Source organism: Podarcis raffonei, chromosome 1 (genome assembly GCF_027172205.1).
Source record: "Podarcis raffonei isolate rPodRaf1 chromosome 1, rPodRaf1.pri, whole genome shotgun sequence".
NCBI lineage: Eukaryota > Metazoa > Chordata > Lepidosauria > Squamata > Lacertidae > Podarcis > Podarcis raffonei.
This window is the reverse complement of record NC_070602.1, coordinates 8642503-8786681: the sequence shown is the minus strand read 5'-3', so window position 1 is coordinate 8786681 and position 144179 is coordinate 8642503. Positions and strand designations below refer to the sequence as shown.

At 44.8% G+C, this 144179-nt stretch overlaps 3 protein-coding genes across 8 annotated transcripts; 1 reads left to right on the top strand and 2 right to left on the bottom strand.

Moving 5' to 3' along the window:
• Nucleotides 1-26055: 26055 nt before the first annotated feature.
• Nucleotides 26056-61902, bottom strand: PPM1A (protein phosphatase, Mg2+/Mn2+ dependent 1A). Of its 2 annotated transcripts, none has more exons than XM_053402117.1 (6): nucleotides 61348-61900; nucleotides 42975-43828; nucleotides 41863-41980; nucleotides 35455-35563; nucleotides 33421-33478; nucleotides 26056-28828 (listed from the first exon to the last, which is right to left on the bottom strand). In XM_053402117.1, exons 2-6 carry the CDS (start codon nucleotides 43806-43808, stop codon nucleotides 28799-28801), a joined length of 1149 nt encoding a protein of 382 aa, XP_053258092.1. In that variant the 5' UTR covers nucleotides 43809-43828; nucleotides 61348-61900; the 3' UTR covers nucleotides 26056-28798. The 2 variants fall into 2 exon arrangements, with proteins under 2 accessions (XP_053258092.1, XP_053258008.1); XM_053402033.1 differs by having other exon boundaries at nucleotides 28812-28900; nucleotides 61348-61902.
• A 9993-nt stretch (nucleotides 61903-71895) lies between these two features.
• On the top strand, nucleotides 71896-93934 carry DHRS7 (dehydrogenase/reductase 7). Its single transcript, XM_053400873.1, has 7 exons — nucleotides 71896-72145; nucleotides 82365-82517; nucleotides 85188-85294; nucleotides 86297-86536; nucleotides 87600-87722; nucleotides 90657-90872; nucleotides 92472-93934. The coding sequence occupies exons 1-7, from the start codon at nucleotides 72010-72012 to the stop codon at nucleotides 92505-92507; spliced, it is 1011 nt and encodes a 336-aa protein (XP_053256848.1). The 5' UTR covers nucleotides 71896-72009; the 3' UTR covers nucleotides 92508-93934.
• A 249-nt stretch (nucleotides 93935-94183) lies between these two features.
• Nucleotides 94184-122428, bottom strand: PCNX4 (pecanex 4). Of its 5 annotated transcripts, none has more exons than XM_053400564.1 (12): nucleotides 122343-122428; nucleotides 120497-120580; nucleotides 114567-115295; nucleotides 114103-114282; nucleotides 112003-112517; nucleotides 110535-110635; nucleotides 108082-108204; nucleotides 106611-106974; nucleotides 104967-105070; nucleotides 100708-101753; nucleotides 98855-99041; nucleotides 94184-94968 (listed from the first exon to the last, which is right to left on the bottom strand). In XM_053400564.1, the coding sequence occupies exons 3-12, from the start codon at nucleotides 115262-115264 to the stop codon at nucleotides 94717-94719; spliced, it is 3570 nt and encodes a 1189-aa protein (XP_053256539.1). In that variant the 5' UTR covers nucleotides 115265-115295; nucleotides 120497-120580; nucleotides 122343-122428; the 3' UTR covers nucleotides 94184-94716. The 5 variants fall into 5 exon arrangements, with proteins under 5 accessions (XP_053256539.1, XP_053256368.1, XP_053256711.1 ...); XM_053400393.1 differs by lacking the exon at nucleotides 122343-122428 and adding an exon at nucleotides 122002-122222; XM_053400736.1 differs by lacking the exon at nucleotides 122343-122428 and adding an exon at nucleotides 121689-121708.
• Between the last annotated feature and the right edge of the window lie 21751 nt (nucleotides 122429-144179).

Below are 144179 nucleotides of genomic sequence, written 5' to 3'. Positions count from 1 at the left end.
GCACAGCTGAGTCGGAAGTAATAGTTGCTGATCGCGCCTCCGACTGAGCCAGAATCTCTAATAACACATGAAACAACAGCCGTGCGCACGGAAGACGCAGAGGTCAGACAAAGCCAAGGAGATGGGGGTTGGGGAGGCGCGTGACAGAAAGCATTATTCTAATGGCCCTTCCTGATCAGAGCGAAGCAACTGTGTCGCAGTTGCTGTTATTGCAGTTACCTGCATTGGACCGCTCCATTTGCAACGTGTAACAGGCCCTATTTGTGCTCGCTACGGTTTGCGACAAGCTCGCACGGCCAGCTTACAACACATTTCCATTTACCCCATTGAGTCTAAACATGGCAAGCCTGCTCCCCTGGCAGCTACCTGGTAGGCCTATCGGAAATCGCAAGCACGGCGCTGACAAGGTTTACCTCTTAGGAGCATCTTCGGAACAAAAGCATTTCTGGCTCAGCCTTGAATAAAAACACGGCCGTCTTGACAAAAGAGTGTTCAGAGCAGAGGGTTGTTAGGCACAAATGGGTGTCGTTCAGCACTGGTGCGTGAGGACCGGGGGGGGGGGCAAAAACACAGAAACAGACATGGATGCGCAAGTAAACTGTCCCCTTTCCCAGCTGCAGCACTCAACTGTTTCCTGCTCTTTAGCGGCAGGCGGAACCTTTGACTGTGACGGAAGGTCTTTACATGCCTTCATAATAGCCAGCCCTACTCTCTCCATTAATCACAGAGTTAAGGCAATAATAATAATAATAATATACCACCCTTAATCAAAAGTTCTCAGGGCATGATAAAAGTCTGAAAATTTATCAGGACAGGTTACCGTATTTTTTTTGTAAATACAGTGGTACCTCGGGTTACATACGCTTCAGGTTACGTACACTTCAGGTTACAGTCTCCGCTAACCCAGAAATAGTACCTCGGGTTAAGAACTTTGCTTCACAATGAGAACAGAAATCGCACGGCGCCAGCGGGAGGCCCCATTAGCTAAAGTGGTGTTTCAGGTTAAGAACAGTTTCAGGTTAAGATCAGACCTCCAGAACGAATTAAGTTCTGAACCCGAGGTTCCACTGTAATTTTTTATTTGATTTTCAAAAATATAAACATACAGCAAAAACCAATTCAAGATCCAAATATCGAGATTGCTCTGAATCTCCTGGCTTCACCCCATCCTTTCCATGGGTCCTATTGGTAATATTTTCAACTGTATATCAATACTTCTCCGATTTTTTGTCTTTCTAAATTATCCATACGTTCCGTTACATTACGAGTGTGGTTAAAATCCTGCCAATGTTTTAATCTGCTTACAATAATCTCGTATATAAATTACAAACTTTTCCCATTCTTTTTCAAAGTTGTTGTCTTCTTGATTTCTGAGCTTCCCTGTTAATTTTGCCATTTCAGCATAGTCAACATGGTTTGCCATTCTTCTCTGGTCGGTGTTGTGTCTTCCTAAGTTATTTGTGGAAGTGAGAGCTGGACCATAAAGAAGGCTGATCGCCGAAGAATTGATGCTTTTGAATTATGGTGCTGGAGGAGACTCTTGAGAGTCCCATGGACTGCAAGAAGATCAAACCTCTCCATTCTGAAGGAAATCAGCCCTGAGTGCTCACTGGAAGGACAGATCCTGAAGCTGAGGCTCCAGTACTTTGGCCACCTCATGAGAAGAGAAGACTCCCTGGAGAAGACCCTGATGTTGGGAAAGATGGAGGGCACAAGGAGAAGGGGGCGACAGAGGACGAGATGGTTGGATAGTGTTTTCGAGGTTACCAGCATGAGTTTGACCAAACTGCGGGAGGCAGTGGAGGACAGAGGTGCCTGGCGTGCTCTGGTCCATGGGGTCACGAAGAGTCGGACACGACTAAACTGAAGGGAGAGGGAAGAGAGCTTGTAGGGCAGCAGCTGAAGAAGGAACAAAAAGGGTTTTCTTGTGTGAGTTTCTTGTGGCTGATTAGCTGCTTTCTCTGTGCAAAGGTCAGAGGGGGCAGGGCTTCTGTTGAGGTAGGTGATTAGCTGTGGGAGGAGCTTGTCAGAGCTTGTAGGGCAGCGGCGCGCGCCTAGCGGCGCGCGCAGTTTGACCCATCTTTTAGATTTAGGGGAGCTAGTCTCAAACGTTTGTTGGGGGAGATATAGGTTTATTTGGGGGGATTTATTTGTCCTGTCTTCACGCTTTTTATGATGGAGGACCGCTGTAGTCACCCCCAACGACACCTTCTCAAGATGGAGGGTGAGGGAACAGCTGCAGTCGCCTGTGGTTCCTGCGCAATGTTTGCCATCTTGCCAAAGGTTGCAGGCAGCTTTACCTGCAGCAATTGCATGTTGATTGCCCTCTTAAAAGACAAAGTCCAGCAACTGGAGGAACGTGTAGCTACGCTCCAAAGAATTAGAGAGCTGGAGCTCTTCTTGGAAGCAACAGAGCACACCGTCTCCACCAAGGAGGAGACAGGGGACTCCCCTGAGAAGGAGGCTAGTTCACCAACACAGGAGCCAGATATATGGAGAAACGTGACCCAAAGAAGTAGGAGGCCCAGGGATCGCTCTGATTGTTTAGAAATACGCAATCGCTTTGAGGTCCTTTCCCCTAGCATGGAAGACGAAGAGCAGACTCCATTTGAGGATCTCTCCCTCATTACAGTCGATCAGGTATATGAAGACGAGCAGCAAAGGCAGTCCTCAGGGAATGTGCAGGCGACCTTGGAACGGACAGCTCACGGAAGAACCCCGGCCAGACCTAAGAGGAGGCGTGTAGTGGTGATAGGGGATTCCCTACTGAGGGGAACAGAAGCAGTGATCTGTGGGCCTGACAAGATGTCTCGGGAAGTGTGCTGTCTCCCCGGGGCTAAGATCCAAGATGTAACTGAACGACTGCAAGGAATCATAAAACCCACTGACAAATACCCCTTCCTCTTGGTTCATGTGGGAACCAATGACACTGCAAGCAATAGCCTCCAGAAGATCAAAAGAGATTACGAGGCTCTGGGCAGGAAACTGAAGCAATTAAATGCACAAATTGTCATCTCATCTGTCCTCCCAGTTGAACGACGTGGCCCAGGGAGAGAGGGAAAAATAGTGGAAGTGAACAACTGGCTTCGCAAATGGTGTAAACAGGAACGGTTTGGATTCTTAGATCACGGAATGCAGTTTCTTGAAGATGGACTTCTGGCAAGCGATGGGCTGCACCTCACAACGGTTGGGAGGAATGTTTTTGCAAAAAATCTCAGAAACCTCATCAGGAGGGCTTTAAACTGACTAATGTGGGGGAGGGAGACAGTGCTCCTGAAGGTAGGAGTCTATCAATTGATGAAGATGATCATCCAAATGTCATAGACCGAATGGAGCAAACAGCACGCAGACCTAGTGGTGGGAGGAATAAATCCTTAAATAAGAGACACGGGGGAATGATTAATGGACTTCAATGTCTGTACACTAATGCGCAAAGTATGGGAAATAAACAAGATGAGCTTGAGCTCTTGGTACAGCAAACTAAATATGACATAATAGGAATCACTGAAACCTGGTGGGATAAGTCCCACGATTGGAATGTAATAATGGAGGGATACAATCTATTTCAGAGAAACAGACCAGACAAGAAAGGAGGAGGAGTGGCGTTATATGTCAGGGATGTGTATACCTGTGAAGAGATCCAAGATTTAGAACCTCAAAGCCAAAGTGAGAGCATTTGGGTCAAAATTAAGGGAGAGAAGAATAACAGTGACCTCATTGTGGGAGTTTACTATAGATCCCCAAGCCAAACGGAGGACATAGATGATGCCTTCCTGGAACAGATGGCCAAGCATGCAAAAGGAAGGGAGATAGTAGTAATGGGGGACTTCAATTACCCGGATATTTGTTGGATGTCAAACTCAGCCAAGAGCATAAGGTCAAACAGATTCCTCACTGGCCTTGCAGACAACTTCATTGTCCAGAAAGTGGGAGAAGCAACAAGAGGAACAGCCATTTTAGATCTGGTCCTAACCAATGTTGATGACCTGGTTAGTGGGGTAGAAGTGGAAGGATCATTAGGCGCGAGTGATCATGCTCTTCTGAAGTTTACTATACAGCGGAAAGGAGCAGCCAAGCATACTAGGACTCAATTTCTCGACTTTAAGAAAGCCGACTTCATAAAACTTAGGGAAGTGCTTGGTGAGATCCCATGGACAGTAATACTAAAAGGAAAGGGAGTTCATGATGGCTGGGAGTTTGTTAAGATGGAGATAGTAAAAGCACAACTTCAGGCAATACCAATGAGACGGAAACATGGAAGGTGCCTAAAGAAGCCAGGGTGGCTATCTAAAGAACTTTTAACTGAGTTAAGATTAAAAAAGGATGTGTACAAAAAATGGAAAACGGGGGAAACCACCAAAGAGGAATTCAAACAAATAGCCAGCACGTGTAGACACAAAGTCAGAAAAGCTAAAGCACAGAATGAACTCAGGCTTGCTAGAGAGGTTAAAAGCAACAAAAAAGGCTTTTATGGGTATGTTCGTAGCAAAAGGAAGAACAAAGAAACAGTGGGGTCACTCAGAGGAGAAGATGGTGAAATGCAAACAGGGGACACAGAAAGGGCCGAACTCCTCAATGCCTTCTTTGCCTCAGTCTTCTCCGATAAAGAAAACAATGCCCGACCTGAAGAATTTGGAGCAAATGATTCAGCAGAGGAAACACAGCCCAGAATAACTAAGGAGATAGTACAAGAATACTTGGCTAGTCTAGATGTATTCAAGTCTCCAGGGCCAGATGAACTGCATCCAAGAGTATTAAAAGAACTGGCAGATGTGATTTCAGAACCACTGGCAGTCATCTTCGAGAATTCCTGGAGAACAGGCGAAGTCCCGGCAGACTGGAGGAGGGCAAATGTTGTCCCTATTTTCAAAAAGGGGAAAAGAGAGGACCCAAATAATTACCGCCCAGTCAGTCTGACATCAATACCAGGGAAGATTCTGGAGCAGATCATTAAGCAAACAGTCTGTGAGCACCTAGAAAGGAATGCTGTGATCACCAATAGTCAGCATGGATTTCTGAAAAATAAGTCATGTCAGACTAACCTGATCTCGTTTTTTGACAGAATTACAAGCCTGGTAGATGAAGGGAACGCAGTGGATGTAGCCTACCTTGATTTCAGCAAGGCATTTGACAAGGTGCCCCATGATATTCTTGTAAAGAAGCTGGTAAAATGCGGTCTTGACTATGCTACCACTCAGTGGATTTGTAACTGGCTGACTGACCGAACCCAAAGGGTGCTCATCAATGGTTCCTCTTCATCCTGGAGAAGAGTGACTAGTGGGGTGCCACAGGGTTCTGTCTTGGGCCCGGTCTTATTCAACATCTTTATCAACGACTTGGATGATGGACTCAAGGGCATCCTGATCAAATTTGCAGATGACACCAAACTGGGAGGGGTGGCTAACACCCCAGAGGACAGGATCACACTTCAAAACGACCTTGACAGATTAGAGAACTGGGCCAAAACAAACAAGATGAATTTTAACAGGGAGAAATGTAAAGTATTGCACTTGGGCAAAAAAAAATGAGAGGCACAAATACAAGATGGGTGACACCTGGCTTGAGAGCACTACATGTGAAAAGGATCTAGGAGTCTTGGTTGACCACAAACTTGACATGAGCCAACAGTGTGACGCGGCAGCTAAAAAAGCCAATGCAATTCTGGGCTGCATCAATAGGAGTATAGCATCTAGATCAAGGGAAGTAATAGTGCCACTGTATTCTGCTCTGGTCAGACCTCACCTGGAGTACTGTGTCCAGTTCTGGGCACCACAGTTCAAGAAGGACATTGACAAACTGGAACGTGTCCAGAGGAGGGCAACCAAAATGGTCAAAGGCCTGGAAACGATGCCTTATGAGGAACGGCTAAGGGAGCTGGGCATGTTTAGCCTGGAGAAGAGGAGGTTAAGGGGTGATATGATAGCCATGTTCAAATATATAAAAGGATGCCACATAGAGGAGGGAGAAAGGTTGTTTTCTGCTGCTCCAGAGAAGCGGACATGGAGCAATGGATCCAAACTACAAGAACGAAGATTCCACCTAAACATTAGGAAGAACTTCCTGACAGTAAGAGCTGTTCGACAGTGGAATTTGCTGCCAAGGAGTGTGGTGGAGTCTCCTTCTTTGGAGGTCTTTAAGCAGAGGCTTGACAACCATATGTCAGGAGTGCTCTGATGGTGTTTCCTGCTTGGCAGGGGGTTGGACTCGATGGCCCTTGTGGTCTCTTCCAACTCTATGATTCTATGATTCTATGATTCTATGATTCTATGATTCCCTGTATTTTATATTTAAGTAAATTGCTCTGTTAAAATTGCTTACTATCCTGCTTTGCTGAATTTGGAAGAGGCCCACTTCCTCTTTCTGCCGGCTAGCGGAGAGAGAGCAGCGGCTTTGCAAAAAGGCCAACTTCCTCTTTCTGCCGGCTAGCAGGGAGGCCCATTTCCTTTTTTTTTTCTCTCAGCTAAGCAGAAACTGCAGTTGCTTTCTGCACATGCTCTCTGCTGCAGTAACGCAAGAGAAGAACACACGAACAAGGGAAGGAGGGGCGTTTAGCTAACCATATAGCCATATGCCATATAAGGAAATAAGCTTAACCTTGCCAGCTGATTGGAGGGAATTGGGGAGATGGACATGCTCTCAGGTATAAAAATGCTTGTTTACTTGTATCGTTGTAGCCAGTATTTGGAGAGGACTCCACTGGCTGCCTCTGCGCAGATCTCAATAAATCTCTTTTCTCTGACCAAGAAGTCTCTGGAATTGTTTTTCCCCTCTGGCCACGGGGTTGGCGGACCGCTGGACCTCCGGGTACTGCTAATCTAAGGCTTCATTTTGGGGGCTCGTGTCCGGGATGGGTCCCCACCCCACGAAAGGTGGACCGAGGGGCCAGACTCGACCGGGTGAGCAACCAGGACCAGCGCTCGCAATCTCCAGCGCGCACCCTGCCAGTTCGTAGGGGGAGATCGCCACGCTGTGCCTGAGCCGAGACACCCAGTCGGGGGAGAAAAGAGGACGGCCGAAGGAGGGGTCCGCAGCGGAACAGGTAAGCCCAAGGGAAAGGGCGTGGTAAGAGGCTTGATCAACCTCACCTGGCCGTGAGCAGTAGAGTGCCGCCAGGAAAGGGTCTGGCTGTGAGCAGTAGAGTGCCGCCAGAAAAGGGATAAAGGGTCTGGCTGTGAGCAGTAGAGTGCCGCCAGAAAAGGGATAAAGGGTCTGGCTGTGAGCAGTAGAGTGCCGCCAGAAAAGGAACAAAGGAACTGGCCGTGGCAATAAGGTGCCGCCCCGCCAGACAGGGACGGGAAAAGGGAAAAGGGGAAACAGAGGTGGCAGTAGAGTGCCGCCAGTAAGGTTGGGGAAAGGGGAAACAGAGGGAAAATTATTTTGGTGTGTTTTGTGTGTTGCATGTTGGAATTATATTGGGGTGTGTTTTGTATGTTGCATGTCAGATACTCCAGTGGCTGAATTGTCAAGTGTGGGCCGGGGCTTAGCGTCCCCTTGGCCGAGCGATTGCAACTGGAAAGCAGCTACGAAGCATGATGATTGGGTTCAAATTGAGAAGAGAGAGGATGAGGACATTATGTGAGGTTGATTGGCCCACCCAAGGAACTAATTGGCCCTCGGAGGGCAGATTTAATTTGCAACTAATCAACCCACTATATCAAAATATCTTGAACGTCCACCCAGACCAGATCCCCTATATTTCTACCTGGAAAATCAATGTAGAAAAGAATCCACCGTGGCTGAAAGGCTGCCGAGGCGACGCCCCACAAAATACAATGTGTGCAGTCCGACCGGCAGGGAAATCAGAAAGGCCCCCGGTGATACCAGAGCCGGAAGGAGAAGAGGGGGAAGTCATTAAACCACCGCCACCCTATGCTCCACCAACTGCCCCTCTAGCGAATCCCCCAGGCCCAGGGCCCCAGGACCAGGGAGGAGCCGGCCCTCAGCCTGAACCCTCCAAGGTTGATGAATTAGAGAGCGAAGAGGAAGAGGATGATGAGGAGTTTATGAAGGGACTAATTGAGTTAGCAAAGAAAGGAAAAAATGTGGACACAGTATCAGACATTAAGATTGCAACAGTATGTACAACCCTATGCGGAAGAAGTGGATGTTAGTTCCCATTTGTTGGCAGCAGCAGGATGTTCCCAACACAAGGGAAGAAATGGCAGAAGAAATGGATAGAAGCAGCAACCAGGGCGTCCCTCTATAAGTCCCATAAGGCACAGAAAAAGGGTGGGACTGCAATGATGCCTCTACGCAGAGTGTATGACCCACCAGGCCCCCCAGGACAGGGTGGGGAAGCACCACCACGCACTTACACAGTCCAACATGTGCCTTTTTCAAGTGCTGATGTGTGCAATTGGAGAAATTAGAACCCTACCTTTGAGGAGAACCCAGATGATATTGCCAACGCCCCATTATAAAGGCTGCCTTTGTAGCTCAGGCAGCGCCCGATATTCGCCAAAAAAAAAAAAAAATCCAGAAGCCTGAGGGGTTCATCGACCATGGGCTGCAATGGATGTTGGAGTTAGCTCAAACCACTTACAATCAGAGAGATGAGGAAGCCCAGAGAAAAAAGGAGAAGTATCAAACAAGGAAGTTGATGGCATTACAGGCTACCACACCCACCCCTCAGGAAAGAGGAAGTGCCCGGGGAGGAGGGCGAAGCCGTCTCGGACGGAATCAGTGCGCCATCTGCCGACAGGAAGGGCACTGGAAGAGAGAGAATGCCCTATTCTATTATTAGGAAGAGATTTGTTGGTAAAGTTGCAAGCCCAAATTACTTTTAAGCCATCGGGAGAAGCCACATTGTCCACTATGTCACTTGGGGAACTGGTTGTGGAGGCACCCCTGAGAGAGTACTGGCGCCTCATGATGGTAAAAGAAGAGGAGGGACCCATCCCCGCCAGTATTCTGGAACAAGTGAACCCCCCAGGAATGGCAAAGAATATCCCACCAATAATCGTGAAGCCCAAGCCATTTGTCAATCCTGTTGCAGTAAATAAGTATCCCATCCCACGAAGGGCGACTGAAGGAGTGTAGGTGCATCTAGAGCGACTGCTCCAACATAGGATCTTGAGGCAATGCCAATCACAGTGAAACACCCCTTTGTTACCAGTGAAGAAAGGAAGCAGGCTATTATCCTGATACCAGAACCAAAGAACTCCGTGGCTTTCTGGGGTCTGCAGGATTTTGTAGGATATGGATATTTAATTACAGCATCATTGCCAAGCCTCTACATGAGTCAACCAGAGGAACTGAGAGAGACCCCTTTGTTTGGGGCACAGAACAACAGCAAGCCTTCGTGGATTTGAAGAAGGCACTACAGCAAGCCCCAGCGCTTGGCATCCCAAACCCTGAGAAACCCTTTACTCTATTCGTGGATGAGGACCAAGGGACAGCGAAAGGGGTTTTGTGCCAAAAATTGGGAAGCTGGCAACAGCCAGTGGCATACCTATCTGAGCGCCTGACGCCTACAGAGCAAGGTTTACCGCCGTGTATGAGAGCAGTTGTGGCAGTAGCCACCCTACTAAACAAAGCAGACAAATTCACCTTTGGCCAAGACACTGTTTGTGTGACCCCGCATGCAGTCCCAGCTTTGCTTGACATGAAGGGTACCTATTTTCTCTCCCAGGCTAAAATGAGAAAATGTCAAATGTTATTGCTGCACCCGCGTTTGAAGTTTCAGGTCACCACCGCCCTCAACCCAGCTACCCTGTTGCCGGTAGGAGAAGGTGAGGAGCAGATGCACGATTGCATTGAAGTAATGGATGAAGAATATTTTAGCAGGCCTGACCTCAAAGATGAAGCAAACCCCCACTGGCCTTCATGGTTTGTGGATGGAAGCAGCTTTGTTAAGGCTGGACAGCGAAAAGCAGGCTATGCAGTGGTAGCCTTGGAAGACCAAGTGATCGAAGTGCAGCCACTCCCGCCTGGAACGTCGGCCCGGCTGGCATAAATAACAGCGTTCACCAGAGCCCTGACCCTAGCAAAGGGACAGAAGATAAACATTTATACTGATTCTAAGTATGCATTTCTGACTTTACATGCCCATGGAGCCTTATGGAAGGAAAGAGGTTTGCTTACCTCCAGAGGAAACCAGGTGGCCCACCCACAAGCCTTATTGAACCTTCTGGATGCTGTATGGGAGCCCGAGGCAGTGGCAGTTATCCATTGTTATGGACACAAAACTGGACTAGGAGAAGTGGCCAGAGGAAACCGACTAGCAGACAGAGTGGCCAAGGAAGCAGCCCGGGAACCAGCTCCCGCGTCAGTTATTGGAGTACTGGTCCCTGGAAGGATCTTGAACACCGCTGATAAGCCAATATACACCAAAAAGGAAAGGGACACTGCAGATGCCCAGGGGCTGACTATGTCCAAAGAAGGATGGTACCTTACTCATGATGACAGAATATGGATTCCAGAGTCCCTTTCTCGGCAGATTACTCAGAGATACCATGAGTCCACCCACATGGGACCAGATGCCACAACCAGACAGCTGAAGTAGTGCTTCTACATAGCCCACCTTTATCAACTGGCAGCCCAGATCTCCAGGAAATGCCTGCTGTGTCAAAAGAATAATCCAAGAACCGGACCCTTAGCTCCCCCGGGGATTCAGCATAGTGGAACTGCACCCATGGAAGACCTTGTTGTGGGTTTCACTGAATTGCCCCGCTGTGGACTATACCGCTACCTGCTTGTGGTGGTCTGCACGTATACAGGATGGGTTGAAGCTTGGCCTACCAGAACTGAGGGGGCGTCCGAGGTAACCAGGTGCCTGTTATAGAAGATCATTCCCCGCTATGGACTACCTAGGTCAATAGGATCTGACAATGGACCAGCCTTTGTCCACTCAGTTTTGCAATAACCCCCCATGCTAGTCAAAATGTGCAGTTTGATAATTATGTGCAGTCATTCTCCCGAGATTTTCTTTCTTTTTTTTAACAGGTGGACCCAGGCCCACTGCTGTTAAAGTTGCTGACCTCACCCCTTGGGTCCACCACATTTAAGTGAAGAAGGCTATTTTAGATTGGACAGTTACACCAAATCCTGATGATCCTCTGAAGCTAACCATCTCCAGAAGAGCACCAGACAACTGCCCTGCTGGTGTCACTCCGGACGCTGACACTTCTATGCACGGCTGGACAAGTGGATGGGAGGGACGCCCGCGGGCAGCGTCCCCAACGTAGAGACTTTTTTTCCAGCAAATTCTGAGGCACTGCCAGGACTTTTGATATTGGGGCCAGAACTCTTTGATATAGTCACTCCGTGTGTCAGGCCTCTGCAAGGGTGGATATATATATTCCTGTGGGTGTATGTTAATATATGTAGAGGGAGAAGCCCCTTTCGGATACAGTGTGTTGGGAAGAAATCATGAGAGTATTAAGCATCCACAAGGACAGGTGGGAAAATTGGTTAAGATAATAGGCTCCTCCTTGGAGAGGTGGGACACAACCTCCCAAGAAGCAAGGCAGCTGATAGAATACGAATATCAGTGGGCCCTTCAGCAATAAAACAAATATGTCCCAGATAATAATGTGAGCATTTCAGCCACCATTGACCACATGGAAACAATGATAGCTGGAAACCCGCTGAAAACTACAGGAGGTGATCTATGGGGTTGGTTATATTCTTGGCTGCCTCATGGCAGTTGGCTCAGGCATATTGTGGAATTATTAGCAGGGCCGCTGTTAATCCTTCTGCTTCTTTGCCTCTGTATACCCTGCTTCGTGCAATGCTTACAAGGTGTGATGCAAAAAAAAAAATCATGGCCCTTATTGCTCTTCCCCAGGATTATAAACCCGAGAGACCAGGACGAACCTAGGAGATAGGTTGTCCCAAAAGAAGAGGAGGGAGTGAAGGGAGAGGGAAGGTATTCCCTGTATTTTATATTTAAGTAAATTGCTCTGTTAAAATTGCTTACTATCCTGCTTTGCTGAATTTGGAAGAGGCCCACTTCCTCTTTCTGCCGGCTAGCGGAGAGAGAGCAGCGGCTTTGCAAAAAGGCCAACTTCCTCTTTCTGCCGGCTAGCAGGGAGGCCCATTTCCTTTTTTTTTCTCTCAGCTAAGCAGAAACTGCAGTTGCTTTCTGCACATGCTCTCTGCTGCAGTAACGCAAGAGAAGAACACACGAACAAGGGAAGGAGGGGCGTTTAGCTAACCATATAGCCATATGCCATATAAGGAAATAAGCTTAACCTTGCCAGCTGATTGGAGGGAATTGGGGAGATGGACATGCTCTCAGGTATAAAAATGCTTGTTTACTTGTATCGTTGTAGCCAGTCTTTGGAGAGGACTCCACTGGCTGCCTCTGCGCAGATCTCAATAAATCTCTTTTCTCTGACCAAGAAGTCTCTGGAATTGTTTTTCCCCTCTGGCCACGGGGTTGGCGAACCGCTGGACCTCCGGGTACTGCTAATCTAAGGCTTCAAAACGACTAAACAACAACAACAACAAGTTATTTGTTGTTTACTGTTGTAATAATTCTTTTCTCAAAATTTTTCTTCTATACCTTGAAAATAAAAACTAGATAGATATAGATATAGATATAGATATAGATATAGATATAGATATAGATATAGATATAGATATAGATATAATCTCAGGGCAGTTCACAGAATAAAATACAAGATAAAACACCAGTAAATTATTAAACCAAGACAACAAAACAATACCCCCCCATTCCCACAGATACACTTAAAAGGCTGTAGGATATTAATGAGCCCAAGGTCTGGTTAAAGAGAAATGTTTTTGCCTGGCACCTAAAAATATATGAAGGCACCAGGCGAACTCCCTGGGGAGAGCATTCCACAGACGGGGAGCCACTGTAGAGAAGGCCCTGTTCTTGTGTTGCAGCCCTCTGAACCTCATGTGGAAGAGGCACACAAAGAAGGACCTCAGAGGATGGAGGCAGAATCCGGGATGTTTATATAGGGAGAGGCATAACACCAGAGCAGCCCAAGCACTCAGCAGCAACAAGATGCAAACTGAGCAATTTCTGATGGAGATGTGCAGAATCTGTTGGGATGCGAAGATGCTAAGGGAGGATGTATTTATTAGACATTAGCCTTTCTTCCTCATGTTTGTGGGTTCAGCAGAGTGCCACCCCTTTGTAGCTTAAAGAGAAGCGCAGATAGGCCAGTTTTAGCCTTTTACTTTAAGTAATCCAGGATGCTTTAAGGCAGACTGGGTTTTCCTCGTATTTCCTCCTTAAAATAACAGTCACACAAACGGTCTTGTAAAAAGAACATTTACCCATTCAGAATGCTTGTTGAAGAGTAACAGATATGGCACCTTTTTCAGGCAGGCTTCATTTGGTAATTCAGCCACAAAGATACTAAAGTCTAGCTTAAGACAGAAATGGAAAGAGACAGAAAGAGTAAGAGTTTGCCCAGGCAGGTAGAAGAATATATAGCTATGCCCTCCCCCATCAGGGCACAGTGGGAATGTCTCTCACAAAGTCCTCTCTAGCGAGTTTACAGGAAAACTCTGTGAGCTTCCACTCCTATCATGTGCCTATCTGGCAAAACATAACTTGTTGGTTTGACTGCATTTAATATCCCACAGAATACCTCAAGGACTGCCTCTCCACATATGAACCAACCTGGACTTTGCAATTATCATCTGAGGCCCTCCTTTGTGTGCCTCCTCCACCAGAGGTCCGGAGGGCAGCAACACGAAAATAGGCCTTTTCTGTGTTGGCTCCCTGTTTGTGGAATGCTCTCCCCAGGGAGATTCGCCTGGCGCCTTCATTACATCTCTTTCAGTGCCAGGCAAAAACGTTTTTCTTCAAGCAGGCGTTCGGCTGATTAACATTTTATGGACTTTGAAATGTATTTGTGGGAGGTAGGGTTATTGGTTTGTTTCTGGTCTAATACAGATTTTGTATTCTCATTATGTATTTTTATTTTGTGAACCGCTCTGGGCTCTTCGGATGAAGGGCGGTATACAAATTCTGACAGCAGCAACAACAAAACAACAACAACAGGGTCAAAGCTCTAGGACAGCGGCAAGTGCTGCTGATAACAACAGCAACAGCAATTCATTTATCACTTTATTTGTAAAAAAGTCTTGAAGCTATCGAAGATTTTTAAAAATACATGAACGTAACATTAATTAAAAGCGAAGCAAAATAAAACAAAACAAAGCACCGAAGGACAAGAAGTAGGGCAAGTCCTATACCATCCCACTAAAAGTTCAGCACCACAACAGAGGCTACCCACCCCTCTCTGAGTGAATAAAAAAATTATTGGTAAAGGTAAAGGTAAAGGTACCCCTGCCCGTACGGGCCAGTCTTGACAGACTCTAGGGTTGTGTGCTCATCTCACTCTATAGGCCGGGAGCCAGCGCTGTCTGCAGACACTTCCGGGTCACGTGGCCAGCGTGACGAAGCTGCATCTGGCGAACCAGAGCAGCACACGAAACGCCGATTACCTTCCCGCTAGTAAGCGGTCCCTATTTATCTACTTGCACTCGGGGGTGCTTTCGAACTGCTAGGTTAGCAGGCGCTGGGACCGAGCAACGGGAGCGCACCCCGCCGCGGGGATTCGAACCGCCGACCATGCGATCGGCAAGTCCTAGGAGCTGAGGTTTTACCCACAGCGCCACCCGCGTCCCCCAAAAAATTATTGGACTGGCACCTAAAAATGGACAACGATGGCACCTAGCCCATTTCCTTGGGAAGAGCCTCTGCAAGTAGGGGGCCACCACTGAAAAAGTCCATTATTGTATAACCACTCTCCACACCTCCTTTGGATGGGGCAAACGTGGAAGGGCCTCTGATGAAGACGGCAGATTATAAACCATGAGTGCAGAGGGCAAGAAACCCTTGACTTTGCGTGTCAAGACCCCGCAACCACCCCCTCGTTGAAATGAAACACAAAGGACACCAATATTAGGTTAATGTTATTGGGCAAATTTTGGCCACAACTTTATTGATTACAGAATGTGAGAAGTATTGGCTTAGGCATTGAATGGACCTGACTATATCTGACGCCTGCCCGTTGCGCAGGGAGTCCGGTAAGGGTAAACCACCAGAAGGGTAAACCACCAACTTGAGCTCCCCCAGGTGTTCCCGACGGGGTCGTGTCATGGCCCTAGCCCCCGACACGGGCTTCGGACAAGATCCACGCCCCCGGATTCCTTTAACGGGATACCCTTAAGCTTGGAGGGGCAGGTGATGGCCACGCCTCCCCTCCCCCATCATAAGGTCCAACAGTGCCTAACCGCAAAACCTTACAAAGTTGTGACGGTTGCTACGAGGTAGGCGAAAACCAAATGGCCCCATGCCAATTTTGCCAAGTGGGAAAATTCCTACCAGGTCAAAATTCCAACAGCGACCAACTGAGGTCCATAGCAAGGCCAAGAAGAAAAACCTGCAAAATAGGGAGGGAGGGAGATCGAAGAGGCTCCCGCCTTGGCTTAAATGGTCCCGGCCACGCCCCCACAGATTGGCTGGCTGGTCGCTGACGCAGCCGGGATCCCACGGGCAACACGGGACTTCGTCCCTGCCCCTGGAGGAGAGTGGGTGGCCACGCGGTCCACCGCAACTCCTCCCCACGGTGTAGTGGAGCGGACTTCCTTGTCTCTAGGGTTATCCTGCTGCAGTTCAGAGAAATATCTCCATTTCTGAAGAGCTTGGCGTTTCCACTGTCGCTCAGTTTCACCCGCATTATTTAGTGGGCTGTATTTAAAGGGCTCCCCAAGCGTGTTAGCAAAACCAAACACATCTTAGCAATAAATCAGACACGAGAAATCCTACTTCACCACCGTTAAGTGGGTCCTGCAAAGATAAGGTTCTTTAAAGGTCACGTTTTGAGAACCTCTTTTTCTTCTCCCTCCCCTTGTCGGCGGTGGTTGTTGCTCAGAAAGATCAGCGGTTCCTGACCTTGACAACACTGCCCCCGAGGGTTAGCGACAACCCCTTCTGTATCAATGCACACGCCGAGAGCCTCGTGGGGGCTGCACGCCTTTGATAGCAGGCAGCCTGGCTTTTCTTGACAACTCTCCGAGCAAAAAGATTTAATCCATCTCTCCCAATGTGAACTGGATCGCACTCCGCTGACATTGGATCCCCTGCCCCAGGGAGAACCAAGCTGGGTGCTGTGTGGTTGTATTAGTGTGACTTTAATGGCTAAGCAGGGCAACCGGGCTTGACAAGAACTAAATAATACAAGCAGGGCGGGGGGAGAGAATGGAACTTGGGAGCGCAACATGCCAAGGTCTATGGATTTCCTGGCATGCTAAAATATTGAAAGCCAACAAGACCAAAAGCTGTGGGTGAGGTAGGTTTCAGCTCCTTGTTAGGATGTAAACAAGAAAAGATCTCCCTGGAACCGGGGTCCAACAACTGCCCCAACCAATTCTTAGTACAGTGGTACCTCGGGTTACGTATGCTTCAGGTTACAGACTCTGCTAACCCAGAAATAGTGCTTCAGGTTAAGAACTTTGCTTCAGGATGAGAACAGAAATCGTGCTCCGGTGGCGCAGCGGCAGCAGGAGGCCCCATTAGCTAAAGTGGTGCTTCAGGTTAAGAACAGTTTCAGGTTAAGAACGGACCTCCGGAACAAATTAATCTTATCGTCCAATTACTGCAATTTGCATTTGAAATGTGAAATGTGATTTCAGTCAGAGCACTTTAGACATATGGGCACCTCATGCTTAGTTTAGAAGTGTGACATCTCCTAATCTGTCCAAAATTGGCTAGGAAAACATGCATTGCATTGATCAGATGCCATCGGATCAGAGTGGCTAGGGAAATAATAATAATAATAATAATAATAATAATAATAATAATAATAATAATGCTTGTTAAGTATGCCATTCCATTGCTTGTGCCAGATATCCAATGCCAACCACTGTACAATCTCCAATGGTTATTCAAGGATTCGAGAATTCAGAGGGAATTTTAAGGAGTAGATTTGGGAGCAGATTCTGGGTTGCAGCGTACAGATGGGAAAAAAGAGTAGTCTAAAAAGAGAGGGGGGGGGAGAGGGCCATCCTGCTCAAAAGCACAGCATTGATGGAAGCAAAGTTTTCAGGGGGGTGGAGGGGCTTCTGTTCTTCATCTTCCAAACCCACCAGGTGCAACGCTAAAAAACTGGACAAAAGCAAGGAGATTTCTCAGGAAAGAAGCCAAAAGCCAAATAGCGCTAGTTCAATCAAAAGGAGACTCCCGGGTAGAATCTTTGTTCCTGCTGCATCAGATCTCGTTCCACCAGAGTCATGAATAATCACCTGGACTTTTTGCCCATCTTCGGCTCCCCTTCCCACCGACCCCATTTCAAGCAGGCAATTAATAGCACCAGGTGCAACTCTTCTGCCTCATCTCCCAGGACTTCCCCATTGTACACGGCTGAGGTCCCCACCTCCAGAATTTCTTTGCGGAAGCCTCTTTCCCTTGGTGTGGCACTACATCGCCGAGGACCCCAGCACAATGGGAAAGGAAATTGAATGTGGCCACGCTCACAAAGGAGTTACGCTCCCTGCCTCAAGTTCCCCCTCCCCACCCAGTGGCCTGAGGGCATGACTTGCTTCATCTGGTTGTGCCACAAAGCTGTGGTTCTTTGCTTGTTTATTTAAAAGAAAGCTGCAGTGGGAGAAAAGCACTGTGTAAACTTGCAGTCGGGTTTACCATATTTTTTGCTCTATAAGACTCACTTTCCCCCTCCTAAAAAGTAAGGAGAAATGTGTGTGCATCTTATGGAGCGAATGCAGGCTGCACAGCTATCCCAGAAGCCAGAACAGCAAGAGGGATTGCTGCTTTCACTGCGCAGCGATCCCTCTTGCCGTTCTGGCTTCTGAGATTCCGAATATTTTTTTTCTTGTTTTCCTCCTCCAAAAACTAGGTACGTCTTGTGGTCTGGTGCGTCTTATAGAGTGAAAAATACGGTAATTCTTGCACTTTGCACAACTGGGTTCGCTAGCAATGACCACCGCAACTAACAGCTGAAATTAAGAAATCAATTTCTTATGTTGAAGATGTGCCCAGCCAGCTCAGCCAAAGGTGGTCCTTTTCGTGGTAAGGCATCTAAAACAGCACACAGCATTCCCGAGTGTGGTCTCACCATACATTTGTATAATGGCCTTACGGTATTGGCAGATCTTCCTGTCCCAATGATCCCTCGCATGGGATTCTTCTTCTTCACAGGTGCCACAGTGGATCAACATTTTCATCAAATGATCCACTAACCAGTACGTTTCCAAGCACAGTTCTACGTGTTGGTGCTGACCGTTAAAGCCCTAAATGGCCTCGGTCCAGTATATCTGAAGGAGCGTCTCCACCCCCATCGTTCTACCCAGACACTGAAGTCCAGCGCTGAGGGCCTTCTGGCAGTTCCCTCACTGTGAGAAGTGAGGTTACAGGGAACCAGGCAGAGGGCCTTCTCGGTGGTGGCACCCGCCCAGTAAAACTCCCTCCCATCAGATGTCAAGGAGATAAACAACTACAGTGGTGCCTTGGGTTAAGTACTTAATTCGTTCCGGAGGTTGGTACTTAACCTGAAACTGTTCTTAACCTGAAGCAGCACTTTAGCTAATGGGGCCTCCCGCTGCTACCGCGCAGCCGGAGCACGATTTCTGTTCTCATCCTGAAGCAAAGTTCTTAACCTGAAGCACTATTTCTGGGTTAGTGGAGTCTGTAACCTGAAGCGTATGTAACCCAAGGTACCACTGTACACAACTTTTAGAAGACATCTGAAGGCAGCGCTGTATTGGGAAGTTTTTAATGTTCAACGTTTTATTGTGTTGTTAATATTTTGTTGGGAGCCATGAGATGGGAGGGTTGAAGAGGCTGTCATTATGTCTCAGGCACTACAGGACTGCAGTGACAGCCTCCTTTGGCAAACTGACCCTTGCCACCCACTCCTCAATTATAAAAGTGACATGTAGCTGCCATCATCTAATCATGCTAACCACAAGACTGCTTCACTCTTACTGAAAGAATCCCAGTATTTAGGGAAGAAGCAACATTTTAGAATTGCGTTTGTCTGAGCTGGTGCAGGTTGGTCAAGTGTGAATGAAACCAAGGAACAGATTCTGAATGAAAAATGAAATTTATTTCAGGAAAGCGCAGCTTACTTGGAACTAAAATTTAAAAGACCACTTTTAAAAACCGTAACAGAGAGGCATAAAAATAGAATTCCAAAACATTCCTTAGGCCAGTTTTCACCAAACTGGCATCATCCAGATGTTTTTGACTACTACTCCATCCATCCTAGGCAGTTGTGTTATATTTCTAAACCTCTGGAGGGCACCAGGTTTGCAAAGGCTGCTACAGGCATTTCTCCTTCCCATGTCCATACTTAAATCCTAGTGCCTTCACAAAATTCCCAGCATGTTGCCATCTATTTTATATTCCCCTCCCTTGGAGAAGGGGAATATGGGCTGAGAGATCACACATCCTTCAATACATACCGTATTTTTTGCCCTATAGAACACACTTTTCCCCCTCCAAAAATGAAGGGGAAATGTATGTGCGTCCTATGGGGCGAATGCAGGCTTTCGCTGAAGCCTGGAGAGCGAGAGGGGTCGGTGCGCACCGACCCCTCTCACTCTCCAGGCTTCAGGAAGCTATCCGCAAGCCTTGCAAGCCCGGCGGGAACTCCCGCCGGGCTTGCAAGGCTTGTGGGCAGCAGCCTGCAGCCCACAAGCTCGGGAGACAGCGGGGAGGCGCAGCGCCGCCATCCCGCTGTTCCCCGACCTGGTTTGGAGGCTGCCAGCCCCACAAGCTCGGGGATCAGATATCCGCAAGCCTGGGGAGACCGGCGGGACTTCCCGCGGGGCTCCCTAGGCTCGCGGATAGCAGCCTGTTCTGGGGGCTGGGGTTGGGGGAAGCTCGGGCATCCCCTGCCCCAGCCCCGCGCCGGGGAAAAAATATTTCCCCCCCTTTATTTCCCCCCAAATAACCTAGGTGCATCCTATGGGCCGGTGCGTCCTATAGGGCGAAAAATATGGTAACCTCTGTGCCTAGACCCTTCCCCTAATGGTTGTTTAACAGATGAAAGAAAGGCTGAGTCTCCTCTTTGCCCCCGAGGACTCGGGAAAAACTTCCCCCGAGACCTAGTCCCTCCACTCTATTCCAGAATCAATACACTGGAGAGGAAAATGCAGCCACCTGGGTTATCCAATGCATAAGTTACCTTATGAAACTTACCAGTGTCCCTACACAGATGGTTATGGGTTCTAAAGAGCACTTTGTGCTCACAGCTTTGCTTGAAAGTGGGAAAAATGGCCGTTAAAGGCAAAGCATAAAAAGTGCGCCAGGACTGCAGAAGAAGGGAGAAGTTGCAGCCAGATGTTCACCCGGCACACTTGCAAGTTTTTCATAACATAAAATAACCTGGAGGTCATCTTTTTTCAAATTAAAGCAAAGGCACATACAGGTAGGGGGAAAACCTAAATAATGTAACCTGCAGATGCAAAGCAAAGCAATTTGTGGTGTACAAAGCTTTGCAAGAAAAAGAAGTTTATATACTGGAACTGTAAATAGAAAAGGTACAGCGGTGCAGGTGTGTAGCCACAGTAAGGTAAAGGTACCCCTGACCATTAGGTCCAGTCGTAGCCGACTCTGGGGTTGTGGCGCTCATCTCGCTTTATTGGCCAAGGGAGCCGGTGTACAGCTTCCAGGTCATGTGGCCAGCATGACTAAGCCGCTTCTGGCGAACCAGAGCAGCGCACAGAAACACCGTTTACCTTCCCGCCAGAGCGGTACCTATTTATCTACTTGCACTTTGACGTGCTTTCGAACTGCTAGGTTGGCAGGAGCAGGGACCAAGCAATGGGACCTCACCCCATCGCAGGGATTCGAACCGCCGACCTTCTGATCGGCAAGTCCTAGGCTCTGTGGTTTAACCCATAGCACCACCTGCGTCCCTGTAGCCACAGTACAGGTGTGGAAAACCTGTGTTGAACTACAACTCCCATTGTCTCTGCCCACTGACCATGTTTGCTGGGGCTGATGGGAAGTGAAGTTCAGAAACAACCGAAGGTTTCCCACACCTGCCATAGTGTGCTTAGACTTGATGCTTAAGACAAGTCGTGGTCCTCCGGGATGCTGCTCACATGCAAAGCAGGAGCAAGTGTGCTAAGCTCTCTTGTTTCCCCCTCTACAAGCCACAAGACTTAAGCGGACTCAAAACTAAAACAAAACCACCAGAGTATAACAAAGTCGGCTTTGGATCGCTGAAATTAAACTGGGCTTTGATGAAACTGCATGCTTTCTGGCAAGCCAGAAACTGGGTAAGGGACATGGCTACCAGGAAACAAAACTAGCCAGAACACAAGAAAGCATACAGTTGTGAGATGGAGATTAAATGTTAATAGCAATGATTAACCAACTTTAAAGGGGAAGTATATATATCACAGGGACGCTGGTGGCGCTGTGGGTTAAACCACAGAGCCTAGGACTTGCCGATCAGAAGGTTGGCGGTTCGAATCCCCGCGACGGGGTGAGCTCCCGTTGTTCGGTCCCTGCTCCTGCCAACCTAGCAGTTCGAAAGCACGTCAAAGTGCAAGTAGATAAATAGGTACCGCTCCGGCGGGAAGGTAAACAGCGTTTCCGTGCGCTGCTCTGGTTCGCCAGAAGCGGCTTAGTCATGCTGGCCACATGACCCGGAAGCTGTACGCCAGCTCCCTCGGCCAATAAAGTGAGATGAGCGCGCAACCCTAGAGTCGGTCACGATTGGACCTAATGGTCAGGGGTCCCTTTACCTTTTATATAGATCACAACTTAAAAGAGCCAGTCAGGCATTAGGGCAGCCTTTGCAAATCTTGCGTGTTTTGGACTACAACTAACATCAGCAACAAGCAACATGGTTGTAGCCAACAAAACATCTGGAGAGCATCAGGTCAGCAAAGGATGGATTAGGGAAAGGTGGAAGCGCTAAATTCTCTCTCTCTTCCCCTTTCTGGAAAGTGGCAGCAGATTATGACTCATGGAGCAGAATGATGCATTTTTCTCTGCGTACCTTTTTAAAAAGTATGTTTCTGTGAATGCTGAAAATCCAGGCAAGGGGTCTATAATATCCCTAGGGTGAAATGAGGCCTTGGTCCACTAGAACAGGGGTCAGCAAACTTTTTCAGCAGGGGGCCAGTCCACTGTCCCTCAGACCTTGTGGGGGGCCGGACTATATTTTGAAAATAATAATACAGTGGTACCTCGCAAGACGAATGCCTCGCAAGACGAAAAACTCGTAAGACGAAAGAGTTTTCCGTTTTTTGAGTCGCTTCGCAAGACGAAGTTCCCTATGGGCTTGCTTCGCAAGACGAAAATGTCTTGCGAGTTCTTGCGAGTTTGTTTCCTTTTTCTTAAAGCCGCTAAGTACCGTTAATAGCTGTGCTTCGCAAGACGAAAAAACCGCAAGACGAAGAGACTCGCAGAATGAATTAATTTCGTCTTGCGAGGCACCACTGTAATGAACGAATTCCTATGCCTCACAAATAACCCAGAGATGCATTTTAAATAAAAGGAAACATTCTGCTCATGTAAAAGCACACTGATTCCCAGACCGCCTGCGGGCTGGATTTAGAAGGTGATTGGGCTGGATCCGGCCCCCGGGCCTTAGTTTGCCTACCCATGCACTAGAACAGTCTTTCTCCAACCTTGGGTCCTCGGATGTTGTTGGACTACAACTCCCGTCACCCCCAGCTGGCAGGAACCAGTGGCCAGGGATGATGGGAGTTGTAGTCCAACATCTGGGGACCCAAGGTTGAGAAAGGCTGCACTAGAAGGAAGTACAGCCATTTGGGCCAATGCCCTGTGGAATTAGGAAAAAACCTACTGTTTGTGGGCAGTTTTGCAGAAACGCTGATATTTGCTGATTTGCCATTCCTGTTTTAAAGGCTTGGCTGAGGAAATGAGCAGAGTGCATTCTGCTAGGGCATTTTAAATGGCCATCTCAGCAACATTATTTGACAGCTTCCTTAAGAGTGCATCATGCAGGACAAATTGTTTCCCCCACTTATACCCTCTAATACCAGCCATTTCACATCATTTAGCCTTCCTCCACATAGTGCACCATCTCATGCCACCACTGTGGGAGAAATCATGGGGCTGTTTGATCTTAAGCCACCAGATGTCTCTTTTTAAATATCTCCCTGCCCAGGGCAGTCTGCAAGCTAGTCTCTTGGCAGGCTTAGAATGCAGCACAAGTGCTTCTTCCAAGGGAAGACTGGAAGAAGGAATACCAAAAAATAATTCCCTGCAGAGATATAAAAGGGGCTTCTAATGTTTTAATGTTGTATTTTAATCTTTTTTAAATTGTATTTTAATCAACTTGTTTTTATTATTGGCTGTTAGCCGCCCTGAGCCCAGTCTTGGCTGGGGAGGGCGGGGTATAAATAAATTATTATTATTATTATTATTATTATTATTATTATTATTATTCAAAAAGGATTCACCTATTGTAGGAACTTCTCTCCTGCTTGATCAGTTATTACCAACTCCAAACAATAGCCTGAGATGCGGGTTTTTTCTTTTCCCCTATGTGAGGATGATGGATGATGGCTTTTAAACTGAATACAAATCCACCACTGCAAAATATCAAAATGCATGAAAAGGCGGGGACAAGGGAGAATAAAACAGGCCACATCTTGCAATATATAGATCCTCGGGATGCCTCAGCAAACAAAATACTGTGGCTGAAAAGTTGATTTGGAGAGGCATGCCAATCAGCAATCTCTGTGATGCAGGATCCTTCCTTTAGATCAGGTACTGAAGGTTAGCTTTCGGAAATGGTCATGATGCATAAATTTGTACTTGCGTCAGCTTATTCCATGCACCACAGAATCTCAGGTCCAACATGGACTAACAGAAATCGTAACAGCAGCCCAGTGCAGTAAACTGGACTCAGTGTGAAGTCTTGGACGAGGCAGACTGGAGTTCAAGCTCCATTCTGCCTTGAAGTTTGATGGGTAACGCTGGATAACTGTCATCTGTCCAAAGCTCTTCAAGAAAGAGTAAGAGACAAATATTAGAACTGTGCAACATAAGCTATGTTGCTACCCTGTACTTTGAATTCTATGAAGGAAGCACAGAACACGCTGATCACACATGGATGACATTTTCTCCAATTCGGATTTCATTGGCTCCAGATTGATTAAAATGACAAAAAGGAAAACCAGGCTACTGCTCTGAGCCAGTTGCACTTCTGTATTAAGCAGATATGTCTCTATGTGGGACAAGAAGCTACAGTTAGAACTGGATATGGAACAACTGATTGGTTCAAAATTGGGAAAGGAGTACGACAAGGCTGTATTTTATCTCCCTGCTTATTTAATTTATATGCAGAATACATCATGCGAAAGGCTGGGCTGGATGAATCCCAAGCTGGAATTAAGATTGCCAGAAGAAATATCAACAACCTCAGATATGCAGATGACACAACCTTGATGGCAGAAAGTGAGGAGGAATTAAAGAACCTTTTAATGAGGGTGAAAGAGGAGAGCGCAAAATATGGTCTGAAGCTCAACATCAAAAAAACAAAGATCATGGCCACTGGTCCCATCACCTCCTGGCAAATAGAAGGGGAAGAAATGGAGGCAGTGAGAGATTTTACTTTCTTGGGCTCCATGATCACTGCAGATGGTGACAGCAGCCACGAAATTAAAAGACGCCTGCTTCTTGGGAGAAGGGCAATGACAGGCCTAGATAGCATCTTGAGAAGTAGAGACGTCACCTTGCCAACAAAGGTCCGTATAGTTAAAGCCATGGTTTTCCCAGTAGTGATGTATGGAAGTGAGAGCTGGACCATAAAGAAGGCTGATCGCCGAAGAATTGATGCTTTTGAATTATGGTGCTGGAGGAGACTCTTGAGAGTCCCATGGACTGCAAGAAGATCAAACGCATCCATTCTTAAGGAAATCAGCCCTGAGTGCTCACTGGAAGGACAGATCGTGAAGCTGAGGCTCCAGTACTTTGGCCACCTCATGAGAAGAGAAGACTCCCTGGAGAAGACACTGATGCTGGGAAAGATGGAGGGCACAAGGAGAAGGGGGCGACAGAGGACGAGATGGTTGGATAGTGTTTTCAAGGTTACCAGCATGAGTTTGACCAAACTGCGGGAGGTAGTGGAGGACAGAGGTGCCTGGCGTGCTCTGGTCCATGGGGTCACGAAGAGTCGGACACGACTAAATGACTAAACAACAACAAATTAAGCAGATATAACACTGAGTTATACCTTGGTTTTTACAGAGGGTTCTAACTCCTGAGGTTAAAAAGGACCCCTGACTATTAGGTCCAGTCATGGCCGACTCTGGGGTTGTGGCGCTCATCTCGCTTTTCTGGCCAAGGGAGCCAGCGTACAGCTTCCGGGTCATGTGGTCAGCATGACTAAGCTGCTTCTGGCGAACCAGAGCAGCGCACGGAAATGCCGTTTACCTTCCCGCCAGAGTGGTACCTATCTACTTGCACTTTGACGTGCTTTCGAACTGCTAGGTTGGCAGGAGCAGGGACCGAGCAACGGGAGCTCACCACATCGCGGGGGATTCGAACCGCCAACCTTCTGATCGGCAAGTCCTAGGCTCTGTGGTTTAACCCAACTCCTGAGGTTAGAAATATCTAATTCTTCTAAGTTTAAGTGTCTGGCTGCATGGGGCTTCCTCACATGATGAAACTACAAATTTCAGGCACTAAACTATTTCAGTAGCTGAAACTCATTGTATACATTTATTTATTTTTACTGATTAGGTGCACTTCTGAACAAACATTAACCACAGGGGGGAAATGATACCTGTAGAAATGAATGAAAACTTGTGCTTCCAGCCCAATTTTGTTTAATGAATAGGGGGAATTGTGTAAAAAGCTGCAATATAATAGGAGTTTGGTATAGGCCAATGGTATAGGTCAGAACCCACGTTCTGAAAACCACAAGATGTGGAACCAACTCTAGCACATACTGAATTCAACAATGTGGCCTACTGTAAGTGTAACTTGGTATTATTAATGTTCAGAACTCACTGACAGATCTAAACTGTAATGGTCAAAGTTAAGAAAAATATAAAGAGCAGTATGGACGTGAAGCAAAAAGCAAAGGAACAAAATATTAACACCTTACAGGTAAATTTGGGACCACCATATTACTTTATTTCGTCAGCAGAGGCATCCACTCCTCCCCTCCAAGTTAGGGAAATAAATAGCACACAATTCTTCAAAACTTTGCTGCATTGCCCCTGAGGTGTTCTAAATTTTTTTTTTTAGCATTTTTTAAAAGTTGCAAAAACGAAAAGTGCCTTTTTTGCAGACGAATGAACAAGAGTGAGGAAGCGCCTTTGCTAGAATATGTGGTGCATTGATTATATGGATTTAATCTCATTTTGGTATACATAGAATAGCAGTGTATTTAGCAGGCATAACTAACACAGTGCTTTGACCCCTTCAAAGTGCCAAATGTAAGGGAGGGGGGCTCTACAACTGCTGTGCCTCTTTTTTACCCTGCCTCCCCCCCACCCTTAAACCCCTTTCTTAGCACTAGTAGAAACAGCAGAAGAATTGTGTTTTTGTATGTTTAAAGGGTGCACCTGCGGTATGTTTTAAACATACGCTATGTCATTATGACATTTAAATTATTGTTTTAACATATGGCTTTCCACTTGTGATTTATAAAATATTTTAAACTTTTAAGTTTCCACAGCATAGCCTGAAGTTCTGGAGAAAAAAAAAATTTTTTTTTAAAGAACTGCACTTCAGTTTGCACAGAAAAAGGAACAGTTATCTTACCAATCCTGGAACCACTTTAACATTCTTTAGTAGCTGACCTTGTATTTTAAATACAGGTCTCTGAAATAGGTTCTCGTGATCCTATACGTTTGACATCTTTATAGTCTGAACTCAACAAAACTGTACATTTTAACCATTTATTTGTATGTAGGGGGAAGGATTGGTTCTTTAACCCAAAATCGCTATAAATTTATAAATACAAATAGTGCTTAAGGTTTTTCTTCATGCTTTAACAGGGTACAAACTGATTACAATGATGTCAAGGTTAAGCACCTCACACAAACAAGAGGAATAAAATAAAAGTGTTTGCTGGTATAATGCTATCCTTAGTTGAGACATTATTAAGTTACTTTTTCACTGTTCAACACTGTTCAACACTCCCTAACTCTGCAACAGTTTTAAGGCTATATATACACACAAATGTATATTTCCAAGTTAGGGGGGGAAAGACAGATATAGAAAAACGCATTGTACATTGCTTCCTATAAAAAGGTATATTTTACACCTTTTTTAAAAAATTTCCAGCTACATTGCTACAACCTATTTATATATTTTGTTGATTTTCCTTTGGAGGGGGAATCTGTTGACTGAAAGATTAAAGAAAGCTACATATTGATCATACAATATTCTCAACATAAAAAGGGACAAAATACAAGGTGCACGAAACAGTAGTTCTGCAAACACGACTGATTTGAAAAGTTATCTTTGAATGGTCAATAGGAGAAAAGTCAAATTAGTTTTATTACTTTTATGATTTTTTTTAAGAATTAAAATTTAATCTCAACAGTTAAATATTCTGAACATGCTGTATTTCAAATCTCACATACTGTTAAAACACTAGTTTTTGTTCTAAGTCAATGGGGCCATATAAAACATACCATAAAAAGTAAGATTGTCAGACTCTGACAAATGAGTTTTCATTAACAAGAGGCAAATATAACTTCACATGATTCTCTCAAAGCAAAAATCTTGAAAGAAACTCATGGGGGGGAAATTTTCATTTCTGAAACCATATTACGCCTGCTAACTGGGGGGAAATATCCACCTGTGCCTTGGGCAACAGTCAAGAGTTTTTCCCATTTCATAAATGGGCAATTAGTTAATAAAAAATATTTATCCACATGACATCTCATTTACAAGCATTTCAAAAGACAAGGGAGAAAATAGTTACACATATATTGTTAAATTTTGTTGTTTGTTAAATCAATCTTTATTGATATAATGGAATTCAAAGTATTTTACTTGGAACAGCAGCCAACCCAGCCAATCAGGATGTTAAGAGTGCTGCAGGCTTATACTAAATAAAGACATAGCCTCTTACATAACTGAAAATTAACTGAAGGTAAAGATTTTTTTAAAGGTGCAAATAATCAAGGCATTTTAACCCCCATGATCTATATTTCACTGCCATGTTGCAAGGTTGGCAAACCTGTCCCATTTGTTCACTGAACTTCCCATATCTTTCAATAGGATTTTTAGATCCCGCAGGAATTATTTTATTTTTTAAATCGAACAACTAAAAGTTTGATGGAGAATGAACTGTTTTATCAGTTATTTTCCATACTAGAATCGCAATGATCTGCCTTTATATAAAATAGCCTTTACACAATTTCTATGTACCTCCTGAGTGCTCAGCTGGCGAAGTTGCTGCTCCCAGCAATCCAGAACCACAAATGTGAATGGAAAAGGGCTAGATTACTGTTGTTCAAAGCAACAAACCAAGCATTTAATCTAACCTTAATCGATGTAAAGCAGTTCATCATTAAATAAGCATTTTGTACAACCACAATTGCACTTTACAAAACAAAAATCATACAACATAAAATTGCTTAGAGTCCAATTTACAACATATTGGTTTCAATATCACTTTTACAGAAGTCTGTTTTGCAATAGAAAACGAAAAGGGGAAAAAAAGATCATCAGTTCCTGGGCTAGATGTTGGGACTGCTGCTTCCAGGTGTAGTCACTTTCGCCAACACATCTTTTCCCCTTCAAGTAAGGTGGAAGATGGATGTTAGGAAGGGTCACTGTGGGCAGGGTGCAATTTCCATCAGGATGGATGTAAACTCCACAGCTTAGATGGCAGTTTTACCACATATCATCGGTTGATGCAGAGTCCTTAAAGAAAAGAAAAGGAACCCTTTAAAGTCTGGAGCGCCCAAAATTACAGCAGTTTCTGGATAATCCAGACTGAAAAGGGTAGATACGGCAATAATTTTAGGATTCAGGTGTTCTTTACGTTCTGAAGAGCTTTACTCTGGGAATAGTAACTTATGAGCATTTAACAAGGTAAGATACCTAGTACACAAAAGCTATTTAGGTCAGCCCTCCCTTGTAAATCATTGAACAGAAAAGCAGACTATTTTTCAGGTGTCAAGAGTTAAATTTTCAGCTTCTGCCTTAAACTAAAAGTTATTCACACATGTTCTCCTACAGTTTTTCAATTTTCCTACCCCATAAGGCAAGCTAGAAAGCAGGTTTCAGTGAAATCAACAGAACAGCCTTAGAATTTAAAATCTAGGTACTCTAGACTCACATCATTAGAAGTATCTTTTTAGATGCTATTCATATAAAACAGATATTGTTCAACTGTCATTCACCTCTTTTCCTTAGTCATATTTAAATGCTGAACAAGGCATTTCTGTGCCACATGCCAGTTCTGTGGAGATGAAGAATGGCTTGACTCACCAGATGCAAGACATCACCTGGGCACTAAAGTAAGCAGCAGCTTCAGGTGTTCAGTATCTGATGTAACTCAGCACTTCATAATCACACTACTGATATGCAGTACTACTGCACTCTTTATTTATCCAGATAAAGATGGATTTTTCTACTCCTCTGGCATTTGAAAGCAAAGCGTTAAGAGATTTAAGTTTTCTAGAAATGTTGAAAGCAGCTAGGGGAAATGCAAATTAAAAAACAGAGGCAAGAAATGCTTATTTTCATATAACTTTTAGTATGTTTTATGTATAACTCTATGCAAATTAAATTGCAGGGTTTGATATGTTTACTGAACCCAAAGGCACCTAAACATCTTGGGTTTTGTGAAAACAGGGACTCTGGCTTTAATTTCCCCCACCCCGAAATCGTCAGCTGTGCAGGACTTCAACTGTGTTTAGCTTCCCTGCACCCTAATTTTGGCTTGTCATTGTGTTGAAACCACAGTTAATAACAAACTTCGGCTAATTTAACAAACCAGCTTCATAACTTGCAGTTTCAAGTTCACTGGATGTTCAAGCCAGTTTGCCACAAATCACGTGGTCAAGTTAAAGGCCAAAGCCTTCTTGCCTGTCCACTCAAGGAGGTGGTGTGACATGAAAACACTATCACGGTAACCACCAACTTCAAAAATGGTCTCTTCCAGCGCATTTCCCTACTCCTTGCCTTCTCTCACACAGCTGGGGGAGAATTAAAGAGCTTTTGCTTTCCATTTGGACCAATTTGGGATTGCTAAGTCTTCTAGCATGGCAAATTGTGTTTGGCACTAGCTATGGTGGATTTCAGACAAGCAAAGTTCAAACCAGTGTTTCTAAAACAGGCTCATTTAGACGGATCGCGTTGGTATGAACCACATATTTGTCTCTAAATGACATAGAAAACATTAGCTGGCTTAGTGAAGGCTTCTGTGGTCATCTTCCCAGTCACATGGGACAGGGAGATGAGAGTGCATGTTCCTAAATCATGTCCCAAGCCAGATATGGGGAACCTTTTGGCCTACAAAGGTCACTGAATTACAACTTTCATCAACCCTGGCCATTCTTGCTAGGGCTGGTAGGGGTCGCAGTTCAGCGACATCTGGAGGACCAAAGATTCACCACTCCTGCATACTGCACCCCAATGCAGTCTTCAACTAAGGAAGGGTGGCTATAAGAATAGCCTGGGGCACCCAGCTGCCACTTTCTAAAGAACTAAAGAACATGACTTTCTAAAGAACTAAAGAACATGACTTTCTAAAGAACTAAAGAACATGACTTTGAACATGCCACTTTCTAAAGAACAAGACTTAGGCTCTTAAATCAGGTGGCATTTTTGTGTTGGTAAAATACGGCATTATTAGTATTTTACATGCATCTACATTTGTCAAGATGTCCTGGCTGAATAATTGTAAGCAATCATTTTGAATGTTGCTGACCTAGAAAAAAGTTATGGTATCATTCCAATTATTAACAGGATTTTCTTTACGCTTCTGAACTGGGAAACTGGAGATTATCTTGCATAGCAGTCAAGTCATTTCAGTTTGGTTGGCATCCTCCACAACAGAAATGACAGGAATATATCTATTTCACCTTTTAAGATATTTAAAAGCCTTGTGCTGGAAGTGGGCAAATTAGAAAGGCTTATACTATGCATAAAAAGCTCTCCAGTAACAGACCATCCACCAAGAATCTTCCAGTGCTTTTAAGACGAGTTCTCCAAAGAGGCAAGTCACTCAAAAGCATAACGCATGACCAGCCCAAGCAACCTAATTTCCTCCACTGACTCCATTTTGTCTACCCAGTTACATTTAGCCTGGTGCAAAATGCAGTGAGGTTGCACTCACCCGTGCAGTCTGAATTAAAGTACAGTGGTGCCTCGCAAGACGAAATTAATTCGTTCCGCGAGTTTTTTCTTCTTGCGAGTTTTTCGTCTTGCGAAGCACGGTTTCCCATAGGAATGCATTGAAAATCAATTAATGCGTTCCTATGGAGACCGCCTTCAGACCAGGTCAGGGGACAGCGGGGAAGACGCGCTGCGCTTCCCCGCTGTCCCCGGAGATTGCGGGGCTGGCGGTGGGGAGAAGGGCTCTTCTCCCCACCGCCAGCCTTCGGAAGAGGTCCGGGGACAGAGGGGAAGCGCAGCGTGCCTCCCCGCTGTCCCCGGAGCTTGCGGGGCAGGCAGCGGGGAGAAGCGCTCTTCTCCCCGCCACCCGCCTTCGTCTTGCGAAGCAAGCCCATAGGGAAATTCGTCTTGCGGAACGACTCAAAAAACGGAAAACTCTTTCGTCTTGCAATTTTTTCGTCTTGCGAGGCGTTCGTCTTGCGAGGTACCACTGTACTTAATCTAGGACCCTCGTACCTACGGGACTGCCTCTCCTGGTATGCCCTGTGGAGGATCTTAAGATCCATAAATAGCAACACTCTAGAGGTCCCCAAGGAAGTCAGATTAGCCTCAACCAGAGCCAGGGCCTTTTCAACACTGGCCCCGGCCTGGTGGAACGCTCTGCCTCATGAGACCAGGGCCCTGCAGGATCTGATTTCTTTCCGCAGGGCCTGTAAGACAGAGTTATTCCACCTGGCCTTTGGCTTGGAGTCAGCCTGATCCCCTCCCCCTTTTTCCTTTTCCTTCTGTGATGGAACCCCCAATTGGGGACTTCCCTGGCTTTTTTCTGGCCCACGTAGGACCAGTCTGGGTAGTTGGCCTTGGTGAAGATTTGACATTTTCTCCCCCCAAACAGTTTTTGATCAGGGCTTCCACTGAAATGAGGCTGCATTTTAAGTTGTATTTTAATCCTGTTTTTAAGTTGTATTTTAATCAATTGTTTTTATACCTGATGTTAGCCGCTCTGAGCCCAGTCTTGGCTGGGGAGGGCAGGGTACAAATAAAAATTATCATCATCATCATCCTGGATTTGGTTTCTCTGCTGGCTGCCAGCCTCACACCATAAGCTTGTTTCTATTGCTCTGCCCTTTATTCTCCCTTTTCTGCTTTCTCTAGCCTCTGCAAAGTGCACCAAATACAGGGTGATAAGCTACCTTAGTCATACTCAAAGCAGTCTCACTGAAATCAGTGGATTTAAGTAACTGAACCCATTCATTTCAGTGGTTCTATTCCTTGTACAACTTAGTTGAGCATCACCACTGCCATGTTACAAAGAAAACCCTTCTGTAGAATTATGTACGAAAGTTATGCACTGCGTTAGAAATGTGCTACTTTGATGTAAAATCAATGAGGACTTTGATGAGACCATGCGTGGCCACAAAAATGAGCCAAAAATAAAAGTAATTCTGAGTATTAGAGACCTCTCAACCTGTCCCCACTACCACGCAGAACAGGCACAAAAAGTCAACAGTGAAAGGTTAACGATTGTGTAGATGCCACCCATATGCGTGAATGCAGAGCTAAAAATGTTTTCCTTCCAACTCCCCAAGAACCTTTCTACAAGTGGGAAGGGTAGTGTGCATGTGAGGTGTGTTATGTGCCAAGGAAATAGCAAAAAAAGTGCAAGCACATGTTTGAGACAGAAAATGGGGTACGTGTGAAAATGAAGCGGAAGAGTTGTGAAAATTAAGTGGTGAAACAAAAATGCCAAGATTTTCAGTGTATTAGTCACATAGCACTGCACACGGAATAATTCAATTATGAGATGGGAGTAAGCTGATGGCTTGTCCACCAATGCTGCAGCCACAGCAAAAACAAACTGGGTAGCCCAACTTGACACAACAGGAACCAATTCCACTTCTGACAGCCAAAATACATTGCCATTCACATGCAACACAATGTTTCTTTCTGCAAGCATTTTTATAGCTACAATTCAAATGGAAGGCAGCTGTGCATTGGGACTCCCAACGTCAGTGATAAACAGATCTCACAAATCTGGATTTCTTTGGTTTTTGCTTTAATGAACATAATACATTTTAAGCACTGAAAAAGCGATCTTTCAACTAAACTTGTGAAAATGGTCAGTAAGGACAGGCTGACGGGATGACAGGCTGGACAGCACTAATACTCACAGCATCATCATTTCTATAAGGATTCAGTCTGTTATAAACCGCTTCAATCACACTCCGTCTAAAGCAAGCAAGGGGGGAAAAAAGGTTTTAAAGATCAGCATTTTCCAAAGGACAATTGTCATCTGAAAACAGATTCTCAAAATAGAAATACCTTTAAAAAAGGAAAAAAGGAAAGGAAACCCTTATTTATATATTTAAAAAGTGTGCCATCTTTCTGCAAACTGACATTCAAGGTAGTTTACCAGAATTCCATAAGACCGTCAACACTCATAACAGAAAACACATCATTATACAGCAATAGATAAAAGCAGCAGCTCAACCATTTTAGTAGTAGCCAATTGACTATCAGCAGACCAAACTAGGTAGGACAAGCACAGCGAAACAAAACAAACACTACAGCAAATTGAACCAAACTACTGGAACTACTTACCAAAATCCCAAATAAGGAAAGCAACATTTATTTTAAAAGAATTAATCAAGTACCAGAGAATGTCAGCAGAATGAGAGGGCCAAGGACCAAAGCATAGCACAACTAGTTATCTGCACCCAGTAGGGCTTGAATTCCCAGCAGTCCCAATACAATTATGAAAATCCCATGCTCAAGCAACTGGGCATGTCTTGAACCAGGGTTTGAATCCCAGTAAAGATGTGGATGAAATTCCCAGTAATATCCTTCAGTACAGGAAAAACTGGGACTTCAGTAAAGGCTCATCCAGACAGAAAATTCCCCCAGATGGTTTGGAACTTGACTGCCAAACTAAGATGAACAGAAAGAACCCCTAACAGAGATGCAAGATTTAACACTCTCAATTCATCTCTGGTTCAATGGTAGTCAAAATATCCTGTATCTCCGTGCCCAATAGCCTAACATCTAAAATTGTCAGAATGAAGATCGATTCGACATTACAGCCTTGATTATGTTGCAATACTAGACCTTTTTCTTTAATTACATTTTAATCCACTTTTCTACCTAAAGATAAATTCAAGAAAACTAAGAATTCAAGACTCCTTGATTTTCTTCAAAATCTTAACAGGTTAGGTTCAAAGCTACCAAATTACAAAAAAGCCTAAAATTGTAACAGTTCAAAATGGAGCAGACAACAGCATTTAAACCCCATTTTGAGAAGCAGTGTCTAAGCCACAGCCTTTCTCAACCTGTGGGTCCCCAGATGTTGTTGAACTACAACTTCTATCACCCTTAGCTAGCAAGGCCAGAGCTCAGGGATGATGGGAGTTGGGGTCCAACAATATCTGGGGACCCACAGGTTGAGAACCACTGGGAGAGATAGCTGCTTATTGAAAGGCAAACTTCCTTAGGCAGGCCTTCCACAGCCTCAGTACCAGTACAAAAAAGACCCCCACCATTTGTGTCCAAACACACATCTGACAGTGGATGGACAAAGGGCACAGTCTCATCAAATGATCTTATGGATGCAATGGCTTCATGTGAGAAGAAGCAATTCTTAAAGATACTCTGGTCCCAAACTATTTAGTCACAAAGCAGTGTTTGAATTGACCCCGGAAGCAGACTGGCAACTGGTGCAGCCTGCATGGTATCAGAAGTTTTGATGCGTTATCATCCAAGAAAGGCAACTATGACCTTGGTGAAAATGCAATACCATAAAAACCAGCATTATACATATCAAATAAAAACTAATTTGTTTAAGCCAGTCAAAACATATAAATATAAATACCTAAACCATTAGAATCACACACTTAGAAAGATTTAAAAGTGGTAAATATTCAAGAACTTCAGTTAAAGGATGAGGCCACTCTTAAAAATAGCCTGACCTTTCTTCAGCTGTGGTATGACACAGGTTTACTTTTAATTTTAGAATCCACCTCCCAGTCTGCCACAGGGTATCACACATGCCTTCATTTCCATATTTAATATAATTCCAAATTTGAAAGAAAAGGTTAGGGCTAATAGTCGTAATGCCCCTTTAAAAATATTTTGGTGCCCCTCCCTTTTTAAGAGTGGCCTTATTGAAAGAATTTTAAATCAACAGCAGATTTACGCGGGTGTAAACTCACTTGCTTGCCAATTCACCCCCTGGCGGAAGGTTTGGGATGCTCTCTGTTTGCAAAGTACGCATGACGTGGACTAAGTCTGGCACTCCTTCGCCCTGCTTCTTTATGATCTCTGGGAATCAGAAGTACTTTCTTTGTAAATTCAGTCCAAATGCAATTGAAAATATTTCAACATTTTACTTTAGACAGACTAGATTTCAAAACCTTTGACATATTGAGTATTGTATTTACAGTGTCTCTGGTACCATAACAAAATAAGCAGGTTGGACAAAACAGTTCTACATTGGCATCTTTGCCGTGTATTTCCTACAATAAAGCTTTTGGAAGCATACAATATATTAATCTCATTAGATCATTATCTAAAAATATCAATGATACTCTTGTAGTACATTGTAGGGGAGATTGCTCTAAAAGAGCACCGAGATCTTAAGTGCTTATAGTGCCTGAGAAGAAAACAAATTAGTTATAAATTGATTTCACAGAAAAATGTAACAACCATTTTTAGTAAATGAAAATGATACACTCCAACAGACCAATTTAAGAGTTTTATAAACTGAAATATGAAAACATGAGTGACATGCTAAGAAACATACTATCTTGAATAAAAATAGAGTTGTGAAACAACAAAAGATGAACTGCATAGTCTCTGTAGGGAAACAATGCTCAAACTAATTTGCGCAATACTTAAACCCCATTGTATGAATTGTTGGAATAATCAAGAACCTGATTTCAGCTGCAGCATCATTTACTTTCAAGCAGTATTTGAACACCGAATATTTGAACACTTCAAACTTCTCAATCCATCTTCAAATCAATTAACAGATAATCTGCATTACTCAGAGAACATCAGGTGCCAAGATTTTAAAATCTCATTAATGTAACAAATCATAGGTCAGATTTTCAAACGTGTTTTAGACCACCAACTTAGGTTGTTTGTTGATTTATAAAATAGAACTATTAAAACTGACAATATTAGGATATGAATTATTTGCCTTTGAACATGTCACACCACTGGTCCATCTAACCCACCAGCATTCTTCACTGAAAGTGGCTCTTCAAGGTCTCAAGCTCAGGTTTTTTCTACTTTGCTACCTGATAGTATTTAACTGATGACATTAGAGGGATCAAGCTTGGAAACTTTCACTTGCAAAGATTTCATTTTGCAATCCAATAAACACCCATGATTATAATGGATGCTTTATTAGGCATACAATCGCTTTAATTAAAGTAGCAGTTTGGTATATTGGCCAGCACACTTGAGACTTCATGAAAACACCTGTAAAATGAGCTTGATGAGAACTGCAGTTTTCTCAAAACTGCATGTAGTATCAATGTAGCACCCAAAATAAAATAAGGAATGCTGCGCTACCAAATTTAACTTTCTCAGTCTATAACAGCAGGCCACATGCAGACAATATGACACAAGAACACAGCTAGTGGAATAGGAGCACAAAAACAGATTTTCAGTAACCTTTCAGTCCCTGCAAGTTTTAGCTCAATTTGTAGGCTTAATGTATAGTAGCCGATAGCAAATAGTCGGGGGAAAGTCTTGACAGCTGTCAAAGTACATAGATATCAAATTTAATTCCCTATAAATGCTTCTCTCTTTTTTTCCTTTTAAAGAAAGATTAGTGAATAGTGGCCAGGATCTGAAGAGCTGCTTAGGCAAAAGCAAGGGGCTTGGGCACTAACCCACTGAAACCATCTATTCTCTTCTCCAAGGCCCACACATCCATCACAAAAGCAGACTGCTTGGGGAGGGGGGACAAGTTCCCTTGATATCTCATTGATAGCTGCACAGTTCTATGGATCCTGGACAGTATTTCAAAGCAAATACTTTACTTTTTGTTTTGGCTAAACATTTTGAAGGTGAAGTACTAAGGCCAGAATCTGTATTTTACCATCAACTATTTATGACAAAGGCTTCTAATACTGAAACTGAATAAAGAGCAAAGATATCAGATTTATTTTGCCAAGTTCGTTTATTGTGAATTGTGAACATCTAGTATAGTCTACATCATTCTAATGCTATGTTATGTTTTGTACAAAAATAAAGGGATTAAAATTTATCTGAACTACACAGTTCAATAACCTAAAGCTACAGTACATTTAAAATACATTCTCCACTAAAATACATTTATACTCAGTAGAAACATATGTACAATCCACAAATTATTTATGGCACAAATGGAACCAATCTGTTGGCCTTCATCTTGCAATATCTTTTTTGTGTCCATGCATATTGTAGCTTCTCATTAACTTAAAACACTTTCTCAAACTGCAGCACAAGAAGATTAATGAAAGACAGATGAATAGTGTTGACTTCAACTGCTCTTATCTAAAAGGAGGCTGTGGTTTTAGAAGTCTGAGAAACACAGTATTTCTATACTTGTGGGAACATGTTCTTGCATCCAAAGATCTATTTACTTCCGTCTTCTAAATGAGAGAAAACATCTATACTGAAACATGTGTTTTATTGAAGATATATAGTCTACACTGAGGTGATCACACTCAATTAATTCATTGAAACACAGACATTTAAACAGTTATAATAGTCGACATACACCTATTACAAAACGTATTTCAAAACAGTTTCCCCGCCCAATCCTTAAAGCGCTGCATCTGTGCAAGCTCCACAAAAATTAACAATAGCTTGCACTGATGGAGAAGCTTAAGGATCTTAGTAATGAAAAGTTGAGGGTTTTTGTTTTGAAGAGCTGGGCTAGTCCCACAGGGTTGGATCCAGACCTGCTGTTCCATGAAACGAAGAGCTCCCTTTCATTTGCAGAAGTGAGTTGGGTCCAATGGAGATTCCTACTCAACAAACTGGACACTCCAATGGGCAGACAGTGGGAAGAAATTTCCACCAATTACCCCTCCCCCCCATGCGGCCACACACATACCAGAATGGCAGACCAGAATGCCAATCGGTGGGGTGGGGTGGAGATCACCTCTATCTTTTTCTGTCCGCAGGAGCATATAGTGTATGGAACTGAACTCTGTGCAACTCCAGATCCAACTCATTGTCCATAATCCTTGGAAGTATTTTTTTTTGAATAAACTTTTCAAATACGTAGTTTATATTGCAAGTTGCAGGTGGGATTAGTATTATTTACTACACAATTACAGCTGAAATTGTTTGACATCGATATAAAATAATTAGGACAGCAGAATTCATAACTGCCATAGTTTTTTTTTTTCTCAACTAGTCACCAACATAGCTCCTTCGCAAAAAGAAACAAAATTGAATGGTGAAATTAAGTATTTTTCCTTGTACGTTGGGTCAAAAGTACAAGCTCTTAAGCCTGGTCGGGCTGTAAATTAAAATGTGACCAATCTTCTCACTTGATTTACACCATTTCAGTAGCCATATAATGGTAATACTGTTTTCAGCTACCATTTTTAAAATTCCAATTTGATCTGTACAATGCAAAACTGCTTACAGACAGGCCTGTGCAGAGCTTTTCTGAGGCCTGGGGCTGAAGTCTTGTTAGAATAAAGTTATAAACTCAAACAAAAAAGCAGTCAGTCCCTGGTGGAGGCCCCTGGGCAGCTTAGCTCTTACCCAGGGTCTATCCCCCCCCCCCCCCCCCGCCGCCGCCTTTGCATGGGCCTGCTTACAGATCTTCATTATACAGGTCCATTTTAAAATTATAATTCAAATTTCAAAAACACTAACTTAGGGCATTTTAGGGAGATTGCAGTAACAGATTATTAAGCACATTTTGAATTATTCAACAGTTACATAGTCAGGTCTATTTTCCTGTGAATTTATTCAACCAAGTAGTTCCGTTAGCGCAAGAACTGTGCAATAGAACTAGCCCCCGCGTCCCCTTCACAGCATGTTCACCTCAACCCTCCCAAACAGTTTGGGAGTCAGTACAGAGGGAGGAGTAGGGGGAAGTTCTTTTGTGCAAACGGAAAATCTTACATATATGGAACTACTTTGTTGGATGTTGCACATAACCAAAAGACACTGGGTTGTAATCCAAAACTGTATGAGAGGAAGGAAACTTGTGCCACGGATTATTCCCTCCCGCCTCAGTAGCCCAAGAGCCTCACTTGAGGGCTGGAGGACCTATCAAATTTTGCAGGCTGTGTCGTGTCCAGGGCAGCAGTATTTGAGGAAGGGGGGAATTGCCTGAAAGCTGATTCCTTTCACTGCAGCTCCAGATATAGTCTACCAAAGAGGCTTTCTGGGGGAAGGGGGTACAAGGGGCTGTGGGAGGTGGGGGGGAGGTAAAGAGAAAGGTGCAACTATAGAGTTGGCAGGGGACTCAAAGTTAGTTTATTCAACACTGACACCGGAAACCCATTACCAGAGAACAATGGGACATGTTGCCTTCCACTCACAACACACTGAATAGAAACAGGCATGCCTGAAACTTTGACAGTTTCCAGTTCAGAACCCGTCCCAAGAATGCCTAAACTGATCTTTAACACACCTCAGTTTTTAAAAGTAGGATAGGAAAATAATGCAAGAAAATATAAATGGCAACACTGTATTAACTGGCAGCTCTCTTTAAGACTGATCTTGCGCCACACCCCCAAACTGCTTTTTGAACTCAGGAAAATTCAAAGAGCAATTCAAGGGGACTAAACAGAAAATCTTCAAAATGCTGAGGTATATTCACACTGCCCTTTGGATCACAGCTATGGCATCTATTCACAAATTAAAAGTCTAGCTAATTCCACTTACACAAAGAAAGAACTGTAAGGTCAAGTTTCATTTATGAACATGGATTTTGTTACACACACACACACACACTCATCAGTGAAATGGTTTCAGTCATATGGGATGGTATCAAAATAAGCTTATGCATACAAAGTGCTTCCACACTTATAGATGAGGACAGATGATTTTCCTTTCTTGCTGTAGCTCCTCCTATCTATCAAATACTGCTTGGATGCCCAAACCTTCCTAAGCAACTTTTCAGGAGGGGCAAAGAGCTGCAGTAGTACAAGCTTTTTGCAAAATTCTGGTCCAGTTTTGCCACACTTTACTTTGGTTCCCAAGGATGAAAAAGTGTGGACAAACAAGAAAACACAAATATTATTTTCTGATGCCTCTTCTCATTTAATCTATTAAATATGACTCCAAAACATGAATATCAGTGGCCACTAACTGCAATTCTCCCAGTGTAAAGAGAATGTGCTTAATAGGAGCATAATAAGAATCACATCACTACCACTACTGAGTATTTGAATAAAACTTTCAAGAGTTCAAAGTGCTTCACATTCATAATCTTGCTGTATTTCTTACAACCACCCCATAATATCGTTCAATGTTATGATCCCTCTAGTTAAAATGGAAGGGAAGGGCGTCTAGAGTAGTAAGTTTATGGCCAAAATGAGATTGAATCAGAGACTTCCTAATATGTAGCTCAGTCCCTTAGGTACTACATGACACCAACTCTCAGTAAACAAGCCATTGAATCAATTCAAGATGGCAAAATATTAAATAAACAACATTTATGTTCAGCACAGTTAAGCATCTACAGAATAAAAAAATAAAGTGCAAGAGATTTTTTAAAACTCATTCATTAATATGGCAGGCGTAAAAATATTTCATGTTAGTGCATGGGACTTATGACTTCAGAGCCTTTAAGGTGTAATCACCTTATGTTTAGGTCCATTACACTATATTATTATTATTATTATTATTATTATTATTATTATTATTATTATTACCACCGCCATAATTAAATTTATTGGTCACTTTTTTGCCACAGGCAGTCAGCAAATTCAGTTTTTTAAAATCTAATTTTTACTTAACTCAACATTCACAATAAAATGGTTTCTTTATTTTGGAAATAAACATATATTACAACTTATAGTTTCAATACATACTTACTAAGTCCTGTTGAACATACTAGAACATCTAAGGAAACATGCACAGGATTGCACTGCACATGTTCAAAGGCACTATAATACAGTGTGAAACACCTTTCAAATTCATGCTTTAAACCAGAACCAGTTTTGAACCATATGGCACAAAATTATATGAAACGCAAAAAACCAGGTTAAATTATCTATGACAGTACTGATTTCAAATTTACTATTACACAAGCATAACAGATATTAATAAACTATTAATTTAAATTTGATAATATTATGATGGCTAACTGTCTTCTCAGCAACCAGGATCAAAAATTGCTTACAGTCTAGAATTATTGCTGGCAAAATAAATGTTATACTCAAATCTTTCTCCAGTGTAAGAAGAATTGTCAAGGACACCTATTTTGGCAGGACATACTACACATATCCAAAAAGGCAAGAAAAGTACCTTTTTGTGAGGTGTAATGCTGAATGGCACTTAAGAATTTAAGAAAATGCTTATAGATGCTTAGGACTTAGCTGTTGGGCATTTGTTTAGAAATAAAATTACTTATTTTTTTTTAAAAGAGCCACCTTCTACTCTGCTTTCCAGGAACTTGTCCAGCTCTGCTTCTCTCTTCACTGCCTCTGGTAATACCTTTGGTGCATTTGGGAAACAGATCAATATCACACTCATGTTGTCTCGGCTTCCCTGGAGTGGGAGGGGTGGAGAAAAAGAAAAGAGTTTGATGAAGTTCTATTTTCCAGCATAATATTCACACAAGCCTGACAACTTTCTTTACATTAATACCAGAAAATGCTAGTAATCATAACTTTCACCAATTTCTCACTCCAACACTGAATGTAAGCAAGTATCCATTTGCTTCTATAACTCTTGTTCAACAAAGTCACTTTGTTCAAAGCTTACATGAGTTATCCTGGCTCCCCTTTTGGCAAAATACAGATTGCAACTGCAATACTAGTAATACAACAAAGCACAATGAGTGATAATATTAAAGGCATAGTCTCCAACTTCTTGCGAAAGTGAAGGTTAAGGAAACAAAAGAGGAATGGGTAGTTTAGCTAAGCTACAAAATAGAAGAGGAAACAGTTTTTCAATAAAAGGCCTATTTGGCCTAAACTAGATACAACAGCTGTTGCATGTATCTTTTGACCTGCTCCCACCAAACCTCCATGATACTAATTTTAAGAAAAGCGTGGTGGTGGAGAAATATTAGTAAGTAAAGTTAGAGCTGATGTCCAATTTGGCTATGTGAGATCATTAGCTTAAAATAATTTACCAATGCACATGTTTTTCTCCAAAGAATGTAGAAAGCTGCCTTATATAATCAGATGATTGGTCCATCTAGCCTAGTATTGTTCACACTGACTGGCAGCAGCTTTCCAGGTTTTCAGACAGGAGTCTTTTCGGCGCCACCTGGAGATGCTGAGGATTGAACCTTGGACCTTTGGATTGCAAAATGTTAACTGCCAATGAGCTACAGTCTTTCCCCTACATACAAAATCCAACAACCTAGCAGAAAAGCAAGTTAGATTTAAGCATGTGTGTTCAATATTGGTCCCAGAGAGTCAAAAGCCAGCTAAAATTGTGATTGACAAGGGACCACTTTCAACACCAGCTGTACCCATAGTTTGCTAACTAATCATACACATTTCAATATATCCCACATAAAACTTTTGGCTACCTTATACAAGCAGGTGTCGACTATCTCATTGCAAACTCTTTCAAGGTCATCAGTGACTTCAAGCCTTGATCTGACAAATTCACACAGCTCTTCATTTCCCATAACATCCCAGATGCCATCACAGGCCAGTATGATGAACTGATCATCATCTTCTGATCTCTCAATTTCATAAACTTCGGGCTCAGGTGAGACAAGCTGCTCTGTAGGGCCTTTCCCATGGACACATTTGTAATCAAAGTCTCCAAGTGCTCTAGACACAGCGAGGGAGCCATTCACACGCTGAATCATGACTGAACCACCTGCATTCTGTATACGTTCCTTCTCCAGTGGATTATTTGGTTTGTGATCTTGCGTAAAGAAATAAACCTTTCTGTTTCTACAAAGTAATCCTCTAGAATCTCCACAGTTGATAAAATAAGTGTGCTGAGGAGAAATGAGGACTCCCACAGCTGTTGACCCGCTTCTGTCCGCACCATGCTTCTTCTCAGAAAGTAGCCTCATTTGTTCATCAATTTGCAGAAAACCTGTTCTGATTCCTGTCTTTACACTCTCCACGGATGGGGAAGCTCCACGGCCTTTAAAATCATGATTGCTTGTGATGTGATCTAATAAATGCTCGCAGCAGTATTTGGCAACTTGGGATCCAGCGTGTCCATCATACACAGCAAAAAAAGACCACCCGTCAAGTCCATTTGGTAAGCCAATTACAGCTGTATGCGCATCCTCCATCTCAACTCGCCAACCTTGCATGCTACTTAGCCCATAACGTAGTCCATTGCCCTGCCCTTGGGCATTGTGCTTCTCCATCTTTGGCTTATCTAAAAATGCTCCCATGATGTCTTGTCCTTTAAGATCTGCAGAGACAAAAAGATCTGCTGTTAAGCTATTTTTAAGACAGTTAGCAGTTTAATCATATGCTGAACATGTTGCTTAAAGAAAACACGAACCTGAACTGCGGTGCTTACTGTACAAAACAGACAGAATATGTTTAATTAACAGGGAGCTGAACTGTTCAGCTTGTGGCTTTGTGAACTTCACTCTTGGGAATAGTTTGTGTATTATTATAAATATTTAAATTGTTACTATGCAAGAGAATGGCTTGCGCTTTATTAATGTGGCTTTTATCAAAACATCTGCAGTAAGTGTAAATAAATCAAACCACAGCTCAGACTCTTAAGAAATAAACAAAGCTCAGTGGATTCTTGGTTGCACTGGACAGTAATATTTTCAGTCACCCATTTGTATACCAACACACCAAACCCAGATTTAACTAGAACCATCTTGTCATGCACTTGGCCAGTAACCGTCATGGAAGCTACCTGGAATGGAACATCCCCAACTGGAAAGAAAGTGTGTGTGTTTGTGGTTTTGTGTGTGTGTGTGTGTAGTAGTGACAGTGACTATACTGGACCAAAATCAATTCACTGTTTTCAAGACTGTTACATTTTGCCCTGTTCCGAGAAAAGCATGCTATAAGACCCCTAAATAAATGAATAAATCCATTTATTGCCCATCTATGGTGAAAAGTAATCTGTAAATACTGGGAAATCTACATAAATAATTTTCTCTTATCTTTCAGCGAGTAGATTTCAAGGCTGCTTGTCAATATCCTTCTTAAACTGTGGCACCTGGAACTGGACCAAGGCAGAATAGAGTGGTACTATTACCTCCCTTGATCTGGACACGATACTTTCTGTTGAAACCTAGAACAGAATTAGCTTTTATTGCTGCTGCTTCACACTGTTGACTCGTGTTGAACTTGTGGGTTACTAAGAACCCCTAGATCCTTTTCACATGTAAGCCAGGTATCCCTCATCTTCTATTTGTGCAGATGGTTATTCCTGCCTAATTTGTACTGCTACATCAACTGATGTGCTCCGATGGGAAAATAAGAGGACAAAATTGACTGAACTGGGCTATGGACATAGTTGTGACAGAAGACTGTAAATCATACTTGCATCTGCTTAGCATCATTAATTTTTAGGTTTTTGTGGGTTTTGTTTGAAAGAGCACAGCTTGTACTAAGCACAACAGGTAAATGGTAATGGCACACTGTTCCAGTATATCATACATCTTTAAGTGATGTTTTTCTTTGTAGATTCTCATTGTTTATTCTACCTGAACCCATTTTAGAAACAAAATCTGTATTCATGCCATAGTTATTGAAGATGAATAGTTATTGAAGAAGTTTTCCAAAGAAATCTTACATCTATTTAAAAAAATAATGTATCTTATTCTTAACACATAAAGAAGTCTTTAAACAATCATACAAATTACACATTATATACAACACCCTAAAGTGCTATAGTGAAATAAAAGTATCCAACTATGTTTCAGTCATTTGCAAATGGGGATGTGAGTACAATTTCAACTAACAACTGTACTGGATTGTTTTGAAGCCTCTAAAATATTCTGAGTAAAGTTCACACCTTTTAGAAAAGTAAGAGTTTCGTACAAGATGGCAAAATCTGTAGCTCTGCCCTCAGAAAAAAACTGAATGCAATGCATCAAATATTCAATCAACCAGGCCGGGAAACATCTGCAAAGCCACAATATACAGTACGCTGCATTCTGCCTTAAGATCATATGTTGTGCATGCCTGGCATGGCATGGTCTCCCACACAGTGGAATATGAATGATCTTCGGATTTAACCATTCTATATGGATTTCAGGCCAGCTGTCTACACAATTAGGAAGTAACCCTGCTTGCTGGACAGAGGTAAGAACCAGAGGAATAACTGGCCACAGACCTGGGTTTGGGGATGAGAACATAGAAAAGCCCTGCAAAGGCCTGTCTAGTCCAGCATCCTATTCTCACAGTGGCTAACCAGTTGTGTATATAAAGCCTTTATTGCAACAGGAAACACTGGCTGTAGCACAGTGAGGGTAATTAAGGGACACTATTGTCATAAAGATGGAAGAACAGGAAATAGAAGAGAGAGATGAAGCAGAAATCTCTGGGGACAACAGGTTTAGACAGGAGAAAGAACAAGTACAAGAGCAGGAAATGCTGCCTGAATATGCTGTTTCATGTGTCTTTTTTATTATTATTCCTGCATTAGATAGCAGAGTGATTCTATTTGAAGAATCTTTTGTAAGCAGCTTTGAAGAGCTTCTCAGGGCTATAAAGCAGGATGTAACTATTCTGAATAATGAATATATAATAACAGCAAAATACATATGACTCTTAAGACCTGAATTTATCTATTCTGAATTGTGGAGCAAAAAAGTATGTAATTGCTCACAGACTGTTGAAGAATTAATAATAATAATAATAATAATAATAATAATAATAATAATACCCCGCCCATCTGGCTGGGTAAAAGATTTTTGATAGGTACTTATCAAGACCCCTTTCTTTTATACCCCTCTCCTTTTTAAGGAGTCAGAAAACATATTTTTAATCCCTAGGAACCAAGCCTAGACAAGGCTGATAGAGCACCAGAAATTGCAGATTTTTTGGAGATGCACAAGCTACCAAGCCTAACACTTCACTGTCCAGAGACAAGACTGCAAGCAAAGCATTCACTCAGTATTCCCTCATATCAACTCTTTCTCATTCCCAAGATTGAAACATGGCTCCATAACTAGATTTTGTATATCATAGCCAGGAACATGAGCTGTGAACAGTCTCAGTTGAATTATCACCTACCTTAGAAAGGTTTTAAGCATTACCAAAATATGAGAAGAGCAATGAATACTTGAAGGAAACCATATAAACATTCATATAACCACAGAACACAAAGGGAAATCTTATAAAAATATGCCTCAACCCCTTATTAGCTAATATATTTATCTGTCTTTTAGCTAAACAAATATGTTGAAACTGTCATTGCATTGCCATTCACTTCCTTCCCAAAAGAGGTTATCATTTGAATGCAATTCCTCCAAATATAAGGGCTGGGATGCAGGTCAAATAATACATGAAGTCAGGAATGCATACATGGCAGTCTCTTTTTATATCATCATGGGATTATTCAAGGCCTTGTGTTTCACAGACCTGCAAGACTCAGGGAGAAAGTCAGGTCTGTGCATACACAAGCCCACACACTCCTCATTTTGCAACAGGCATCCTGTAATTCTTGGGTGAATCTGCTCTGCTCCCCTGCCCCAAATCACTTACATGTCCTAGTTTCTCCTATGGGTTACACTCTGTACTTATATGTATCCTTATGCATGATTATGAGGTTCAAGTGGAAACATGAGGCAAACACATAAATGGTCAACACAATGGCACAATTCACTTGTTTCCAGGAGTCACAACTACAACCAAGTCCACTGCATATATTTTATGAAAGAGGAGCTTCCATCTGATCTGGTATGGTGTGGTGTTTCAGAAAAGAATGGCATCCAGAGATTTATTTATTTGCAGGATTTTCTCTAACATTTCAATAAATGTTTCCAGTTTACAGGAGATGAGTTAGTTGCTGCACTCCTCAGAGTGACTATTCTCCAGTCTTGGGGCCAAAAATATTTGAATTAGCAAAATATGGTTTACACTTGCCATGCAAACGAAGTGTGTAAACAAGAATCTGACCTGGTCTGCAGGGCAAACAAACCACACCTTGCTGTTCAGATTTAACAGAATACTATGATTTCCCACAAACCAAGAAGCAGCAAATGAAGTGGAACATTGAGGAGTATTCGTTTGTGTGAGCAGAGGGCCTGTTCCAATTAACACAAGGCTAGGGAATCTTTCCTCCTGGGATGGCTGCATCCGTTCAGGCATAAAATGTGTCAGGGGCCACATACCAGCGATGAAAGGGAGTGCCACTCCACAGCCACACACCCCATTCCATCAAGTCATGCTCACATGCAAGCACACCCATTCATTCATTCTCTTTCACACATACCATCTTTTCAATTCACACATAAGCTCCTCACTACAATTTGCACTGAGAAAAAGGCTCCTATTCGTTCCAATGGATCCCCCCGCCCCAACCCAGCAAGGGGTTGATCCAGATAGAAACCCTTGCTGGGGGAGTGTAAGAGGGATTTTTATCTTTTGCCCCTTGCTATGGCACAATGTAATGCAACATGGTCCCAACATTCACTCCAATGGATCATTTCTTGACAAAAGCAAACAGCAAATACCAATCCTGATCAAAGCCACATCAAGGTGCATAGAGTTAAAGCCCCACTACATCCCCATGCCAGAGTCCCAACCCAAATTTGGCCCACTGTGCTCAGTATTTGCTACTTTTCTGTGCTGGTTGAGGATGAAAAGAGAGCAGTAGGGATCTCAAGGAGCGGAACCACTGTCAGGCGCTATACATACTGTCTCCACAGTATATTGCTTTTTACCTCCAACACTATTTTTTCATATTTTATCATAGGTTTTTGAACTTTGTGTATCTAATATATTGTATAGTAGTGATCCCCCTACTATCATGTTTTGTTATATATTGGGGTCAGTTATTCTGCATCTAAGTTAGTCTGAACATTATATATTATCACCAGCTAAACCAAGGCGGCCCAACTTTTCAAACCAAGTGGTTGCAAGAGTACTTGGGCATGGAACCTGGAGGTTGCACACAACTTGTTTTTTTGGGGGGAGGCCGAAATCTGACACCCCCCAAGCCCTCACGCTGCCTTCCAAAGTATAGTTACGGTAATTGAAATGCCGTTCTTTGGGAATGATGTGCAAGGCTCTGGCAGGTTCTTAGAGCCCTCCAACCTGCTTCCAAAAGCTGGAAAAGTGCTAACTAGGCTTTGGAGAGGTAGGACAACTCTAGGACCCTGTCAAAGCTTCCATGCCTCCTTCACTTCCATGCCCAGCACCTCACTTACCCGCAAGGCTTTGGGATGACAACACAGGGGCTGGGGGTCAAATGTTGTTGAGGGCCACCAAAAAGGCCTTGAGGGCTGCATGTGAACCTTGGGCCACGAGTTGAACCACCCACGGCTAAACTATGACTGTTGCCTACTGCCTGCCCCTAGGCAACCACCATATTACTCTTAATATTTCGAGTATATGTGGAATAGTACCAGAGTATATGGGGGTTTGCAGACAGATTGCTTGCCTTAGGGGGCTTACATTAAACATATTTATTGTGGGGAAGATAGCAAAGGAACAGAAAAGAGAGACAAGGTTCAGAAGGGATGATGTGAACAATGGAGTTATTCAATATTTTTAAGACTCAAAAGAGTTTATAAACTTATCTTGATACATGTTGCAAGAAAATTCTGTGGTGATTTCAGAGTGTTTATATGGATTGTTTGTATTTGTATATAATGATATTCACTACTTTAGTATTTTATATAAGTAGGCGGTAAAGTTAAAACTGCTTTCACGAACATAGGCATTAAACAAGAACTTTAATTATAGGCAAGGATTGTTTGACCTGTGTAGGGAGGTGGGCTAATCTTTTATGTGCAGACTAGTAACTTTTTTTGCCAAGGTGATTTGCAAGGCTTGGGTAAGTCAAACGCATCATACTATCCACAAGTCATCTATAGTTCCTGCTCAACTTGACCAAACACAAATGATATATTAAAGTGCATCACCTCTAATTATCATTAGTATTATCATGAAAATCCATCTCATTCTACTGTTGTGGTAGCAAGGTGGACTAAGTGCTTTGGGTCTATGTTCTCAGATGAAAGAACTCCTGTTCCGCATATCAGAATAATACTGACTTTCCCAGCAGTTGCCTTTCAGCTAAGTGTACACCAAGTTCTTCACAAGAAAGTGCACATGTACTCTTCCAAAACAATTTACTGCTTATTTCTGGGTAAATGCCAAACAAGTGGGTACATGACATGAATGAGAAATACTTTCTGGATATACAGCAGTGGGAAAAGCTTTCAAAGTAGCAGTGTGTTTTCAGAAACCATGTTTCCCCCATGACAAACCACATAACGTTTCCAAAGTTAACATCTGTTTGTTTATGACAACAGTTCACATGCTCTTTTAATGTAGTGCTAATGATGTCAGCGCTCAGCATTTTGACTCATACACAAATCTCCAGAAATTATTCTAGAGAGCAGGCCTCTTGAATACAGAAAAATAACTATGTTTTGCTAATTTATGAGCAATCTCATGATGGATAAAGTACCCAACAAGTACCACCAATGGTACTGAAATGTATATGACAGAGACCCAAATATTTTCAGTGTTGCACACCATGCTATAAAGTGAAGTGATGACAAACTGTTATAAAGGGTATAGCAATGACTGCATGCATGCTTTCTGGAGGCACCCAACATCAAAAGCATAAATATAGCCCTCTAAAAGCATACCAAGACAGGAAAGCGTAGGAATAGATTGTCAATGTCATCACAGTACAAGATCAACAGGATGTCTTAACAACTTTGTTCAAGTGCAAAAGTGTAAGTATATAATAAACATCTAGATAAGTGGCCAATAAAGTGGCAAAAGTTAGATTCTGAACTAGCTAGTAAGTTCTGAAAACTCAAATGTCAGTTGACTATCTGAAGCAAACATATATTCTGTGTATGTGGTAGTCATGTTTGCAACTTCTGAAGGCTTGAGGCTCAGGTGGCCTTGGTGGCATGGAGTGCCTTCCATCAGCTTCAACTGGTGGCCCAGGTGACCCCTATCTGGACAGGGAAAGCCTAACTTCTATCATCTATGCTCTTGTAACCTCTAGGTTAGATTACTGCAATGTGTTATACGTGGGGCTGCCTCTAATGATGGTTTGGAAACTAGGTGGTGCAAAATTCAGTGGCCAAGCTGCTCACCAGGGCAAGTCAAGTTGAGCATATAACAGCAATTCTGGCCCAACTGCACTGGCTGACAATTAGTTTCTGGGCCCAATTCAGAGTACTGGTTTTGACATATAAAGCCTTAAATGGCTGAGGACCACAATACCTCAAAGACTGACTCTTCCTATTTGAACCAACCTGGACACTGTGATCATCATCTGAGGCCCTCCTTCACAAGGTCATGAGGGTGGCAGCATAAGAGCTGGCCTTTTTTGCGGTGGCTCCCTGCTTGTGGAAGCCTCTCCCCAGGGAGCCTTGCTTGACATTTTCGTTATGCATATTTAGGCACTAGGCAAAAATGAATTTTTAAATTGTAAACCACTCTGTGATCTGCAGATGAAGGGTGGCACAGAAATTTAGTGAGTAAGTAAGTAGCCTCCCTGGCCTCCAGGGGTGGGGATGGTAGAAATTAATTGATTGACTGACAGTCTATAGATTTTTTAAAAGCTCCAATGTTTTCTTCCTACCTCAAGCATGGTAAATCCAAGCCATTCACCTTAGGATAGGGGGAACTTAATGTCTTCTTCCCAAAGTTCTGGTGGTTTCCTGCCTCTTAGAATGGAAGAATGGTGCTTCTTGCCCTGACATTATCATGTTCTAATACCCCTTACAGAGTCCTGCATGCTTTCCTAACGGCAGCCCCTTTCCCCCTTTGCTTACAAATAGAAGGGACTTGAATCATGAAATAACATACCTACTCCCACCAGGGCACCTAGCAAAGGAATAGAATTTAAATGTGTAGATACAGATACCGAGGATAAGCAAGTGAAGAAGGCCTTCTCTTCTGGATATACGCTTCTTCAAGTTCTCTTCAACATTCCGTTTTTTGCTATCTGCATCATAAGGCCTGCTGTCAATTTCAGATTGTCCACCCACTGCATGGGTGGCCATCACCTAGATTTTTTTTAAATTGTATGGTCTGCACAGTAGCACTCCTCTGTTCCATCAGCCTGAGCACATTTCCTGCAGATGTGCCTTTTAACTTCAGACTTTTGTGATTTTTGTCCTAAGCATAATCTTCAACCTGCTCTATTTCTCTAACTTGTCTTAGCTAAATTCATCTTCGGTCCTACCTTTTTTATTCTTAATTTAGTTTAGTTAATTTTGTGAGCACCAGTCCCGCTCCTGGGGCAGATTGGACTGAACCCAAGGGGGCGCTTTCCTGAAAAGGGGGTGGTAGGCCAAATAAGTTTGGGAACCTCTGGTTTAGTTCTTCCAGGATTATTTTTAGCTATTATGACTGTATCATCAACATATCTTAGATCCTCTGTTAACATTAATTCCCCTTTCTGGCCAATAAAGCTTTTAAAACATATCTTTCAAGGCAAGTGTAAATTAGCTCAGGTGAGAAGTTATCTCCTTGTCTTATGCCTCTTTTCAAATGTACTGGATTGGTATTTATATGGAGATGATAAGTTGCTGCTGCCTTGTCTGCTATTTCTTGTAGTAGCTGGTTGCATCTGATATCAATTCTGCAATTTTGTAATGGCCACTGTAATGCCCAGGTTTCAATAGTATCAAAGTCTTTTTCCTAGTCAATGAATCCAACATATATAGGTATAGTCGTCACATTTTTCTATCAACATTTTCATGGTTAATAGATTATCTGCTGTAGAATATGCTGCCAAACTCAGTGTTCAAAACTCCCATTGTTCTAGGCCAGCCATAGGCAAACCTGGCCCTCCAGACGTTTTGGGACTATAACTCCCATCATCCCTGACCACAGGTCCTGTTAGCTAGGGATGATGGGAGTTGTAGTCCCAAAACATCTGGAGGGCCGAGTTTGGGGGTGCCTGTTCTAGGCACATTTTGCGACAGGGAATTTCATTAGCATGAGCAGTTTCTGAGCTCTGGGCACAGTACTGCGCCTAAGATTTCAGATTTAAACTGCAGAGTAGAAGAAAAGAAGGACCTTTTTCTGCCTCCCTACTTCAAGCTACTCTTTGAAGACTGGAGAAGAGACCCTCTTAAGAATATTAGGGGGGTGGGCAGGGGGGGAAGGACAAGACCATGTGAAAAATGAACATAATATTTAGTTGCAGTTCATTCATTTTCAGTTTGCATTCTTGTTATTAAAAAAAACGCATAGACATTCCGTAGTTGGGCCCATAACCTAGGTTTAAGGTGCCATTTAGCTCCCAGCTTTCATACTTCAGTTTCTAACACTGCTTTCACTACAGCAGGAGTGAGAAACCTTCCAGATGTACTTGGACTCCCAACTCCATTTAGTCCCAACCAACTTGGTCAATCATCAGAAGATGGTGGGAATTACTGCCAAGCAACATCTGGAGGGCTATAGGTTCTCCATCCCTACATTGGAGTTTAGAGCAGCTAGGTAAAAAGGTAAAGGTACCCCTGCCCGTACGGGCCAGTCTTGTCAGACTCTAGGGTTGTGCGCTCATCTCACTCTAGAGGCCGGGAGCCGGAGCCGTCCGCAGACACTTCCGGGTCACGTGGCCAGTGTGACATCGCTGCTCTGGCGAGCCTGCACCAGCACAGCACACGGAACGCCATTTACCTTCCCGCTATAAAGCGGTACCTATTTATCTACTTGCACTTTGAGGGTGCTTTTGAACTGCTAGGTGGGCAGGAGCTGGGACTGAAAGACAGGAGCTCACCCCGCCGCGGGGATTCGAACCGCCAACCATACGATCGGCAAGTCCTAGGCACTGTGGTTTTACCCACAGCGCCACCCGCATCCCTTAGAGCAGCTAGTTCATCCAATAAGATATTAATCTATGTTAACACATTTTTAAACAAAATGCTGACATCACATTACTGGTCATGATATAAACAAATCGTGTCTTCTGTTGTAGAGTTCAGTTTTCTAGTCTAGTGTTGTTGTTGTTTCGGGGGGGGGGGGAAATCACCTTGAAACAAATATAACATTCTGATATAAATGTGAATCACTGTGTTTTATAGTTATTGATCCAGAAAGGCATGTAATACCAGTCTTTTGTGTACTTAAGTCAGTGCAACTTCTCACATGTGTAACAGTTAAAATATGTGCAGCAATACTTGGATGAAAGCCAAAGCTGCTTATGTAAAAGCATGAAAACACATTTGCTGAGTTTTGCAGTGCAAACATAAAGGAGATAAAGAAGTAATATATTACTTTACCTAGCTTGGCTCAATCTTATCCAACTGAGGAAAGTTTCATAGACTCGTAGGATTGTAGAGATGGAAGGGAGCCTTATCCAATCCAACCCAATGCAAAGCAAGAACCTCAACTAAAGCATCCATGACAGATGGCCATCCAATCTCTGCTTTAAAACCTCCAATGTTGATATTTGATATTTAACTAAATTGTAGGTGCTGCCAGATACTCAAATTTATTTTAATTTATACTACCTTTTTATTTAGACAACATTTCAATTTCAAACTGATCTTATAAACACAAGAAGGTACTTTTGTTCAACGTTTGTTAAACTAGAGAGTTCTCTGTTCCAAAGAAACTTTTATCTGGTCATATTTGACACCGCATTTCATTTCCAGAGTTTCTTTTGAATACTAGCCTTTGTAGAAATTCGGATGCAAAGCAAAGTATAGGCTCAAGGGATCATCAGGAATAAATGGGGAGATGTGAGGAGGAAAAAAGATCAGCATTAAAGGCAAAGACCAAAGATGGAGGATGGGTCCCTAGTTTGCAATCAACGTTCAAGTTTTATTTCTGGTTGACTGCTTTAAGGGGTCAGGGAAATCCTTTTTGGGTGAAGCAGGGCTCAAGCTGGCAAGTCTTTTCTCATGTCTGGGTTAAAGATACAGCTACTGATCACCTTGGGATGCTCAGGTGCCCTTTAGATGTAGCAATGTGGTTAGCTACTTTCCCATGAAGTGATCCCACAAGGATGGGATAATGCAACCACATACTGTAGATAGGGCTAATCATTGAGTCTTCACCACAGCACTGAATTCCAAGACCCACATGATAAGCCATACTGCCATATCATTCATACACAGCTCCTAGATATCATGTCACCTAAAGGAGAAACAGCCCCAGATACTCTATGTAGACTTGAAATAGAGACAAAAGCTTACTAAAATTCAAAAGCAAGCACCAATTACCAAAAAGAACAAAGGCTGTGGGATCCACCTGCTTTTCACAAATGTGCTACTTAAGTTATCAATGTTATACTGTCTTGCTTAATTTAGTATTCCAGAAACAGAAATATGAGAGGCCTGACCTTATGACTATTTTGCTAAACAATTAGGATCACTGTACTGGCATCAAGAAACAAATGCTTTAATTCATTGGGATAATGAACATACCCAGGACATCAGGGCATGCAACTGGGTGAGAAACGATGCTATCATCATTAACATGTTACTTTCTAAGCAGTAGTACCAACTAAATAGGAGTGGCAGATAAAACTGATGGAATGCGTGGATTGAATAATAGAAGCAGGAAAATGAATTAAAATGAAATTATAGGGGGAATTTAAAGGGGGATTGAGCTTTTTGAATATGCAGTTAGATAAAGAAAACTAAAATGAACCATGGAAAAGGGGGAACGGAAGTAATGAAATGCTCTTATGTAATCTGTTGTTTGTTATAAAAGAGAAAATGATAAATAAAATACTATTTAAAATGTTGCTTTCTGGCCATCATGGAGCCAGCTACATCAAAAGAAACCTAAGTTGTTATAGGTGTCAGTACCCACTCAGAATGGCATAACAAAGCACAAAACAAACATACAACCCTACTTACCCCCCACACAGCACACTGTTACAGCAGCACACCATTATTGCAAGTCTTTACATCAAGAAAACTCAATTTAAGTGGTGTTTCCCCCCAAAAAAAACCTGAACTATGCAATGCATGCAACACCACCCCAAAAAGTACCCACGACTGCCTTTTCTTATGAAAGCTGCCACCCTATTTTTACCTGTCCCACTGATGTTCACCTGAGTTCATATGTATAGGTTTGCACTGTAAAGCAGGAAACATTTCTGTACTGCATTCTTTGCTGCCAAAGCTGTGTCCAAAGCAGTGAACACATAAAAATAATTAGTGTGATTACATCAGTAAAATAATTTAAAACACCATCAACAGCAATTACAACTGTTTTAAAAAAGGATCCACAACAGCATCCATAATGTGAGCCACTGTGGTATACACCAGAGAACTGGACTTTGGTTAGAGTGTTTTAGGTTCATATCCCTACTCAGATAAGAAATTTCCTGGGTGACCTTAAATTATCTCTCAGCCTAACATATCTCATTGGCCAGATATAAGACCTTATTTATTATTTAAAGTACATTGTTTGGACTCAATATGAGGCAGCTCACAAAAGATCCAAATGCAAAATGATAATATTAAAAAAATTACAAAAGAAAATATTAAGAACTAAAACAGCAGCAGAAATAGATATCCAATCACTAGCTAGCATTAAATAGCCTTCCGACGGTCAAAGACTCTAAACCAACCATTAAAACACCAGAGAAATGGCCAAAGACACTGCCCAAAGATAAAGATGTCAGGCCATCACACTAAAGCAAGAAGCTGCGACAAAAGTGATGATGATGCCAAAGTGACTATGTAAGGGCTTCTTAAAGCAACCAACGCTTTGAACTCTGTCCAGATTTAGGCAACCAATGAAGCTGAGCCAAAGTAAGAGCAAAACACTCTACGCAGCTTGCTCTTCGCTGCATTCTGCAACAGCTTCCAGACTAGCATTTTACAGTTTGCGTGTTTAAAATTGTTTTTCAAAATTTAATTCTTTGGGATATATCAAATGAACACAGGAAGCTTCCTTATAGAGAGTCTAATCACTGGTGCATCTAGTACAGTACTATCTACAGGTTGCAGTTCTTTGAAGTCTGAGGAATAAGGTCTTTGCCAGACCTGCCACCTAAGCATTTTAATATGAGAAGCCAGGGACCAGATGTAGGGTCTTCTACATATGACTCATCTGCCCTGCCCACAAAATGAGGCCTTTCTAAAGATTTATAATGTAGTTTCATAGCATTTAACCAACTTTGGTTTTCTAATATAAATCTATTAGAATTTTATAGAAATATAATCTCAAACCTGACAAATAGTCTAGAAGTCGTCTAAGATTACTGATTACTAGATTGATGAAGGTACTGAAGTAAATCTAAAATTCTGAGCTCAGCCACTAATCCCCACAAAAATTAGAAAGTGGACTTGGTTTCCGGTCTCACCAGATTAGGAACCCAGTTCTATACTTCCTTGCTCTACTGGTCAAACTCCTTCCCTCCAATGCAGCACGATTCCCAATCTTGATACAGAACTGCTTACAGCAGGCACCCCCAACATGCGGCCCTCCAGATGTTTTGGCCTACAACTCCCATGATCGCTAGCTAACAGGACCAGTGGTCAGGGATGCTGGGAAGTGTGGTTCAAAACATCTGGAGGGCCAAATGTTGGGGATGCCTGGCTTACAGGTTAGTGGTTTCCACATTAAGGAACATTTGAACCACTTCCCTCACTTTCCCCTAATCATTTGTTGAAGTTGCTATCACATATATATATTGCATTACACCAAAATGAACAATGACCTACCTCACAGGACTGTTGAGAGTAGAGGTGAAATTAGTCACTCTCTTAGAACAAGTAATTCATTCTAGACAAGTAGCTAACCAGATCTATGGGCCATCTGTATACAGTGGTACCTCGGGTTACATACGCTTCAGGTTACAGACTCCGCTGACCCAGAAATATTACCTTGGGTAATATTTTATTGGGTAATATTGGGTAATATTTTATTGGGTAATATTGCTTCAGGATGAGAACAGAAATTGTGCTCCAGCGGCGCAGCGGCAGCAGGAGGCCCTATTAGCTAAAGAGGTGCTTCAGGTTAAGAACAGTTTCAGGTTAAGAATGGACCTCCGGAACAAATTAAGTACTTAACCCGAGGTACCCCTCTATATACCAGCTAAGAAAAGATAACAATTCTCAGGAAATGGTTTCTAGACCACAAAAGCTTACATTATAATTAATTTAACATGTAAAAAAAGGGGGGGTGCTGCAACCGACTAACATAGTGACCCCTCTAGAACTTTTTACCATAACACATGTACACACAGATGGGTAGACTCACTGTTAAACTTTGAACTAATCTGAAAGGCTAGTGGAGAAGATGAATGAGGACAAAGCCCAAAGAATGAATAAAAATGAGCGCCATTAGAGCAGCGTTTCTCCAACTTGGGTCTCCAGCTGTTGTTGAACGACAACTCCTATCATCCCTGACCACTGGTCTTGCTAGCTGGGGATGATGAGAGTTGTGATCCATCAACAGCTTGAGGCCCAAATTTGAGAAACACTGCACTAGGGTTGGTTTTAGACCTGAAAAAGAGGGATCCCCACAACACTGTCACTATGTGGCTTTCAATATAGTCACTATCTTAGTTCCTCAACCACAAAATGGAAAGATTTTTCTAACGTAGGTAGTTCCTTAAGCACACTAGAGAATGTGAGGACTCTTTATAGTAAAACGTGGGGTGGAATTCTATGTAGTGCTAAATGGAGTATGTGTCCAGGGAACAAGTACACTTGTGCAACAGGACTTTCTTCTCTATCCTCCCCCTGTGCACCTCCTAAAGCTGTTCTGGGGGTTCTACCAACCCTGCAGAGCAGGCTTAGGGGGCATAAGGAGAGGAGAGGGGAGATAGTTCTGCTGCAGGACTGGACCTTGTTCCACAAACACAACAATTTAGCCCAAGACAATTATCACTTAATCCTTAATATAGTATATGGAAGAGAAGTCAGTAGGATTTGATTGCCATACAGTTGCTTTATAACAGGGAGTGAAAAGCATACGAGCTTTCAACCAGAATAAGCAAAGGCTCTCATAGGGGTTCCGGCAATAAGCCCAGCTCCAGTGGGTGGAAAGTGGTATGATGAGAGTTCTTAAACTATTTTGCCATGTTTAGTATTAGTCTCTAGCTGTCATCTGCATGTATAAATATTCCACCCATCTGGCTCTTGAAAGAAAGCAGAGCCCCAGAGGAAGATTACCTGGCTACGCTATATCCTCACATATTCCCTATATTCTGCCAAACTGTGCTTCTAAGCACAGTACTCATTTCTACTATTTACACAGCTTTATAAAGGGAAAGAAAATCTGACAGCTCAACTACTTCCATTAGGGCTCTTCTAAGGCTCACTCTTCTGAGGAGTGAAATCTTACCTTCACTCTTAGGGACTGACAACGCCTTCAACAGCAAGCACTGCAGCACTGTCTGCAGACTAAGGGAAAATATGCTAGGTCACATTTTTAAACATCATTATAACAGTAGTAATTGAAGAGTCTTTTCAACTTCTTTTTCAACCTGAGAACTCAAAACACATGTGAGGAAAATGTCTGTCTACTAGGTTATGGCAATAAGCAGTGCTTTTTTCTGGGGGGAACCTGGGGGTATGCATACCCCTAAACATTTTGTGAATCTAAGTTTGGCCTCATTGAGGGGCAGTATTTCAATATGAGTAGGAAAATGAGCACCCAAAGCATTTTTTAAGAGAAAAAGCACTGGTAATAAACTGTTCTCTCCATGTTCCAATATAGATACCTGCTTTAAGAAAACACATTTGCAGAGTGATTCCTCAATAAGATTCAATTCTTGTTTGTGAGAAAATCACATACTCTAACTAGTACATCATAAGATGGGCAATCACCACACTGAAGTAACTATGCAACTTGCTGTTTTCTACAACAAAATCTGAATCCTAAACCCAAAATCTGTGTTTTTAAAAATTATCCCCTTTTATAGACTTATAAAACGATCTGTATTTTAAACTACAAGCACCAGAAATGTGTATTCTTATCAAATTACTTACACGCAAGACTGCATAATGGATCCAAAACTTAACAACCAAGTCACAGCTTTTGTGCCCCCCCCCCCTTATAGCTAAGAAATGTCTCATGAAATCTGGGGGTGAGAAGGCTAAGCAAAATTTACACTGATCAGAAGATGGGCTTCTGTGTCATATATAACTTTATGCCCCTCCCCAACTACTAAAAGCAGAGCACAACAAATATATGCAAACCTTCTTGTGTTGCATAACACACACACACACACACACACACACACACACACACACACACCAGAATTCATAGTTGCTTGGTGCAGAATCTGGAATATTTTTAGCACGAACTAGACAGAGCCAAAATCATAACATGCACCATAAATAACTATAGCATCACTGTTGTGTTAAAAAAAAATGCAGACTTGAAAAAAATATAATAAATTACCTTTTGCATTTCAATGGGCAATAGTACAGCCCTCTGAAAACAGCATCTCACACCCACTTCCACTATTCAAAGTATCACAAGAAGCGGCACATTTACATAACCCTTTTTTGTTTGGGTTCATTTCCCTTTCCCACACCTTTTTTTTTCTTCTAAAAAGAGACAGCAATAGCTGTGTGTGTAGGAAGGCAATCACTGAGGCAGACTGCTTCATAAATATTGCACATCTGAAAGTATATACCTAGCAAAGTGGATGATGCAGTAGGGTGGGGCGCTTTATAAATAGACTCATTTATTAATGGTTCTCTGTGAATGATAGCAGAATGCTTTGCAGGAGGAGGAGAATGTGTGCTTATAACCATTATTAATAAATCCTGGCAGACAGCAAGCTTTTTCGCCCACCACCATCCCTCCAGGGGAAGATACAGACATCCAGCTACGTCATCACCGGATTGGGTTGGCATGAACAATGAACACAGAGGAATCAAATCCCAAACATTTGGCCGCCTTCTATACACACACACACACACACACACACACAACTAAAACCTTTCTCTCTGTTTCAGATTGCGGTGCTAAATAAGTAAGTTCTGCCAAAATCAAAGAGTCTTCTTCCCTCCCACAAGGAAACGCGTAAAGACTTGCCTGTCAGATTGAGCGCCCTGTATATATTAAAGGCTCAGCATATTAGGGTGTTTAAAATAAACTGAAGAAAAAGAGCATGGTTTTGGCTTAGGAATAACAGAATCACAGAGTTGGAAGGGCCTCCGAGGGCCACCTAGTCCAACCCCCTGCAATGCAGGAATCTTCAGCCCAACCTGGGGCTGGAACCAACGACTCAGAGAGCAAGAGTCTCTTTGCACTAGGAACTGACTTACTTTTAAGGCCTCCCAAATTCACACCCACCCACATACATACATACATACATATACTAGTAAGGAAAAGTGGGGGTGGAATTAACTCGCCCACACCAGGAACTGAAGACATTTAAGTCTTTCTCAGCTACCCTGGTTCCTTTCCCCCTCTGCTGCCGCCTTAACCCCCACTCCCAAGCCCCCGTGCAGGATTTCCGACTGTAAGCTCCTAGGGGCAGATCCGTGCACGGAAACACCCGATTCCCAGAGCCAGTTTGCCACCGTCTCTGCCCCACCCCCAGCAGCTCGTGTTTTAAAATGCCAGCTGCTGGCGGCGGGGGGGGGGGGGTCTGGGTCCGCCGGATCTTTTGAGGAGGATTACAACACACACGGAGAGAGACGCCTCATCCTCGACGACACGCAGGTCGGGCGCCTCCTCGCCCTTCCTCCCCACTGGCTTCCAGGCCCAAGATCCAGGCGGCGGCGGTGGCGGCCTCCTCCTCCTCTTGGGCCTTTCTCTCTCCCTCCACCCAGGCGCACCCGAGGCCTCCCCTCAGCCACCCTCGGGGCCTCCACTTACCCTACGGGAGAGGGGGCTCTGAGTGGGCGCTCCGAAGCGGCGCAGGGAGGAGGCCTGGGCCAGACCGGGCCGAGCCGGCGAAAGCGGCCTCTCTCGCCTCAGTTCATTCAGACGGGGCGAGACGATGGCGGCGGCGGCGACTGCGGCGAAGGCAGCCGCGGCCGCTGTTTGTGCTGCTGCTGCTGCTGCTCCTCCTGGCTGGCCCTAGCGGGGAGCCGAGCGCTCATCTCGCCCGGCCTCCCCGTCGCCCACCCCTCCCCTCCCGCGCCGCACGCGGGTCTCCCCTCTTCCCCTCGCGGCGACGGCGCCTCAACGCGCTTCCCCGTCCGCACCCCACCAGCACCCGCCTCAACTCCGCTTCAATTCCCTCAGGCGGGCGGGCAACCGAAGCAAGCGAGCAAAGGGTCGCGCACGCGCAAAGAGAACCACCCAGCGCGCGAGGGAGAGGGGAGGAGGACGACGTAAGCGCGGAGCGGAGAAGACGCCGAAAGCGCGAGCTCGCCTCGCCACACCGCGCGTGCGCGGGCTGAGTCGGCTGTATAACAAGGCAGGGGAGGCACGCCCGCGAGAGAGACGAGGGGGAAAAGGAACTCTCCCGCCGGCCTCCTATGCCTGGCCTGCGTACGTGCCGTGCGTGCGTGCACGCGCAGTTGTCTCCCCCCCTCCCCTACTAAACACGCAAGCACGCACGCCGGCTCGAGCTTTCGCTCCCTGAGCGGCCAATGGGCGCGCGATTTCTAGCCTTTTGCCCCGCCTCTCCCCTCCGTCCGTCCAACCCCAAGCCCGCGTCTCCTTGAGTAGCAGCTTTCGACGGTCGTTGGTCATTTTTTCCCTTTCGTGCCGCCGGCTGTGGCGCAGCGCGCGGCGAGAGCCCGGATGTTGGGGCTGGCTGAGGAGGGAGGCGAGGCGGAGTTGTTTGCTGAGGCCGGGTGGTTATTACATCACCCTCGTCCCTCAGCGGGCCTTCGTCTTCTCTCAGGGCTGAGGGAAGCTTTGGAAATAGAGAAAGCGGCCAGGCAGCCGCAGCCCACCATGCGCACCACACTCTTCTGTTATTAATAGTACTAGTATTTGTATTAGTATTTACTGGTGCTGGTGAAATAAATTTATGGCGGGGGTGGAGGGGAATAGCAACCGAAGCATTCGCTCCTGTTTACATAATACACGCCGATTTCCCGCCCGCCCTGGATTGGGGGTGCAGCGCGTTCGTCGTGTTTTCTTCCCTAAACGGACACGCTTGCACACAAAAACCCCCGATAAAACGTTACTGTAGCCTCTTCCACAGCTTCTGGTAGAGGAAAAAACAGGAATATTTGTGCCTGGGGTGCGGGTGGAGATTTAAAACACGACAGACCTCCCTCAGAACAAGTAGCCCTACAGGGCAGGTCAGAAATACAAAAGGCTGAGGAAAAGATAAAGTGATTTAGGAGACAAAGCAGCAGGAGCAGAACCACTGCTCAGGAAGGTAGAATAAATAATAGTAATGGTAATAAAACAGGCATATACAGTACATGTGAAAGTATCAGGAGACCCCACTAACTACAAGTGAATTTTATTTTATTTTTTGCCTTAGCGTAGAACTAATGTACCTCAAACCCAGAGGACCACAAGTGGAGTTTGTTTATCTAAAACATTTACCCCTCACTTTTCCTATAAATAGTAAAAGGTGCAACTAAAGTCATCACTTGAAACAGTTAAAATTGCTAATTACCGAAGTCAGCACAGCATAAAACAACATTCAAAAAGCATCTGCAGGAGACAGAGCGATGCCTACAAATAAGCAGCTCATCTTGAGCCAGCTATTAAATCCAGATGTTAGAAGCCAAAAGCCTTTGAGGGGGGTATTTTGTCATCCACCAAAATTTATAGGGGGAGCTGAGACAAACTTCCCTCAGGAGGGATTTTCGGAGCTGTGTACACAACTATAGACAAGGGCTATCTTTTGTTTCAGCCAATAAAGCCCAAATCTTAATGGCTACCAACCCGAATAGCAAGGCCGGCCCAAGACATTTCGGCGCCTGAGGTGAATGAACCACAAAATGGCATCCTTGCCGCCAGGGAACAAAGCGTGAGTGGTGAAGATCTACATTGGGATTTTCTGCACTTCTGGATTCTGCTACCTGAGGTGGTCGCTTCACCTTGCCTCTTGGGTGGGCCGGCTCTGCCTGATGCCTGTCTTCTACCTCCACTGGCAGAGGCTGTATGCTTTCGAATAGCAGGTGCTGGAAACTGCAAGAGGAGCGAGTTGCTGCTGCACTCAGGTCCGGCTTGCAGGCTTCTGATAGGCATCTGGTTGGCTGCTGTAAGAACAGCAGCCTTTGGTTTACAGTGGTATCACAGTACTTTGAATGTTTGGTGTGAACGTGGCCCCAGTGAGACCCTAATTTGGAGTAAGATTTGAATCGTGAACTTCCAAGGTCTGGATGTATGTCAACAGAGAACATGAATGAGCTCTTGCACATTTCCTCCAGAGGGAAAGGAGAATGTTTCAACCACAGTCCAAAATTATTGGCAGGATTAGTTATACTAGTATTGCCAAAACATAAGCAAAACACAGATCTCCTCTGGTATCTGTGTGTGGATGCATATGAAAGAGATTAAGCACTGTTCAATAATGTTTCCTTCCCATTAAAACAGCCATGTATGGCTCTTCAGTAGTCCCCAAGCGCAGAAAATATTATGGATGTTCCTTCTCTGAACTTGCCTGCTCTGGAGAACTCTTCAAAAGAGTTTTACAACTCTGCTATCTTTTAAAAGATTGGTGGCTGTGTGGCCTATAAGCTCCATGCTGCTGTTGCAATGCCAGCTGTGTTGCAGTCAGCAGCAGAACTAGTCATGCACATGCCAGGGGGCGGGGCGATCCACCTGGGGGTTCAATCAGTCTGGTGGCAATCTGCCCGAGGTGCGATTGGGGCAGCGGCGATCTGCCCAGAGAGGATTTTGTCACCCCACCTCTGGGATGACACCTGGGGTGCACCCCCCCTCCTACGCCCCTGGTTGCAGTCATGACAGATACTTCTGCAAGCGTCTCAGATGCATTGGCTAAAATAGGGTGAAATTATTGAGCAGAATGTGGGCAACTGCAACGGAGGAGGCACGCTGACATTGTAGCCCAAGGCTATGGAACCTCGAGTCTGTGGATCAGCCAGTGAATTGGCCCACAAGGTCATTCCCCCCCTAACTACCTCCACTTGTCACTCACCTGATGTCATGGAGTGTTATAAGCTGATCAGCAAGTGGTCAGGGGTAGATCCTGCTGGGTGCTCCCATATCCCCACCCTGTATGTCTGCTGTGACAGATGGTCATAAAATCATAGAATTGTAGAGTTGGAAGGGACACCACAGGTCATCTTGTCCAACCCACTACAATACAGGAATCTCAGCTGGACCACAGAATCATTGAATTGTAGAGTTTTAAGGGGCCAAACTATATCACTTGATATCATCCAGACACAAGATAATTGATATGTAGGTGGGGCCCCAAACCTGTCAAAATTGGCTCACAGGATGGGAAGAGATAAATATCTGCTCCATTGACTTTCTGCCATATCCTAAACCTCAGGAGTGGGGAACCTCATGCTCTACAGATCAATACAGCTACCCAGGCCTCTCTATCTGGCCCTTGGTCCTTTTCCTGGGTCAAGCCTTTTCCGCAAGGCCACTTCCCAGGCTACACCTCGCACCAGCTCTGCTCCAAACCCTTCGCGAGTCCTTTGGTGTGGAAACAATAGACGCTTGAATTCTGAAAATGCCTCTTGCTTGCCTGGATGTGTGTATGTGAAGCCTCTGGTTTTTGTATTTTTGGAATGTAGCCTACTGTTCAAAACTAATAGTCACTTCTGTTGCTATGCCCCTTTACCTCTGGCTATGACAAACCTAGACGGCATCTGAAAAAGCAGAGACATCACCTTGCTAACAAAGGTCCCTATAGTTAAACCTATGGTTTTCCCAGTAGTGACGTATGGAAGTGAGAGCTGGACCATAAAGAAGGCTGAACGCCAAAGAACTGATGCTTTTGAATTATGGTGCTGGAGGAGACTCTTGAGATATTGTATCCATTTCAATTTTTTTTGACATCATTATCAAACGCTCATAGTGTTGAACTTATATTATTCTGTTATTGTTTGTCTCCTATATTGTTTTTTTTGTTCAATAAAAAATTTATTTTTCTCTTCATCTCTTTTGACAAGAACTTCAGGCCACTGAAAACTACCGTATTCAGTTAGTCACTGTGAGGTGGGGAGAAATGAAGGACTGCCATGTCAGTTACCTTGGTTTGACACTTCTCAGAGGATTATGAATACTGCATTGTTTATTTCAATTTTGCAAATGATAAGGGAGGAACCGTAGAGATTTAGAGCGAAAGGAGACAATGAATTTACTAGGTGCTGTTGCAACTCAGCTTGCTTGCAGAATGTGTGCCTGGCTTCCTAGAATGGAGTCTCTTGAGGCATCAGGCAAAAGCTGTGGGGGTTTTCTTTGGGGGGGGTGGTTCTTAACATTACAGTGGTACCTGGGGTTACATACGCTTCAGGTTACATATGACTCTGCTAACACAGAAATAGTGCTTCAGTTTAAGAACTTTGCTTCAGGATAAGAACAGAAGTTGGGCTCTGCCAGCGCAGCAGCAGCAGGAGGCCCCATTAGCTAAAGTGGTGCTTCAGGTTAAGAACAGTTTCAGGTTAAGAACAGACCTCCGGAACGAATTAAGTACTTAACCCGAGGTACCACTGTACTGTTTGCCTTGCATAGTTGAAATCATTAGGCCAACTGCAAAACACTTAAAGGGCTTGGAACTTCTCATGAAACGGAAGTTATTAGCACAAGAGACTTGTTGGTAAACCTCAGGAGCCTTAGTGAGACCAGGATTCCACTCTCATCTCACCTGTTTGAATACTGATGGCCACAGTGAGTGAGCTGGCAGCAATTCGGGCCACAACTGACTGGCAGATGTGAGCCAACTGACGTCTGCTGCTGTTCTTGCAGCTTCCAATCACTCACAGCACAAATCTGAACATTTGCTGCTGCCAAATGACTTTGCATGTTCTTCATGCTGTCTTTGACTCATGAGCAAATCAAAATATCTTTGAGCCAATGTGTGTGCAGATGAGAATGTCGGAATACACAACTGTGAAATGTTTATAGAAAATTTGAATCTTACAAAAAAATATTGACTAGAATATATCTCTAGTTGCTTCCACAGCAGCGCTGCTAAAGGAATTAAAGCAGATGTTCCACATGGCACTTTAAGATCACAGTATGTTTTGAATCAATGAGGATGGACTATGCAGAAGTTCCCTAGTCCAATCCCAGGCACCTCCAGGCAGGGCTTGGAATAAATGTCTAAATGAGACCATGGAGAGCTGAGAACAGCAAAAGCAAGGTGATTTCTCCCACTCCAGATAGGTTCATTCTCAGGGCAAGTACGGAGATAACCAGTGAAGCTCACCACAAAATGCTGAACGAATGGTATTTTTATCTAAACAGATGACTATATATATATTTTGTTTTTCTCAAACAAAATCTGTTCCGAGTGTCAACAGAAACCCTGCCCCGCTCTTGAAGGAGAAGTTACAGTTGTCTTTTTAAAGAGACAGCAGCTCACAGCTCCAGTGTCACATGAGTCGGGTTCCACTTGCATAACAGAACTTGCCCCTTCCTTCCCCTAGTAGCCCTCTGTGCTCCCTTAAATCTGCAGCAGAGTGTATCTCAACCCTGGCCAGAATGGATCAAACAGAGGACTGCTGGGGGTGGGGAGATAGTTGGAGAGTTGGAAAGGACTCAAAGTGTTAAGTTGTGGGTGAAAATATCAGACGACACAGCGATTCTTCAAACAGCTCTTGTTTATTCACAGGCCAGAACAGAACTGAACTGAAGGGTTCAGCCAGCCTGCTTATATAGAACTCCACTACAACGCAACAGTAACCACTTTCTGTAACTATCCAATCACTGAACGTCACTTTCAATCCCTTATTTGCATATGTGGACCCGAGTGAAAACTATCTACAGTACCCCCCTGCTGGCCCAGGGTGAGAACTTCAGTACATAACACAAAGGGTCCTCTAGTCCAACTCTACGCAATGCACAGAAAGACGGCTGTATACAACCCAGTAAGATGACAACAACACATTAAAATAAAATCTCATGTACTTATGTTATTTTTGTATCAGATGTTAGAGGAAGTCTAGTACCTCTGGTGGGGGACACGTCATCTTCTAGTTTCCAGGCACAATTCAAAGTGCTGGTTTTGACCTATAAAGCCTTAAATGGCTCAGGACTGCAATACTTGCCCCTCTCCATATAAACTGTCCCAGACTCTGCATTCACCATCAGAGGCCCTTCTTCATGAGCCTCCTCGATGTGAGGTCTGGAGGGTAGCAGCACAATAACAGGTCTTCTCTGTAGTGGCTCCGTTCATGGAATGCTCCCTTCAGGGAGGTTTGCCTGACAGCTTCATTATATATATTTTAGGCGCCAGGCAAAAACATTCCTCTTCAACCAGGCCTTTGACAGAACAATATTCTACAACCTTTTAAAATTTGTCTGTGGGAAGGTGGTGCTTATTATTTTGCTGTTTTGCTTTACTTATTTACTTGTTTTTGTCCTGTATTTTATTTTGTGAACGGTCCTGAGATCTTATGATGAAGAGTGGTATATAAATCTAATAAATAAATAACTACATATTAGTTTGTTGGCATTTGGTCCCCACCCTGCGCTTAGCTCTCACCTGTGGCTACTAGAAGCTGCCAGCGTGTGACAGCGGCCACACCCTGGGAAATCGTCCAAGAATCATTGCTTATTTAATCGTTACACACTTCGATGGTATGTACAACCTCTGTATCTTCTAATTCTTGATAATGCTTAATAATGTATGAATTCTATATTTTTAGTCATGATGTAACAGATTTATATTTGTAATTTCTACATGTCAAATAGTAATCATTGTATTATCAAGTGCCTATATTTATATTATATAGAACTATTAACAGCTGAGGAAGCCCTTCGGGGAGAAACAAGGAAATATCCGGAAACCTTGTTCTGCCTGCCCAGCTGCCTGGGCCAGCCTGCCTGTGTCTACTACCTATAGTTAGCCAAAATCATCATCTATATTGTCCGTGACATTCCGGGATAAAGGTAAAGGAATCCCTGACCATTAGGTCCAGTCGTGGACGACTCTGGGATTGCGGCGCTCATCTTGCTTTATTGGCCAAGGGAGCTGGCATACAGCTTCTGGGTCATGTGGCCAGCATGACTAAGCCGCTTCTGGCGAACCAAAGCAGCGCACAGGAACACCGTTTACCTTCCCGCTGGAGCGGTACCTATTTATCTACTTGCATTTCGTGCTTTTGGACTGCTAGGTTGGCAGGAGCAGGGACCGAGCAATGGGAGCTCACCCCGTCGCGGGGATTCGAACCGCCAACCTTCTGATCGGCAAGCCCTAGGCTCTGTGGTTTAACCCACAGCGCCACCCGCGTCCCTTGACAATCCGGGGACCTTTCCTTAATCACATTTGAGGCCTGTGTAGTACAAGAATGTATTAAGAAAGGAAGAAATATATCTGCATTGGATTTAATTAAATAGGTTCTATACCTTAAGGATTGTATATGGTGTACATCCTGGACTTGATTCATATGTTAGGAAGTAACAGGAGAGGAAAAGCATAAGGTGTTGGATCAACCCAGAAGCTGAGTCCAGCTGGCTTAAACAAGTTCTGTTATCCCTTCTGTCAAGGTCATGCTGACTGTTACTTTAGAATTGCTAGATTCCCTGCCATACCGCCACTTTCTGGCGAGGCAAACATGGAAACTTGTGATACACAGAACATAATGAAACTCTCATGATTCCTCTCTCATGCATGCATGGCTTGGATGCACAATGTTTTGTGCTCTGCTGTAGAATGCCCAGTAGAGGGCACACAAGTTAACCAGCAGAACATGACCCCAACACCTACATCATTGGCCAAGACCAGGGATTTGGATCCTATTGTTTGCCAAACCAGTTGCTTGTTCTCCTTTAGGTGTTGGGAATTTCTCCTTTGCAGGATTATGTAGGTGTAGGATTATGGCTCCCAAGAAAGGAGGCAACAACTGTTGGTAGATAAAGGAGCGTCTGCACCACCACCGTTCAGCCCAGACTTCCCTCACTGTGAGAAGTGAGGTTACAGGGAACCAGGCAGAGGGCCTTCTTGGCAGTGGTGCCTGCCCTGTGGAACACCCTCCTGTCAGACGTCAGATAAACATCTATCTGAATTTTAGAAGAAATCTGAAGGCAGCCCTGTTTTAATGGTTGATGTTTTGTTGTGATTTTATATTTGTTGGAAACCACCCAGAGTGGCTGGGGCAACCCAGTCAGATGAGTGGGGTACAAATAATTAATTTACTACTACTACTACTTTCTGTGGAAATCATGAAACCTTTTTGTATTACAGATGTTCCGGGGCAAGCTGATTTTCCTGCTTTCGTTCATTGCAGCACATTAAGAGCTAAGCTTTAATTATGGCATAGGAGTTTATGCATTAGGCTGTGGGCTCTAGTTCAGGAAGGATTATGAATGCAGTATCAAAAAATTGTTTGCCTTGAAGGTGGCACAAGACTCTTGCGTTTCTGAAACTTGCCGCATGCTTTTATCTCATACTGGGTCTGAGCCAATGTTGACCCTATTCTGAATAGAACCATTAAAATGAATGGACATGACTGCTGTTGGCATCCGTCTGCCTCAGAAGACAATGAAAGTTACAGCGCCTGCTGTAAGACATGTTTTGTTGCAGGTGGGGCAGGTGAAGGCATCTGGTTTTCCTGCTGCTTAATCCTATTACCAGTAATTTCAATGGTCTACTGAGTGGAATTCCAGTTGCTGCAACAGATTACAATGATGGGAAGCAATATTATCTTAAACCACATCTTTTCCATTGAGAAATCTTGGCACACAGATTATTTGGTTCATCAGGAACTCTCAGTCATTTAATAACTTTTGCATACTCTATATCTCGTGCTTTGGAGAGGGGTGGGTAGGATAAAAAAATAATTCAAATGTATCTTTCCAAAAAAAGGTAACAAACTCATTTTTTTCACAACACCGTGGTGGTTAAATTAGCAAAATCTCAAAAAGAAAATAGCACTCCTGTCAATTCCTTATCCTTTAATGCACTCATGTTATGCTGAGCAGTTTATAGTGAGACAAGAGCTTGGGTGGTATTTCAAATTTCTTTGGGGGCAGGGAGAAATAAACACTGAATGGAACCAAAGCAGCAAACTACAGCCAAGACAATTGTGGATGGAAAGCCAGTATTTTGCCTGGACCTACAATAACAAGTTTGGCTAGTTGTGTGGAGGAGTGTAACCAGTGGCCTCCAAGAGTAATTTTTCTGTACCCTTCTAGAGAAACAACCTCCAAGGGTTGTAGAAAGCAACAGGTTGCTGGATGCAACGAGTTAAAGATTAACAGTATTAACTTTTAGTTTCTAGGGAGAACCTACTGAAAGCAAGCTTGGGGAGAGCAAAAGAACATCTCTTCTGCGCAGAGAATTGCCAGTGCTGGAAGGGGCCCAGCAGAAGGCTGCTTGTAGATGCAATTTAAGTGTCTTTAAAATTGTTGAAGGGACGCGGGGTGGCGCTGTGGGTTAAATCACAGAGCCTAGGACTTGCCGATCAGAAGGTCGGCGGTTCGAACCCCTGCGACGGGGTGAGCTACCGTTGCTCGGTCCCTGCTCCTGCCAACCTAGCAGTTCGAAAGCATGTCAAAGTGCAAGTAGATAAATAGGTACCACTCCGGCGGGAAGGTAAATGGCGTTTCTGTGCGCTGCTCTGGTTTGCCAGAAGTGGCTTAGTCATGCTGGCCACATGACCCGGAAGCTGTACACCAGCTCCCTCGGCCTGTAAAGCGAGATGAGCGCCGCAGCCCCAGAGTCGGGCACAACTGGACCAAATGGTCAGGGGTCCCTTTACCTTTACCTAAAATTGTTAAAAACAACACTGGCATCATCTGAGACCACAGCCCCTAGAAATTACCAATATATGAACATAGGGAAGTCACAAAGTTTATTGTTCTAGCCAAAAGCCATTAACATAAGTCATGGGTGGCCATCAACGCTTTGTGGTCCCTTTTCTTCATCCTGACTCTTCCAACAGTGGATGCTCACACACGCGCTGATATTCCGAGAGCGAGAAAAACATTTCTGACAGCAAGAGCTGTTCGGCAGTGGAACGGTCTCCCTGGAGAGGTGGCGAACTCTCTTTCCTTGGAGGTTTTTAAGCAGAGGTTGGATGATCATCCATCATGGCTGCTTTAGCTGAAATTCCTGCTTTGCAAGGGACTTGGACTAGCCTAGAAGACCCTCGGGATCCCTTCCAAGTCTATGATTCTATGTTGTGAAAGCCACAGGAAAAGGCCAAGCCGGGCTCCTTCCCTGGGCTGTTGGAAACCTTCCGCGCCTCCAGCCTCTGCACAGAATGCCGCGCGCAACGAAGGGGGCGGTAGCCACTTTCTTGTAGAGAACCGCGCGCGGCAACTCCACCCCTCCGGGGACGGCTCAGCCCTGTATGTGGCCTCTCCGGAGCCACGGCCACTCCCTGCTGGCAGAAAAGGGCGGCCCTCCTCGCCTGGCTCGGTCCCCTCTGCCTCTTAAGGGCGGCGGCGGCTGCCTGACGCGCGCTCTTTCTCGCCATGGTGTGCTGGGGTCTCGTTTGCGCCCTGGCGGCGGGCGGCCTCCTGATCTACCTGATCGTCAAGCTCGCCATCTGGCTCCGAGCTGACAGCGACCTCACCGTGCTGGCGGCGGAATGGTGGGGCAAGAAGCCGGGTAAGCGGCGCGCCGGGCCCGCGGCGCTCTGGTTGTCTCCCCGGAGCGCGCGTTGCGCTCCTCCTCTTTCGCCTTCTTCGCTTCCCCTCTCCGTGTGGGACGTGGCAGGACGTGGCCAAACACTTCTCCATCCCTGAACGCAGAGAGCTGCCCTGTTCCGAGTCAGCGGTAGCCAACGTGGTGCCCTCGAAATGCTCCTCCTGGATGGCTTGGGTCAGAATGATCAATGGGTAGCGATTTTGCGCGCTGGAGTTGGGTAACATCTGGATCGCACCAGGATGGCTACCTCAGTCTGCGCCCACTTGCAGCGGCTCTCTGCAGGGAAGCTCTCCAAATAAACCTGTTTTTAAGCTCTGGGTAGCAAAGCACAGATTTACAAGTTCACGTGTATGCGTGCGTATGTGCAAATGCCCAGGAGTGTTGCTCCCTTGTAGGCGAGGGAGTGGAGCAGCTTTGGTTTGCAAACTTATCAACTTTCAGCAGCTAGGTATAAACCCTGCTACCTAGGGCTGGTGGGAGGTACAATCGGGAACTAATTTGGCAAAGGCTGGCCTGCCTACAGCAAATTTTCTAGGCACATTTTTTTTGAGATTAAGCCTATGCATTGGGCAACATGGGTGTGGCCTTTCAGCTGGAAAGCAACTGCAACAAAGCATAATGGCTATGATAGAGAAACTGTGGTTTAGCAATTAAGGGCTAATTAAGACACAGGGCAATAAAAATTTGTTTGCGCCACACGGATTTTTTTTTAAAAAATAAGAAACACCTTGGAAAACAAGAAGAAACAACTCCCAGTGGCACTTGATTTTGAAAAGATGTCTATCCATATTCGGCAAATATTTTATATTTTCATTTGCCCCTGAAGGGAAATGCCGTTATGCACACATCCGCTAACACTGTCCAAGTCACCCTTCGTCAGTTGCTGCATTTGCTGCTTTAAAAAAATCTGGACAACCTGCAATCTTGCCCAACTTGGGCTGAGGTAGCAAGTCTTTTCCGCACAGCAACCAACAACAGATGAAACAATTGGTGCAGCCACAGGACTGGAAAGGGTTTGGTTTCATAGTGTGAGATCAAGTTTTGGGATAGGCCTGTGGGTTTTAGCTTGCTGTCAGGTGAATCACAAAGTTGGAAGGGACCACGAGGGTAAATCTGGTCCTATGGGGGTCATCTAGTCCAACCCCCTGAGATGCAGGTATCTTTTTGCCCAAAGCGGGGCTCTAACCCGCAACCCTGAGATTAAGAGTCTCATGCTCTACTGGCTGAGCTATGTGAGTGGTGAAGTGTGTTTTTGTGAAATCAAACCACCCCATAGCCTGATTCAGAATTAAGCCCCACTGTCCTAAATTAGAAGGCTTTGTGCGTTCATCCTGTGTGTATACGTGTGTATCTTAAAAACAAAACAAACCATTCCACAGCAGAGTAGCTGCTTCCACTATGTAGTCCAGGGGTAGGGGAACTTGGTGTCACTCGGATGTTGCTGGACTCCAATTCCCATCAGCCCCAACCCACATAGCCAGTGGTCAGGAATGATGGGAATTGTAGCGTGGCGCTGTGGGTTAAACCACAGAGCCTAGGACTTGCTGATCAGAAGGTCAGCGGTTCGAATCCGCACAACAGGGTGAGCTCCCGTTGCTCAGTCCCTGCTCCTGCCAACCTAACAGTTTGAAAGCACATCAAAGTGCAAGTAGATAAATAGGTACTGCACTGGCAGGAAGGTAAATGGCATTTCCGTGCGCTGCTCTGGTTTGCCAGAAGCGGCTTAGTCATGCTGGCCACATGACCAGGAAGCTCCCTCGGCCAGTAAAGCGAGATGAGCGCTGCAACCCCAGAGTCGGACACGCCTGGACCTAATGGTCAGGGGTCCCTTTACCTTTACTTTACCCTTAAAACCATGGCTTGACGCAGTTTGTCAACTTTACAGTGGTACCTTGGGTTACAGTCGCTTCAGGTTACAGACTCCGCTAACCCAGAAATAGTATCTCGGGTTAAGAACTTTGCTTCAGGATAAGAACAGAAATCACATGGCAGCGGCAGCGGGAGGCCCCATTAGCTAAAGTGGTTTTCAGGTTAAGAACAGTTTCAAGTTAAGAACGGACCTCCGGAACGAATTAAGTTCTTAACCAGAGGTACCACTGTATTCAACAACATGGATTTAAAAAGACAGAGTCCAGCAATGAAAGAGAAATGTCCAAAATTCGGGTGATGGCTAACCCTGAATAACTACTGTTCTCCATTCCTAGACTTGGGGTGGAATTCAGCGTAGCCCTAGCAGCCTTTCTTAAACTTGGGTCCTCAGCTGTTGTTGGCTACAACTCCCATAATCCCTGACCACTGGTACTACTAGCTAAGGATGATGGGAATTGGAGTCCAGCAAAAACTGGGGACCCAAGTTTGAGAAACACTGCAAGGAGATTGCTTTCTCAACGCGAGCTATTCTGCTTGCCGGATGGAACAATCTCCCCTTTCCTCCCCCAGCTACTTGGGGGGCTTTTCCCCGATCCTCTAGAGCAGATTTGGGGGAGGTAGGAGGGAGAGGAGAGGGGGAAAGCCATGTTGCACTAGTGGGAGTCCTTGTTCTGTTTTCTGCTAACGGAAATGAGTAGTTGAATCTGGCTCGTGGGTTACTATTTTAGTCACAACCCTTACGAAAAAGGAATCTACACTCCAGTACTGGAAAGAAAAATGTATGTGGAGAAAGCACGTTTTTATGGACCTTTAATCAATTGGTTGTATGTACATTTAAGGGATAATAACCCGTTCCTTTCCACGAGGGTTAAATAGGTAAAATATTATGTTGCTATTGTGTGTGTTTTAACGTTATTGAAAAACATACTCAAAAGTAAGACCTATTGCTTTCAATGCGAGTTACTCAAAGGCAAATGGGGTTAGGATTGCAGCCTCAGGGGGGAAATCTGGAAACACAAAAAGTGATTGTTGGAGCCAAAGGAACAGCGTATGCCAGACAATTTGCAAACATCTGTGAAGGACAAATGCTTGCATGTGTGCTTCTTGGCAGCTGCTGCCGTGCTGGAAAATTCTGCTACCATCTTGCACAACTCAGAACCCTCCAAGCTGAATGTAGCTCCGAAATTGCATCCTGTCTAGGCTGGGGCATTCCTAGTCACTTGACAGAGTTGGGTACAGGCCCACAGATCTGCGTGTGCTGATTTAGATATGCATTTATGCCCACTTACGCAGATTTTCAGAGAGGAAGTCCCAACTCTGGCTCTTAGACCTCACTCTGAATTACCGTATTTTTCACCCCATAGGGCGCACCTAGTTTTGAGGGGGGGAAATAAGGGGGGGAAAATTATTTTCCCCCCAGGCGCGGGGCTGGGGCGGGGGAAGCCCAAGCTTCCCCCGACCCCAGCCCCCAGAACAGGCTGCTATCCGCAAGCCTAGGGAGCCATGCGGGAACTCCTGCGGGCTCCCCGGGCTTGCAGATAGCTTCCTGCGCACCGACGCCTCTCGCTCTCCAGGCTTCAGCGAAAGCCTGCATTCGCCCCATATGACGCACACACATTTCCCCTTCATTTTTGGAGGGGGGAAAGTGCATCCTATCGGGCGAAAAATACGGTACATAGGGTGCCAGCAGGAATTTTGCAGGGCCTGGTGCTAAAGGCATAAGACAGATCTCTGCTGAATCAGCCCAAAGGCCATCTGATCTGGGATTCGGTTCACACAGATGCTGCTGTAAACTGGCGGAAGTTGCTACATGCCTCAGTTTATTTTGGTTGCTCTTTGCTTTTCCAACGCTACAATATCCTTTTGGAGGTATGCTGACCAGAACTGTACGCACAAGTACAACTGCAAGTGTGAAGCTGATCTTAGGGACAAGTTAAAACTTTTTTGCTGGAAGACCAGCAGTTCCGCATTTGAGTTAAGAACTCCTACTATGGATGATTTGTTCCTTTTTAATTTCTCAATAAGGCCTAGAACGTCATTTCCCGTCATCACCTTTTGCCTCTGTCCCTTAGGCGCTCTTCTTGAGAAAGTTAGCTTAGGTAAGGGATCTGCGCTACATCTCTCACTGTGAAGACAGATGCAAATACCACGTTGGCCCGAATATAAGCCGCGCCTGCAAATAAGCCACACCTTTAAAATTCAAGGGGGGGAATTTAAAAAGACAATACCTGAATTTAAGCCGCTCCCTTAACATTGGGTTACAGGCTGAAAATTGCTGCAGTTGGTAGAATTGTAACTCCGAGCCAATTTTTGTAAGGTCGCGAATTTAAGCCGCACTTTAACTTTTCATAGTCGGAATTTGGGGGCGGGGGGGAAAGGTGCAGCTTCTATTCAGGCCAATATGGTAATTCATTCAGGTTCTCTGAAGTCTCCTTCTAACTCCCTTTTGGTCCAAAGATCCAACTGCCTAGCTGGTTTCCTAATGCATTAAATGTGTGAGTTTAGTGGTGCTCCTCAAATTTATTTATTGCCTCCCTTAGTATCCGCTGCCATTTCTGCAGCAATTTGTGTTCCTTGCCTTTACCAGCTTCCTTGACTCTATTCATTAACCGTGCTGGCATCTGCTTGGCCCTGGTGGTAGCTTTCCTGATCTCTGCAACTGATGCGGGGTGGAAAACTGCCGGAGAATAGGGAAATCAGCAAAAAAACAAAAACCTTCCATTTTGTTTGTGGGTGCATCTATTGAATCAAAAGCCTTTCCGTATCCAGTCAAATGCCCCTCATTCAGAGGGGAGAATGTGTTGTCTTGGTATCTGTTACTTGGGTACGTTCCTTCTACACTGGCTCTTGTAACCCATAGCCAACAATGTCCTTCTGATTCGTCTAATCCAGCTTCCCCCAATCTTTCACCCTCCAGATGTTCTGGGCTCCGTTCTTATCTGCGCTGAACCAGATGGAGCAATTGCAGAAACCGCCTCCTTATGGCTGGCTGGCTGTTGAGCTCTTTGCTTTTAAAAAGCAGCATGCTTGCCTTTTTGACGGTTGGATTGTCAATTGTAGACAGAAGGAGATTGCGGCCTTCTGGGGGAACAATACCACAGAGGGCTGGGCCGCCTAATGTCAGGGCTAGACCCCCATCCTCTTGCCAAAATAGTCCCGAAATGCAGTTGCATTGCAACTCTCAGATCTGTACTGCAGGCTTACATTGGCCGTGTATCAGTTTCGCTAATACTTTCCACCAAAGGAGATAGGCAATTGCAGTTGGGTGAAGTGGGAGCTGGACAATAAAGAAGGCTGATCGCCGAAGAATTGATGCTTTTGAATTATGGTGCTGGAGGAGACTCTTGAGAGTCCCATGGACTGCAAGAAGATCAAACCTATCCATTCTGAAGGAAATCAGCCCTGAGGGCTCATTGGAAGGACAGATCCTGAAGCTAAGGCTCCAAGACTTTGGCCACCTCATGAGAAGAGACGACTCCCTGGAAAAGACCCTGATGTTGGGAAAGATGGAGGGCACAAGGAGAAGGGGACGACAGAGGATGAGATGGTTGGACAGTGTTCTCGAAGCTACCAGCATGAGTTTGACTAAACTGTGGGAGGCAGTGGAAGACAGGAGTGCCTGGCGTGCTCTGGTCCAGGGGGTCACGAAAAGTCGGACACGACTAAACAACAACAACGAAGCCCATAGGCTACCCTCACCTGGTTTAGCCAGCCGGTCAGAGCCATTCCCAGGGTGTGGCCGCTGTCGCATTCTGACAGCTTCTGGGAGCCACAGGTGAGACCTGAGTGCAAGAGGGGGACCAAAGGTGGACAAAATACCCCAAAAGATCATGATATGTCCTCTACCAGAGGTACTAGCCTTTTCCTAACACCCCATACACCCCAAACTCCAGAATAGGCCATCAGATACCCTCAAACATATCCTGAATACATCTCTTCCACCTTGAAATTTCTCTGCTGGGCGTCAAGGGCCTTTGTGCAAATACAATTGCATCTTAATCTTAATTGCCCAAAGGCCAATGAGGACATCACATAATCACAGCATTTGTTTTGTAAGCGGCATCCCAGACAGGGGAGTGAGGGGCAAGAATTAACCCTTTCTCTCCCGGCTGCCATCGCCTCTTTGAATTCTTTCTTTGCCTTTCCAGGGACTATCCCTTTGGCGGCAATGGAAGCTTCCTGTGAAATGCAGGGAGAGAGAACTATGTTTCTCCTCCGAACTCCCTACGATCCCCTCCTGCAGCTGCTCTTTACTAAAAAGCGTGCACGTTCTATTTATTTATTTATAAAAAATATTTGTATACCGCTGCGTCATTTTTTTTGAAAAAATCAAAGCAGTTTACAGCAATAGCAACATAAAACTGCACAATAAAAAGGCCATTAAATAGTAAAAAAAAACCCGAACATCCATTAACCATTGCAGAAGGATGTAGTATTCACTGCCTTCATGGACCTGGCAGAATAGAAATATTTTCAGCAGGCATTTAAAAGTTGGCACAGAAGTTGCCTGCTGAACCTCCATTGGCCGGATGTTTGACATGACACTAAAGACCCTGTTTCTTGTTGGAAAATGAGCCTCATCAGCTTGGGGAACAACCAACAGCAGCACTCCTGCAGATGATCTCAGAAGGAATGCAATTTTGCTGAGATTCCTGCATTGGAGGGGGTTGGATTAGAAGACCCTCAGAGTCGCTTCCAAATCTACGATTCTGTGAACTTCACAGGCTATATTGCTCTTAAAAAAAAATAAAAAAGTGCTTCCTCCATGTAAAAAAATCCCCAAAATGTCCTTTTATACCAGAAGGGGATGAGTTCTACAGTGGTACCTCGGGTTAAGTACTTAATTCGTTCTGGAGGTCCGTTCTTAACCTGAAACTGTTCTTAACCTGAAGCACCATTTTAGCTAATGGGGCCTCCCGCTGCCGCTGCGCCGCTGGAGCACAATTTCTGTTCTCATCCTGAAGTGAAGTTCTTAACCTGAAGCGTATGTAACCCGAGGTACCACTGTACTACTATATATTTCCATCAGAGAAATGTTATGTGACCCCCGAGCCAAGGAGATAAGTAACTATACAACCTTTAGAAGATATCTGAAGGCAGTCATGTACAGTGGTACCTCGGGTTAAGTACTTAATTTGTTCCGGAGGTCTGTACTTAACCTGAAACTGTTCTTAACCTGAAGCACCACTTTAGCTAATGGGGCCTCCTGCTGCTGTCGCGCCACCGGAGCACAATTTCTGTTCTCATCCTGAAGCAAAGTTCTTAACCTGAAGCACTATTTCTGGGTTAGCGGAGTCTGTAACCTGAAGCGTATAACCTGAAGCATATGTAACCCGAGGTACCACTGTATAGTCTTCTCTTCAGGGTTAAGGGTTTAGGTCACAAGCAGGGGGTTTTGTGTGTGTGTGTGTGTGTTTGTGTGTGTGAGGGAAATGTGGACCGAGTCCTTGTCTCTGGAGTGCAGTCCATGACTGCAAACGGTGTTTCGTTCGCCTTCAGACCTATGTGAAACAACTGAGAGAGCAAACAGCTACATGGTATCTGTTGCTAAAGAGAAGCCCGGGATGAAGAAAGCGATTTAGCAAGGAATCCCTTTGTTTGCCTTGTCGCTTGCAATTTCTGAGAATTTGGTGAGCACAGAGTTCTTTCTGTTGATGCAGCAAGGGAGCTTTGTTTGTGCAAGAACACAGAAGTTTATGTTGCGTGGAGTTGACTTTCCTCCGTTGCCTACAGATAAACTGGATCTTGCTTGGCCAAAACCGCCTTATTCATTCATTCATGTATCATCTATCTATATCATAGAATCATAGAGTTGGAAGAGACCACAAGGGCCATTGAGTCCAACCCCCTGCCAAGCAGGAAACACCATCAGAGCACTCCTGACATATGGTGGTCAAGCCTCTGCTTAAAGACCTCCAAAGAAGGAGACTCCACCACACTCCTTGGCAGCAAATTCCACAGATAGATATCTATCTATCTATCTATCATCTATCTATCTATCTATCTATCTATCTATCTATCTATCTATCTATATCTATCAATGAAACATATCCTGCTTGCTTCCTGGGGATCTCAGGGCAGCTAAGAAGCCATGATACAAAGCCATGATACAAAAAACAGCACTTCGACAATAAATTATAAGGTATTCCCCAAAGAATGAAATCCCCCTATAAAGAATGAAAATCTCATATTGGAAAGCATGTGTGTGCCTGCTAATGAAAAAAAGTTTGTGGCACGTTTAAAAGACAAAAAAATGTTGCAGTTTAAACCAGGGGTAGCCCATGTGTGATGTCCTCAGATGTTCCTGAGCTAAAACTTGCATCATCCCTGACCAGTGGCCATGTTGGCTGAAGGGATTGTAACATCCAGCAACATCAAGTCAGCAGCACATAGGCAACGTCTTGTGGAAGCATTTATGGTGTAGATCAGGGGTAACTGACATAAAGTAAAGGTAAAGGGACCCCTGACCATTAGGTCCAGTCGTGACCGACTCTGGGGTTGCGGCGCTCATCTCGCTTTATTGGCCGAGGGAGCCGGTGTACAGCTTCCGGGTCATGTGGCCAGCATGACTAAGCCGCTTCTGGCGAACCAGAGTAGCGCATGGAAACACCGTTTACCTTCCCACCGGAGTGGTACCTATTTATCTACTTGCACTTTGACATGCTTTTGAACTGCTAGGTTGGCAGGAGCAGGGACCGAGCAACGGGAGCTCACCCCGTCGCAGGGATTCGAACTGTCAACTTTCTGATAGGCAAGTCCTAGGCTCTGTGGTTTAACTGACATAGTGCCCTTCAGATGTTGCTTGACTACAAAGCCCATCATCCTTTTGACTACAGCACCCATCATCCTTGGCCATTGGCCCTGCTGGATGGGGCTGTCCACACTGGCTACCCCTGGTCTAGATGAAGTAGACAGTAGCCCATGGAAACTGATTTATATAATAAGTCACAAGACTCCTTGTTGTTTTTCCTAAACCAGTCTAGCAAGGGCTACTCCTAGCGAGTTTGCCCTAAAGAACAAAACTGCAAAAACAAACACTTGCTGCCTGTCGAAAAAACCAGCCTGTACCTGAATCAACCGATTCAAGTTACAAGAAAATAGATTCCAACTAAACATGAGGAAGGACTTTCTGACAGTAAGAGCTGTTTGGCAGTGGAACAGTCTCCCTCAGGAGGTGGTGGATTCTCCTTCCTTGGAGGTTTTTAAGCAAAGGTTGGATGGCCATCTGTCCTGGATGCTTTTAGCTGAGATTCCTACATTGCAGGGGGTTGGACTAGATGGCCCTTGGGGTCCCTTCCAACCCTACAAATCTATGATTCTGTGTTGCTACCTTCCAACCACAATATTTATTAGTATTCTTCCTAGGGATAGTGAGTGCAATGATCTAAATTTGTATCTTCGTGTGTGTGTGTGTTTCTTTTTTCATTTAATTGTATTATTTGCATTTTATTTCTTTAATATGTTGCTGAAATGTGTTGATATTATTTTTAAACAATAACAATTTATTTCTACCCTGCCCATCTGGCTGGGTTTCCCAGCCACTCTGGGAGGCTTTCAACAAAACATTAAATCACACAAGACAACATTAAACATTAAAAACTTCCCTAAGCAGGGCTGATGTCTTCTAAAAGTCGGGTAGTTGTTTATTTCCTTGAAGGGAGGGCGTTCTACAGCACGGATGCCACCACTGAGAAGGCCCTCTGCCTGGTTCCCTGTAACCTCACTTCCCGCAGTGAGGGAACCACCAGAAGGCCCTCAGAGGAGGACCTCAGTGTCCGCGCTGAACAATGTGGGTAGAGATTCTCCTTCAGGTATACTGGGATGAGATATCTATATCTATCTCTATCTATCTATATAGATATAGATATAGATGATATAGATATAGTTATATATGTGTGTGTGTATTTATGTATGTATGTATATTGTGTGTGTATGCACCCACCTCCATTTATATACAGTGGACGCTTGGGTTGCGAACGTGATCCGTGTGGGATGCACGTTCACAATCCGCAGCGTTCGCAACCCGTGTCTGCACGTCTGTACACACGTGGGTTGCGATTCGGCACTTCTGCGCACACGCAAAGTGTGATTTAGCACTTCTGCGCATGTGCAACCACCGAAACCCGGAAATAACCTGTTCTGGTACTTCCAGGTTTCGGCAGTCCGCAACCCGAAAAAACGCAACATGAAGCGTCTGTAACCCGAGGTATGACTGTATAGGGCTGGGTGCATGCACACAAAAATTCATCAACCAAAGTTGCCCTGATGTAGAGACACCCCATTAAATTACTGCACCCCTTCCTTCTGACAGAAAAGGAGCTGCCTGGGAAAGTTGTCTGGGTGACGGGAGCCTCCAGCGGAATTGGCGAGGAGATGGCTTACCAGCTGGCAAAGATCGGCTCGCCACTTGCGCTCTCGGCAAGAAGGGAGAACGAGCTGGAGAGAGTGAAAAAGAAGTGCATTGGTAGGATTTTGTTAGCTTGAAAGCTTGTCTTTTATTTTGCTTTTAGAATATCTGTACCTGCAATCCACCGCTGCAGGTGGGAAACCGTATTTTATGCATGGCAGAGGGTTGGTCTAGATGATCCGTTGGGTCCCTTCCTGTCAATCAAGTATCATCATAAGCTGTTATGTCAAAGTTGGCCCACTGGCTTTCTCACCCCTGCCCTGGGCCACCGTTTCCTGTATGCCTGTGCATGATAAAAGCACCAAGAGAACCCCGTTTTGCCCATCTTAACACCCAAGGTTGGTGGGGATGGAAGTTTGCTTCCATGTCCAGATATTTAAGACCTAATTGGTTAGGCGCAGGGCTTTTTTCCAGCCAAAACATGCCGGAGCTCAGTTCCGGCACGTCTCAGGTGGGTGCCACTGCAGCTGACGAAGGAGGCATTCATTGTGCATTCCAGCACCTCTTTTTCTAGAAAAATAGCACTCAGTTATGGTTTTAAACACAAACGCAAGCATACTGAATTGTGCCTGGAAGCAAACTGGCATCCAGGGCAGATAAGGCCTCCCCTTGAAAATTCTTAGGATTTGCCTTGCCCCTGAATATTAATCCAAAATTTGGGGGGCATTCTCATCCCACTTCTCTCCTGAAACATATGTAAAAAAAAATTGGGGGGGGGGGTGAATACAGCAAGCCTGCAACTTACAAACATTTAACTTGTGTGCATTCAACTTTATGTGCTTGGCAATAAAATAAAATGGGGGCAGAAATAGGGAGGCATCTAGGAAAAAAGGCCTTCAGCAATCCCACCTCTCTTTGCACCCAATGTGTTTTGACTTTATGCAATTTTGGTTTTAGGAACAATCCGTTACCCCTGAGTAAGCTGGGGGCTTCCTGTACTTGAACCCAGAATGATGGTTTAACTGCTCTTTTAACTGGCAACCAAATGGTTTAAATGTTCCATCCATTGAACCCTTGCTGAGCTTGAGCTAAGCAGCGATGTTGCCTAGTTGTTCTGCTGATGCAACACACCCTTTGTTCCTCCCACCCACCTTCCCCCATTATTAAAGCATTGCCAAGTGGGGGAGAGGTTGTCAGCTACTTCTAACAGTGGCATCTTGCCACAAAACGGGGGTTATTGTTTCCAAGGTCACAGTGATGGGCAGTTTATCTGTGGCAAAGGTTGTAGTCTTGCAGTGCCAGAGCCGCTTTTGCAAACCAAGCACAGCCCACGTCATATTTGCTCAACAAATGAAGGAAACAAGGTCCATGCCAATTTTGCTTATGGAGAGCATTTAGAGATTTAATCATTAACAAGTCCTATTAGATGTTGTCCAGGGCTCCTGGATTCCAGTGTGTAACCGATGGAAAGGAGAGATCAGGTCAAATGGATAGACAGCATTTGAACGTCACAGGGGTCATTTTGCTTGCAAAAATATGAGGTCCCTGCATTAGCCTTCATGATCATCCATTAACTACACAGTTTACAATCATTTGTTCTCTGTGGGTGGGGAGGGGGAGGCTGGCCTTGCAGCAATGTAGAGCATTAAAAAAAAAATGCAGAGCCGATCAAAGGGTTCCTTCATGTGCCCGCCAACCCATTTGCAAACCCTGAAAATAGCTGCATACAGTTCAGTATAGAAATAAATTGAGAAACCTTTGAAGGCTGATTACCGTATTTTTTGCTCCATAAGACGCCCTTTTTCCCTCCTAAAAAGTAAGGGGAAATGTGTGTGCGTCTTATGCAGCGAATGCAGGGGGGAGGCAGGCCGGAAAAGGCCCCAAGAGCCGCACACAAGCTCCGCGCGGCTCTTGCGGGCTTTTCCCCAGGAGAGAGAAGGGACTGACGCGGCCATCCCGCTTTCTGTCTTGGCTTCTTTAGCTGCGCGCAGCCTCTCCGGCCAGGAGAGGCTGCGCACGACTATGGCAATTCCCCCACCTCCCGCAAAAGCCCACAGGAGCAGCGCACCCTTTAAGGAGCGCACGGCTCCTGTGGGCTTTTTTACGAGGAGGGAGAAGGGACTGACTGGCCGCGTCTGTCCCTTCTTGCTCCTGGGGAAAAGCCTGCAAGAGCTGCGCGGAGCTTGTGTGCGGCTCTTGGGGCCTTTTCCTGCCTGCCTCCCCCCTGCATTCGCTCCATAAGACACACACACATTTCCCCTTGCTTTTTAGGAGGGAAAAAGGGTGTCTTATGGAGCAAAAAATACGATAGGTGCGCCTTATGGTCCGGTGCGCCTTATGGAGCGAAAAATACGGCATGTTTTAAGATGGGGGGGGGAGCTTTAATACTAAACATCCAAGGACTCCTTTCCTGCAGAAAACTAAACCAATATAGTAAAGTGTATTAATTTAACCAGCATATCTTTTGCATTCCCAAGTCATGTTACAGCTTTTTGGAATTTGAAAGCTGGAAAATTTAACACGCCTTACTGTCCTGGTCACCATTTGGACAGCGCAGAGCTGGTTTGACCAATAATTTAAGGCTGCTCCCAATGTTAGCATGACCTGCCAGAGGTCATGTGCAATCTGCATGGTGATTCTGTGCAACACAGGCCATGTGAGCGCCTCTTGCATCCCAAGATCTGTGGGGCTAATGAAACAGAAGAGGAAGGATTGTTTACCACTGTTTCTAAAGGGCTCCTCTTCTTCCTTCTTTCCCCTCCCTGGCTTGAAAAAAAACACATTTAGAGATCAGCAGCCTCACTGACAAGGATATCCTCATTGTGCCACTTGACTTGACTGACAGGAGTGCCCACGAAGCGGCGACAAAAACTGTCCTGAAGCATTTTGGAAAGGTAAGTCGGACTTTCCTCGGTGGATTGCTTAGGGAGAGGGAGGGATTGCAGGGATACCTGCCTTGGCCACAGTTTGCAAAGGGGCAGAAAATGGGCGTCAAAGGTCATTTGTTATGAAGTGCGGAGCAGTTTGGCATTCTTCAAGCTGGTGCATGAAAAGCCAGCCCTTCATGAGATATCCGAAACTGGTTTTAAAAGCTGTCGTAAGCAGCATGAGGGGGCTGTTATAGAAACTCGAACCCAAAGCTCCTTTTGGCACATGGAACTAGTCATGCAGTTGGGATCCTGAGTTCGGTTTAAAAATAATAAAAGTATTTATATCCGGTACAGTGGTACCTCTGGTTACGAACTTAATTCGTTCTGGAGGTCCGTTCTTAACCTGAGGTACCGCTTTAGCTAATGGGGCCTCCCGCTGCCGCCGCACCGCCAGTACGCGATTTCTGTTCTCATCCTGAGGTAAAGTTCTTAACCTGAGGTACTACTTCCGGGTTAGCAGAGTCTGTAACCTGAAGTGTTTGTAACCCGAGGTACCACTGTTTTATATATCAGAATTTGCAAGCAGCGTACATTAAAGCACTCTGACACCTTGTGGGAAAAAGAAAGTAACTTTTTGTGGTTAGGAAAGTGACAGGGAAATGCACTGGAAAGTGTGGGATGAACAAATATTTGGGGTGAAGATGCTCATTGCTGTTTTATCTCCCTGCCAAAAAACCAGAACAAATGCTCAGTTAAGTGCAGATACAGCCTAACCATCATGCAAGCTTTGCGTAAACAAATCAGAATGAATGCTCAATAAATAAGTCTTTGGGACAGCCCCTAGGATTACCTAATTCAGCATGCTTATTTTCCTTTTACTTAGTAAAACAAAGCTGAAAAATTTGCAACTTTGCAATTGGTATCTGTCTTTTGAAAGGGGAATTCCCCACAGAAAAATCAAGTTTCGGGGGTTTCCCCAGCCTGTATGCTTGCAAGTGCTTAACTTTTCCCCTCTTGTTCCCGAAGATCGACGTCTTGGTGAACAATGGCGGCCGTTCCCAGCGCTCCCTCTATGTAGACACGTCCGTCGATGTCTACAAGGCTATCATGGAGCTCAACTACATTGGCACCATCTCCCTAACAAAATACGTCCTGGACCACATGATACAGAGGAAACAGGGGAAGATTGTCACCATCAGCAGCGTGATGGGCATCATGGGAGCTCCCTTGGCCACCGGCTATTGCGCCAGCAAACACGCCTTGCAGGTAAGGATTCTCTTCTGACCTTCGACTGCTCACGGCTTGTATCGGAGACTCTTGCCTTTGCCATGGACTCACTAGGTGGCCTTCGGCAGATGACTCTCTCACAGACTTGGTCCCCCTTCCCCAGTGGCGTGCAGTCAGTGGACTAGGCTAGTCCCCTAAATGTTCCCCTGGTACCTCCTTCGCCAAGCCCAGGAAGCTTCTGCCCAGCTTAGGGAGGGAAGTGTGATGCTCATGCGTGCAACATAATAATAATAATAAAATTTTATATATATCCTGCCCTCCCCAGCTAAAGCCGGGCTCTGAGCAGCTAACAACAATACAAGTAACACAGCATTCTAAAATCAGTTCATTCTAAAATCAATTCAAAATCAAATTAATGGCAACCATTGGGCTAGAGTTCTGTGAGGATTACCAAAGGAGGGGGTCAGACTGTGCCTTGGCCAAAGGCCTGGTGGAACAGCTCTGTCTTGCAGGCCCTGTGGAAAGACGTCAAGTCCCGCAGGGTCCTAGTCTCTTGTGACAGAGCGTTCCACCAGATCAGGGCCATGGCCAAAAAAGCCCTGGCTCTGGTTGAGGCCAGCCTAACCTCCCTGTGGCCTGGGACCTCCAAGATGTTTTTGTTTGAAGACCATAAGGTCCTCCGTGGGACATACCAGGAGAGGCGGTCCCCGCCCCACAATCACCTTCGCAAGCTGGTGCCTCTGGCCCTAACTGTTCCCCTGTGAACATTTCACCGCCCTGCCCCAATCTGTGATAGATGAGACAACTGTGGTTTGTAAGGAACACAGGGAGCTGACTTATACCAACCTAGTACTGTCCACCCTGGCCGGCAAGGGATCTCCAAGGTTTCACACAGGGGTTCTCTCCCAGCCCTACGTCCAAAGATGTTGGGGATTAAATTTGAGACCTTCTACATGCACAGAAGATGCTTTGCCACTGAGCTATGGCACTTGGTGCACCCCAGTGCAGGTTATCTGAGATTCCTAAGAGATTCCGTCCTGTTTGAGCTTGGGGGGGGGGGGAAGCTGGTGCTTTTAACTGTCAGGCTCTTGTTGTTTCCCAGGGCTTCTTCAACTCTCTCCGACCTGAGCTCACTGATTATCCCAGGATAAGTATAATTAACATCTGCCCAGGGCCTGTGCAGTCACAGATCATACAAAACGTCTTCACTGAAGATATTGCGAAGGTAAGAAAGGTTGAGATGATTAAAGGACCGTGTTAACCGGGATTAGAAGAGGCCGTGAAATCAAGGAAATATAGCTAAGAGTCATTACTGCTGTGCGCAGAGTTGGATATCACCTAGAGTTGTCACTAAATATTTATAAAGCTAGTTTATTAAGTAGTTTAACCTAGAAGCCTCATTGAATTGAATAGGACTAACCTCTGAGCAGGTGGGACGCGGGTGGCACTGTGGGTTAAACCACAGAGCCTAGGGCTTGCCGATCAGGTTGGCGGTTCGAATCCCTGCGACAGGGTGAGCTCCCGTTGCTCGGTCCCAGCTCCTGCCAACCTAGCAGTTTGAAAGCATATCAAAGTGCAAGGAGATAAATAGGTAGCGCTCCGGCGGGAAGGTAAATGGCGTTTCCGTGCGCTGCTCTGGTTCGCCAGAAGTGGCTTAGTCATGCTGGCCACATGACCCGGAAGCTGTACGCCGGCTCCCTCGGCCAATAAAGCGAGATGAGCGCCGCAACCCCAGAGTCGGCCACGACTGGACCTAATGGTCAGGGGTCCCTTTACCTTAACCTCTGAGCAGACACGGTTAGGATTGCACTGTAAAATGTTATTCCTCCATAAGTTAATAACTCAGTGCTTATCAATCGAAGCCAGAACAGCAAAATCACACAAGGTTCTTCATGAATGGATTCCAGTTTCTAGGCAACTTCAAATTATCCTCCTTGGAAGCACAATGGAAATAATTTTATTTTATTTTATAAAAAAGACCCACAGCATCTTGTATGACAGCTTCCAGGTAAAGACGGTACAGTCCTCCCGGGACTGTACCACTTCAGGACACGGGTGGGGCAATCATGTCTCTGAATGCTCTCCCACATTTCCCCCCCAAAGGTAGCTACACATATAGGAAACATGCAAGTCCAGAACAAGCTTAGGCTAGCCAATGCAATGCTCTCCAAATACAATTCCATGCTGGGGAAAGTTTTGTGTTTTTGCCAGGTGTTCTGTGCGGTGCTGAATTTCGTGTCCCAGCTATGTTTTTTTTTTTTTTTTAAGGAGTGGGTTTTGAACGGCCAAACACAGTAGCCTTCACAGAGGCAACTCTGGTCTGCCGTTTGCACAGATCTTCTTTTGTCTAGCTGGCTATTCTGTAATCCTCTGGCAAGGCCAAATTCTTATGTAGTCATAGCCCTTAAATCCAAACTGCTCCGGCTGGCCTCTCGTCCACTTTTGTTTTTTTTAAAGCAAGAAACTTTCAGGTTGCAAAGCTGTTTCTTCTTAAAATGCAACGGAGCACCAATCGCTCGCAGTGACAGAATTTATGATTAATGTGCCTGAACATTGTTCAGATAAGTAAGCCTGAAAGAGTTCGTACCAAGCCTTTTCAGACAATAATATCTCAGCTCAAATAAGCCAGGACATTGTTAAGGTAGCTTTGTGGCCTACTCAAGCTGCTGGTAAGATAGTGATCCAGTTTAGGGGAACAGCTTTTTCTATCAACTCGGGGTCACACAATCTAGGCCTCTTTCCTCATAAACCCCTGCCCCCAACTCAGGATAATTCTTCCCATGAATACTTGACACCCCTTTCGGCCGTCCAGAACTCTCCCTGGCTTTTAGGCCCCAGGTCTCCACACTGCGCCCCCCTCCCACTAAGGCAGCGATGGGAACACAGGGATTATGGGATTTGGGAGTACAAGAAGTTCTAGGGCACCAGAGGTTCCTTAACCATGGCCTAGGGGTTGCCTTCAAAGATATATGACACACACAGACTTTGTCAGAAAGATGAACAAGCCTTGCTGAGCAAGCACACAGCCCCATTGTTTACAATGGGGACATAAAAACCAGATCTTTGCTTACTAAGATGAGAGATTGTTTGTTTTATAAAGATTTATATTCTGCCCCTCACCATTAGTGATCTCAGGGCAGGTCAAAACAATTTAAGACACAAAGAAGAAAGCAAAAAAGTACGCTTAAAAAATCATACCAGTCCATCTATTAAACATGACAAAGATAAAATTGTCCAAATGTGGTCACTGTAATAAATTCATTGGGTGTACTGTGAGTTCTTGCTTGATTAAAACTCAGCATAAATGGACAAGGGCAAAGGGCCAGATTTTCTACTCTTAGCACAGATACAGCCTTCTGAAAGTGGACTGGCATATTGAACTGTGTCCCTTTTACGCGGATATGGTTGTATCAATGCCTCCATCTTGGGGGCAGCATGGGCCAATTCCCATCCAGCTCACCTGCCTCCTAGCTCACACCTGGCACAGGTGTGGCAAACCTATCTGGCCTGGCCGGTTAGATCTTACACCGTAGGGGGGGCGGGAATTAGAATTTATCTTAAAAACCATTGTAAACAGTTAAAATGGTTAGTAGGATTGGAATAACACTTGCAGTTTAATGGTGAATTTCGGACAAAATGGAGATGTAAAATATTTGGATTATTATAAAAGCTGCAGGAGGAAATTACTAGCGATACGACCCACAAAGGGGAGGAGGGATGTTCAGGAGATTCTATGGAATCTTGCTTTTAAGTTTTATGTTGTATATGTGATTGTAAAACGGCAATCTGAAAAATCAAATACCGTATTTTTTGTTCTATTAGACTCACTTTTTCCCTCCTAAAAAGTAAGGGGAAATGTGTGTGTGTCTTATGGAGCGAATGCAGGCTGCGCAGCTATCCCAGAAGCCAGAACAGCAAGAGGGATCGCTGATTTCCTCTTGCTGTTCTGGCTTCTGGGATTCAGAATATTTTTTTTTCTTGTTTTCCTCCTCCAAAAACTAGATGCATCTTATGGTCTGGTGCGTCTTATAGAGCAAAAAATACGGCAAATAATTAAAAAAGAAAGATCTTATGCGGCAAACCACTCTGTGATCCTCGGGAGATTGCATGCTCCCTCTCCAGCTTACTCTCTTCCCTAACCCCCTGCTCTCCCATCCAGGCAAATGCAAACGTTGGGGATCAGTCTCACAAAATGGAAACCGGCCGTTGCGTGCGACTAACACTTATCAGCATGGCTAACGATATAAAGGAAGCCTGGGTCAGCGACCATCCCTACCTGGCAGTCTGTTACCTCTGGCAATACACACCTACCTGGGCATGGTGGTTGCTGAACCGCCTAGGGAAGAAGCGAATCGAGAATTTCAAAAGAGGAGAGGTACGTCCTTCAAGCAAGAGCTGTTCTTATGTCCCCTTATTACTCTAGCCCAGGGTTTCGCAAACTTGGGTCTCCTCCTGCTGTTTTTGGACTACAAGTCCCATCACCCCTGGCCACTAGGGATGATGGAACTTTATCCCTGGCCTAAGGATGATGGGACATGTAGTCCAGCAACAGCTGGAGTTACCCAAGATTGGGAAACTCTGCTCTAGCCTATTCAGCCAGAAACAATGTGTGTTGAAGGGCTTTGAAGGCTGAGTCTTCATTTGCCCCCTTGCAGTGCATTGTCTCAACCCACTTTGTGGGCTGCTTGTGTTCATCCTCTATATGGGCCGAAGTGTTCAGATCAGTCTGCTGCACGGCCAGGGGAAAAACAATGCTGTCCAGGGTTGTAAAGACTGCAGAGAGAATAACTCGGTGCACTCTTCCCACCTTAGATCAAATCTATGCTGCCAGGTGCCATAAGAAAGCGGCAGAGATAGCGCAGGATAGTACGCACCCCGGAAATGATCTCTTTCAGCTTCTGCCTTCTGGAAGAAGGTATAGGGTTATAAAGGCCAGGACTAGCCGCCTGAGAAACGGTTTCTACGCAAATGCAATTCTGGTTCTAAATGCAGCATAAGGGGTCTCTATAGTATAGTGTATTTAGTATAGTATAGTATAGTATAGTATAGTATAGTATAGTATAGTACAGTATAGTGTATTTTAAAATGGGGTTTCAGAGTTTTTAGGGGTTTTTGAACGTTGTATGTAGTTTTTCAATTTCATTGTTCTGTATGGGACAATGACAATAAAGATATTGTATATCATTTTATTGGAGGGTTTTAAAATGAGAAATAAGCAGGATCCGGTTTCATGCTGTTTGCCAGAAGAGGTGGAAGAAGCAGGATCAGAACAAAAGGCATCCTCTCACATCTCTGCCTTTGCAATATTCATTCAGGTTCCCAGAGTGTATTTTCAAAAGCTGTAGGGGGAGGAAGAGGGGAGGGGCAGGTGGTGGCAAAAGCTCTGGCCCAACTCTTTGGATCCTTCCTCAAGTTATGCTCTCTTAATCCCACGATGCATTAAAGCTATTAGGCAGTGAAAGTGGTCCTCTTTCCTACAGCCCAGTTGGAGGAGTGTTAAAAAAATGTCTTTGTTCTTTGTAACCCACCCAACTGATTGGGTTGCCCCAGGCACTCTGGGCGGCTTCCAGCAAATATAAAAGCATAACAACATTTTAAATATTTAATCAAACATTAAAAACTTCCCTATGCAGGGCTGTCTTCAGGTGTCTTCTAAAAGCTGTAGATAGATAATTTATTATGGTCAGAGACCAGCTTATAAAAGCTGTATATTTATCTCCTTGGCATCTGATGGGAGGGTATTCCACAGGGTGAGTGCCACTACCGAGAAGGCCCTCTGTCTGGTTCCCTGTAACCTCACTTCTTGCAGTCAGGGAACCACCAGAAGGCCCTCGGAAGTGGACCTCAGTGTCCGCGCTGAACAATGGGGGTGGAGATGCTTCTTCAGGTATACAGGGCCTCCCCTTCGGGTATACTTAAATATAAATGAAATTAAGAGCAGTCTGGACTAAGTTGTGCTTTTTGTTCATTGCAGGACGCTGATATTTCTTACTACAAAAAATCTTCTTAAAGGAGCATTACGTTCTCCTTTTCACCAATACCAGCATAAGGAGGAGGAAGAACTCCTGCTTTAAGTACACATTCTTTTTTGAGGATAAGGAATGACGTTACAATACGTAACCCATACCTGTTCCACTATAGTCTCTTGAATAAAAAATGATTTTATAATTCTTGTTGATACTGTAGTGTGGTTAGCCACCAAAAACCTTTACTACCTGGCCTTTCATGGTGCTATCTTCTGCTGTATGCTAGGGGGACCATTCAAATCTACACCCCATCCCAGTATTTTCTCAGGCCCTGCCTTAATGTCTTTAGTGACTCATTTACTGTTTTTGCATCTTGCTTCATTTCAAGACCTCAGGATACAAAAAAGAATGTTAATATATGCAGGTGTCTCTCTCCAAACAATGCACTCTCAGGAAAACGTTTGTTAGGCGAGCGCTTGCATAAAGTCAGCCATTTCCATTGATTCCTATGGGGAAATTTCTAATTTGGAATTTTCACCTCAAAATGATTGGGGGGGGCACTGGAAAACCCTCTGAAAGCTTGCGAAAGGCAAACAAGGAAGGGGGAGTGGGAAAGCTCTCTATAGTTGTCCAATCCCCCTTCCTGCCTTGTTCTGGTGAAATGGCTGCTATCTACCAGCAAAACACAAATAAGTAAGGCTTGTTTAAGGCTGCTTATTTGTTTAAACAGGTCTGGCTGTTTGGATATCTGAATCTGCAGTGTGTATAACGAGGTTTGGGTACTAATTCCTCGTTTTTGGATGAATTTTTGCATAACGAGCATTTGGATAGTGGGACCTGCAGGTACACAAAAAGGGCCAAGCTTTTATCTACCACCTCCATTTTCTTACTTAATGCTACTAAGGCAGTGCTGTGTTCTTAAAGTGGTTTTCACTATATTTACATTTATAAAGAAAAGTACTTTGGCAGCAGTTAGATCTCATGTTGACTTTTAGCCTGGCTTTCTCCCATGTGGCGATGAGATCCAAAGCTGCTTCAAATTTAAAAGATTAATTCAAATGAACCTTAAACATGGCTTGATTATAATTAGTAAAAACTTGATTATAGTTAGCAAAAACAAAGGTTCACAAGCTTACGCATTGAAGCTGGCTTCTTTCTGCTTTTCATCATCAAGGCTAGCCGTTCAAACAACGCGGCAAGCTGCTGTTAATTAGAAGCAGAAATTTCGGAGCTCCTTCCTGTGGGTGTGCAGGAAGGAAGGGGGAGGAGAGCGATTGCATGAAAGGGGGCGGGTGGTTTGGGTTGCTTTTGAAGCCTCCTTTGTGCTTTGGCTTTATAAATGGGACACCTAGTAAGTCTCATGCCAAAATGTAAGTGGAAGAGCAGGATGGGAAGATACTGAAAGTTAAAGGACAATTCAAACAAATGCTAAAACGAAGCAAAACGAGATCCGAAAGCCTTTTCTACCCCCCCAGAAATCCAGATGTTCATTTCCATGTTCTACAGCAGTCATTCTAAAGCCCTCTGAGGCAGGAAATATTACATGAGATTTGTTTTTTCACGTTGCAGGGTACAGGTAAAAACTTGGGTTTCAAACCTCTCCTTGCTTATAGGAATTTTGGTCCCAATGATTTCAGTGTTATCTAGAGATGGGCACATTAGCAGAGCAAGCTTTCCCACTTGCCAGGCTTATTGCACCATGAGACTGCTTGCACCAAAGTAAGAGTATCCGACTTGCTATATTTGAAAAGAACTCGCTGCAGGCTGAACAGATGTATTATTGAGTGTTTCTTCAAGTATCACTTTGACAATGCAAATAAAGCTATACAATATAAACAAGTGATAAAATCCAAGTGTGGTCTTTCAATATCGGGGGGAAAGCTTTCATCCTATGTACATTTTTGTACTAACCTGTGGTTTCAAAGTATGTAAGCTGTGACCTGCCTTCTAATGCAAGTCACCTGTCAAGTTACTGATTTTTCATTTAAAAAAACAACAACCTCGCAGAATACATCAATGAGCTTATTGCCTGCTTTTAAGTCTTCTCCCAGCATCTCCCTCCATCAGCCCAACAGGATCAGAGGTTCAGACATCACTGGAGCTGAAAGAGACACGTTCATAATATTCCTGCCCCAAAAAATGGCCTCTTCTGCTGCCACCGATATCTTTGGCAACTTAAGTTTTCCTTGCTGCAAGAGTCAAGAAAATTAATGCAGTTTTTCTTTAGGAAACCAAAGGGCCAAGGGTCAAGTTCTAGAGCAGAGGTACATGGAGAGGTTCGCAGGAATAAACTGGGTAGCCCAGGGGAGGATCTGCTGCTTGTATGGTCAGGTTCCTCAAGAGGACAGGATGAGCTTGGATGCTGTAGCGTTCCTCGTCGTCGTTGGTGGCGTACAGCAGCTCCCAAGAAAGGTTTGCCCACTGCCCTCTAACAGCTTCGTTGTTCAGTTTCCCCACTTGCACTAGGAATTCCTGAAGGGTGAGGACTCTGCTGGTATAAACTCCCTGAAAGACAAGGCACATACAGTCATACCTCGGGTTACAGATGCTTCGGGTTGCGCATCGCGCTGAACCCGGAAGTACCGGAACAGGTTACTTCCGGGTTTCGGCGCTCGCGCAAAAACACAAAATTGTGCTTTGCACATGCGCAGAATCGCAACCCGTGCGTGCGCAGACGCGGCACTGCAGGTTGCGAATGTACCTCCCACACGGATCACATTCGCAACCCGAGCGTCCACTGTATGTGGGAAATCAGTGCTCTTGTGTATTGCTGACAGCAGATTCTGACCCATCAGAGGCTTGTCGTTGGAATGGGGAGGAAGGCAGTTTTTCACTCAAATCTTCTAGAGTTTAGGGTGGGGGACACTTCAAAGTAGTGTGGGAGATGGTGACGGGGTTGCAGAGTGAAGGACCATAGCTCAATGGTAGAGCATGTGCTTTGCATGCAGAAGGCCGCTCATTTCAACCCCCAAGATCTCCAGGTAGTGTTGGGAATGTCCCGCGTCAAACCCTGGAGAGCCACTTCCAGTCGGTGTACACACTACTGAGCTAGGCAGACCAAACTCTGTATAAAGCATCTAACAATCATCATCATCATCATCATCATCATCAATTATTTACACCCCACCCATCTGGCTGGGTTTCCCCAGCTACTCTGGGCAGTTCCCAATTGAATATTAAAAACACAATACAGCATTAAACATTAAAAACTTCCCTAAACAGGGCTGTCTTCAGATGTCTTTTAAAAGTAGGAGAGTTGCTTATTTCCTTGACATCTGATGAGAGGGCGCCACTACCGAGAAGGCCCTCTGCCTGGTTCCCTGTAACCTCACTTCTCGTAGTGAGGGAAACACCAGAACGCCCTCGGTGCTGAATCTCTGTGTCCGGGCTGAACATGGGGGTGGAGACACTCCTTCAGGTATACTGGGCTGAGGCTGTTTAGGGCTTTCAAGAGCACCAACACTTTGAATTGTGCTCGGAAACGTACTGGGAGCCAATGTAGGTCTTTCAAGACCAGTGTTATGTGGTCTCTGCAGCCGTTCCCAGTCACCAGTCTAGCTGCCGCATTCTGGATTAGTTGCAGTTTCCGAGTCACCTTCAAAGGTAGCCCCACGTAGAGCACATTGCAGTAGTCCAAGCAAGAGGTAACTAGAGCATGCAGCCTGCATACCAGATGGAGCTGGTAGACAGCTGCCCTGGACATAGAATTGACCTGCACCTCCATGGATAGCTGTTGAGTCCAAAATGACTCCCAGGCTGCGCACCTGGTCCTTCAGAGGCACAGTTACTCCATTCAGGAGCAGGGAGTCCCCCACACCCGCTGCCCCCCCAAAAACAATACTTCTGTCCTGTCAGGATTCAACCTCACTCTATTAGCCACCATCCATCCTCCAACCGCCTCCAGGCACTCACATAGGACCTTCTCCGCCTTCACTGGTTCTGATTTAAAAGAGAGGCATACTGATGAACCCCCAGCCCAAACCCCCTGATGATCTCTCCCAGCGGCTTCATGTAGATGTTGAAAAGCATGGGGGAGAGGACAGAACCCTGAGGTACCAAATAAGTGAGAGCCCAGGGGTCTGAACACTCATCCCCACCACCACTTTCTGAACACAGCCCAGGAGAAAGGAGCGGAACCACAGTATAACAGTGCCCCCAGCTCCCAGCCCCTCTAGACGGTCCAGAAGGATGTTATGGTTGATGGTATCAAGAACTGCTGGGAGACCCAGCAGAACTAGGAAGCAGCTCTTACCTTTGTCCCTAGCCCGCCGGAGATCATTGACCAGTTCGACCAAGGCAGTTTCAGTCCCATGGTGAGGCCTGAATCCTGATTGGAAGGGATCCAAATGGTCCGCATGCTTGGAATTGTTCGGCAACCACCCGCTCAATCACCTTGCCCAAGAATGGAAGATTTGAAACTGGGCAATAGTTGGCCATATTGGCCGAGTCTAAAGATATTTTTTAAAGAAGCGGTTTAATGACCGCCTCTTTCAGCAGGTCTGGGAAGGCTCCCTCGCAGAGGGAAGCATTCACCACCCCGCAGAGCCCATCCAGCCCTTCCTGGCTAGCTTTTATTAGCCAGGATGGACAAGGATAAAGGAGACAGGTGGTTGGTTTCACTCATCCAAGCAGCCTGTCCACATCCTCGGAGGTAACAGATTGGAATTGATCCCATATAACATAACTAGACAGGACTCCAGCACTCTCCTGCCCCAACCCTGCTCCCACGGTGGAGTCTACCTCCTTCCAAATCTGAGCAACTTTATCTGCAAAAAACTTTGCAAAAGCATTGCAGGAGATCTTGGGGTCCCTACCAGGCCCCGGTGACGATGGTGGTTCCGATAGATTGCGAACCACCGGAAAGCGAGTCTCCTGCTGCTGTTTTCTGCAGTTGCAATAGAGACGGTGAAGAAGGTCCTCTTCGCCGTCGCCATTTGGTAGGCTCAACGTTGAGCTCTAACCCGTGTCTGGTCCGATTCAGAATGAGATTTCTGCCACCGGCGCTCTAGCCATCTCAACAATTGTTTCATCACCCTCAGCTCCAGGGAAAACCATGGAGCAATCGGAGGGCGCTTCGGAGCCAGACAGTCAACAGCCCTGGTTAATTCTGCATTCCAGCGGGTCACCAGGAAAACAGCTGAAAGGCCATCAACATGGGATAAAACATCCCCTACCACTCTCTGGAAGCCATTTGGATCCATTAAATGGTGGGGGCAGACCATCCAAATCAGTCCCACCTCCCTGCAGAGGGGAAGGGTCACGAAGAAGTCCAGTTGCACCAGGAAGTGATCTGACTATGGCACTTCTTTTGTTTCGCTTTTACTTAAGTGTCAGATCACCAACATCCAGAGGTGAACACCAGGTCTAAGGCATGTCCGCAGCTATGAGGTGGGCTAAACTACTTTAGGGACAGCCCCATGGAGGCCATGCTTTCCACGAAGTCCCGAGCGGCCCCTTGTAAGGTCATGTCGGCATGGATGTTAAAATCCCCTAGGACAACCAAACTAGGTGTCTCCAGGCGCACATCCGCCACGACCTGAAGCAGCTCGGGCAGGGAATCCTTGGTGCAGCGGGGAGGTTGGTACACCAAAAGGAATCCTGTACTGCCCCATTGCCCAACTTCTAGAACATGCACTCAGAAAACTGGGTCTTCCCAATAGGACACCTGGTGCAAACTAGTGACTTCCTAAAAATCATTGCAACGCCACCACCACCCCACATGACCTGGGTTGCTGTGCGTAAGAGAAACCTGGTGGACAAGCAGCGGCAAGGACAGGCCCATCTGCTTCATCTAACCAAGTCTCTGTCACACATGCCAGGTCAAGTTCTCCATCCACAATCAGGTCGTGCATGGCAGTGGTCTTATTCATCATTTACCTGGCATTGCACAGCAATACTTTCAGGTCATGTGGGTTTCCCTTGCTGATTCCAGTAACCTTCTGGTCAGGGCCAGACCCGGAGGCAGGGATGGTCCTCAAACAACGACTAAGCCTGCCTCCTCGGTAATGACATGGTCCTACATTCCAAACAACGAGCGTGTCCCTACCTATTCCACAGATGGAAACATCTGCTGAGTCCCTTCGGAAGTGCCCTTCGGAAGCAGAGGAACATCCTTGGATACAATCCAAGGCCATAAAATACCTTACAAGATTATTAACTGAATAAAGAAATTGGTTGTTTCATGCCCCCAAGCCAGTTACAACAGCTGAATCCTAGTTTTGGATTCAATTAATGGATTCGTTGTCCAATAGCTACATCTAATCCAAGCACATTGATTGGGTCTAAAAAGTTCTTTTGAACTGTTTTCAATTAACACTCCTTAAAAAAAAAAAAGCAACATTCTTGTGCCTTGCAGCAAAATTCATGCATGAAAAATAGAAAAACCACTTACCATATTAGGGTCATGCCCCAAGGAAAAAAGATATGGCTTTTCTCGTAAAACAGCTTGCTGCCACTTTTCTTCAGACACCAGTCCAATGTACCAGTCGTTCTCATATTCTTCAAGACAGCTTAGCAGCTCTTTGAAACTTTCCACTGGTCCCAGACTTGCTTGGTCAACCAAAAGCTTAACTGTGTATCTGCAAGATAAACCATATAAGGACCAGTGCACAATGTGTAGATCTATAAAGCTACATAAGAAAGAATGCCTATAATAACGCCACCATGGGAACACTCACGTGTGGCTGGAGCCACAGCTAGATTTGCCTAGGATTAATTATGAGAATAACATGCATTAATCACACAGTAAGGTTATGTCTGCAACTACTGATTTGGGGAGCAAATTACTTGCGTTTAGCTTGTTCAGCCTTCATGGTTTCCCTATCCTGTCTGGCCAGTAGTTCCTGCAAACACCCTTTAAATGCTCTTTGGCTAGACTGCACATAAAATGGTAAGAGGGCTACTGGATCAAAACCAATTTTTGAAGAAATATATTACAGCTTTCTATCCAAGCAGCCGCAGAGGGTGATTGCAGCTGCTCTGCCACACATGGCTTGACCAACTCATTTACTGAATGGTTCTGATTTAAGTAAAAGAAAAAAAGGCATCCTTCAGCATGCAGTCCATTTTATGACTTTTCCTGATTAGCATTCTTACTAAATGGCCTTAAAATGTAAAGGCCAGAGCCTCTTGAGAACTTTTAACGATGCCCTTGTGATTTCAGAGTCCCGCCTCACTCAAAGAATACTGGAATCTTGTACATTTCTCCAAGAGACACACCCTTGGTTTTTATCTCCAGTGCACAATCTAGTTTTATGCAGTCCATGGTGTCCCCAGTAAAGGAATGCACATTCTTTTAAGGTTTGCTCAAGACTGTATGTACTGACCAGGAAATGTGCACAAGTGTTTCTTCATGGACAGATGATGTGCATTCTCTATAACCCATGCTGAACATGCAGTGGCACATTAGTGATTCGGCTCATAATACTATTACTCTCTGTCTCTGTGTATGTTTGTATGTGAATGCACAACTTTATAGTAGGGGTGGCTAAGGCCCAGTCTGGAGGCCCAACGCAACCCAAATCCATTTTTTCTGCTCCCCCCAAAACCCCATTTTTGGAGGTAAAAGAAAAAACAATGGAATAGCACAGAGAGGGGGCAGTGGAGTCCAGTACTCAATGCAGAAGCAACTCACCCCATCCCCAGTCATTGTTTATTGAATTCACATCCTGCTCTTCCTCCCAAAGGAGGCCAGGAAGGCAAACAAGTGATAAACAAAAGATACCTTGGAAACAATTACAATACAGATACTTGGCCTAGTTCAAGGTGTTACTATTAGTATATAAAGCCCAGTCCTTGCTGGACTGGTCATGTTGTGCGGATGCCTGATTATAGTCTTCCAAAGCAACTACTCTATTCCAAACTTAAAAATGGAAAGTGTAATGCTGGAGCGCTTCTCCTCTACTTGAAAAAAAAAGAGGGTAAAACTGCAGAAGGTAAAAGCGGAAATCTCTCATAGGAGCTGTAATTGAGATACAGAAGTCTGAAAGTGCTGAGCTCTGGAAAGAGGAAAATACAGTTGTTTGGAAGTTAGAAGAACAGACTGCAAGCCCATGCTTGGAGAAGCACAGGGCTGTAAATATTATGTTTTAATTCATCTATAAGTTTCTGCAAGTAAAGATTTTGAATGTTAAAGTCTGGACATTTGTTTTAATTTCCGATAAAGGGTGCCAGTCCTATATATGATTTGAGCTTCTTAGCTGCGCTTTTGCTACCCTTATTTCAACAGTTTCTTGCCATGGTTACCTGAACACTTTCAGGGCCAGCTGAAATAGCTCCTGCTTTGCCACCAGCCAGTCCAAACAGACCGACCAGGGAAGGCCTCCATTGTAGGCTCTGAATATGTGGCCAGGCGAGGGAAGAACATCGTCTAACCCAAACACGGCAATGTAGCAGGACAGGGCACACTTGACGTACAAGTCTTTCAAAGCAGCATCTTTAATGATGTCCTCGAGTAAACTTGAAGGGTTTTCTTTCAAGTGGAAGAAGTCCAGCTGGCGAAGTACAAAATGGTACCAGTCTTCGGGGAACTTCTGCTTCATTTCGTAAAGTTTGGTCACAGGTAAGGGTACAGTTCTCCACTCTTCAGGAATGCTTAGCAGCTCAGAATAAGAGTTGCTAAACTTAACAGGGGGCAAATCCACCACGCCCCATTTCCCCCCAGTGTCTACAGCAGGAAGACCAAGGACAACAGGTTTGTAGAGTTTATTGACACTGGGTGCCTCTGGCAATTCGGTGTCTGTGGTGTGTATTTCGACTGAACCTGGGAGAGAAAAGAAGGGTCTTGGTGTGCTTCCTCGCGATGCCATTTTGGGTCCTTTTTTGCTGGGTTCATCATCAAAAAGGTTGCTGTCGTCAGTCCACTCATCTATCGATTCCACACTGAGGTGGTCATCATTTTTCCAGGAGTCTGGACTTTCTATTGCCTTGCTTAAAACTTCAGGTGGCTCCACTGAAGGCGACTTATGCTTGGATTTGAGTGTTCTTTCATGTGTTCTGTGTGTTTTTGATTTCTTATAGCAGTATTGGACTAGCACCCATAAGAGGTTTTTCAGAAAATCGTCTTTCAACTGCCTCCGGTTGTCAGGCGAGTCAATAATTCCAGACAAGACGTTCCGGGCATCTGAATAGAGCTTCACAGGAAGAACACAACAAGGTGTTAAAATATTTAAAAAGTGATGGTTGAGGGAGAGGATCTTCCTGCACTCCTCATGTTCAAAGGCCGTCTCAAACATTTCATCTACTTTGTGAGCTTCAGCGGTATGGCAGGAGGTTTCCTGCAATTCTAACCCCTGAAAATCAAACAGATAAAAAACAAAATAAAAACAAAAATAAAAAACCCTGACTAGGTATTCAAGTACAGAGTAATACACTGGCTCAGTTTAGATGGTCATTACAATCATAGTTTTTGCAGGCCCACTTCAAGCCATGGTTTTAAGGGTAAAGTAAAGGTAAAGGGACCCCTGACCATTAGGTCCAGTCGTGGCTGACTCTGGGGTTGCAGCGCTCATCTCGCTTTACTGGCCAAGGGAGCCGGCGTACAGCTTCCAGGTCATGTGGCCAGTGTGACTAAGCCGCTTCTGGTGAACCAGAGCAGCGCACAGAAACGCCGTTTACCTTCCCGCCAGAGGAGTACCTATTTATCTACTTGCACTTTGACGTGCTTTCGAACTGCTAGGTTGGCAGGAGCAGGGACCGAGCAACGGGAGCTCACCCCGTCGTGGGGATTCGAACCGCCGACCTTCTGATCGGCAAGTCCTAGGCTCTGAGGGTAGCGCTAACCAAAAATCACCTGATTTGGACATCACAATAAACATATGGATGGAGTAGGGATGGGGAACCCATGGCGCTCCCAATACTAAAACTCCCATTAGCCCAGCCGCCATGTCCAAAGGTCAAGAACCATGGGAATTAGTGCCACAACATCTGGAAGGCTACAGGCTCCCTCGCTATGTAGCCCTTCAGCTTTAATGGGACACAGAAAGCAATGTCTTACAGCAAGATCATCTGCATGAATATCAGCTTTCTGAGCCTGCAAACTCTGCATCATCATCAGTGTTTATTGTTATTAGTTCAATTGTTAAGTTTTTATGACTAATTCTACTTTTTATACACCTTGGGTACTCTCAGTGGAAAGATGGGGGAAAACGCACACATGCATACAAACAGTGAGTTCAGTTGGCCGAGTGCTTATCACTTTAGAATGGAAAGGTGCCAATTCATGGTTTCTACATGGGTCTGGTTTAGATCTGCTTTTAAATAAGCCACATGCTCATTAAGAACAGCTTAGTTTATGAACAACTTGGACTAAGAACGCTGCAAACCCGGAAGTAGGTGTTTTGGCTTGGGAAATTTGCCTTGGAAGCAGAACATATTCCGCTTCCTGTTGAGTGTGTTCCATTTGTAAACTGAGTCCCCCACTGCTATGGGAAAGCACGCCTTGGTTTAAGAACGCTTTGGTTTAAGAACAGACTTCTGGAATGGATTAAGTTCGAAAACCAAGGTACCACTGCACATTATGCTGAGTCTCAACAGAGCTAAATATCCTGGAGGAAGAGAGATTATTACGATAGAGAAGGGGTGAGTGCTGTGTGGTCAAAAGACTCCTACTCTATGAACTATATAGGGTTGTTTAAGAGAAAGGGGGGAAAGGCCCTTCTAACCTACGGTGCAGCACTAGAGAGCAAGAACGGTGTGTTTTTCCACCTCAGGGCAAAACTGGGATAGTAGCGATGGGGTGTGTACTGAAATTGAGTGAGCAAGCATGTGTGGCTGCTTCTCTGTCACCCCACTGCTGAGCATTTGTGCAGGCTACTCGCCTGCCCCAGCTGCAAGTGCACGCATCTGAGAATGAGCCGGCATGCAACCCTCCAAAGGGTGGTGGCTGTTGGGCGGAAAAAGGTTAGCCACCCCTGCCTTGGGTTGGCACCCATCTGTCTTGAGAGACAATGGAGTGTGCATCCGGGGGTGAAATCAAACTGCTGCGTTAGCAGCGCCGAAGTGACCTCCCTGGGGTGCAAGCCTGGGCTGCCCAGATGACAAGACCCCTCCTCTCGGCCTCGCTGATGTGGCCCAAAGGAAAGCAGAGCAAGACGTTTGACACCAGCTTAGCTGCAGGAGTCCCCAGAAGGAGGCAGACAAGGCACCATCCAACTGTCGTAGCTCCTGAGCCTTTGCTTCTCCCGAAGATATCCTGCAAGAGTGGGGAGTTACTGCAACATTTTGTTGCTGGTTGTACTCATAAAAACATGCTTCATCCTTTCCCTTGAACTGGGATTTTTTTGGGGGGGGTGTGGGGGTGTGTGTGTGAGTCTCCCGCTAGCCCCTTTTTTTTTTTGCACTTCTGCAAACTTTAGGTTTCCCCGAGCCAGTAGGTATGGTCCCCTCCTGTGCATGGATATGGCTATTTTAAGCTATGTATGCAACACCACAGGACACGGGTGGCGCTGTGGGTAAAACCTCAGCGCCTAGGACTTGCCGATCGTCAGGTCGGCGGTTCGAATCCCCGCGGCGGGGTGCGCACCCGCTGCTCGGTCCCAGCGCCTGCCAACCTAGCAGTTCGAAAGCACCCCCGGGTGCAAGTAGATAAATAGGGACCGCTTACTAGCGGGAAGGTAAACGGCGTTTCCGTGTGCTGCGCTGGCTCGCCAGATGCAGCTTGTCACGCTGGCCATGTGACCCGGAAGTGTCTGCGGACAGCGCTGGCCCCTGGCCTCTTGAGTGAGATGGGCGCGCAACCTCAGAGTCGGACACGACTGGCCCGTACGGGCAGGGGTACCTTTACCTTTACCTTATGCAACACCACACGTTTCTAAACGTTGGAAACAGAGGGGCAGGGCAGTAGAAAGATGGTCAGAAGGCAACACAGCAATATTCAACCTAAAACATGCTAGCAAGAACAGTTTCCGAGTTGCAGAAAGGTTAAGCAGCTTTCTGAATGAATCAGACACCTTGGGCTGGATTCAGACTTGCCATTCTGGGAGCAGAAGCACAGACACCCACCACAGGCTCCCGTTAGAGCAGCTTTCGCCAAGCCGGGACCCTCCATATGTGCTAGACTACAACTCCCATCAGCACCAGGCAGCATTTTGTAGTCCAAAACATGTGGAGCACAAGTTTTGGGAAGGCTGTGCTACAGGAAGAGGGGTGTTTTTGGCCAGTTTTCCTTCCCACCCACATTACAGCCCCCAACGCTACTTCCCGGGCTGTTCTGAAGGGGTCTTCAACCCTCCATGTAGGTCCTGCAGAAGGAAGAGGGAAATTCACAAGATTCCTCTTCCCTACCTCAAGGGACTGGATAGTCCCGTGAAAAAAGTTCCACCCCCAGATCCAATGCCCACACATGTAGCATGTTTTCTTTTTTTAACTTTACCCCTCCTTGGGTCACTCTAGCAGATAGTTCGTGCACCATGAAAATCAGAGCAACTCCTACTGACTGTCAAGGGGGGGAGGGGGGGAGCTACTCCTCTGCCACAATGGTACCAGGTAGGCTTAGCAATAGTCACCTTGATATTAAGACAACAATAAGTGAAGCCTCTTTCTAACACAAGGATCCATACCAGTCTGTCTTGGAATCGGCACAGGTAGTGAGAGCCAGGTGAGCAGAGCCCTTTTGAAAAAGACACACACACACACAAAGAATTAATTTTCGCTGCAGGATTGCTGAACGGCATTTTGGAAGGGACCCCGAGGGACATCTAGGTCAACTGCCTGCAATGCAGGAATCAAGGCAATGGTTGTTATATTCACAGAAAAGTGGGGTTAAAGTAACAAACTAAATACATCAGACTATGTCATAGACATAATCCTGAAATTGCTTACTGAAGCTCAGCTGTACATGACTGCAGCTATCACACTGACATGCACAGTTTCTACAAAGACACAGCTGCATGTGGTTACTATTTCCCATTTTTTTAAAAAAAAAAGGTACAGTGAGAAAAGTAAAAGGACAAACCCTGACCCACATGGCAATCCTCGAAAATAATGGAGAGATGGGGAAATTGTTGTGTCAACCGGTTACAAACAGATTCTAGTTATGGACATTTGGAGACGCATGGATGTCGCGAGTTTCTGTTGAGGTTTTCTGCTTTGAATTGGTTGTTTCCATTAGTGGATACAGTGGTGCCGAAAGGATCAACAAAATCTCACCCTTAATGATTACAGTAAAGGGCTGCCACACTAGCAGCAATTGTTGAGGAGAGACTTTTGGTAGACAAAGCTCTTGCAGTCACCCCAGCATGGGAGAGAGGAATCGGCTCTGCACAACTGTTCGTGCACAACTATTATTTGCAACTACACTCTTAAAGAGAACATTACTGAATCGAACCAAACCTATTTTGTCGTAGAAGCAAAACTACTCCCCCCACATAACTGCAGGGGTTTGAGATGTGTCAGATGTCGGCTGACTGCATACCACTGATTACTAAATTATCTCAGCTGGCACAGTTAAAACTACAGTGTTTCAGAATAAAGCAAGTGCAATCTAAGAAACCTGCCATTACATTAGTTAAAATTTAAAATAGCCTTTTCTAGCCTGCTGAGCTAATAGAGTGCATTCTCTTGCTAACATTTTTGTAAAGGTTTCCTTAATTGTGCATAGCTGCCAAAACTGATAAAATACGCCTTAACCTTAAAACATAAAGTGATATCCTGCCAAGACATGTCTAGTCAAGGCCTCGCCCATTAAAGACCAGGTAATTTTTTTCTTGATAATTAATTTTTAAAATCATTTAAATCCCCAAGGCATACATGCCCTAGCACAGCACTCTCCAATGTGAGCCAAAGAGGTTTCCTACTGCATTTCTCCCCTTACCTTTGAAAATATCTAACATAGACCCCCACCCATCAACCCTAGTAACAAAGAATAGTCTTCTTACATTGCACCTGCTTTTTATATCCATTTACTGATATGAGAAAATCATTTTCCAGATCTGGTAACCATTATGGGACTGAACCATACCCTACATACCCAGAAGCCTCCATTCAGCTGTAGCAGCCTTTAGAGGCCACAGCTGCTACAATCAACTGGAGGCTTCTGAGTATAAAAGGTCTGATTCAAACCGGCCTCATAGCCATGTAGTCAGGTCAGCTTTCAGCACATGATAAAATGTGATCTAATGAGTGACAAAGTTGTTTTGAAGCTTACTTACCCAGGCTACCATTGGACAGTGCTGACTGCAATGCAGTAGTCAAACTTGGAATCATTTGCTGGTAATATATGGTGTCAGGACAAATGCAGGCCGTCACACCCACAGGTCCCGGCCAACTTCGGATAGGTCTTGGAAAGCCAATCAGAAATATGGGGAGACTGAAAAGGGGCAGCAAGGGGGAAGACAGAAGTGCAGACAGCAATATGAGGGTCAGTACAACTGGAAAGAAGACAATGTTGAGTGTAATCAGGGTAGCAGTGGACTTCCGCCGTTGCTTTTTCTCTGTCCATGATGTCAAGAGAACAGTAAGTGCAAACTGCAGTTTTGAAACAAACTGAAACAGCCGATCCCGGATTATTCCGACCTAGCAGGACAGAAATAGCATATCATTTTTTCTTTAAATTGTAGGCTCTTCTACAGCACTTCGTATTGCTAAAGTCGCTGGGATGTCCTCAGAATATTATTATCAAGCTTGAATTGGTTGTCTCATGGTTTTCTGACCCTAACTCTGGTTTGAATCAAAATAGGAGTCTATTTGGGAAGGAATAGGGGAGGGCTGAAGGGCAATAGCACGTTTCATAAGATTTTTAATTATTATTATTAAAGGTAAAGGTACCCCTGCCCGTACGGGCCAGTTGTGACCGACTCTGGGGTTGCGCGCCCATCTCGCTTAAGAGGCCGGGGGCAAGCGCTGTCCGAGGACACTTCCGGGTCATGTGGCCAGCGTGACGAAGCTGCTCTGGTGAGCCGGCACCAGCGCAGCACACGGAAACGCCGTTTACCTTCCCGCTATAAAGCGGTACCTATTTATCTACTTACGCTTAAGGGTGCTTTCGAACTGCTAGGTGGGCAGCAGCTGGGACCGAACGACGGGAGCTCACCCTGCCGCGGGGATTCGAACTGCCGACCATGTGATCGGCAAGCCCTAGGCGCTGAGGTTTTACCCACAGCGCCACCCGCGTCCCATTGGAGTATATAGGTCAGATCAAATACCATCTGTTTGGGTTATCAATTTATCTTAAGAGCTACTCTGTATGGCCTGGGACCAGAGTATCTTAAGAACCACCCCACACTCACACCAGTCTGCTGCAGTGCCACAACAGAGAAATCTCTGTACGAGGCTTTCTGCTTTCAATTTTTTGGCCTCCACTGGGGGTGGGGGAAAGGCACGAGGCACGGGACCTTTTAAGTGGTGGCACCTGCTACAGAAACTTTCCCTGGCTCAACTACTGCTTGCCTTTTGGTGAGCAGCTAGGACTTAACCTTCTCCAAGAGGCTGGTCTGACCTTTTAAAAACAGGTTTTGACAGTGCCACTCTTTGATACTAACTCTGACTTGTTGTTCTTGACTTGTTTAATTGGCCTTTTAATAATTTGCTTTAATTTCTGCTTACTTGGTTCACCACCTAGGATATATATATGAAAGGAGGAATAGTAATGCTGAAGGAAGCTACAAATAAAATCAGACTTACCAGCAAGAGCCTGATTCCTGTATCAATGCTTCTATTCCACCAAAGATCAGTATTGAACACCAGCAACTGCACAGTTGACACTACCACCATATCCAACAAAGCACGTTCTGTATCCTGCCATACCTGGAACAAAGATTACTTTATTGACTTACAATATGTTCATCTCACTCCTGACCTGAAAATTTTAATACTTAAAATAAAAAGGGCTATATTCAACGCTGCAGCTCCATCCGTGCAACGGACTTCTGTGTGCACCACAGAACTGTGCCTTCCTCACTTGTATTCTACAGCCCCCTCGTGCACCCTCAAAATCTGCTCTGGAGACCTAACAGAGGAGATTTTGGAGGTACGTGGAAGCACATGGGGGCGAGAGGAAATGGAGGCCCATTAATAGTAATAACTTACCCTACCCATTTGACTGGGTTGCCCCAGCCACTCTGAGCGACTTCCAACATAATATAAAAACACAAGTGAACATCTAGCATTGAAAGCTTCCTGATACAGGGCTGCCTTCAGATGTCTTCTAAAACTAGAAGATAGTCATTTCCCCCCTTAACATCCCCTGGCATCTAATGGGAGAGCATTCCACAGGGCAGGTACCACTACCAAGAAGGCCCTTTGCCTGGTTCCCTGTAACTTTTTGCACTGAGGGAACGGCCAGAAGGCCCTCAGAACTGGAACACTGTTCATGCAGTTTTGGATACAACCCAAAGCTGTTATTCCTCTGTTGTTTTTTTGCAGGAGTTTCTCAAATGTTTTTGGGTGCCTGACATCCAAAGATCTATTCAAGTATCTTTTTTTTTTTTAATGCTGCCTAAAATTTGCTGGTCTTTCCTCTGTTTGCCATTTTTGTCCCATACAGTAATTATCATATTATTATAGAAGTTAAAAAGTAAAAGGGTAAAGGACTCCTGGACGGTTAAGTCATGTCAAAGTTGACTATGGGGTTGCGGAGCTCATCTCCCTTTCAGACCAAGGGAGCTGGCATTTGTCCACAGACAGCTTTCCGGGTCATGTGGCCAGCATGACTAAATCGCTTCTGGCGCAATGGAACACAGTGACGGTAACCAGAGCTCACTGAAACGCCGTTTACCTTCCCATCACAGCGGTACCTATTTATCTACCTGCACTGACGTGCTTTTGAACTGCTAGGTTATAGAAGTACTGCCTTAGGCTAAGAACAACATGTGCAGTCCACCATGTGCTTGTTTTGTGTGACTTGCTCTAATTCCAAGAATCAGGTTTTCAATTAATCTTTACTCAGGTCCCGAGGAAAATAAAATGGGATTGGGCAATAGAGCATTGGCAGAGTCAGACAAACAGAGCCCATAACGGAGAGCAAGAAATTACTCGCACCAGCTGTTCCCACTGCCAGCTTTTTTCGTATCTCTCTCAGAAAGTTTAGACCATATAATTCCCCCATGTTCTCAACAGCACATCCAAAATGGTGATAAACCGGGGGGGGGGGGGGAGAGGGGAGAGGGGAGAAGAGAAAGAAAAAAGTAGCAATAAACTCAAACTTGGCAAGCTGAATTCTGCACTAGATAACTCCATACAAGACCATGGCAATATTCCAGACACAAAATACATCTAGATTTAAACACGGTACATCAAACCAGTAAGCTAGAGTGAACCTTGGCTAATAATAGAAAAAGCACTTTATAAATAGTGCTCTATTAATGCTTTCCAAGTAGTCAAAATACTTTGCATGCATTATCTCAGTAATCCTTACAAACAACGTTAAGGCTGGCCAGTCTTTTACCCTCCACAATACATGATGGGATCTGCGGCAGAGAACAATCCCTTGTCTAAATCCAAACAACGACCAACAATGACTTAGGTCAATGTTACCTAAGAATTCTTTAACTAGAGATACTTAAATTTAAACTTGGGGCCGTGAAAATACAAGTCACATTGTCTACCACAATGTAAAAGGAAAAGGTAAAGGTACCCCTGCCCGTACGGACCAGTCTTGACAGACTCTAGGGTTGTGCGCCCATCTCACTCAAGAGACCGGGAGCCAGCGCTGTCCGGAGACACTTCCGGGTCACGTGGCCAGCGTGACATCGCTGCTCTGGCGAGCCAGAGCCGCACACGGAAACGCCGTTTACCTTCCCGCTAGTAAGCGGTCCCTATTTATCTACTTGCACCCGGGGGTGCTTTCAAACTGCTAATTTGGCAGGCCCTGGGATCGAGCAACGGGAGCACACCCCGCCGCGGGGATTCGAACCGCCGACCTTTCGATCGGCAAGCCCTAGGCGCTGAGGCTTTTACCCACAGCGCCACCCGCGTCCCCTACCACAATGTAGACATCCCTTATTATGAACAAATATCCCCTTTCAGGAACTGGAAAATGTAATTCTCACATCCATTTGTTATTCTATCTTCCCTAAAAAGTAAGTGTTTTTCTTCCATGGTGCTTTTTTTTTTTTTACAAAATACTTAAAAGTTACCATTCTAAAGCCTCTTGAGAATCCAATGGAAACATATACAGATGGAAGATGATGCAGAGAATTGTCTAGGGAAAGAAACGCTATCATAGCAAATGGAGACACTGAAATTACAAGAGAAAAGAAATTATACACAATGTTTTTCCTCATACAAGAAGTATATACATAAGGGGCATGCTTGAGAACAGAGATTTTGCAACCATGATCTACAGAGTTTTGTCTATTTGGGATTCCCTGAGAAGTTGGAAAGAAGGCAGCAATGAATGTTCCATTTACTAAAACAGAGTTCAACACAGTGCACTTAAATTTGTGCATGCAGGTAAAAGTGGAATTATATACTTAATGATTATCAGGCCTTTAAAAATCTTTTACACTGTTGTTATCTGGCTCTCAAGCGGCTGACGTTTTCTAGGTGACTCTCACTGGTCCCAAGATCTTATGAAAGGCCCAGATTGGCTTTTATCTCTGGCAAAAATGCAAGGTGTCTACAGGATAGATGTCTATGTTCTAACATCTCTTCAAAATTGAGTGGGCAGACATTCATCCCCCATTAGAAAATGCTTAACCTTAGTGTTGTGCTAACAGTTTTGACTTTTAATAACTGGTTCTTATTTTGTTTTAATGTCAAGCAATTTTATGTTTCACTTTGTAAGCTGTTTTGAAAATCTTATTGCAAGGGGCACTGACATAATGTCTTTGTCACTTTCAGAAGTCAGTGTAATCCAGTAGCCCTTTTGTATAATAAGACTGATCTGCCAATTGCTACACTATATACTATAATTACAGAAAAAAATTCTAACAAGTTTTCTATTCAGCAAATGGGGGAGAGGGGGAGAGAAGGGATGTTCTGAAACATTTGAAATCAGTTGTAACATGTCAAATTAGATATCCCGGTCAATTGCCTTTGATAGTAAAACCTATTGTTTTTTATTGCTTCATATGCTTAAATTCTACAGTTCTGTGCTAGATAATGGCCAATTCAATTCTTCTACTGTATTCTGAAATTCAGTACACCAGCTAAATTGTATTTTATTTGAATGATTAACTTAGGTAGAGAATCAGATATTATCTCCTAAATGCCTTCTTCTAGATTGGCACTGGGTTAGGGGACCCTTGGTGCTCCAGATATAGTGGGCACTCGCTTCACTCAACATGGCAAACGGTTAAGGATGATGGGAGTTGTAGTCTAGCAACATCTAGAGGGCCATATGTTTCTCATTCCTGCTTTAGAATCTAAGAATGACCATTAAATCGAAGCTTATTTTTAAGGGAGAACTCAGCAATTCAGTATATTCCACAGAATGTGGCATTTATAAAGGAACACTTATTCAGTAAACCCTCAGATCATTAAGATTTAAATGCCTTGGCTCCACTTAATGTGGGTTATTTTGGAATGTGTGTGTAGAACATTTCATGATCTTTCTTCGGTCTCCAGCTTATACATAATACAGAAGGCTGCAGACTCTCTTACCTACAGCTAGCAAAATCCTTCTGAGCAGACCAATTTTCTTAAGCCTCTTTTGTTTCTCCACAAAGACATTCGCGGTCATGACATCCTTTGGATAAAACGGGTTTCGCAACATTCCGAACAGGTACACGGCCTGAATCTGTCCAAGAATCCACGTCGCAAGGAGCAATGCTATCAGCAAATAGCTCACAACAGCCTGGAGGCTGGTTTTAGAAAACGCCTGAGGACCGAGGAAGGAGTGCAACAGACCAGCTTCCAGGAGAGCCAAAGTCAATGCAGTCAAATAGAAAACAAATTCCTGCCATCCAAACTGGGTCCCACAACAGCCAGATGCCTTTGTAAACTTGTTGGAGGCTAAGCAGTTGATGACAGTGCACTTGAATGCAAACCCAATCTCTCTTAAGTTAAGACTCAATGCAAATCCAAATCCAGTCATGAAGAGGACGACACCAAGAGTGCTGGGGATGAAATAAGAGGCAACAGCTGTTCCCACAGAAATCAAAAACATTAATAGCAGCCTAGAAAGGGGAGAAAAAAGATTTATTTGGTTAGGAAGAAGTCATAAATGACATCTGGAGAGTTGGGTCTCTTTTCATTTTGGGAAGAGCCATACAGTGGTACCTCGGGTAACATACGCTTCAGGTTACAGACTCTGCTAACCCAGAAATAGTGCTTCAGGTTAAGAACTTTGCTTCAGGATGAGAACAGAAATTGTGCTCCGGTGGCGCGGCAGCAGCTGGAGGCCCCATTAGCTAAAGTGCTGCTTCAGGTTAAGAACAGTTTCAGGTTAAGAACAGACCTCCAGAATGAATTAAGTACTTAACCCGAAGTACCACTGTAATTCAGTGGCAGACCATCAGCCTTGCATACAGAAGTTCCCAGGTTCAATACCTGGCGTCTGCAGATAGAGCTGGGAGAGACTCCCTGTCTGAAACTCTGGACAGTCTCTGGCAGTAAGTTTAGACAATACTGAGATAGATGGACCAGAGGGTCTGTATAAGGCAGCTTCACGTGTTCATACCTTTCCATTCTACCACAAGCAGATCCAAGGATCAGCTTCTTCACCTACTGTGATTTTCAACAGGATGCTCTTTGTCCCATACACAATGTGATGACAACACGCCATACTGGAAGTTTGAGTTGAGCATCATACAGTGGTACCTCGGGTTACATACGCTTCAGGTTACAGACTCTGCTAACCCAGAAATAGTGCTTCAGGTTAAGAACTTTGCTTCAGGATGAGAACAGAAATCGTGCTCTGGCGGTGCAGCGGCAGCGGGAGGCCCCATTAGCTAAAGTGGTGCTTCAGGTTAAGAACAGTTTCAGGTTAAGTACGGACCTCCGGAACGAATTAAGTACTTAACCCAAGGTACCACTGTATTAGCAATTAATCTCCTACGCAGTTTTGCAAACTGTTTGGAGGGTTTGTGAAACTTGCTTTGAAGCCTGTGTGTAGTTTAGGGATATGCTTCTGCTGAACTGCAAGGTTTTTTTAAAAAATAAAGAATATATTGGCACCCCAGAACCTAATAAACTTAAGGTAAAGGTAAAGGTACCCCTGCCCGTACGGGCCAGTCTTGACAGACTCTAGGGTTGTGCGCCCATCTCACTCTAGAGGCCGGGGGCCAGCGCTGTCCAGAGACACTTCCGGGTCACGTGGCCAGCGTGACAAACAAACTAATAAACTTATGAGAGCATAAATTATCTTACACTGGAGTTCACTTCAACAGATATGCAAAATGTTAACCTAAATCGGCAGATACGGTTGCAGAGGGTGAGGAATTTGAAGGAATGAATTCAGAAGGATGCAAAATGCAGGCCATTTCTTTCAAACGTCACTGTTTACAGTTCCATTAGGATAATGCTTCCTGCATCCGATTAAGAGGACTCTAGTTCATGAAAGGTTAAGCTTTAATACATGTCTTCGCCTTTAAGATGCCACAAAATAAGTTGTTTTTGCTGCAACAGATTACTACTATTTGTTCATTGCTTTTACAAAACAAAAATATTAAAATGCAGAATTTACCATGCATTTAAAAACCCATAAAACAGAATGAAACTGAAGAGGAAAAAATGTGTATTCTTATGCCAAACAAAGATTACCTTGTGTTACTTGACATGGGTGAACCGCCTAGACCAAGCTCCAACACTTGTTCCATTCCCCAGAGAAAAAGTGCGTCCAGTGGGGGCAAAATTCCCAGAGTCCACAAGAATGGCAAACACAAAAACACAACGTGCAGAATCTGGTTTGCCAGTTTTAAAGCTGGAACATCAGCAATGAATCTGGACAAAAAATGGAAATATGTATTATTTCTGGGACAGAAGACAGGCTTTTTACATCCAGTCGCATTGCCCTGCCCACCATTTTGCTGAAGAGTTTTTGAGCCCTCTTACGGATTGTTTCAATATATGTAACTAAATACAAATGTTTACAGAAAGATGTTGCACAAGATGGACCAGTAAAAAGTACTGATTTGTTTAAAAGATTATAACCTGGCTTCCATAGCAAGAAATAAATTAAAATCTCCTAAGGCAGTCACTGCTGTAGGCAGCGCATACATTTTTACCTGTGAGTGAGGTCCACTGCGAAGAAGACAAAAATGTAGAAAGGTCTCATCAGAGGAACAATTTCGTAAGTGTCTAGTGCTTGGTAAGTAGCTGTCTCTGAAGCAGTATTGACAATTAAGGAGTACTCCCCAATGCAGACCGTCACCCAACCAAAGACAAAGATCATAACAGTTCCTCCAATGTTACCTCCATACAATGAGGCGATTCTATTAGGTAGAAGGTACCAAGTTCCTAAGCCACATAGCACCCCAGCGAGAAGTGAGTGAAAGATGATGTTAACTATGTATTTCTTGCCTGGAATAATAAATTTGACTGTCTCTGAGCCCAGACAACTAGAGAACTCCCATTCATCTTCATCCGTTAGGGTACTGTGAGTATGCACTCTTTCCACCGAAGCCGTTTTCTGTTTTGCATACAGGCTTGCTGCCTGGAGAGTAATAGCTGTAACTAGCATGAGTCCTCCAGATACAGCGGCCGCAGAATAGTCTTGCAGAACACTTAGTTGGTAGAGCAGCGTCCCCACGCCTCCCAGAAGACATGGTAGCAGGAAGAGAAGAATCTGGTTCACGTAGACATAAAGAGGCGCAGGGTGTCCCAATTTAAATCGAGGGCCGCCCAAAACAGTCTGCGGAAAACGTTTCAGGAGGAATTCTTGTTTGTGGTCGTTCAGCAGAGGAACATCTGGGCCCATTCTCATTCACTCAGACTTTGAATGAATCTCATTTTCTCTGAGGAGGAAAAGGGACAAAAGGAAAAAAAATTACTAATAGAGTGCCATTCTAAATATTGATAATAAAACAGCATTTCTCCAAAAAAATGAAAGTGAAAGCCCCGTTCTAAAAACCAGATTCTCCATAACCCTGATTGGGGCAACTTTAGGTCTAATAACCCCCTCTGGGGGGACGACCACTGGGCATATTCTACCAGTTTCTAACTCCCTGTAGTGCTTCTTGCTCAACCTCCCCTTGAACACCCCCCCCACTGTTTCCTGGGGTGTCATAGAATCATCGAGTTGTAGCGTCATCTAGTCAAACTCCCTGCAATGCAGGAATCTCGTCTAAAGCATCCATTACAGATGGCCCTCCAACCTGTGCCTGAAAAACTCCCAAGGAAGGAGAATCTACAACCTCTTGAAGGAGGTCGTTCCACCGTCATATGCTGGCAGCTTCTGGGAGCCACAGGTGAGAGCTGGTAGCACTTGGGAAGATGCTCGACTAAAACTTCCATCGTCCCCCAATTATAGAACATGGGATCTGGAGTCCAAAAACATCTGAAGGACCACAGGTTCTCCACCGCTGCTTTAGGGGAACTGTTCTGTATATTTATAAACAACCTTTCTTGCATGAATAATTGCATAACTGACTACTATCCAGCAGGCCATGCAGTATCGGAGGAACAACATGCAAGTACAGAGCGGTTTCAGTGGGCTCAAGCATGACCACAAATCAAGACATCATTATCTGATGCAGAGGGGAGCCTTCTCCCCAGAAGCGTCTCACTACATGAGCTCTCTCCTGGTCAACTGCAACATGACATCTGCTCTTTCTTCTGGTATCTGTGGCCATAGAACAAGAAGCACTAACCTAGACACTCCTTAAACCGCACCTGCCTTGCTTAAGGGCAGCCTGCTTCATTTTAAATTATCTTTTATTACTAGCAAGAGGGGGGAAAGCGAAGTGATTTTTTAAATCTTCCTACTATAATATTTAATACCTTTTAAGTGTCTTGGTAACCAGCATCCATTATCTTCTGCTTGGGAACCACCACAGGATTTACAAAATAAAGGCATTGTTGCCTGTTATGAACTATGGACACAGGCCTTTCTGAATCACTACCATGTACCACTGACAGTCATCTTACCCCACTGATTAGTGGTTTTCATCTCCAGCTGGTCAGTAATAAAATTTAAATTGCTGCACGCAGCTAAATTGTCTTAAGAGAGAACACATACTTTAGAGCAGAAGTGAAGAACTTTAAGATGCTGCTGGACTTCAACAGCCCCAGAGGAGTTATTCAGCTTTTCCATCCTAGTTTTTCAGGATGCCTTACTACTGTTAGGCTTAGAATCATAGAATCATAGAATCATAGAGTTGGAAGAGACCACAAGGGCCATCGAGTCCAACCCCCTGCCAAGCAGGAAACACCATCAGAGCACTCCTGACATATGGTTGTCAAGCCTCTGCTTAAAGACCTCCAAAGAAGGAGACTCCACCACACTCCTTGGCAGCAAATTCCACTGTCGAACAGCTCTTACTGTCAGGAAGTTCTTCCTAATGTTTAGGTGGAATCTTCTTTCTTGTAGTTTGGATCCATTGCTCCGTGTCCGCTTCTCTGGAGCAGCAGAAAACAACCTTTCTCCCTCCTCTATGTGACATCCTTTTATATATTTGAACATGGCTATCATATCACCCCTTAACCTCCTCTTCTCCAGGCTAAACATGCCCAGCTCCCTTAGCCGTTCCTCATAAGGCATCGTTTCCAGGCCTTTGACCATTTTGGTTGCCCTCCTCTGGACACGTTCCAGTTTGTCAATGTCCTTCTTGAACTGTGGTGCCCAGAACTGGACACAGTACTCCAGGTGAGGTCTGACCAGAGCAGAATACAGTGGCACTATTACTTCCCTTGATCTAGATGCTATACTCCTATTGATGCAGCCCAGAATTGCATTGGCTTTTTTAGCTGCCGCGTCACACTGTTGGCTCATGTCAAGTTTGTGGTCAACCAAGACTCCTAGATCCTTTTCACATGTAGTGCTCTCAAGCCAGGTGTCACCCATCTTGTATTTGTGCCTCTCATTTTTTTTGCCCAAGTGCAATACTTTACATTTCTCCCTGTTAAAATTCATCTTGTTTGTTTTGGCCCAGTTCTCTAATCTGTCAAGGTCGTTTTGAAGTGTGTTCCTGTCCTCTGGGGTGTTAGCCACCCCTCCCAGTTTGGTGTCATCTGCAAATTTGATCAGGATGCCCTTGAGTCCATCATCCAAGTCGTTGATAAAGATGTTGAATAAGACCGGGCCCAAGACAGAACCCTGTGGCACCCCACTAGTCACTCTTCTCCAGGATGAAGAGGAACCATTGATGAGCACCCTTTGGGTTCGGTCAGTCAGCCAGTTACAAATCCACTGAGTGGTAGCATAGTCAAGACCGCATTTTACCAGCTTCTTTACAAGAATATCATGGGGCACCTTGTCAAATGCCTTGCTGAAATCAAGGTAGGCTACATCCACTGCGTTCCCTTCATCTACCAGGCTTGTAATTCTGTCAAAAAACGAGATCAGGTTAGTCTGACATGACTTATTTTTCAGAAATCCATGCTGACTATTGGTGATCACAGCATTCCTTTCCAGGTGCTCACAGACTGTTTGCTTAATGATCTGCTCCAGAATCTTCCCTGGTATTGATGTCAGACTGACTGGGCGGTAATTATTTGGGTCCTCTCTTTTCCCCTTTTTGAAAATAGGGACAACATTTGCCCTCCTCCAGTCTGCCGGGACTTCGCCTGTTCTCCAGGAATTCTCAAAGATGACTGCCAGTGGTTCTGAAATCACATCTGCCAGTTCTTTTAATACTCTTGGATGCAGTTCATCTGGCCCTGGAGACTTGAATACATCTAGACTAGCCAAGTATTCTTGTACTATCTCCTTAGTTATTCTGGGCTGTGTTTCCTCTGCTGAATCATTTGCTCCAAATTCTTCAGGTCGGGCATTGTTTTCTTTATCGGAGAAGACTGAGGCAAAGAAGGCATTGAGGAGTTCAGCCCTTTCTGTGTCCCCTGTTTGCATTTCACCATCTTCTCCTCTGAGTGACCCCACTGTTTCTTTGTTCTTCCTTTTGCTACGAACATACCCATAAAAGCCTTTTTTGTTGCTTTTAACCTCTCTAGCAAGCCTGAGTTCATTCTGTGCTTTAGCTTTTCTGACTTTGTGTCTACACGTGCTGGCTTGCTTAGCAGGTAGAAGAGGGCAACAGAATGGGAGTACAGGCAACCCACCATTTATGCAAGGGTTACGATCAGAGGCACCATGTGTTTAAGGGAAACTGCATATATTTGAAACACCATTGTAAAAGCCTGCAAACACCCCGCTCAGCTCCCACGCTGTTCTGGTCCTTTACTTTCTTGGGGCACTTCCAGGTTCAGTACAATGCATGTGTGCGCGGTCACACACATATTGAGCGTGTGTAAATGGAGAGTTGCCTGTAATAGAACACCACACCGGAAAACCCTTGGTGACCTTGTGTCAAGGAAGAAAATTCTGTGGAATCTCCTGTGAAAACCATTTTGGGCGCCCAGGCTAAGAAGGATGCCTAAGTTCTCCTGAGAGAACCAACGCCAGACTAGATGGACTAAGGCAAGACTTAGTATAAGACGCCTTCCAATATGGGCCCAAGATGTTGGCAAATCAGAAGCAGGTCTGGCTTAAAAGCACTTCTGGAATGTGTGCTCAGATGATGAGTACTTGCTGGGGGCGCCATGTGTTCAGGCTGTAGTGACTGGCAACAGGGCCTTCAGCATGTTTGCACCAGCATTACGGACGTCTGTCCCTTGGTTATTCAACAGGGACTTGATATTCTGTGCTTTGTAACAGGATGATTTTATATTGTGTACGTTTATAATGCTCTTGTTCACTGGCTAGATAGCATCAGGCAATGCTATTTTTCTAGAAAAAAGAGGTGCCAGAACTCACCATGAGTTGTTCTTTTATTATGGCAGTTCCGCTGTACACACCTGTGTATGTATGTCTAATGACATAAATGAGGACAAAAATAAAGCTTTTTGCTAGTACCCGAAGATGCTACTACAGTGGAACCTCGGTTGTCAAATGTAATCCGTTCCGGAAAACTGTTTTGACTTCTGAAACGTTCGACAACTGAGGAGCAACGGGCGCTCGACAAAATCCATCAAAAAAATGGAGAAATGGACCTCAGAAGCCGTTTGACCTCTGAGGAGTGTTCAAATATGGAAGCATTCACTTCTGGGTTGTTGGCATTCAAGAGGTCCCGCTGTAATTGCACTTCCTTTGACAACATTTATACTAAAATGTATCAACGCCTCATGTGGAAGAGGCAGGTATAATCAAGTTTGCTGCACAGTGGAAGCTAGACCCCATTGCACCACACGCTAGCCCTGCTGCAAATACTGGAGAACCGGTCAGTGATTTAATTGCTCCCAATACATTAATAACTGCACAAGAGTGTGTGTCCACACACACAATTGTTCTGTACCAAAAGGTGCAAACCCAGATATTGGAAGAAGCCGGATTATGAACAAAAAGTGGAAGCCTAGCTTTTAATTCAAGCTCAGGTTCAGTTGAGGTTAAGTGACTGTTTATAAGCTAGAATGTAGGTGTAATCAATTAAATGTTAAAACATCAGCTTTCAGTTCTTTATAAACTAGAATGTAAGCCTAACTAAGTGTACACTGAGACACGCAGAAAGGCACATGTGGGAATCACACATATAAAATATAAACTTCAAGTATGAAAAACTAAGGCCAATTTTCAAGCAAAGAGGCTTCTTTCAACTCATTTTACAGGTGTCATTTGGGGATGGATGGGGGGCAGTTTATGCCAATTCATCAAAAAGATTAGAGTGGTTTTAAAGGGGATTCAAATTCACGGGGATTCAGAATCAAACACTTTACCCACCTGCACCACAGTACGACTGCCAACTTATCAGGAAATTTTTTTTTATGCAGCCTACTTCTGTGCCTGTTTCAGCAGCTTGATTTGCAGAAATCTGCAAATACAGAATGTTTTACTATTCGCTCACCCCCATCTCTTGCGCAAGAAGCTGGTGTTAAAAAGCACAGGGTGCAATGGCCAATTAAGAGTTGGCAACCCTAACCAGCAAGTTGAGGCTGAGCCTTTCAAGAGACATGGATGCCGCTTGTGACCAAACAGAGGTCAACTCCACAGCAGAAACCAACATACCTGGGGAAGGTTACATTTCAGAGGCTGAAAAGAACTGCAGGCTTGCTGGCGGGACGAAACAACCCTTTAAAGAGAATCCGTAGCCTTAAAAAAAGAAGAAAACAACTTATAAAGCAGAGCAATTAACAAGATCCGTTCTCCCTCACCCACCATCACTTGGCAACTGCAGAGGAACTAACAAACACAGAATAGGCACAATACACACCCACAACTCTACCTTTTGATGGTTTCTATAGTGAAAGGGTCAAGTTGTCATAGCAAGGCCAGGAGCCTCATGCCAAAGCAAGGCAAAGGGGCTGAGCAAGGGCCCAACCCAGGCTGGCAGCAGCAACAGCCCAGAAGCTGCATAGCAAAGGCAAGAGGCTGAGCAAGAGCCCGACTCTGGCTGGCAGCAGCCCAGGGGCTACATAGCAAAGTAAGGCAAATGGATTGAGCAAGAGCCCGACCCTGGCTGGCAGCAGCAACAGCCCAGGAGCTGCACAGCAAAGGCAAGAGGCTGCGCAAGAGCCTGACCCTGGCTGGCAGCAGCCCAGGAGCCACAAAGCAAAGGCAAAGGGACTGAGGAAGAGCCTGACCCTGGCTGGCAGCAGCAGCAGCCCAAGAGCCACATACAAAAGCAAAAAAAGGGGGTTGAACAAGAGCTGGACACTGGCTCGCAGCCGCAGCTGCATAGCAAAGGCAGGAGCTGAGCCAGAGCCAGACCCTGGCTGGCAACCACCTAGGAGCCACATACCAAATAAAGGCAAAGGGGCTGAGCAGGAGCCAGACCCTGGCTGGCAGCAACCCCAGCAAGCAGCTGCCTGGGAGCTACATGCCGAAGCAAGGCAAAGGGGTGCTTGAGCCAGACTCTGGCTGGCAGCAGCCCAGGAGCTGCATGGCAAAGCAAGGGCTGAACAAGAGTGAAACCCTGGCCGGCAGCCACCACCCAGGAGCCACATACAAAAGCAAAACAAGGGGCTCAGCAGGAGCCCGACCCTGGCTGGCAGCAACACACCGAGGCAAGGCAGGGGCTGAGCAAGAGCCAGACCCTGGCTGGCAGCAGCAGTGGGACCAGCAAGCGCCTCCCTCCCTCTCCTCGCCCGGAAAAACCCCAAACCAGCCGCTTTTCGGGCGGAGCAGAGGCCGAGGGAAGGCAAAAATACCACCACACAGCGAGTCCCGCGGCCAGTTTTTAAAAAACATTTATTATTACGGCAAAAGCCTTTCATGCTTAGCCGGGTGAGGAGGGGGCCGAGAAGGGAGAAGAAGCCCCAAAGGCGGGAAACCTGACAGGAAGGCGAAGAAGAAGGGAGCCGCTCCTCCTCCCTTCCCTTCTTCGCGCCTTTTTCTCCTCAGGGCCGCCGCCGCCATTTTGGCCCCGGGAAAGCGGAGGAAGGAGAGCGCGCAACATAGGTCTCCTCTGAGGGTAGGGAGCGGCCGTCGCCGACCCCGCGGGGACCCGCACCTCCTCCTCCTCCTCTTCCCCCCGATATCGATCAAGAGGTATCGATCCATCGCCCACTCACCCAGCCGAGGGAGCCCGCCCTTCTCCTTCGCCCTCCCCGGGAACCTGGGAGGGGGGGGGAGAGGAAAATATATTTCTATTTCTCTCTCTGCTTTTTTATTTATTTATTTATTTCTCCCTCTCTGAATTCTGCTCCTTCCTGGGCTCCTGAGGAGGATGCGGGGCTGGGAAATGGCTGCTTCTTCTTCTTCGGCGGCGATGGCCGGCCGTGGCGCCTCCCCTTCCCTCCCCTCCTCTCTCCCTTCCAGGGGGAATCAAAAGGGGGGAAGAAAAGAAAGGAAAGGAAAAGAAAAGAAAAGAAAAGAAAAAAGGGGCTGCTTTATTAACAACAGGCTCTCTCACCTGGCGAATCGCAAAAGTGCGCGGTGGGTGCAAAGGAAGACGAAGAGGCTCTGGCAGAAGAAGGCAGGCGGGCAGCTGGCAAAACCCCATTATTATTATTATTATTATTATTATTATTATTATTATTATTATTATTATTATTATACCGTTTTATTTTTTCAAGGGGGGAAATTTATTATTGTTATTATTACCCCGCCCATCTGGCAGGATCTATATCCTCCAGCATTTATCCAATGAAAATAGGGACGTCCCATTCCATAATAATTTTTCATTTTATTTCTATACAGCTTTAATTTTCAGGGAGGGAAATATATTATTATTATTATTATTATTATTATTATTATTATTATTATTATTATTATCCCACCCATTTGGCTGGTTCCATATCCTCCAGCATTTCTCCAATGAAAATAGGGACGTCCCATTCCATTGTTATTATTCATTTCATTTCTATACCGCTTTATACTTTAAAGACAAAAATCTATTATTATTATTATTATTATTATTATTTCTATACCGCTTTATATTTTCAGGGAGGGAAATCTCTTATTATTATTATTACCTCGCCCATCTGGCTGGATCTATACCCTCCAGCATTTCTCCGATGAAAATAGGGACATCCCATTCCATTGTTATTATTCATTTCATTTCTATACCGCTTTATACTTTAAAGACAAAAATCTATTATTATTATTATTATTATTATTATTATTATTATTATTATTATTTCTATACCGCTTTATATTTTCAGGGGGGGAATTTATTATTATTATTACCCTGCCCATCTGGCTGGATCTGTACCCGCCAGCATTTATCCAATGAAAATAGGGACGTCCCATTCCATTATTCATTTCATTTCTATACCTCTTTATATTTTTAAGATGATGATGATGATTTATACATAAATACCCCACACACATCTTACTGGGCTGCCCCAGCCACTCTGGGCAGCTTCCAACATATATAAAAACATAATAAAAAAATAAACATTTTAAAAAATCTTCCCGATATAGGATTGCCTTCAGACGCCTCGAGGGTAAGATAACTCCATACCCTCCAACATTTCTCCGATGAAAATAGGGCTGTCCTAAGGAAAAGCAGGACATTCCAGGATGAAATCAGAAACCTGTAAATCAGGGATGTCCCTGGAAAATAGGTCTCTCCAGCCACTTTGGGTGGCTTCCAGCACATATAAAAACACCATCGCGATTTCTATTTCTAATTTTAATTTATAAATTTATATTTATATATGTTGGCAGTGCTGCTCTTGTGACCCATGTTAGATCACCCCACGACCCAAGTAGTGGGTCCTGGCCCCTCAGCTGAAGTTCAGTGCTTTACACTATTATTATTATTACTATTTATTAAATTTATTTACTGCCCTTTGCCAGAAGACCACAGAGCAGTTTACAACACACAAATAGAAGTCCCTAGTAAAAGGCATGCAACATTGGTGCTTTATGGGTCGTGGTTTGCGGCACATTAAAACATCAAACGAAACAATCCAGAATGAAACGTTACTGAAGAAAGTCAAATACAAAGTATACATTCAAAGCAACCTAATTAACAGGAAACTAAAACATCTTAAAGAGACTTCAAAACAAAACTTTACACTGGAAGTCAACTCTAGCATACATATTTAACACAAGCAAAGTTAACAACAACTAAAGTCTTAAACATTTCAAAAGAAAACATTGCTAAATGAAGTAAAATATAAAATATATGGTCTATGGCCTCTTGAGCAGCCTCAGCTATTGTAGCTGGAGTCAGTGATTCAACAATGAATAAGTCGAATTTGGGTATTTGTTTGTGTTTGTTTCATAATATTTCATGGACTCAACTGTACAGTTGGAAGGGGACACAAGGGTCAGCTAGTCCAGCTCCCCTGCAGTGCCAGGAGTCTTTCACCTGATGTGGGTCTTGGGCCCCTGACCCTGAGATTGAGAGTTACTTGTGATGGGATGATGAGCTGCTTGTGCGTAAAATCCTAATCCCTCAGAGTTTTGCTAAGTCCCCAAACCTCTGTCTGTGATGGAGCTCCTTTAACATGACTCCATCAATCGCTCGTTGAATCGGACAGTGGGCGTTTACGGAACTTCTTCCAGCATAAAAGCTCCTTAACGGAAACGCGTCTTCTGGACTCTCGGCGTGACAGTTTCCGCCGAGGAGTGGGTGTCCCTACAGGAGGTCCTGAAATCTCCCCGCTGCTCCCGCTTGAAGTGTCTCTGAGCCCTCCCTCCGACTCACTTTCCCTTGGAACTCCACTTCTCCCCCTGCTGGTCCCCTCCTCCGCTGAATGGTCTCTCTCACCCTCCATGAGCCCTTTCACCTCCTTAGTCTCAGATGGCAGTTCCCTGACATCCACCTCCCCTCCAGGGCCCCCTTCACCCCCTTCCCTCCCCTCCTCTGCGGGAGGCGAGGGAGCAAAACCCCTGAAGGAACCTCCCTCATCTTCCGAAGTTTCGAACACTTCCCTCCACCTTTTGCTGTCTCCGGTTTCCAAGTACTCCTCCTCATCGGAGTCTGTTCCTCCTTCCAACTCCGATTCCCTGAATCCCTCCAGTTCCTCCTCATCGTCGGTGGTGCCAAAGTACTCCCTCCGAAACCTCGCTACTGGCTGAGGTTTCCTGGGGAACCTTTGGTGGAACGTTTCGATCAAGATCTCGTCACGGACCTCCTCTGCCTTCACCCAGGTGTTTTCCGACTCCGGTTCCCCTTCCCACGCGACCAAATACTCCACCTGATTACCCTTCCACCTGGAGTCGATGATTTCCGCCACATGGTTGCGGCTTTCCCTTTCTTCTATGGCTGGCCCCCGTGTGGATACCCCTTCACCTTCCCCCCTGTATGGTGACAGTAATGACCTGTGGAATACTGGGTGCAGTTTCATGTGGTTCGGTAACCGGAGTCTGAACGCCACTGGGTTGACCTGTTGGATGACCTCAAATGGTCCCAATCTTTTGGGTCTCAATTTCTTGCAACCCCCCTTGAACGGCAACCCTTGGGTTGATAGCCAGACCCGACTCCCCACCCTAATTGTTTCACCTTCCCTTCTGCTCTTGTCTGCCTGCCTCTTATATTCTTCCTTGGCCCTTTCTAAGTTGAGTTGGAGTTGACGATGGATCGCTTCCATTTCTTCTACAAAAAGTTCCGCGGCCGGAACACTCCATCTTTCCCCTCCTTCCCCTGGAAACGCCCTGGGGTGGCACCCATAATTAGCCAAAAAGGGGCTCATCCCGGTGGACACATTCTCAGCATTATTGTAAGCAAATTCCGCTAGTGCCAACTTTTCGACCCAATCGTTCTCTCTGTCATTGACATAACACCTCAGGTATTGTTGGAGAATACCGTTTGCTCTCTCCGCCTGCCCATTGGTCTCAGGGTGCCTGGCAGTCGAAAAGTTGACCTCTACGTGCAATAAGCTCATAAGTTTCCTCCAGAATCTGGACGTGAACTGTTTCCCTCTGTCGGAAACCACCCTCAAGGGGGCGCCATGCAGTCTGAAAATATTTTCTACAAACAATTTCGCTGTTTCTTCCGCCGTGACTGCATGTGAGCAAGCTACAAAGTGACCCATCTTAGTTAACAGGTCTACTACGACTAGTATGGCGGTTTTCCCCTGGGATTTGGGCAGATCAGTCATAAAATCTATCGACACCGCCTCCCACGGTCGTTCTGGTGTGGGTAACGGTTCTAATAACCCCGCTGGTGCCCGCCTTTCTCCTTTGGCTCTCTGGCATTGGTCACACCTTCTCACATACTCCCGTACATCCTCCCTCACCTTGGGCCACCAAAACTCCCTGGTCACCAACCACATGGTCTTGTGTTGCCCAAAATGCCCCGCTGTGGGATTGTCGTGCAGCTGTTTGAGTACTCTCCCCCTCAATTCCCCTTCGGGTATATATAGCGCCCCTCTGTAATACAATGCCCCGTTTCTTTCTTCAAAACCCCCGGGGTCTTCTCCCTCTCTCCTTAGACCTCTGAGCTTGTCCTGGGCGTACTCATCATTTACCGTTCCCTCTACCAGTTCTCTTTGCCCCACCCAGGCCGCACCACACACCCAGTGGTCCTCTGGGATAATATGTCTCTCTTCCGGCGCTCCCTCCCCCTCCAAATATTCAGGTTTGCGAGAGAGAGCGTCCGCTCTGATGTTTTCTGGACCTGGCACATAGCAAATTTCAAAATGGAATTTGGAGAACTCCTGGGCCCATCTCACTTGTCGTTGGTTGAGCACCCGTGCCGTTCTCCAATACTCCAAATTCTTGTGGTCCGTACACACTTGCACCTTATGTTGTGCGCCAATTAGTAAGTGTCTCCATCTCCGGAACGCTTCGTGAATGGCGAGTAGTTCTCGGTCATATACCGTGTAGTTCCTCTCGGATTTGTTCAGCTTACGCGAAAAGAAGGCACACGGTCTCCATTCCGACTTATTGCTCCCTGGCTGAAGCAGCACCGCCCCCACCGCCCGGTCTGAGGCATCAGTTTCCACTCTCATGGGTTTTTGTAAATCCACATGCAGGAGCTGTTCTTCCGAAGCGAATGCCCTTTTCAATTCCTCAAAAGCATGCTCCGCCTCCGCCGTCCAAACGAATTTCTTCTTGCTGCTTAGACAGTCCGTGATGGGAGCCGTTAAGTGGGCAAAGTTCTTGATGAATTTACGGTAAAAGTTCCCAAACCCTAAGAACCTTTGCACATCTTTTTTCGTTTTCGGTGTCTTCCATTCCAGCACCGCCTGGACCTTGCCTGGATCCATGGCTAATCCCTTGTCTGATAAGCGGTACCCCAGGAATTCCACCTCTTTGGTGTGGAACTGACACTTCTCCAATTTCACCCACAACTGGTTTGCTTGCAGCTGGCTCAGCACTTCCCTGACATCCTTTACATGCTGCTCCTCATTCTCTGAATATATCAGCACGTCATCGAGGAAGGCCACGCAATTCTTGTAGAGCAAAGGTCCCAGTACGTGGTTCATGAGCGATTGAAAACAGGCGGAGCCTGATTGTAATCCGAATGGCATAACGAGATATTCAAACGCCCCCAAAGGGGTGAACATGGTGGTTTTCCATTCATCCCCCTTCTTTATTCGTATCAGGTTGTATGCTCCTCTCAGGTCCAGTTTCGTGAATATCTTTCCCTTCCTCACCCTGGTCAAAATGTCATCAATCCTGGGCATGGGGAAAGTCACTGGTTCTGACACGGCATTTAGGGCCCGGTAGTCCACGACCAATCTCGGTTTATCCGTGTGTTTTTTGTCCACAAAAAACACTGGGCTCCCCCCCACCGCTCTGGACTCTCTGATGAAGCCCCTCTTCAGGTTTTTATCAATAAACTCCCTTAACTCCTGCATTTCCCTGTCTGACATGGCGTACAGCTTGCCCACGGGGAGCTGGGCCCCAGGGACCAGATTAATTTGGCAGTCAAAGTCTCTGTGCGGTGGTAATTTATCTGCTTCCCTTTCACTGAAGACCTTGCTCAGGTCAGCGTATTGTTTGGGCACCTTCCCTTTGTCCGCCACTTCCGTCCCTGCTAGAGAGGCTTTTGCCCCTTCTGGCACCTTTCCCTCTCTGCAGTGTTCCAGACAATGTGCTGACCCAAAGGAGACCACTCTCTGATGCCAGCCCACTAGCGGGTCATGCAACGCTAGCCAGCTCATTCCCAAAATGACTGGAGCCCCTCCCAGGGTGGCTACATTGAACGCTATCCTCTCAGTGTGCCTGGCCACCCTCATAACCATTGGGACGGTTTGTAGGCTGACTTCTCCTCCCAGCAGCTCCCTCCCATCGATCGTGGTGACCTGCAGGGGGTTGCTTAAAGGGAGTGTCTGTATCTGGTGTTCAGCTGCAAACTCCTTGCTCATAAAATTACAGGAGCTGCCTGAGTCCAGCAGCGCCTTAGTCTTTAGTGGGTATCCGTTTGCCAGCTCTAGCAACACCTCTATTACTAGGGCTGGTCTTGGAGGTTCCGGAGTGGGCACTTTTACTGCTCCTTGGCCTGTCTGCAGTGCCCTGACAGAGGCAGACAGGCGTTGGCTTTTACTGGCTCCTGGACTTCCTCCTCCTTCCCCCCAACAGCTCCCGCCATCCCTTGCCATTCCTTTCTTTGCGGGCAGACTCTGGCAAAGTGACCTGGCTGCTGGCAGAGATAACATTTCTTGGCGCTCTTTCCCTCCTTCTTCCTCCCTTCACTGGGATTTGAAACTGCGCGCGCGCGCGCTGTTCCAACTTCCATCGGCTCTCCTGGCGGGAAACTTGGTTCTGGAATCTCTGGAATGCGGAAATCCCTCCAACGCTCTCCTTTCCCCTCCCGCTTCTCCAAGGCTCTTGCCTCCTGGCGTGCTCCAATGGTCAGCGCTGATTTGGTCAGCTGGTCCATAGACTCCGCCCTGGGCGCCCGGGAAAGTTCATCTTTCACCGCCGAAGAAAGCCCCTCTTCAAAGAGCATTTGAATGGGTTCCGCCGAAAGGTCCCACCCCAATCTATGTATCAACATTGTAAACTCAGTCCAGTACTCACGAACCGATCGGCTCCCCTGTTTGCACGCCATCAATTGTCTGCGCACCAGCCCCTGTTCAATCTCGCTGGAAAACATCAAATCCATGGCGCGAAAAAACTTCCTCGCGTCCTTCAGCATGTCACTATTCCCTGCCATCAGGGGTCTGACCCAATCTCTCGCCCCTCCTTCGAGATGGCCAATCACAAACGCCACTCTCGATGCCTCGTCGGGAAAGTCATTAAACTGCAGTTCAAGAGCATACTGCATCTCTGTCCTAAAGGCTTGGTAGTTCCTGGGGTCCCCCCCAAACTTCTGCACCATTCCTGGCATCTTTCTTGCTAGTGTAGCGCCTTTTGCCTTTTCTGCATCCTGCGCCCTCCTTTCTTCTAGCCTCGCCGTTTGCATTGCTAGCTGGAGTTCCAACACTCTGTACCTTTCTTCCAGGCTTGGACCCTCTCCAGCTCCTGCTGCTCCTCCGGCTCCGGCTGGGTTACTCATGATGCCTCTCTGCACAAGCTGCTTTCAGGGACTGTCCGATTGCTGTGATGGGATGATGAGCTGCTTGTGCGTAAAATCCTAATCCCTCAGAGTTTTGCTAAGTCCCCAAACCTCTGTCTGTGATGGAGCTCCTTTAACATGACTCCATCAATCGCTCGTTGAATCGGACAGTGGGCGTTTACGGAACTTCTTCCAGCATAAAAGCTCCTTAACGGAAACGCGTCTTCTGGACTCTCGGCGTGACAGTTTCCGCCGAGGAGTGGGTGTCCCTACAGGAGGTCCTGAAATCTCCCCGCTGCTCCCGCTTGAAGTGTCTCTGAGCCCTCCCTCCGACTCACTTTCCCTTGGAACTCCACTTCTCCCCCTGCTGGTCCCCTCCTCCGCTGAATGGTCTCTCTCACCCTCCATGAGCCCTTTCACCTCCTTAGTCTCAGATGGCAGTTCCCTGACATTACTGAACAAACTTAATAGTTAAAAATTAAATTATTGTTGTTGTTTAGTCGTCTAGTCGTGTCTGACTCTTCGTGACCCCACGGACCAGAGCACGCCAGGCACTTCTGTCTTCCACTGCCTCCCGCAGTTTAGTCAAACTCATGCTGGTAGCTTCGAGAACACTGTCCAACCATCTCGTCCTCTGTCGTCCCCTTCTCCTTGTGCCCTCCATCTTTCCCAACATCAGGGTCTTTTCCAGGGAGTCTTCTCTTCTCATGAGGTGGCCAAAGTCTTGGAGCCTCAGCTTCAGGATCTGTCCTTCCAGGGAGCACTCAGGGCTGATTTCCTGAAGAATGGAGAGGTTTGATCTTCTTGCAGTCCATGGGACTCTCAAGAGTCTCCTCCAGCACCAGAATTCAAAAGCATCAATTCTTCGGCGATCAGCCTTCTTGATGGTCCAGCTCTCACTTCCATACATCACTACTGGGAAAACCATAGCTTTAACTATACGGACCTTTGTTGGCAAGCTGATGTCTCTGCTTTTTTAGGTAAATTATTAAATTTACCTAAATATTAACTTTAGCAAATTCAGGAAGTAGTAATAATAATAATAATAATAATAATAATAATAATAATATCTTTATTGTCATTGCCCCCTCTCGGGGACAACGAAATTACTTGACTGCTCCATAAAAACACTAATTAAAACAATACAGTATAGTACAGCAAGGAAGATTAGATGACTTTCAAAGTCCAGGCTTCCCATTCAGGGCCAAGATTGCTCTGGAGAAGAAGCTGTTCTTAAGACGGCTCGTTCTTGTCTTCATCATCCTGTATCTCCGTCCCGACGGCAGGAGCTCGAAGAGACAGTGACCAGGATGCGATGGATCTTTTACACCACTTAGATGTTTAAAACAACAACAGCGCCCTCAAAACCAGTTTACAATAGAACAAAATGAGGAAAAGTTTGAGACGTACAGTAATTAAAATGCCCAATACAGTTCTGAAATGCTAGATGCCTTTAGGCAGGGGTCAGCAAACTTTTTCAGCAGGGGGCCGGTCCACCGTCCCTCAGACCTTGTGGGGGGCCGGACTATATTTTGAAAAAAAAATAAAAATGAACAAATTCCCATGCCCCACAAATAACCCAGAGATGCATTTTAAATAAAAGCACACGTTCTGCTCATGGAAAAACACGCTGATTCCCGGACCGTCTGTGGGCCGGATTTAGAAGGTGCTTGGGCTGGATCCGGCCCCTGGGCCTTAGTTTGCATAGCCATGCCTTTAGGGTTTAAGGGAGAGCTAGGAAACTAGTGACATTCCAGATATTGCTATCAACCACAGCCAGGATGGTCAATGGTCAGCAACTGTGGGAGTTTTATGACAAGGTTTGGACAAGGTTTGGAGCAGGGTGAAGGAAATAATCAAGAGGATGGAGCTACCCCCCTATTAGGAAAAGTTGCAGGGTTGGGGCTTTGTAGTTTAGAGGAAAGGCGAGTAAGATGATACGTCTCCCTTAAGTTGACAGAGAAATCTACTACAAGGGTACAGAAGGGGAATAGCTCAGTCAGTAGAGCATGGGACCCTTAATCTCAGGGTCTTGGGTTCAAATCCCATGTTGGGTGGGAGATTCTTGCATTGCAGGGTGTGGAACTAGATGATACTTATGGTCCCTTCCAACTCAATAATTCTGTGATTCTCTAGTAATATTGTGTCCCAAAGCCATGAGCTGTAAGAGCCAGCATGTTAGCAATTACCAATAAAGTCCCTTTTTTTCCCTTCTCTTTTCACCCCTACCCCTTTGGTGCTGGAACTCACGATAAACGCCTCCCTTGTTCTCTTAAAATAGCAATGGCACCCACCTGAGAGGTGCTGGAACTGAGTTCTGGTGAGTTCCGGCTGAAAAGAAGGCCTGGACTTACAGTTCCCGGAAACCTTTAATAAACGACAGTGCTGAGAATTAATTTAGAAGAAAAATGTGCTTCGGATGTGCTTTAAAGGTACAGTGCACACACAGCCTTTGTGGCATGGCAGCATTTGCCAAAAACTGTATAGCGAAGGTGCCAGGCACACCTCTATGGGGAAGGAGTTCCACATCCTAGGGGCTGCCCCAGAGAATTCCCTATTTATGTCCTCCGCATTAGCTTCCACTGGATGAGCTCGTCAGAGACAAAGCAAGGGAGGCAGCAAAATTACCAGCCCTCCTAAGAGACTGTCCACCTATTGCGTCTCTGAATAAACCATGGCTTTTTCCAGTTGTGGGGAGACACACCCATATCAGAATCTGATGGAAGTGTGCTTCTTTCAGGGCAGGGAACTCCTCGACTTTCTAAAGCTCGAATCCTTATACACACATACCCCCAAGGAAGTATGGGATTACTTCTGAGTAGACATGCTTAAGACTGCACTATAAAGGTAAACATTTCTGGCTGAAAGATGTATAGGATTTTGATTTTCAAAGTCCTCAGAAGTTTCAGAAGCATTGATTTACTCGTTTCAGGTCAAGGAGGATTATACTGTGAGGTTTCGTACACAAAATGTATAAATAGTTAAAATGCCGCAACAAAAAACAGCAAGTTTTAATTGGGCCGATCTATTGTTTTTTCACTATGGGCTATGATTAGTTTTAAACGACTTCCTATAACTGAAACACTCAAATGAGCTTTTAAATAGGCCTTCATTATTTTAGTCCCTAACTTTACTTAATATGTTTGGACGGATTCTCACAGTTTCCGTTGCTAATACGATTCCCTGCAAATAGAGCAGAAGGTTCAGCAGAACAAAAGAAATGATCTAATTTTAGTAATGGCGCAAGCAAGGCCTGTATAATCATGTACTCTCCTCGTCTAGTTTTTGAATGTCGAAGCCGCCTTCCCTCCCTGGATTGAGTTGAATTTGCATAAATAAGTGCGCGAGTGGATATTCTTTTTCATCTGGCATTTTATACAGCATCTCGCCAAAGGTATATGGGTTTTTGGGATGTTGCTTACCTGATTCGAGACACATCCAAACCTTTGTCTAAAACTGGGCAATCATAGGCTACAGAATCACAATTGATAAACAGCAGGGAGTCATTGTGCAATGCCATTGCACACTTGAGTTTTTTATTATTGTTAATCCTTCGTTCCTTCATACAGTGCTATTGGTGAAGGCGATCTTTACAAATCCCGGCCTTGGGCAGCTCAGCTCAATTTTTAACAGTGAAACCGACTGCAGAAAGGGAAGGAGATGGGGTGGCAGCCGTAACAGAACAAGCTTAAAAACTTTCAGACTCCCTCGGAAGGTGCTGGGTTCTCCTTCACAGAAAGTTTTGAAGCAGAGCTTGAACGGCCATCTGTAATGGGTGCTTCAGTTGAGATTCCTGCATTGCAGGAGGTTGGGTTAGATGACCCTCAGGATCCCTTCCACCTCTACAATTCAATAATAATAATAATAATAATAATAATAATAATAATAATAATAATTTATTATTTATACCCCGCCCATCTGGCTGGGCTTCCCCAGCCACTCTGGGCGGCTTCCAAAAAAATATTAAAATACTGTAATACATCAAACATTAAACGCTTCCCTAAACAGGGCTGCCTTCAGATGTCTTCTGAAAGTCTGATAGTTGTTGTTCTCTTTGACATCGGGTGGGAGGGCGTTCCACAGGGTGGGTGCCACTACCGAGAAGGCCCTCTGCCTGGTTCCCTGTAACTTGGCTTCTCGCAGCGAGGGAACCACCAGGCCCTCGGTGCTGGACCTCAGTGTCTGGGTAGAACGATGGGGGTGGAGACGCTCCTTCAGATATACTGGACCGAGGCCGTTTAGGGCTTTAAAGGTCAGCACCAACACTTGTGCTCGGAAACGTACTGGGAGCCAATGTAGGTCTTTCAAGACCGGAGTTATATGGTCTCGGCGGCCGCTCCCAGTCACCAGTCTGGCTGCCGCGTTCTGGATTAGTTGTAGTTTCCGGGCTATGATACAGCTCCCAGAATTATTTATGGAATACAGTAAATTCGCAACTTACGCTGAGGTTATATTCCAGAGAATGGATCTAAAGTCAAAATCGCAGATAGTCAAAACCCTTTGGGTTCTGTGGTGAGCAGGATTGCCAAAGTCACTTTTCCTGGTCTTCTGCCCCCTTTCCGCCCCAATTATTAATATTATTATATATTATTATTATTATTATTATTATGCCACATACATAAAGCTTAATGCGCACAAATTAAACTAATGTATGTTGCTGGCTTATCTTTATGTACATACAGAAAGCATTTGTTGATCGCAGACTGCCATTTATTTTCAAAATCCACAGAACACGGAGCTCTTCGGATGATATACAGATTTAATACAGTGGTACCTCAGGTTACAGACGCTTCAGGTTACAGACTCCGCTAACCCAGAAATATTACCTCGGGTTAAGAACTTTGCTTCAGGATGAGAACAGAAATCGTGCGGCGGTGGCAGCAGGAGGCCCCATTAGCTAAAGTGGTACCTCAGGTTAAGAACAGTTTCAGGTTAAGAATGGACCTCCGGAACGAATTTAAGTTTTTAACCCGAGGTACCACTGTAAATGGGATGCAGGTGGCGCTGTGGGTAAAAGCCTCAGCGCCTAGGGCTTGCCGATCGAAAGGTTCGAATCCCCGCGGCGGGGTGCGCTCCCGTTGTTCGGTCCCAGCGCCTGCCAACCTAGCAGTTCGAAAGCACCCCCGGGTGCAAGTAGATAAATAGGGACCGCTTACTAGCGGGAAGGTAAACGGCGTTTCCGTGTGCGGCTCTGGCTCGCCAGAGCAGCGATGTCACGCTGGCCACGTGACCCGGAAGTGTCTCCGGACAGCGCTGGCCCCCGGCCTCTTGAGTGAGATGGGCGCACAACCCCAGAGTCTGTCAAGACTGGCCCGTACGGGCAGGGGTACCTTTACCTTTACCTACCACTGTAAATGATAATAACACCAGAACAAATTTCCCAGCTTTCTCCCGCCCCACCTTCACTTATTCCTGCTGTACCCCATGTCTGCCAGCGACATGTAATATACTGCAGAACAAACCTCCGAAGACAGAGCTTGACACTGGAGGAATCTTGAGGGGTATTAAAACCTGACCAGGTTAATCTTCCCATGTGTTCTTCCAAGGTTTGTTTGTCTTTTAATTAAAAGGAAATGCAGCTGCTTCTAATCAAGACGGCACAGAAAAGCTGAAGGGAAGAGCCTGTTGCTATGGGATTTTATTTTAAAAAATAATGACTATTGTAGCAGATTCGCTCCATTGTTCATTCTTTTTGCAGCGGTGGTTGCCCATCAAAGGTTTGGCTTGAACTGCCTTGCAGTGCCCTCTTGAGGCCAAATGCTGCAACTTCATGGCCAGCTTTGTCCTTTCGTGGCAAGGATGCCTGAGTTTCCTTTCGTTGTCAGGGTTGGACCGGTTTTCATTAAACGTCTCATACTAATACAATTCTCATTATTGCACCCACACATATTCTTCTTGTTAGACAGTGTTTAGACAAGCTCTTTCTTCCAAGTTCCTTCCCAACACATCCTTTCCCTGTGGCCTTTTGTCTTAGCCCCTTAAAACTAGTTATTAGGAAAATAAGGATGAAAAACATGCAGCTGTCAGGGCTTCCAGACTGTTGCTATTTTGTGGGTGGGATTCTGTCACTGGCAAAGTCAGGTTGTGCAATTGAAGAGCAATTTGGGGCTTTTGAACAAACACCCCCAACCAGCCTTTTTGCAATAAAGATGTGAATGAAAGTGTGGATTAACATTTGCTCAAGGCAACATCACCTGACCTCTCTGCAGACAAATCCAAACGAATACTCAGTAAATACCCCACGTTGTCTAACCTCCCTGTAAACTCTGCAAAAAAACAACAAACCTCCCCAACATCTTTGAAGGATTGATTGGGGGAACAGAAAAGGTTACCAAATATCACGCTATTGTACCAGGCATGGAATCTAGTATTAAGATTTTTTTTGTTGTTAGCATTAAGCCAACCAAATTTGGCCAAAATCTGTTTTGTAACGTGCATGTAAAAGCTGTGAATTGATGTATGCTCTTTGTTGCCTTCTGACTACAAGCCTGACACAAACTGTTGCAGTGCTGACTAGCTGTGATTTAGGAACAGCTTATGGGTGTGAGTGTGTGCCCTTTCTTTTCCAAAACGTTTGCAAAACTTGAGCTGGACTGTTGAACGGGACCTACTTTTCATAATTGGGGAAAATAATACAAAGTTTGTAAGCTATTTTGTGTTGGGGGGGAGGGATGATTATTGTACAATAGTGTTTTTATATGCAAAATGCACAGATATATTGAAAAACGTACACTTTAGTTACTTTAATAAAAATGTAGCAATTTATCCAAGGAATCACCTGCCTCCACATGTGCCAGCCTATACTTTGAGATTACAACCAAAGCTCCTTCTTTGGGTTCCGTTGCCATCTGAGTGTGGTGGGCGGCTCTCGGCACCCCCATTTTTTGAATGCTCTCCCTAGAGAGTTTCACCTGGCACTCACTCGGATGTCTCCCCAGCACCTGTCAAAACTTTTTTTATATTTTTATTTTCCCATAATTTTTACTCCCCCCCATCCATTTTATTCAGGTTAGTCTAACATTATATTCAAGATGCTTGCATACATTTAGAGATATCAGCTCAATTTTAGGTATTTTGGGGGGGGGTGTTAAATTGTAAGCCACTCTGATAAGGCGTTTGAAGGGTGGCATATAAATATTAAATAGCAACACCTGGACTTAAGCAGCCCAAACAGCAGCAGCACCCCACCCACTGACAAGAGGGATGTATCTTCAGGCTTGGGAAACGTTTTGCGTATTTTTGTTTTTATTTTAATTGCTCAGGTGGGAACCCTGCCCCCAAAACATCCTAATATCCACACGGATCCCATGATTCGGGGGGGGGATTTTTGCTAACCTTTCATAACCCATATCAGATGGTTGTTTCTGCCTCCAGAGCTTGAAAATAACTGCCCCTTTCTGCAAAAATAAAACTTTGGGAATAGGTTTGCTGGGATTGGATTTGGGGTGGTGACCCCACATCTCTTCCCCAGAGCAAAAAGCAACAACACAGCCTCAGGCTTTTTCCCAACCCACTTAGTGTGGTATGGTCGTGCTACGAGCATATCAAGGGTCTCAGTCAATGGGACTAAAAGAGCCTTGGTAAGATTCACCAGGCTCTTCTATTACTGGAAATTAGCACTTCTCTTTTGGGGGGGGCAGGGCAGGGGGGAGTTATTGCTGAGAAACAAACAGGGCGAAGCATAATAAGTGCCAGGTTAAGAATATCACCTTAATCACGAACATGTTCCCTGCGCCACTTAATACATTCTCTCCTGCCAGCTGTCCCTTAAATATCCCTGGAAGGTCAATTGGATAAACCAAATTTTAAAGGCTAAAATCAGACACAAAGCCCCCCGCTGTTGTAATGGTCAAATGATTTGCTGTTTTGTAAGCCCTTGGTTGATTTATATATATCTGCGCACAACACACACACACACACACACACAAAATAGCACATAAGGGTTGCGGGAAGGAAACCAGAGGAACCCTCGAAGGTGATTTTCAGGCCTGAAAAGTGAAAGGGCTACACAAACAGCAATCAGAGACAATTAAGAAAACTGGGACAAGTGCCTCATTCTTTTCCCCAACAGCCCCCACATGGGAAATTGCACTGTCCATTTCGCAGCCTTGTTGCATTTCAAATAAGGCCCCCAGCTAAGTCATGGTGGGGTTCCCTCCCACCACCTCTTTAGCCTCTCCAAGTCCAACTCCAATCAAAAGGTATTGCTTAAAATCTTCCTATTATGGCACAAATGAAAGGGGTGATTGTCTATGCTGATGAGTCTAGAAGATTGTCTTGGAAAGAACTGGACAGGTTTTTTGTCTTGAACGGCTCCATTATAGTGTTATTGCAGAAGACTGTCTCTCCCCCCGATTCCCCAAACAAAAAAATAGAATAAGCAAGTAAGTGTTGAATAACAACATTCAGGTTGTGTGTGTCTGTCTTGGTGCTGGCATCCACTGTGCAGAAGAACTACTGTGCAGCCTGTATTACAGATTCCGTCCCGGAGCAACAGATTTTTCCAGCATATACCCATTTGTTGTTGTTTAGTCGTTTAGTCATGTCCGACTCTTCGTGACCCCATGGACCAGAGCACGCCAGGCACTCCTGTCTTCTACTGCCTCCCGCAGTTTGGTCAGGCTCATGTTTGTAACTTCGAGAACACTGTCCAACCATCTTGTCCTCTGTCGTCCCCTTCTCCTTGTGCCCTCCATCTTTCCCAACATCAGGGTCTTTTCCAGGGAGTCTTATGAGGTGGCCAAAGTCTTGGAGCCTCAACTTCACGATCTGTCCTTCCAGTGAGCACTCAGGGCTGATTTCCTTCAGAATGGAGAGGTTTGATCTTCTTGCAGTCCATGGGACTCTCAAGAGTCTCCTCCAGCACCATAATTCAAAAGCATCAATTCTTCGGCGATCAGCCTTCTTGATGGTCCAGCTCTCACTTCCATACATCACTACTGGGAAAACCATGGCTTTAACTATACGGACCTTTGTTGGCAAGGTGATGTCTCTGCTTTTTAAGATGCTGTCTAGATATACCCATTTACAGTACTCTTAAAATTATGAATCATGGCTTCAGAGAACCTGGGACTGTTACCGCACATGTGATGGTCTTGCCCCAACAACTAGGGGCTCCTCCATCCTGTTTATTCAGCATTCATCCTGATGTGCTGGCACAAAGGTTATGCAGATATTGAACTATGCATGGTCTTTTTTATTGACCATTTGTTCCAATTTACTTGCAGCGAGGTTATAGGACAAAAAACATTCATCCCAATTTGCTTGGTGTGGGGTGTTTACATGTCTTTGCATTAATCCGGGTGCACCAACCCCAAGGGGCTAAGGTGTCTTTGGCCCCCTCAAAATCTCTGGGCAAGGGGCCTGGCCCCCCTCAGTTTTGAGTGGGTGGAGGAGGCCAGCACTCTGAAGATCCAATGCTCTTGCACGACCCTTTGATGAGCCCAGAGAGCCAGACAGGAAAGTGCACTGGGCTCATCAGCAGGGTTGTGCCAGAGTGCTGAAGGTCGAGCACATGTGACGTCATGCATGCGCGACACCCCCCCCCAATGTTGGGTGCAACTCAGCGCCTCTGCATTAATCATTCATTTGCTCCACACTTTTTGATGCGTTTCCTCATCAAACTGGGAAAAGTTCATTAAAAAAAGTGGTGATTGAGTGCTTTAATCCACTTTTAATAAAGTAAGTTGGCGGGTATGTAACCCCACAAATGAAGTCCCACTTTCAGATGTCAGAAAATTATTTGCCTTTTGCTAGGTTTGAGATAAGATTTACATCACGTGCTGAAATGTTGAAAATGTCAAAATGTTATGAAAATTAAAGGTTTTCTTTTTTAAAAAAGCATTGTAAGACTTAGGGGACTGTTCACACACAGGCCTTTCTTATGTGCGAAGTGCAGCTTCTCTGCATTCAAAGGGAACTTGCACCCAACACCCCGAGAGACCACCAGGGTGTGATGAACTGCGTGTCAAAGCATGACACAAGAGTGCAAGGAAACAGCAATCTGTTGTTCAAAGTGCTAGTTTCAACCTTTAATGCGTGTGAGGGGAGAGACTGCGTCAGGCAAGGCCTTATTCTACCTGCCTTGCCCCACCCTCCAGTCTCTGCTCAATTTGTATTGCATTATTTTATGCACTGTGGCTTGCCATCGTTTTATTGATTGTAGTTTCGAAATTATTTATTGTGATTGTTAAGAGTGAATTCCTGTTTAATTTTTATATGCTGGTATTATTATTCTATACTATTCTAATGATGGTTGAATGTTACATTTTTGACATAGGTGGCATATTTTAAAGTTATGTTTTATTACAATTTTTATATTGCACTGATTGTTATAAGATGTACATTCCTTGTTTCTGCAGCTTGTAAACCGCCTTGAGTACAGTGGGCACTCGGGTTGCAAATGTGATCCATGCGGGAGGCACATTCGCAACCCATAGTGTTGCGCCTGCACACATGCGGATCGCTATTCGGCGCTCCTGCCAGTACTTCCGGGTTTGGCGCGGTGCGCAACCCGAAAACACGCAACCTGAAGCTTCTGTAACCCGAGGTATGACTGTATTGTAAAATAGAAAGACGGTATACAAATTAAAAGTGATGATGATGAGTGATGATAAATGCCTGAGCCCTGGATATCTTAAAGGACCAGCTCCTCCTGTATGGATTCAATCCACAGTACAACTTAGTTTGTGAAACCCCATTCATGACCGTGTTGCTTCAGTGCGGCTACCCTTCCATGGATAGCTCAGCTGGCAAGAACATGGGACTCTTAATCTCATGGTCGTTGGTTTGAGCTCCACATGGAGCAATAAGATTCCTGCATTGCAAGGGGTTGGACTAGATGACTCTCAAGGCCCTAACTATAATTCTATAATTCTGTGTTTGGGACCCTGGTATTAATTAAACTAGGGGAGCCTGACACACACACACACACACACCCGAGGCTTGAGGGCACATTTGGAAAACTTGAGAACATTTTTCGGGCACCACAAAATGCCCATTTCACAGCAAGGGACACTGAGGCTCAACACCCACCCAACTTTAAACACCTACACTTCCCAGAACAACAACAACAACAACAAAAACTTCGAGTACACAACAAAGGCATCTAGGGCAGCATCCTGTTCTCACAGACAACCAGAAGAAGCCAGTAGTGAAGGGAGACTAAGACCATAAGTCCTATTGAATTCAACCAGGCTTACTCCCAGGTAACTGGGGTTGCACTGCAGCTGTATTATACATTCTAGCTACCACATTTAGCTGACTTTCAGAGGAAATGGTTGCCCTTGCATAACCGTGAGCTCCAGGAGTCTTTGTGCAGCTTCCAGTCTTCCCTTGAGTAATGCAGCGGAACTATTTTTGGACTTGCACTGAGATGCAAAAGGATCTGGAAATTCCATTAATCTTCCATGCCTCCAGCTTCACCCAAAGCTCAAAGGGAATGAACCTTTGCAGTTGTCTTTATCTTTTTGATAGGTATTAAACTATTTAAGGATTCCAGTCTCAACACTTCTGCTGAACCACTGCTGTTTCCTCTCTTTCACATGCAGAGGCACATTGTTAATTCCCAAAACATCACCAAACTTCTGAGAGCTGATGCAAATGTCTTTTTAGAATGGGAAAGAGCCACTTACGACGCCAAGCCCAACCCATCTGCTGTCCTGAAGAAGACCAAGATGAAGAAGAGAAAGAGGGTGTTTCATTTGGGGTAGGACCTTCAGCTCCTCCTCCTGGGCCTTCCCATTCTGAGGACGTAGACCTTCTGCTTTCCTCAGAATCTAAGGATGATCTGTCACCTCACAGAAGCAAAGGGTTACAAAACAGAGGCAACATATCTGTTTCTCTACCACAAAGGGAGAGCTACAGTTAACTCAGCTTACTGGGAGCTCTCCGTGGTCCTGAAAAGGCCTGCCTGACTCTGGACACACCTTGCCAAGTCCAGCTACTACAGTCTCTTGAGCTTGGCTTGACCTGATGTCACAGAATCGTAGAAAGTAGAGTTGGAAGTGATCCCGAGGGTCATCTAGTCCAACCCCTGCAATGCAGAAATCTCAACCAGGTCTTGCATGACAGATCTTGCAAAACCTCCAAGGAAGGAGAACTTGCCACCACAGGTCTTACTTTCAGAAAGTTCTTCCTGATGTTTAGTTGGAATCTCCTTTCTTGTAACTTGAATCCATTGGTTTGGGTCCCACCCTCCAGAGAAGGAGAAAACAAGCTTGCTCCATCCTCCATGTGGAAGCAATTCAGATATTTGACGATGGCTATCATATCTCCTCTCAGTCTTCTCTTCTCCAGGCTAAACATGCCCAGCTCCTTCAACCATTCCTCATAAGGCTTGGTTACCAGACCCTTGATCATCTTGGTCGCCCTCCTCTGCACATATTCCGGCTTGTCAATATCCTTCTTAAATTGTGGTGCCCAGAACTGGACACAGTATTCCAGATGTGGTCTGACCAAGGCAGAATAGAGCAGCACTATTACTTCCCTTCATCTGGACACTATACTTCTACTGATGCAGCCTAGAATAGTATTAGCTTTTTTTGCTGCTGCATCACACTGTTGACTCACGTTAAGCTTGTGATCTACTGAGACCCCTGGATCCTTTTCACAGGTACTACTGGCAAGCCAGGTGTCCCCCATCTTATATTTGTTTTTCCTGGTTCTTCCTGCTTAAGTGTAGAACCTTCCCTAAGTAAGTCTGCAACCAATTCCTCTAAAAGTCGTGAGCCCCAGCAGATCAGGGCACCCACTTCATTCTTACATCCAAAATGTTTTGCTTTTAGAGGAAGGAAGCAGCAACACCAGATCCTGAAACTAGCCCCTGGAATGTCAAAGATGCATTTCTGATTCCAAAACAGCAATTGCCAACAGTAAAAGAATGGCAGCAGAAGGTAATGGAATATGCAGAAGTAGCTAAATTAACGGGGGAAATTCGACAACAGGGCTATGAAACATTTCAAAAAGAATGGGGGAAATTTATGTCGTACATAGGAAAGATAAGGTGAAATACTGAAATCAGTAGAACTGAAACAAACCTCATAATGTAAAATACAAAGGAATTTACTGGATGATAAAAACAATAAGAAGTAAAATGTACAGTGTGACCAATGTAACTAATAGCAGTTGTAAATGAACATTGACAACAATAATTGTACAGTATATATAGAAGGATTTATTGGTTTATAGACATTTTATGGGCAAATGTGGAAGAAGAAGAACAATATACAAAATGGATAAAGACAATGCGAAAAATTTAGAGGCGATATAAAAAAGCCAGAAGAAGGAAGGAGGGAAGTCAACTCCTAGGAGCAAGTATAAATGTAAAATGTAATACAATATGTGTATGTGGGGTATGTAACTGAAAAACCAATAATTATCTTAAAAAGAGGTTATGATTCATTGGGCTAGAGATTTTGGATATAATATACAGTTATGTGAATGGATAAAACTATGGAACAAAAGGTTAAAATTTACGGCCTGTACTGCATTAAAAGAAAATGTTATGAAAATGGTATATAGATGGTATATAACACCAGTGAAGTTAGCAAGAATGTATAAAGTGTGTAATAAATGTTGGAAATGTAAAGAAAAGGAAGGGACTTTTTATCATGTGGTGGGAATGTAAGAAGGTGAAAGGCTTCTGGGAAATGATATATAACAAATTGAAAAAAAACGTTGAAATACACATTTGTTAAGAAACCAGAGGCATTTTTGTTAGGAATGGTAGGAAATGAAATAAACAGAAAAGATTACAAGCTTTTTCTATACGCAGTAACAGCGGCAAGAATACTGCTAGCCCAAAAATGGGAACATGAAGAATTACCGTTGATGGAAGAATGGAGAATGAAGTTAATGGAATACACAGAACTTGATAAACTAAGAGGAAGGATCCGAGGCCCACGATACCACAGATTCACTGAAGACTGGAGTAAATTTGTAGACTATTTGAAAAGTATTTGCGATGAACAATTAACCTTTGTAGGTTTGCAAGAGGCTCTGTGAAAATAATATTAGAAATATTGTAAAAACGGGAATAAGAGGGAGGAGGTTTTTAATAAAAGGCAATATTAGATTAAGAAATGCGGAAGAAGGACTAAAACGGAGGATTTGCAGAAGAGCTGAGGGAACTCCAAAAAATGTATTTGTGAAAAATTGTGTTATGTGTTTTTATATTTTTGTATTGTAAAATGAATAAAAAATAATTTAAAAAAAGATTATCTTAAAAAGAAAAGATGCACTTCTGAAGGGACAGCCAGCTCCTCTGAGCATCCAGAACCCTCCATAGAACTTCCACAGGTCAAGTTCCCAGAGCCCTAAATTGCCAATGTGGTGGTTATAGAGTATTGGAAAAGGACCTGGGAGACCAGGGTCCAAATCCCCACTCAGCCATGAAGTTCACTAGGTGAGCTTGGGCCAGTCCCTGCCTCTCAGTCTAACCCACCTCACAAGGTTGTTGTGGGGATTAAATGAGGAGGGAGAACTCATTGGAGAGAAAAAACGTATGATATAAATGCAATTGATAAACCCCATTGCCTAGAAGGAGAAAACTGCTGCATGAAAAGGGCCTTTAACTGGGATGTTGCACCACTCAGAAGGTGGGGCTTCCCAAAGCCAGTTTTGATGCCCCAAACTAGACCATGGAGGAAAGGATACAACAAAAGGCGAATATGGGGAGACATGCCAGAGGTGTGGAAAGTTATTCATGGCATGTACAAAGCGGATAGAGAGCCATTTGTCTTCCTCTTCCACGACAGAGGGCATTCAATGGAGGTGAATGGAGTGTGGAGGAAGACAAGGGAGGTCACACAGGGCATGGCTGTGGAACTCTCCACCACCAGACAGAGT

Bases quoted from the DNA above. Each gene is read 5' to 3' on its own strand.
- PPM1A (XM_053402033.1), bottom strand. From the start codon at position 43,808: ATGGGAGCATTTTTAGATAAGCCAAAGATGGAGAAGCACAATGCCCAA. The intron at 41,981-42,974 runs GTAGCCAAAAGT...CTCCCACTCCAG, and splicing joins TCGACACCTGCTTGTATAAG to GGAAGCCGAGACAACATGAG. The intron at 28,901-33,420 runs GTGAGTATTAGT...TACCCTTTTCAG, and splicing joins CTTATAGAAATGATGATGCT to TCTGGATTATCCAGAAACTG.
- DHRS7 (XM_053400873.1), top strand. From the start codon at position 72,010: ATGGTGTGCTGGGGTCTCGTTTGCGCCCTGGCGGCGGGCGGCCTCCTG. The intron at 72,146-82,364 runs GTAAGCGGCGCG...TCCTTCTGACAG, and splicing joins ATGGTGGGGCAAGAAGCCGG to AAAAGGAGCTGCCTGGGAAA. The intron at 90,873-92,471 runs GTACGTCCTTCA...TGTTCATTGCAG, and splicing joins AGAATTTCAAAAGAGGAGAG to GACGCTGATATTTCTTACTA.
- PCNX4 (XM_053400564.1), bottom strand. From the start codon at position 115,264: ATGAGAATGGGCCCAGATGTTCCTCTGCTGAACGACCACAAACAAGAA. The intron at 105,071-106,610 runs GTAAGTAAGCTT...CTTTTTCAAAAG, and splicing joins ACTGTCCAATGGTAGCCTGG to GGCTCTGCTCACCTGGCTCT. The intron at 101,754-104,966 runs GTGACTATTGCT...TTTGATTTTCAG, and splicing joins ATTGTTGTCTTAATATCAAG to GGGTTAGAATTGCAGGAAAC.